The following is a 144,179-nucleotide window of genomic DNA, read 5'->3' as shown; positions in this document are numbered from 1 at the left end:
GATTACAAAAGGCAAGGAAAAGGCCACGTGACCACAGAAGCAAAGATTGGAGTGAACTGGCCACAAGTTAAAGAATGCCAGTAGCCATCAGAAGCTGAAGAGGCAAGAAATGGACTCTTTCCTAGAGCCTCTGGCAGGAGCATGGCTCTTCTGGCACCTTGATTTTGTCTCAATGAAGCTGATTTCGAACTCTAGCTTTTAGAACTGTTGTAGAATAAACTTACATTGTTTGAAGCCATCAGCTTGTGGGAATTTGTTACAGCAGCCACAGCAAACCAAGACAGGGGTCAAATAAGATTAGGACTGAGAAGTGATCATTGGATTTGGCCAACTGGAAGTTGGATTTGCTGGTGACTTGGTCAAATGTCATTTCAGGAAAGGCACTGGGGGAAGCTATTTATAGTGGATATAAGAAAAATTGAAGAAGAGGAAGTGGACACAGCAAGGATAGGCAACTCTTTCAAGTTGTCTATAAAGGAAACCAGAAAAATAGGATACTAGCCAGGACAGGGAAGCAGAATCAAGGGACAGGTTTTATTTTTGTTGTTGTTGCTTTTTATTTTTTTAAGATGGGAGATATTTTAGATGTTTATATGCCAATGGCATTGCTTCAGTAAGGTGGAGACAAAATTAATGATGCCAGAAAGGACCAGGAAAAATCTACAAGAATCGAGTCTTTTGGTGAGCAAAAGAAAATGAGAGCCACTGCTCGAGTGAAGGGGCTGCCCTAAGACAGGGGCAGGAGTGTTCATTTACCACAAGAGAAGAGAAGGCAGAGCTTATGCAGACAGAAATGCAGATGCAGGTAAGTTGGTCATGGGAGAATATGGGCATTCTCTTCTTGTTGCTGCCATTTTCATAGTGAAAGAAGCAGCGAGCTCACCAGCTGAGAATGAGGACGAGGAGACAGGAGGTATCACAGGTCTGAGGAGAGAAGGGAAGGTGTGAAAATCATGAGAAGGTGACTCAGGAAATGTGGAAGGAAAGCTGGATAGCACTGAGGATCCACTTGAAGGTAATATCTGTGAATTTTAAATGAGACCAGCTTTCATGATGTGTGTTTATTTTGCACTCTAGTTGCTCCAGAATAGGTTTAGAGTTGGATCCAACCAGGACTGGGGATTTTATCAGCCAGTATGATGGAGAAAGAAAGAGGCAGGATTGCTGAGTTTAAAGGGAGTGGTTCCATGATAGGCCACGGACTCGAGGCCTGGTAAAGCAGCACGTGAGGGCATGAGGGTTTTGAGGGCCGGAGAAAAGGCAGTAAGCTCAGGTGGAAGTCCTGCTAGAGTCAAAGAATCACTAGTGTCAGGTCACAGGGAGAGTGATCCTGAAAGCCAGGAAATGGACACCCAAGAATGAAAAGCTTAAAATCCCCTTTCCAACCAACTGGGATCCTATGGGTCTTCGGCTTTTCTGCATATTCATCCACTTTCCTTGTACATTTCATTTTGGAATATGGGCTGAAACTTCACTCTACTGAGAGAGTCCCAGAGCTGTGGGACTCACTGATGCAGTGATAGGAATAAAACTACAATCAACCTCTTGAACTGGCACAAAGAACTAGAAAGGAATCAAGCAGTCGTTTATCTCAGCACTCTCACTTTACAGAGGGAGAAACTGAGGCCCAGGGGGGAAATGACTCATCCGTGATCACTTAGCAAAGTTGAAAATCAAAGCCAGACCTTCAGCCTCATCATTCAGTACCCTCCATGTTACCTCACACTGACTCCCACGTTCTCTATGTGAACATTGGTTCAGACCTTGGGGTGCCAGGACTGTCAGTTCATTAAGCATCTTCATGTCTCTGCTACTTCCATGCCCGTCTGTCTTTCCCTTCACATTTTCATCACAAGATACCACATTTGTAAAAAAGAGCTGTCCTCTAAAAAACTCCCTGGAGATCCACACAATTATCTGTTTCTCCCTTTGTACAACATTAAACCTATTTTATTAAAGTGCAGAGACCTTCTTAGCAAATACTATTCACACACTAATCAGGGAGCCTTTGTAGTCAAATTTGCAGGCTTTTTAGTCTTTGTAAAACAGTGCCCAAAAGTAATAACTAAGGTGGAAATTCCAGCCCAGTTTCTTTAAGCTTACTACATCAGAATGCCTCATCAGTAGTGATCACCATAGGGAGGGGAGGGGTCAACAGGGACAGTAGGATGTTATTTTTATTTCACACACTCCCACCCATCCATTCTCCTAACAGAGTTTCTCTAGTAGTGACCCTACATTTGGAAGGGAAGAAAAGCAACTTAGTGAGAAACCTAAACCTTAATAATGCTCCCAATTTGGGGGCTTGGCAAAATGTTAGAAACATTCAAGACAGTGAGAAGTGCATCTAACCAGGTGTCTTAAACCTGGGTTTAAGTCCTTTGTTCTGACACTGTGTTATGGCTATGTTTTCTTTCTCTTTTCTTTTCTTTTTCTTTCTTTTCTTTTCTTTGAGGTTTAATTGGCTGACAGTTCTGCAGGCCGTGTAGGAAGCCTGGCACCGGCATCTGCTTGGCTTCTGGGGAGGTCACAGGGAGCTTTTACTCATGGCGGAAGGTGAAGTGGGAGCAGGCAAGTCACATGGCCAGAGAGAGCAGGAGAGAGAGAGCTATGTTTTCTGAGGCAATTCATATAATCACTCTGTCCCTTTAGTTTTTTATTTGCAAAATCAGAGTCATGGTTCGGTGGGTTTTTAAATGCCTCATATTTAATCTCTCTTTAAGGCTCAGTGGCATAAATTTGCAGAGGAGCCATTTTTCTAACTTGCTAATTCCTAGAAAAATCATCAAGCCCCATCCTGGAGAGTCCTTCCTCTCATGAGTCTCCAGAGGCCGCCAGAACTGGACCAAACTTGTTAAATAAAACACAGTGCCACTCTGGGCTCCATGCTTTGGGAGGAATTTTCTAAACCTGTATCACAAGTGAATAAAGTGTATTAAATCAGTGGTTATAAAAGGGATTTCTGTTTTGGATAGATGGTTCTGCAAGATACTTCTGGGTCCTGCTGAACACTTAGATTTAAGAACTCTATGTACTCCATGGTATATATTAAGTAAGGTTAGTCAAGTTCACAGCCTTTGCTTTCTTGGAAGTGCTCTTGGTACCTGGGGACTGGTCTCAAAAATGTTCATTCTGTGAGGGTAGGCTAGAAAAGGAAGAAGGTGAGCAGCAGAGGTGGCTAAATAGCTTCTTAAAATAGCTTCTGCAATCATGGTAGCTTAGGAACTATGTATACACAGTTGTCAACCTCTTCCATTGGCATACTTTTTTTTTTTTTTTTTACTCCTTTTTTTTTTTTTTTAGTTCTTATTTTTTTAGAGATAGTGTCTCACTCTGTGGCCCAGGCTGGAGCGCAGTGGCATGATCACAGCTCATTGCAGCCTCAGACTTCTGGCTCCAGCGATCCTTCTGTCTCAGCCTCTGGAGTAGCTGGGACTATAAGGTGCATGCCACCATGCCTGGCCAATTTTTTTTGTAGAGACAAGTTGGTCTTTTTGCCCAGGCTGGTCTTGAACACCTGGCTACAAGGGATCCTCTCACCTCAGCCTCCCAAAGTGCTGGGATTATAGGCGTGAGTCACCACACCCAGCTGTGAATTTTAATGTGTATAAATTATATATTGATAAAACTGACTTTAAAAAATAATATCTGTAAGATAAACTCCTGGTCATCAAGTCAACTTTTCAAACAAGCTCTTTTCACCCAAATAAACAGCCATTCTGTAAAAAGGGCCCTTTTCTTGGTTCTCCTCCCCACAACCCAGGGTATTTCTCTATCAGCATGGGCAATAGCTGTCTATGCCCTTGGTGAGCAAGTAAAATGAAAGGTTGCTTGTCCCTTTATCTTTAATGTCTTACATTTTCCCTCTATTCCCTATTATCAAAGAGATATTGGCATAGCAATTTATTTTAAGTACCTAAAGAAGTCATTTTAAAAACAGTATTGATTGAAAGACTAAAAAGTGGCTCTGTACTATACATTATCAGAGAAGTATAATGGCCTTAAGAGATGGAAAATAAAGTTTGACACTTGAGTAATGAGGAAAAATTAAAATAACTTCATTTTCTAAAGGAAATGGAGCAGGGTGGTAAATCTTGCAGTGTAGATCATGAGAAATCTTCCCAAAAGGTCAGCATTTATGCAGGGCCCCGCAAATGATTATGTATATTAGTTAATATTTCCTTCCCTGCATGATATTAGACACAAAAATGTAAGCACTCCAGGTGGGAAAAAGCACTTGAAAAATTGCTGCAAAGATTAACTTGGTTGTCTATAGGTGCTAGGGTTGTAGAAGATTTCTGTTTTCTGAATCTCTATGCTTTTCAGTTTTCCGAAAATGGCTATGTATTTCTTTACAAAAGAAATACGTAATTTTAAAAAGTGAATTGGGAAATAATATTTTTTAAAAGCGAATTGGGAAACAAGTGCGTTACCGGCCCTCCTTGTACTAAGCTGATAAAAGGAGACAGGTGCTCTGCTGAGCCTTTCTATATAAGATACAGGCCTGACGGGGAGAAGGGAGCAGCCAGTTATGGAAGCCTCAGGTGCTAGGCTTGCAAGTTTATTCTGTGGCCACAGGAAGCCTTAACAAACAATGAAAATGTCTTCCAGAATTAGTGAGGTAACCCACAGGCTCTCACATTCGTTCAATGGCTGGTTTCTTTAGAAACTTAGTGTAACGTGTGTGTGTGCTTCTGGGTCACACACATTAAGCATGCAGTAAATCCTTGTTAATGAATTTTAAACCACAATTTAAAATAGTCACCATCCCTTTAACAGGTTGTTCATGAAAATTAGAAATTTCAAAAAAGGAGTTACCAACCCTCCCTCAAAAAATTTCCCCCGCTTAGGATTGCTCATTAAGTTCTTGCTTAATAGAGTCACAGTTGGTTGTATCCAGAGATTTTTCCCTTTGCCATTCTTATTTCATGATTCTTTCTTCATGTTCTTTGTTATGAGGAATGGAGATTGTGCATGTAATGTTTTAGGTCACAGTGCTTAGTAGTTGCTCAATAAACAGTGGTGGTCATTGTTTTCTGTTCATTGCCACTCCTTGTATAGCACTCCATAATTTACAACGTGCTGTCACAAACATTAGGCATGCATGTACAATCCAGTAGTTGTTATCCCCACTTATGGCTGAGCAACTGAGGCCCAAAAAGATTAAATCATTTTCTCACTGTAAAACAGCTGGGAGTTTCAGAGCAGACTAGAATCCAGCTCTTCTGTCTCCTGGCACATGTTTTCTATTATACCTAGTGTCAGTTGTACCACTAGAAATATCCCCAGATAACACAGTGATGGCAAACAAAGTGAATTTCACACAAGGGAGTGGAAGAGGTCCAGTTCCTATTTGGGGAGCTCAGCATCCTTTGTTCACCAAAGGATTTCTCATGTTATGATTTTGGAAGCCTAAGAGACCATCTGAGCAATGGCAAGGAAGCTCCACCAGAGTAGTCTCCCTGAACTACAGGGGTTGCCTGAGGTTCGAGACACATTGAGGATTTAGGATGGAAGCAGTGTGAGTGGTTTTTTTAATAAAGAAATTAATTAACCAATAGATAATTTCCTGCAAGGAGGCAGAAGGCTGCTGCCTGTCAGATCCCCCTTGCCTGCTGTTGCAGAGTATTAGGCATCCATAGGTTAACAGAGCTATTTTTATGGAAACTAGTTCATTATTTCTCTTTTGTTGGAACCCTACTGGTTCATGGTCTGGGCTTCTGTATTTAAAAAAAAAAAATCCAACATACACGGTTCAAAGTATTAACCTTTTTTCCTTGGAGTGAACAAAGCCCACCTAGTGTCTGAGAATGCCAGCTCCCATTTATAGATACAAGCCGTTTCTTTATCCAAGTCTCAGATAAAAACTAAAAGCTTACATGTCATTTTAAAGTTGCAACATGACCTATTCGTTTCATTTTACAAAATTTGTGAAATCCATGACTTTGAAGTCATTTTTTGAGGACTCTGTTTTTTGTCAGGGTTGTTAGAAACAGCTAACCAGTGACCCTCTTTCCATGAGGAAGGCTGCATCTTGTAAAGTTAATGTTTTCAAAACCAGCAGTTTACTGGAAAGCAGAGAGTTGTCATTTCAAATGGTGGCTTCTGGCACCTGGGTGAGACAGGAAAGCCGTGTTGTGTCTTACTCTTCACCCACACAGCATAGATGGCTCCCATGCTGATTTGAGGGAAGAAATACGTTGTTTTATCTCTCTCCCACTTGGTAAGTGGCAACTTCCCAGTGAAACCGCATGGAAATAGTCCAGAGTGGATTTTAGGTTGGCCTGTCGATATGTTGCTCCCTTGGGTCATTTTCTTCCTTCTTGACCCTCACAGCAAGTTTGGTTGTTGGGGTTTCCACACTGGTCCTCATTTGTATTTGCTCTCCCTGTGGCCATACAGGCCATAAAATTGCTGTTTTGTATGTGAAAATGGCCAAATATACCATAGACCCCAGATTAGGATCAGTCTGGTGCCTCTGAGAATGTGAATTGAGAAGAACTGGAAGAAAATCTTTCCCTGGGGAGACTGCTTCCAAAACACCCTTCTGACGAATGTGCTGACCTAATCTAAGCCTCAATTTCCTTCAACAAGGGATGCATCGCTCACTTCCCTTGAGTTGTGAGAATGAAACAAGATAATGCATTAAAGCCCTTGGCCCAGTTCCTGGCATGTGGCGAGCTCTTGGTCCATAAGCAAATCTTCATATTGGTGTGAGTTCCTGGTCCTCCATGAAAGAACAAAGCTTTTGGCCTGTAAAATCAAATCTCTGGAAATGAGAAGCACTAAAAAGAAGAGGAGTGGGGACAGAGGGAGTGGGGAGGCACTTGGAAGGCTCCTGTTTTATTTCGTTTTGTTTACAAATTCATTCTTCATCTTAGCCAGCACCATGGAGTGAGTCCAGCTCTCTGTGTCTGGCCCCACTGTGAACCCCCTGAGGCTATCCACAGTTGGGTATCTTCCTGTTCCTTCCCTGCCCTCCCCTCTTCAAATGCAAACTTGGGGGGCTCAAGATTATTCCATACCCTTTATCTCCAAGCTAGTCCATGCCTGTTGGTATAGACATCTACCCTACACACACCTGCCCCCACCCTCTCTATTCTCATCTCCTTTTTTGTTCTTCATCTCATCAAACCTCCACACTGCTGCTCAAAAATGAACAAAGGTGAATGAGCAAACCAGGACATCATGACACCTAAACGATCTTTGTGACTTCCCAATTGTTGAAAGACACGATTGGGAAAGAGTGACTGAGTGTGCAAGGTGGATTCCAACCCAGATCCTCCGGGGCTTGTAAGAGTTGAGAGAAAAGCAGTAAGTGTCCCAGTGAATCTTTATTGATTTAAAATCTGCTTAGTGACTGAGAAGCCAAAAGAAATTAGTGTTTGCTGATGAGTAGAGATTGAAATGTGCTATTTTAGTATTTTCAGGTCAAAGTGATGAACTGGCAATAGAAAAAGGTGCCTGACAAACAACGACCCTGAAACCTGGCAGGCTGACATTTTGCAATTATTACTTGATTCATAATTCACATTGCAGCCACTATTGATAAGTTCACTAGAGTTCTGTTTGTGAAAGCCCTTTAGAGGAATGGATATTAACAGTATTCTAGTATGTATTATCTAATATTAGTATATATACCAATTTAATTAATGTATATAAATATGATCAATTTTATGTTGTGTGTATATATACATCATTTAGTAGTATATAATATAGCATATGTTAGTATATATAATATCAATTTGATGTTGGTTTACTTACTTGCTGCAGAATAAATTAGAGTAAGGATCAAAAAAAGTGAGTGGCAAAAATGACCAAACTAAACATGGGTTATGGTATGAGCAATTAACAAAGACATTTATCCAGATGACTAATTGCAAAAGCTCTGACAAATTCTAAATTGGAACATCTTGAAATTAGTCTGCTAATTCAAAAGCAACTTATAAACAATCACCAAAGATGTGGCCGACTGACAAACGAGAATAATAAAAATATTATCAAGTGACTGAGAGACTATAAACCTCCAATTTGTATTCTAGACATAAAAATTGTTTTTTTGCCAGTGTAATCCTAACTTGTAAATACACAAAACAAAATCTCTCAGCACCTACTGCAAATACCAAAACACAGTCCTGAGAAACATACAGTCGTAATTGAAATTATAGGCCTTAGGGAAGTCTGTCTGGATGCCACCCTTGAAAAACACCATTGAAGTATGAAAAGGATGGAATCCTCCACAATTAACCTACACACTCTCCACCCATTAACAAAACATTTATTTATCTTTGTGCCACAGAAATAAGGGGTTGTGTGTTTATCACTAAGCCTAAATGACAAGAAAATGTATGGTTTCTTAACAGAAAAGTTCCTTCTGAAAGAAATTAAAGTGCTGAATGTGTTTTTAGAAAATGAAATCTCCTCTAATGGTTATTATTCCATAACAGGCCTATTTTTCATGTTTCTTGTTGGTTGGGTGGGATGGGGACTATACTCTTCTCATCAGTTGAAAAGAATAAAATTCCTTCTGTATTATTCTTCAGTCTGGAATTCAGGTGGGATAATTAGAGCATTCTTTCAGAATTCTATCAATCTCCTATACACAATTCCTATAATTGTTCCAGGGATTTTTGCTATTTGTATCTTTTTTGCTTACTGGCAAATATAACCCGGAATAATCTCATTCGGTCAGTAGACTGCATAAAAGAGACTCTGCTCTGTTTTAGATAAGCCGGGACCAGATATCCATAAAGCATAATATTACTGAGAATTATGAATGCTTAACACTTATTCATCATCACTGAGAAAATAATAGGGATTATAAGACATAAGAATATAAAACCCAGTTAGTTGAAAGTTTGCACATGGAGTGCTTTCTCTGAGCAGATTTTTCATGCATGGCTTTATGGCTATTTTTTTGGGTATCCTTTCATATTTCTCACTGGGGGTACTATGGGCCTTTGAGCAGCACAATTCATTGTTGACTGGCATACTACAAGGCGTTAGAGTCTCCACTTGCGCACACTAACTGCCAGTAGCACCCCCAGTTATTGTCATAGCCCCAACCAACCCCACACATTTCCAAATGCCTCATAAGAGGCAGTACCTTCCTGGTTGGTTACCACTGCCAGTGACTCTAGTATGGGACCTTGAGAAAAGATTGGGTCCCATTAGAATTTCTGATTATTAGAATTTTATTTATTTTTTCTTTCTTTCTTTCTTTCTTTCTTTCTTTTTTTTTAAGAGACAGGGACTGACTGTGTTGCCCAGGCTGGATTCAAACTCCTGGACTCAAACAATCCTCCCTTCTCAGCGCCCCCAAGTAGCTGGGATACAGGCATGTGCCACCAGACCCGGTTAGATTATTAGAAGTTTTAAAAGACATTTTGGCTATAGAATTCTTAAAGAATCAACCTTTGGTGTGAAAATTTTCTCTTTCAAATTTAAAGAAGTGTAACCACATGTATCCCATGCTATACCATGGTTGCCATATGACCCAGTACTTGGCAGGTGCTGGCAACTACTGGGCTCACAACAGCTTGTTGGACCAAAGAATGTCACTCTAGCACTATCCAACCTTTGATCATCACCCCAGCTGATTTCCAGAAATGTTCTGAGATCCCAAAAGTGATTTCAGGAATTGATTTTCCCCAAGAGAACCTACCCTGACTCCATTTACCTCTGCCCCATCAACTCCTAGAAAAAGTGAAGTCTACTGCTGGGCATGCCTCTGGGGTGGTCCTCTGGTGGCCCCAAAGCCAGTGTGGGCCCTACAAAGGTAAATTCCAGGGCATCACAAGTCACAGTGCATCACCAAAGACTAGGCCGATGGGGTGAGGGGGAGTAGTGTGTAGAAATGAATCACCCTCTTTTTAACCAAAAGGTTTTATTTTTTTGTCATTTGTCTTTAAGAGGTATGTATGTTTTGAAGCTTTTTCTACATGATCTTCTCAGCATTTTTATTTTAAAGCCATTTCAGTGGTTAATGGATTCAAACCTTTATTCTCTCTTAAAAAAACTTCTGCACAATTTGGGTTACATGTAAAATGAAAACCGGACACTAGCAAAGAATATATGATGTGTGTCTGTGCTTCCCTGTTGAAACTGCCTAAGCACCTAATGGGACTCTGTCAACCCTTTTTATTGACCCCGTTGTGTTCACAGGGTGCAACACCCTTTCCTCAAGAAGACTTCTTATTGTATGCAGTTACTTTAAAACTCATGTGAAGGTAGAAGACAAAAGCATTCTTCTCCAGTAAGAATCAGTGAATGTAGTATCTTTATTCACTAACAATGAATAATCTGAAAAGGAAATTAAGAAAAAATTCCGTTAACAGTAGCATCAAAAAGAATAAAATACTTAAGAACTAACCAGGAAGGTAAAAGACTTATTCAACAAAAATTTTTTAAAAATTACTGAAAGAACACATAAGTAAATGGAAAAAGACATCTCATGTTCATGGATTAGAAGACAATATTGTTAAAATGTCAATACTAGCCAAAGCAATGGACAAATTCACTGCAATCCATTTCAAAATCCCAATAATGTTTTTGTAAGAATAGAAAAATGTGTCTTAAAATTCATGTAGATTCTCAAAGAACCCCAAATAGCCAAAGCATTCTTGAAACAGAACAAGTTGGAAGACACAACACTTTCTGATTTCACAATTTACTACAAAGCCATGGTAGTCAAAACTGTGTAGCACTGGCATAAAGACAGACAATCCATATATAGAGACCAATGGAATAGCATAAAGAGCACAGAAATAAACCCTTACATATATGGTCAAATGATTTTTGAGAAGGGTGCCAAGACCATTTGTCTGACTCAATTTGGGGTGTTATCAAAAAAAAAAAAAAAAAGCGATTGACAAGGTGGCTTAAAGAATAAGCATTTATCTCTCACAGTTCTAAAGGCTAAACTTGCAAGATCAAGATGTCAGCATGATAAGGTCCTGGTGAGGGTTCTCTCCCTAATTTGGAAATGGCGATTTTTTTGCTGTTTACTCACATGGCTGAGAGAGAGGGAGAAATCATTTCTCTTTTTATAAGAGTACTAATCTAATGTATGCGGACTCCACCTTCATGACCTAATTACTTCCCAAGGGCCCCACCTCCAAATACCATTATATTGAGGATTAAGCTTTCACATGTGAATGTGGGAAAGGACACAAACATCCAGGCCATAATTCAATGGAGAAAGGCCAACCTTTAAAACAAATCATGATGGAAAAACTGGATATCCACAGGCAAAAGAATGAAGTTGGCTGTAACACTGTGAACAAAAATGAACTTAAAATGGATCAAACGCCTAAACATAAGAGCTAAAAACTATAAAACTCTTAAAAGAAAACATAAGGCAAAAGCTTCATGACATTGGATTTGTATATAACACCAGAGACATGGGTAACAAAAGCAAAAATAGAGAAATTCGACTCCATAAAATGTAAAACTTTTGTGCTTCAAAGGACAGTTCAACAGAGTGAAAAGACAGTCCACAGAATAAGAGTAAATATTTGTAAGCCACTTATATGATACAGAATTAATATCCTAAATATGAGACACTTAAAACTCAACAACAATAACAACAAAAACCAATGCAAAAATGGGCAACAGACTTGAATAGGTATCTCCACAAAGAAATATGAATGGCCAATAAACACATGAAAAGATGCTCAATTCATTAATCATTAGGGAAATGCAAATAAAAACCAAAGTGAGATACTATCTCACACTCATTAGGATGGCTACTATGAAAAAAATAAAATAAAATAACAAGTGTTACCATATGGTCCAGCAATTTCACTTCTGGGTATAACCCCCCAAAATTGGAAGCAGGGTCTTGAAAAGATGTTTGGACCCCCTTATTCACAGTAGTCATAGTAGCTAAAACATGGAACCAACCAAAGTGTTCATCAAGAGGTGAATGGATAAAGAAAATGTGGTATATACCTACAATGGAATATTATTCAGCCTTAAAAAGGAAGGACATTCTGATAGGCTCAAGTGTGGACGAACCTTAGAGACATTATGCTAAGTGAAATAAGCCAGTCACAAAAAGATGACTACTATATGATTCCACTTCTATGAGATACCTAAAGTAGTCAAATTTATAGAGACAGAAAGTAGAATGGTGGCTGCCAGGAGCTGAGGGGAGAATTGGAAGTTATTGTTTGATGGGTATAGAGTTTCAGTTTCGCAAGGTAAAAAGAGTTCTGGAGCTGGATGGTGGTGATGATTGCACAACAGTATACATGTATTTAATACCACTGAACTATATGCTTAAAAATGGTTAAGATAGTAATTTTATATTGTGCATTTTATCACAATTTTTAAAAAAAGAAAAACAAATCAGTGTAGAGGTCTTCTTTTAGCATAAATGGAGGGGTGTGTGCATGTATGTGTACGTGTATGTGTATATGTGTGTGTGTGTGTGTGTGTGTGTGTGTGTGTGATGCAGGGTCCAAATACCTCAAGCTTAGAAGATAAACTTTTTCTTATTTACACACTTAAACATCGGAATGGGTTTTCTCCTCTGCCTCTCACATTGCATTTTTTTTTGTTTATTTTTTTAAGATTCTTTGTTTTGTTTGCAATAGTTGGCTTTATAAGGTTTGAACAAATTCAAATAAACCAGGAATAGAGGTACATCACTTGGCGTTTCAGGAAATAGCTAGAAAGCATGGATGCACGTATATTGTCTTTTTTAACATATACAAAGCCAATACTTGCTTCTAGAACAGCATGCATTTAACGTTTTGGGGTGTAATGTTTCGTTTGCTTGACCCTCAAATTCTGCAGAAGTCACAACATGAGCAAAAAGTCTACAAGGAAATGAGCTTCAGAAAATTATGATCCAGCAACATAGTATTCAAAATTGGAATTTCGTGATTCACAGTAGAGGTGGGGAAGATTGTCTATTGTGGACCACGGTCATGGATTGAAATATAGATGTGGGCAAATCAAAAGCAACTAACAACTAATACTCAGATGTTGTCTGATGTATGGAGAAAGTGGAAAAAAGAGAATATCTTAAGAACATAGGAGGTAATTCAGCAAATTCTAATGAATATATAGATGTACATTCTACATTGCGGTCAGTTTAAAAGAGAAAGAAAAAGGAAGAGACTGATCACAAAGAATAAAAAACCATTGGGTGGAAAGGAATGAAGCATCAAAATGTGTATAGTTTCAGAGATGGGCATAAATGGCTTAATTCGTAATCTCCTCACGCTGCTCCAGCTCCACCCCAGTGTTTCCAGTTGCGGTCATCTTCCTCTCTTCTCCTCACCAACACTGCATGCCATCGTGTCTCCTCCAGCCCTACTCCCTCACCAGTTGATTCTACTCTCTGGTGTCCTTTTGCTCCTATTTTAGCTTCTGGCCTGTGGAGATCCCCCACTACGTGACTCTAAACCCAAAATGGATCCAGTATCTGTTTTACATGAATCTCACACTTTGCCCAAATGCCACTGTCACCTCTTAGGAAAATAAACTCTTCTTTGGAACCCTGGCCTAGTACTTTACAATTCTTTCAGTCTTCAGGAGGGGATTTTTTCATTGCTTTTACGGGAAAACAGCTGGATGTGAAAAAAAGGGAAAAATGTACTAATTGATTCTAAAAGTGGTGCTTGACTCTGCCTGGTTCATACAGTAAAACAAGAACATTCAGGGTGTAGCTGCCTACAACTAGGAGCACAAACCAAAGCCTAGGTTTACTTTTTCTCTTAAGTCCATTGAGGTTTCAAATGTGTTTCCCCTCCTGCATTTCTAGACTACTGCCCCATGCCTCTTCTTTCCCCATCTCAACTTCCCACCTCCCTACTTCCCTTCCCTACCTATACAGAGGACTTCTTCCATGATAGACAGAATAACAACCCCTCAAAGATGTTCATGTCCCAATTCCCAGAACCTAGAAATACATTATGTGACATGGCAAAGAATAATTAAAGTTGCAGATGGAATTAAGGTTGTTAATCAGCTGACTTAAAAATAGATTATCCTGGATTATCTGGGTGGGCACAATGTAGTTACAAGGGTCCTTAAAAGTGGAAGAGGTGGGCAGAAGTCAGTCAGAGGAAGATATCACTTCAGCAGTCAGAGGAAGATATGACTTCAGAGGAGGTCAGAGTGATGTGACATGAGAAGGGCTCCGCTCACCTTTGCCAGCTTTAAAGATGGAGTAAAGGGCCAAGAGTCAAGAAAAGTTGACAGCCTCCAGAAGCTAGAAAATAAAAGAAAGTGAACTCTCAGAGCCTCAAAAAGGAACACAGCCCTACTTATACCTTGACTTTAGCCCAGCGAGACCTATTTGAGACTAATGCTCTCCAGAATCATAAGATAATACATTTCTATTGTTTAAGCCCCTAAACTTGTAACAATATGTTACAGCAGCAATAGAACAAATATATTCTCTATCTCAGCCTCCTCAAGCCACTCACAGCTTTTCCCAGGGAGCATGAAAAGGCATTGAGACACAGACTTTCCTTGATGCTTGAATGACAATAAATGGGTCATTTACTCAGTTAATAGCAGGTCTGTTGGCTAATGACAGAGAACCCCTCAATAATGGTGGCATCAATAAGATAGGCACTTATTTCTCTGTCACATCAAAGGTAACCATCTCACAGTTGGCATGGTGGCTCCACAAAGTCAGTAAGGACCCAGATCCTTCCTGTTCACCCTAGTGTAGCAGTCATGCTAGAGGTTCAAGATGGACTTCTGTGATCAATGCAGATGCCTCTCAGGCCAGTAGCAGGAGGAAGGAGAGACAAGGTATATACCTCTTCCCTTCAAGAACATTTCTGCTTATATCTCATTGGCCAAAACTTAGTCATGTAACTATACCTAGCTACAAGGGAGGCTTGGAATGTATCTTTCAGCTAAATACACCTAGCCAAAATTCAGGGTTCTTGTGGTCTCCACTAAGAAAAAAAGTGTCGTTACTAATGAAGAAGAAAGGAAGAGGGATGAGAAGGCAAGTTGTGATCTCTGCCACAGGTCACCCTGTAATCTGGTGTAGATTCAGGGCAGAAGAGTCACTGGCCAGAATCTCAAATCTCCCAATAAGAATTTGGTAATTCTGTGATAGTCTGCATTCCAGCGTGATGAATGAATTTCAGTTTGGCAGAAACATTAGCTTCACATAACAGCATCCAGGGGCTTGTAGATTGTGGCTGCATCCATTGTTGGATGAATAGAAGAGTTAGGCTACCCTTCTGAATAAGTCAATGCTCTATCTTGGCCCTATGAAGTCTTCCTAGGCTGTTAGATGTTTGTTTAATTGTGGAGCATGTAATTTCCCTGTGAGGCTGCAATGATTGGGTCTCTAACCATGCTGATGAAATAATACTTGTTAAAGTCTCCTTTTATTATTTTGTTTTTCCATGCAATTCTCCTTCCTTTGATCTCCAAATGTGTAAAAGTAGAGTTCAGAGATCTCTGTGACTTCAAAGATTCCTCAGTCTTCCCTTCCATTTTATTGTCTCCATACTCTTTGAAAATAAATTGAGGGATGGCTGGGCGCGGTGGCTCATGCCTGTAATCCCAGCACTTTGGGAGGCCAAGGTGGGTGGATCATGAGGTCAGGAGATCAAGACGTTCCTGGCTAACATGGTGAAACCCCGTCTCTACTAAAAATACAAAAAATTAGCCGGGTGTGGTGGCAGGCGCCTGTAGTCCCAGCTACTCAGCAGGCTGAGGCAGGAGAATGGCATGAACCTGGGAGGTGGAGCTTGCAGTGAGCTGAGATCGCGCCACTGCACTCCAGCTTGGGCGACAGAGGGAGACTCCATCTCAAAAAAAAAAAAAAAAAAAAAAGAAAAGAAAAGAAATTGAGGGAACAATTAATTATCCTCCAGTTTATTCTGTAAATGATGTTGGGTGGCTTATTTTGTAGTATTCTTTAACATAATATTCTCCATGAAGGGATTTGTATGTTACAGAGAGTTATACATAATTTCTTCTTTTGTCTTGAAGAACTGGATATCAAGAAATAAGTACCAAAAGAGATAATTTATAGACTTTTGCTTTTTGGTCATTAAGACAAGAATTATTTGTTGATTTTAGTTGGTAGGTTAAAAAATCTATGTACAGAATTTGTTGTGGGTTATTCTTCGTTTTCCAGCTTTTCTGTGTGTTTTTAAGATAAGTAACCTGATCTTACTTCATCCTTTGGTAAAAAGATTGTCCAAAGCTAGCAGAAGTCATTATTTTTTATATAATATCTTCAGAGCAAGATTCTATTAGTGTCAACGAGGCACTGTTTAACGTTTCTGTTTCATGGGTCATGCACTCTAGTCAAATCAAAGCACTTAGGTTTTGCTTTATCCAATAGGATATCAGTGATCTCAAGGAGCATATTTACACAGATGGTCTTAAAATTGCATATGACACCTTGACACAAAGTAAGATTTGTTCAGAATGTGGGGGAAATGGGCATCAGCATCGAGAATAAAATAAGATATTTTCCAAGATGAACAACAATAATAAAGTGAGATGGTGTGTCAAGAAAGGATAAGAAGATAAATGAATGTGGGATAGGATTTGAAGGGGGTGGGGAGCACACATGGAGAAAGAGGTATGGCAGAGACAAAGAAACCATCTCGCAATCTGCCTCGGAACAGAACTGTACTCTCAAACTCTGGCCTCAAGGGATCCTCCCACCTTGACCTTTCAGAGTGCTGGGATTACAGGTGTGGGCCACCATGCCCGGCCAAGAACTCTACTCACAAAATGTTTATGTTCCAGATTTATAAAAGAAATCAGTTAATAAGTTTGTTGTACTTCATTTAGAATAACACTGGTGAACTAATTGACATATTTAACGATCAGGTATGGCAATCCCTCCCACTTGGCATGATAAATGTGTCCCTGAGGAATTATGAGTAAAGTAGATCGTTGTGACTCAAACTTTAATTTCAAATGGAGTGGGGAGGAATGGCTATTTACAACAATGCTGGATTAAGTGACACTGAAAAGCCAAGCCTCTCACTATAGTGTCTCCGTAGTATAATACACTGAGGTGGTCACAGTTAACCAGAAGGATAGGGTTTGAGCCCATTGGGAGAACATTTGGTAATATTCTTTGTGTGTGTGTATTTTTTTTCTCTGAAGAAGGGATGGGGAAGTAGGGAGAATTGGAAAATCAAACCTCATCCTCTGGTCTGCCTGCCAATCAGAGGTAATACCAACCGAGGATGGAGAGGGCTGGAGAAGCCAGGCCTGGCTACAGCCACTGCTTTGAGATCCCCTAGTTGCAATGAACTTGCACATTTGCTGGCCCATGAATTCTCTGATACAATCTTCTTTTTGTTTTCTTTTCTAGTGTTTCTGAAAGATCTATCCAGCCCTCCGATGGCCAGCAACAACACCGCCAGCATAGCACAAGCCAGGAAGCTGGTAGAGCAGCTTAAGATGGAAGCCAACATCGACAGGATAAAGGTGAGGATGGCCTAACCCCACACTTCATCTAGCCTGAGTCTAAGGTGCATGATTTGCAGTCATCTGTCATGTGACCACTCTTTCCTAGAGAGGGATAAAACCAGTAATGACAGGAGAGCATCTTAAAGATTAGGCAGAAGTTCATTTCTAATGTGTCTTTCCCTTCTCCAGCATAAAATAATAGAATAAATTAATCCTCTTTCCCATGTAGAATTAAAAACTAACAACACAACACAACAAAAAAGCAAAACAGGTTCATGGTTAAATTCCAGTGAGAGAAATTAGAGAACACATAAAATATATCAGCACACTAGTTCCCCTCCCTGTCCTCATGGAAACCTTTTTCTTATTTGGTTTTTAATTTTTTCTGTCCTGGTTCAGGTTCTAAGGCTAAATGTCCATACTTTGTGTCTAACCCTTCTAGTTATCCTTGCATGTTATAAGTTTTTTCTTCTTTATACTTTATTGAAATTTTTTCCTGCAAAACACAAAAGTCACACCTTGCCTCCCTAAGAAGTCAAACAACAGAGAGGTTTAAGGAAAGTTCATAGTCTGTGTGTTTCTTTTTTTCCTCTCCCTCCCCAGACCTAACCTGACAGCTTTGCCTTAAGTTGGGGCTAAATCATCTGGAACGAAGACTTTAAATTCAGACCCTTTGTTGGTAGTTTTCAGATGAAAACCTTGGCCAATATGCTGTCATTATTAATAGATAGCTATGGCATGGTAGCAAAGTAAATTTCTGTTAACCATCAAAACTTTACTGCCCCAGAAGTAAAATGCCTTACCCAAGAATTCTATGAAATGCAACTCAGAAACATATCTCATTGTACTAAGCTAAAACTACAACCTTCTTCCAAATGCCCTTTTAAAACTAGAATGTTTTTGCTATTTTCTCTATACCTAATTCAGCACCTGGGCAATCCAGCTGTCCTTTGGAGTGTGACAAGGTCAATAAACTGTAGCTCATGGGCCAAATCCAGCCCACTGCCTACGTTTATAAATAAAGTTTTATTGGAACACACTCACTTACATATTGTCTATGGCTGCTTTCACTCTAAAACAGCAGAGTAGAGTGGTTGTAACAGAGAGCATATGGCCCACAAAGCTAAAATATTTACTCTCTGGTGCTTCACAGAAAGTTCACTGACCCCTGGTCTACAGCGATGGTTCTCAGCTCATCTGTGCGTTCCCAACACCCAGAGAGCTCTATAAAAGGACCAATTACCGAACCACACCCAAACCAATTAAATTAGAATCTCCTGGGGTACGATTCAGGCATCAGTATTTTTAAAAAAGAATTTTTCAGTTCATTCCAATGTATAGCCAAGGTTGAGAACCACTTTCCTATGGGAAGGAGTTTACTTCTGCTAAGTCTCATCAGGTATGTGCTAGAGAGTGAAGAGAGAGCTCTTCTTTCTCTACAAGTAAGATGAGCAAATACCCATGGACATTTTCCCATTATCCTAAACCTCCTTTGTAAAATTTGATGACCCGTAATGGACCACAGGATTTAATCAGCTCCTGCTCTTCTTTCAACAGCCTTAATTATTCTTCTTTATTCATGACTGAGACCACTAAAGGGACCTTACCTTGCTCCTTTGCCGTCTTCCTCTTCTCTTTTCTTGCTTCTTCTTTTTCACTCTCTTGCTGAAAAAGCACAAAGCGACAGGTGGGCACAATACCTGCTGAGAGAAGTATGGTGGCCCATGGATTGTCAAATCAGAAAGGGTCATTCAATTCTTTTTGAGGGAGAGGAGGTTCTGCCCATGGGCCTTCTGGAAAATACCACTTTGACTTTTGAGGTGGTCCAACTATGATAAAAGTTTGGGAAGCTTTACTGTGGTCGATGTTTTCTGTTAATATTCAGCATCCCCAGTTACTGTTCCTGAAGGAGGATGTGATGTGCTTATGGTTGATGAAAACTGACAGCAGAAGAAAGATAATAGAAATAGAGCTTTTCAGAAATAGTTTAGACTTTATCATCCCTCACCTGAATTACTGACTGCAAGGGGCTCCTATTTGCTGTCTGCAGTTCCGTCTCAACACATCTCCATCCCGCCATCAATTACCTTCCATATTCCTTCCAAATATAATGTTCTAAAAGAAAATCTAATTACATTCCTCTTTATTGAAAATCAGCTCATGATTCCCCATCACCAGTAAAATAAAATTCAGGCCCTTTAGCAGTGTATACAAAGTTCCTGTTACCCCTGTCATCTCTTCAGCTTCATTCTTGCTCTCTTTTCTGCATGCCATACAGAACCACTTTTAATTCTTTTGATGGGAATTTCAAATGCCTAGAACATCCAATCTCCTTTGCCCCTCTACCTTGCTGCTTTACTTAACACTTAACTGCATTGACTCATTAAAGATTCAGATCAAATTATTAGGTCCTTTAAAAAGTTTTCCTAGACCCTCATCATAAGGTTGGATTTTTGCTGTTTGTTCAGTTGTTCATTCATTTACTTATATAATAAATACTTTACTGAGAGCTTTCTAAATTGCAAGGGCTTGTTATGTTCTAAAGAGATGGAGATAGACAAAAACATGATTCTTGCTCTCAAAGATCCCTGACCTAGTTGGAGACTACAAAAAAATTGAATAAGGCCCATTATTGATGCAAACAAGATATCCAAGAAGCATAGTCGCCAAATGTCATCAGAAAGAAGCCAACACCACACTCTGATTGCCCTTTGAAGAGACACAAATAAATCAATACTAAAAAAGAAGCAAAGCATGAACCTGATAAACTGGGTGTGAGTAGTTGCCTTCCTAGGTGATCTTCACATTCAAATCTCTGAATCCCACTTGATGTCATTGGACCTTACATTGTTAGAAATACAGCAGCATCCTAGGCCGGGCGCCGTGGCTCACGCTTATAATCCCAGCACTTTGGGAGGCCGAGGCAGGCGGATCATGAGGTCAAGAGATCGAGACCACGGTGAAACCCCGTCTCTACTAAAAATACAAAAAAAAAATTAGCCGGGCGTGGTGGCGGGCGCCTGTAGTCCCAGCTACTCAGAGAGGCTGAGGCAGGAGAATGGCGTGAACCCAGGAGGCGGAGCTTGCAGTGAGCCGAGATCGCGCCACTGCACTCCAGTCTGGGCGACAGAGCGAGACTCCATCTCAAAAAAAAAAAAAAAAAGAAATACAGCAGCATCCTGTATTTCAGCATTTGTTCTGTACCTCAGAGCCAGGCAGGCTTGCTGTGGTGAAGTGACAGATTATTTTTAGTTGAGCAGTTGGATAAAATGTTGACTGTGTTGACACAATTGTCAGCTAGTTAGCTTAGGGCTTGGTTATCTGCCTTTAGAAGTCTTTTCAAGGCTTTTGAGCATTCAGGCTTCTCCACCTACTTTCCATACATGATCCTGTCAGCAGGAAGGGGCTTCTCCCTGAAGATCCCAGGCTTGTGATTTTCCAGTGAGAGTAGTGACCTCTTCAAGCTATAAAGGATAGAAATGGCTTTATATACATCTGGCAGAACCTACTGCAACTGAGGTGGCAAAGAATAGGACTCTTAAGAGGAGGATTTGGGGACACAGCTGGAATTGAAGTTGTTGAGGGTCCCTTAAGCAGGCGGTGGCCTTATCCGTCATGTGACCTCCAGAATAAATTATGCTGCATAGAGTAGCCCTACTCTATGAATAACATAGTCACATGGGTAACATGTTTGTTTTTTAAGCCTTCTTGTTTTCTATCCCTTTACATCACAGACCCTGGGAGATTTGGGCTAAGTGAACCCATTATCTGTTCATAAGCCTCAGGCATATATAAATTATACTCCCAGCCTCTTTGTATTTCTTTGTTAGGATTTCATTCAAGGACAGAGGGTAAAGAGAAATAAAAGGAAATTGGGAAGAGAGTTAGGGGAAGGGGGAGAGAGGGGCTGTGGACTGTGACACCTGGATGAATGAAACAGCAATAGACTCACACTAACACTGACCAAAGACAAAATGAAAGAAACCTTGTCCTTAGAGTACAAGAGGAGGGAACATGCACAAAAGTAAAGGACAGCAGGGCTTCGGTAAATCTCTTTATTCATCATTGTATTAGGACTCTTTGAGTTTCTAATTATAGGAATCTAAACCAAGCTAGCTTAAGCAGAAAGAGGTACTGATTATAAAAGATACAGGATGTCTCAATCCAAGAGCAGAAATGTGGCTAGATAGGCAGTGGAAGTGAGAACTGGAAGGCCATTGAGAACTGTGAGTGCTCCGTCACCTGTCTCTGCTTCTCTCTCTGTGTCTGCCTCCTCCTTTTCCTGGGAAGAAGGGATTTTTAGCTGCCAGGTCCATATAGCAGGCACAAGATGGCTGCCCATGGTTCCCAGGATCACAACTCATAGTTCCAGCTCTGTGAAAAAAGAGATGGCTTGATTCAATCCTTTTCAGTCTCCATGGCACATAGTCCTAGAGTGCCATCTCTGTTCCAGCAAGAATGAGCTGTCTCCAGCTTCAATCAGCTGACATTCAAATTGAACTCCATTATACAGACATAGCCCCTAGGAATTAACCTGCCCATGTAGAGGAATGGGAATGGGAATGGGAATCATTGTAAGCTGGAAAGATGCTCTTTGGCAGGAGATGCTATTAATACTATGAAAAATAATGTAAATTTAAGAGCAAAAGATACAAGATGCAAGTCCAGGAGCATGGGTAAAATGATTGCTTCTTAACTAATTGGCTTCTCCATAAATTGACCCCACAGAAAAATGTCTCATTTCTCCCATATACTCCCAACAGACCTTTCCAAGTGATTCCCTTTATCATTCTAAAAGTGTGCTATGCAAAGTGTCACCTCTCTGGTTATTCTGGGTTTCTCACTGAGAATACCCTTCCCCCTTATTTCTTTGCCTCTCCCAATCTTATTCCTCCTTTAGGGGTTAGCTCAAGTTCCTACTTGTTCATGAATCTCTTTTTCTATTCTATTTACTAACCAATTTACTAATTAGTTTCATCTTCACCAAATAAATGTTTCCACCTAGACTACATAGTCCTTTTCAAAGACCATGTTGTCTACTTGTTTGCATCTTTCATGGTACTGGGGTACACAAGCATTTTGTAAAAGCTTTTTTTAGTAGACAGCTTTAAGTTTGTATATTAACAGTGTCATATAACAAAACATTACTGTATTCCCCATGACATTCCCAGTTACATTTATGGACTTGGAGATTCCAAGCATGAATGTAACTGGACAAATAAGACCGTGGTAATGGGGGATTCAAATTAAATATTTTTTAAAAGGATGGAATTAGTCATTTTAAAGAAAGATAAATTGTTTCATATCATTGTATGATCATAAGTATCTAGCATTTATAGTGTGCGTTCTGTTTAAAACACTTTAACATATAAAAAGAACAGACTGACTTTCACAATGAGGACAAATATGTATAAATTAGTGAGCCAAATATTGACATTTCTAATGATTAAGTCATCTTTATGATGATTATGATAATAGATTGAAATTGAACTTCATGGAACCCTGTAGTGAGAAATGGTCCAGTTAGACACCATGCTTGGAAATAGAGAGAGGACATATATTCTAGGTTTAGGACATTTTAAGTATTTTTCCAGCATTTGAGCTGAGAGTATCCCTTCCCTAAAATGCTTGTGTTCAATTTTATTAGGAAAAATGGAATACAATCCTCCTTCTAGGCCAATTCCAACCTCACCCTAAATATCTCTTTCTCCAACTCTTCATTTATACCCTTTAAAATATCCTTTGCAATAAGTTGGAAATAGCAAGTAAACTGTTTTGTTGGGTTCTGTGAGCTACTCTAGCAAATTATCCAACCTGAAGAGGTAGTCATGGGAACCTCTGATTTGTAGCCAAGTTGGACAGAAGTTGTGAGGCATTTGAAATGGGGCAGGGGCAGTCTTGTGAGACTAAGCTCTTAACCTGTGGGATCTGTTTCTATCTCCACATGGATAGTATCAGAATTGAATTAAATTGTAGGACATGCAGGTGGGCCAGAGAATTGCTTGGTGTGGGAAAACCTACACATCTGGTATCAGAAAAGAAGTATGTAGAGTGGTGTGAGTATAGATTAGGAGGAAACAGTTGGATTGTTTTTCTAGATACACTTCCCATCTCAAGCCTCCATCCAGTATAATCTTTGAAATCCTTTTAAAAAACAAATTAAAGTTAAGTCAACCTTAGATGGCTCCATTAATGCAGGCAACCCAACTAAAGCCATGATTTTATGACTGATACCCTTAATGCACAGGCAATTTCCCGTGTCTATAGGCAATGACAGCCTGTCTGTGCTTATTTTTTTGCCTGATGGCTTGCAAGCATTTTGCAACATCAATTTTAAGATGTGTCTCAATTTCAGATGTAATGAAGATGGATTATATCTCTACCTTCTGTTTAAATTTGGGGATCTGGTTTTTATCCTTACTGACAACTGCTTCGTCTTGGCATTGTCAAGCAATCTTCCTAGAGTAATTCTCCTATTTTTTTGGAGCCTAGAATCACAGTCCGGTAGCCTTCATTGAAGCTGTCTAGAGTACCACCTGCCCCACCCCGCCACCCCCACAACTCCTTACTTCCTGGTTCTCAGTCCCAGTCTGGTTTGGTGAGGATGCTGGATAGCAGGATTTCAGCAATTGCTGATCTGGGGAGATCCTTGCTGTGATCAAAAGTGAAGTCCTTCACTTGTGCAGTAGATCCCATCTCTCTAACCAAAAAACCTCCTCCAGCAGTTTATTCTTCCACCTTCTGTCTATCCTGCATCATCAGTTTTTGATTCTCTACATCATTTCCATTATCATACAAACATGGTGTTATTTCTCCATCTTAAAATTTGATTGTTTTCTTGATCCCTCAACTTCCCCTTCTAGCAACTGCCTCAATTGTTTACATTTTTCGCAGTATGACTTTGAAAAAAATATCTATATCCACCATCTCTAATTTCTCTTTTCCTTTTCTTTTGCAAAGTCATTTTTATTCTGGAAATAATCTCAAAGTTACAGAAGAGTTGCATGTATGGTGCAAAGAATTTTGTTTTCTCCTGAACCAGTTGAGAATAAGTTGTCAAAAGATGTCCTGTCACCTCTGAATACTGTAATGTGTATTTTCTACAAGTATGGACATTCTTCTATATACTCATAATACAATCTTCAGAATCAGGAAATTAACACTGACCCATTACTACCTTCTAATCCTGAGATCCCATTTAAGTATGCAAGTCATCCAGGTAATGTCCCTTTTAGCGAGAGGACCAAGTTCAGAATCATTTGTTGCATTTAGTTGTCCTGTCTGGCACAGTTCTTTAGACTTCCGTGACCTTCATGACCTTGACACTTTTGGAGATTATAGGCCATTTATTTTTTAGAATGTCACTCAGTTTGGGTTTGTCAGATAATTAAATTCAGGTAACAGAACTTTGGCATTAATATCATAGAACTAATGGAGTATTTATTTCCTTGTGTTATATTGGTGGGACATTATCTCAAATTGTTACTGACTGGTAATGTTAAGTTTCACTACCTGACTAATGTGTTTTCCAGATTTCTCCACACAAACCTATTTGTTTTCTTTTTGAAGTTAAAAAGTATTTGGAATTTGGGGAGGAATTTCCTCTTTTATTCAGTGGTTTACAGTCTGCTACTGTCATCATGTATTTTGATGTTTCTGTTGGCACAGACTGAAAGTGGTTATTGTGTCCTTTTGGCTTGCTGCCCTCATTCTTCGAGCACTTTCTCAGTTTTTGGCACAGAAAGATGTTCTAGGCTCCCCTTGTTTTCGCTGCCCCAGTCCTGGAATCATCCTTTTTTCCAAAGAGCACTGGTTCCTGGTTCCTGGTTCCTTTGAGAATGGTATTTAGAAACCAAGATCTAGATGCCAAATGTGCTCACTGCTGAAGTGTTGCTGTCGCCAGGACCTCCCAGTGGATAGAGCTAGAAAATACAGTCATACAATTAGTCTCTCTCTCTCTCTCTCCTGTACCCCCCCATTTATATTTCTTTCTATATCTGTATGTATGTGTATATGTAACCATAAGTTCTCACCGATACCACCAATTCCTACCCTACACTGCAGGGTTCATTCCAGTTTTGTACTTTCCGTATTTGTAACTCCCCTCACCTGCAGTGAGACACCTGGCTCCCCTTATCCTTGTTTGGTCACTGTCTTGTAGGGAACCAAGCTTCCACTCCATGGCCTCCTCTCCCCACATGGATGCCTTGCACATTCATTCAGGTTCCTATACTTCTTACCAGGCTGGACCCTGCATAGATGTTCTCCTTATCCTCCTTCAGCTCTGATATCCCATCATGAGTCCCTGAGCTAATGTAAAAGCCTAACTTGCTTGGTCCTACCTAATCGTTTTAAGATTGAATTGTCCAGGAAGAAGAAGGAGCAGAAGGCCCATTTATTCTTAAACCCATTCCAATGAGGCTTTCACACCCACCATTCCACTGAAGCTTCTCTCATCAAGATCACCAATGACTCCAGACTGCTAAGTTTAATAGTTACTAGTTTTCATCTTATTTGATGTCTTGGCAGCATTTGACATGACTGATGACTCATTGTGCCTTGAAACTCTTTATTTGTCTCTTAGTAATGCCTACTTTCACAGGCTACCCCTTATAATTCTCCTCTGGTTTGTCTTAGGCTCTCCAACTTATTACATTCAAGGGTCCTAGGGTTCATTCGTTACTCAGCTCTACTTTCTTGGTGATCTTGTTAGTTCCCAAGGCTTAATGTACCATCTCTAGGACCTCGATTACCAAATTTATAGCTCTAGCCCAATTATTTATCTCAAAGTCCAGCATCATACATCTCACTAATAAACATTTCAATTTCAATCTGTCTAAAACTGCATTCTTGATCTTCACCCCCAAAAGTCTCTTGTCATAGCCCTACCCAGCTCCACTGACAGCAAGTTCATTTTTCATTTGCTTGGTCCAAAAACTTAGAGTTATTCTTAATTTTCCTTTTTTATTCATACTGTGCATCTAATCTATTAGAAAATCCTGGTGATTCTACATTCAAATGCTATTTATCCAGAATTAGACTACTTTGTACCACCTCTGCTGCTACTACTCTATTCTGAATCCCTGTTGCCCTTCACTTTGATAAAGCAGTAGCCTCCAGGGTGGTCTCTGCTTCTACCCTTGACTCCCATAGAGTACTGTTCACAACACAGCATTCTGAGTGCTTCTTTAGAATGTAAGTCAGTGGGTCACCATTTATGTTACTGTAACTTTCATTTTGTAAGTTTCTACCAAAAGATTGATTATTTTATTAATTAAGCTTAACTATTGCAACCTGTTCCCCAGACCCCTCCCTACCGCCACCAACACACTCTCTCAATCCCCTTTACCCTGATCTACTTTTTTATTTTCTCATGAACTTACTACCTTCCAACATTCTCTATATAACCACTATGTTTCATTGCCTAGTCTCACCATTCTCCCACTGAAATACTATATAAGCAATTTGATTATGCTGTGCATTGGTGTAGTTTGATTTATGTTTCTTCATTTGGGGTTTCTTGAGTTACTTGAACCTGTGGATTTGTAGTTTTCATTAAATTTGGAAATTTTTCAGCCATTATATCTTCAAATATTTTTTCTTTATCTTTCACTCCCCATATCTCTCTTCTTCTTCGTGGACTCCAATTATATGTGTATTAAGCCATTTGAAGTTGTCTCCTATCTCAGTGTGTTTTGTTCATTTTTTTTTTCAGTCTATTTTCTCTCTGCACTTCATTTTGGATAGTTTCTATTGCTATCTTCAAGTTCACTAATCTTTCTTCTACAGTGGCTAATCTACTGCTAATTCTATTCATTGTATTTTTCACCTCATTGTATTTTTTCATCTCTACATATTTGATTTGTGCCTTTTTATATCTTCCATATGTCTTTTTATCATGTGTTGATTTATTCTACCTTCTTGATCATGTGGACAATATTAACAATTGTTATTTTAATAATATTCATGTCTATAAATCTACTGCTAATTCTATTCATTGTATTTTTCATCTCATTGTATTTTTTCATGTCTACATATTTGATTTGTGCCTTTTTATATCTTCCTTATGTCTTTTTATCATGTGTTGATTTATTCTACCTTCTTTATCATGTGGACAATGTTAACAATTGTTAAAATAACAATTGTTTAAAAATAACTATTGTTACTTTTGTTAAAGTATTTAACAATTGTTAAAATAACAGCTAAGTTACTTGGAAACATTTTGATCTATTCAAGACTTACTTTTCAACTTTTCAACTTTGATAGGTGGGTCCACAACATTTAACCTGGGGCTATATGGCACCACTAATGAAGTAATAACCTTGTTAGGACTCTACTCAATGTCTTGTGTGCTGGGAAGCCTTTCTACTCTGGCCCTATGTGATCTCCAGGATTGTTTTACTTGCTCCTTCCTGATATTCTTTGCATAGCCTTAAGTGGTTTTCTCCTATGCATGTGCCAATCAGTATTCAGCTAAAGACTCAAGATGAATCCTCCAGAGGCCTTAAGAGCTTTCTCTCCCCCAGTGTAATTCTTTCTTCTCTGCTATTCTCTCCTCAACTCAGGGAGATTGCTGAACTCTGTCTGGGTACTCCCTCCCTGTGCGGTGGCAGGCAGTAAGCTGGGGCAACTGTAGAATTTATCTTATCTCCCTTCTCTCAGGGATCACTCCTCTGTGCCACCTATTGTCTAACAGTTAAAAATTATTTCATCATATATTCTGCCCAGTTTTTAATTTGAGGCAGGAGAGTTTAGTTGGCCCTTATTACTCCATCATAGCCAAAATTGGAAGTATAGAATGCTGTATAAACTCTACAGGGACATGCATCTTTGTATATTTTGTTCCCTGATTATTGCAAGTATCCAGACCACACCTGGCATGTTAGATGCTCAGTAAATATTCGTTGCATGAAATATCTGTCAAAGATTATGTTTGAGAACTCCTTCAGCAATAACTATGAGTGCTGAATATGTGTCAGGCACTGATTATACAGTGGTAAATAACACAGGTGTGGTTCCTGCCTTCGGGGAGCCCCGAGCCTAAAGGGAAAGGCAAATATTAAATGGCAAATAAACAAACGATGTCCGTAATTATAAATTGTGATAGCAATTTATAATTTCTGTGAAAGAGAAGAATGTGAGAAAGTAGTCTGAGAGAAAATAACCAGGAAAGTCACTGTGGATGAGGCGATCAGTGAAGGTTCTGCAAGGAGGTGGTATTTCTGCTGACTTCTGAAGGAAGATGATAAGCCAACCCATTGAGGAGATGAAGAGAACAATGTTCTAGGATACTGAATATGTGACACTCTGAGGCAAAAAAGAACTTGGAGCTTTCAAAAAGTAAAGGAGATATTTGAGAGGGAAGAATGCTACAGCATGAAATTGGAGAGAGGGGAAGGCCCAAAACATGCAATACCCACAGGCTGTTTTACAAAGTTTTGGTTTTCTACAAATTACAATGAGAAGTTATTGAAGGCTTTAAATAGGGGAATGATAGGAATCCACTTGTATTTTTAAAATATCTTTCTAGCTACAGTATAGAGAATACTACTTCTGCATAATTATGAACACAGGAAGTCATTTAAAACTGAGATAATTAAACATTTTTGTGCTCTTGACTCATTTGTCTGTCTGCTCAAGCCTATGGTCTCCTTCTTAGAATCATGTTTTTAAATTACAAAAGAAACTAATTATATTGACATCAGGGTCATTAGAATATTTTTATAAAATGTTTTAAATAATATTCTTTAAAATATTTAAAATATCAATTTTTAAAAATATATGTGATGTAGTTATACATAGGTAATCCTTTGTTAACTGATTATGTAAGATCTAATAGGTCTACAATCGTAAGGTGGATGAACATAAATGCAATGTTGAGGTGTCTGCAATGAATATAATGTGATTGAAAGTATCTGGTATCTATCAGTGGCCAAGTCACATGTACTGCTAGGGCTACTGCAGTGTGTTGTCTATATATATATATATATATATATATATATTTTTTTTTTTTTTTTTTTTTTTTTTTTTTGAGACAGAGTCTCGCTGTTTCACCCAGGCTGGAGTGCAGTGGCACAATCTCGGCTCACTGCAGGCTCCATCCCCCGGGGTTCACGCCATTCTCCTGCCTCAGCCTCCTGCGTAGCTGGGACTACAGGCGCCCGCCACCTCGCCCAGCTAATTTTTTGTATTTTTAGTAGAGACAGGGTTTCACCGTGTTAGCCAGGATGGTCGCGATCTACTGACCTCGTGATCCGCCCGCCTCGGCCTCCCAAAGTGCTGGGATTACAGGCGTGAGCCACCGTGCCCGGCCTATATTTATAATGAGAGGAAATGCTAAATTTCCATTTGAGGTTAGTGAAAAATAAAGATGTAAATTTTTTGTATTATTTGAAGTTCATATACCACCCCCCGAATTCGATCCGTGGAACCCTGGGGTAATCCAAATCAATTGCCTTTTATTTACAAAGTTATTTTAGTAATCACAAAGAGAGAAGACTGCAGTATGAACTGGGGTAGCTGCAATAGATATAACAGGAAGGGAGCCAAATTTGAGATATCTTTGGAGGAAGAATCAACAGGACAGAAAAGCGAGAGATTTTCTGGAGTTATTGGGGAAATCTTCATAGAAGAAGTAGGCATAGGAATGTAAAAGAAGCTGTGTGCAAAATATTAGCAGGGATTGTCAGCAGAAAGATCTGCTAGGCACACTATTGCTGTGACTCATTATAAGGCACAGGACAAGGAAGACAGCCACAGGTTAGAAAGGAGGAATGTTCATGAAGATTAAGTCAGGGACATTGAGACTCGCAACTCAGTAGCTCAGGAGCTGTGGGACCTGGGGCAAACACTTAATGAAGCCTCCACTTCACATATTTAAGATGAGAATGATAATAGCTTGTGACCCACAATGTTGTTGTAAGGATTAAATAAGATACCGTATGTAAAGTGGTTAGCACAGTTCTGACACATAGCAAGGGCTGATAAATATTAGCAATTATTCTAATTACTGCTGGGATTCTGACACTGTTGGAGCATTGCCCACAGGAGATTGCAATCTTGTTGAGGAAACAAGATAAAACACATAATGTATTTTAAGAAGGAAACCATTCAGAATCAAATGTTCAAAAGATATGAGCAACTCTGTTATTAAATTTTCCTAGTATAGTACTTCCTGTATCATAAAAAGATTGTGAATATTCATGCTACATAGTTGTATGTGAGTGCTGCAAATGAGTAGGGATGAACGGTGCTGCTTCTCTTCGTAACAAATGAGTTTTAGATGTCACTGATTTACAGTCTCTGCTGCCTAACAGCTAAGCTCCTGTTTGGTGTAACAATGACTATTGCTCAAGCAAGAAGAAAGAACGAAGAAAAAAAGTGATCTCACTTCAGTCTGAAAGTCTGTCCTTTGTTTTCATGTAGGGGAGCTAAGACAGAAACAGGCTGTTTCCTTTCATTTTGTCATAAAAGCATTTCATAAAGAATTTCAATTTTAACCTTTGGAACAAAGCCCACATTTGAGTAGTTTATATGCAGATGGCTGTGGCTTAATGGCAACACATTTGAGTTCAAGTTCTTTTTCTGCTGTGTGCGCTTTGCTGTATGATATTGAACAACTTATATAATCTGCTGAGCCTCAATTTTTCATCTATAAAAAGAGGATAATAATTCTTACCTCAGGATTACTGTGAAGATCAAAAGAGGAAATTTAACTCAATGTCTGGAACAAAATAAGTATACAATAAAAATATTTTTATAAGTACTGTAATGTCTATTAAAAAGTGAGACTGATTTTTACATACATATCATGTATTGGGTTGACTAGTGTCCCCTAAAATTTATGCCCACCTGGAATCTTAGAATGTGACCTTACTTGGAAATAGGGTATTTGTAGATGTAATCAAATTAAGAGGAATCATACTGGATTAGGGTAACTCTAACTGGTGAGATGGGAAATTTGGACACACAGAGAGGAGAATGCCACATAAAGACACAGACACTCAGGAGAGAATTCCATGTGAAAATAGAGACAGAGATTGGAGTGATATGTCTATAAGCCAAGGGATACCAAAGATTGCCAGCAACCACCAGACACTAGGAGAGAAGCATGGAACAGATTCTCGCTCAGAGCCTCCAGAAGGGACCAACCATGCTGATGCCTTGATTTCAAACTGCTAGTCTCTAACAGAATAAATTTCTGTTGTTTTAAGTTACCCAGTTTGTGATGACTTGTTCAAGACAGCCAGAGGAAACAAATACACAAACCAATACCTGTACCTCTTTGTGTCAATTAGGGTTGGCTAGATGTTGTGGTAGTAACAGAAGGTGCCCTACCCTTCATTCTTAGGGGTTTGCAACAGCACAGGCACACGTCTCACTCCTACCACATGTCAATCATAAATCAGCTGCCACTCCACACCATGTCACCTTCATCAGGGATGCTGGCAGATGGAGCAGCCTCTGTCCGGAATGTTGCCTCTATCTGTTCTGTGACAAAGGGAACAGAGTCCAAAAATTCAAGGGTTTATGGGATGAGAAATGGAAACTGATTTCCCTACCCAACCAGTAAATCATAAAGTTGAAGTAGCCTTAAGTAACAAAGACCGGGTGCAGTGGCTTACACCTGTAATCCCAGGACTCCGGAAGGTGAGGCGGGAGGATGGCTTCAGGTCAAGCGTTCAAGACCAGCCTGGGCAACATAGCAAGAAATTTTTTGAAAAACCAGCTAGGCATGGTGGCATGCACCTGTAGTCCCAGCTACTTGGGAGGCTGAGGCAGGAGTGACAAAGGTTTAATCAACTCAGCCCTGGGACAAGAAACAAATCAAGGGTATTGCCACTGCCATTTGTTAAAACCTCTGCATCAATTAAGAGGGTTCCTCATAAATTATTTCAGTTGGACGAAGTGGTATAGAGGAAGGGACATGGCAAACTGTGCATTGGCTCCTAAAGTTTCTGCCCATAAGTGATCCACATAAATTCTGCTCACATCTCTCTGGCCAGAGCAAGCTTATGTCACTGGGCAAGTCTGATGTCATCATGTGGGCATGTATGTCCCACTTGTAGGGAGGGGTAGTGACTATCTTTAGTAATAATATAATTCACCCAAATCTTAAATTAGATTATCCTTTCAGTAGTTGCTTTGATATCCTTTCAGTAGTTACTTGAAAGGTTTTCATAGTAGTACAGTGGTGTTGCTTTCATGTGGAAATGTGTTATTTTATGTAATAAATTTGACCCCAAATGGCATTCCCCAGGTTGATCATTTACCTAGTCCCCAGATGTAGCTATAGATGACTTTTAGTTTATTTCCTGAAACTAAATCCACCCTCTCATGTAGTAAAAATTTCCTCTGGTGAAGATGGTCGAAGGAAGGTACTACAGGGAATTCCTAACAAGGAGCTACAAATATGTTGTAAGAAATGATAGCATCGCCAGAATCAGTGACAGCCTCCCAGTGAAACATCACTAAAAGGCACAATGCTTGGTTAAAGTCACAGATATAACATTTTAATATATATGATGTATAAAAATATGTTCTATATAGTGTATGTATATACATAGATATACCTCCTGATGCATCTGCTTAAAAAGGGAAATTGACATGGCGTTAGGCATCCCTAGCACAATTCCTGAAGCAGAGAGTCACGACTACAAAATGATAATAATGGCTAGCCTGTGTGGAAAGCTTGCTATGTGCCAGACGCTAAATGATTTACATGGATTATTTCATTTAACCCTTGTTACTAGGGCTGGGACTAGGGTGGGGCAATGAGATATCGGAGCACAAAAGTGAAGGAGGGCCGGGCACAGTGGCTCACGTCTGTAATCCCAGCACTTTCGGAAGCCGAGACAGGTGGATCACTTGAGGCCAGGAGTTCAAGACCAGCCTGGCCAACATGGTGAAACCTTGTCTCTACCAAAAGCGCAAAAAATTAGCCAGGCACCATGGCACACACCTGTAGTCCCAGCTACTAGGGTGGCTGAGGCAAGATAATTGCTTGAACCCAGGAGGCAGAGGTTGCAGTGAGCCAAGATCAAGCCACTGTACTCCAGCCTGGGCAGCAGAGCGAGACTGCATCTCAAAAAAAAAAAAAAAAAAAGTTTGAAGGAGACAGCCACTACGGGGCTGTGTAAGTGCACGGTTGACACCTGCATGCCCCTGCCAGCGAGTGCCTCCTTCGGTTCTGCACCCTAAGTGCCTCACTCACCTTAACCTAGTTCCAGACTTGCTGGCAGCAATCCTGTGAGGTCAGTGTCGTCAACTTTCTTCTTTGCAGATGAGGAAGCAGAGGCTTTTAGAGGCTGAGTATCTTGCTTCATGGAGCAAGGATTTGACGCCAGGACATTGGGCTCTAAAGCCTTGGGCCTTGACTGACTGTACCAGACTCCAGTGTTGGTTGGTTTTGTCTCCCTTTCCAGGTGTCCAAGGCAGCCGCAGATTTGATGGCCTACTGTGAAGCGCATGCCAAGGAAGATCCCCTCCTGACCCCTGTTCCGGCTTCAGAAAACCCGTTTAGGGAGAAGAAGTTTTTCTGTGCCATCCTTTAAGTCTTCGAGAGGGGCCTGAAGAGCCTCCAGGCTCCTGGGACATTGATGTAGAGTTTTTAGCAAAGTGGGCACCTTTCTAGTCCACGGCATTTGAAGAGAGTGAGGAGAACCATCCTGGAAACTCCAGGCTATGCATGTTTAAAGATCTGGTCCCCTTTATGAGAATGCAAGCCGATCCACATCCTGAGTTAAGACATCTGATTCTGCCAAACTGCCTGGAGGAGGGGAATATATAAAAATAAAATTGGTGTCACTTCTTTTCTGCTATCCCCCAGTGCCCCCCGCCAAAATCCTGTTTCTGCTTCATATTTTAAAAAATAACAATTAAAACAGACAGCTGTACTGAGGTAAGATATGTGTGACCTTCTTGGAATGAATATTGTCTTTAGAATACCCTTTGATAAGCTGAACTGTCCCGTGTAGCCGCAATTCGATTTAATGGCATTGATGTATAGTCACTGTGCCTTTCTTTTTCTTTTTTCCTTCTCCTCTACCCCTCCTTCCACCCCTCCCCATTAGAGTAGTGTGGAGATAAGGCTGGACTGGTCTATCAGATTGAACTCCAAGAATGATCACACAAAATGTTTAGGGAGATATTCCCCGTGGTGTATCCTCATGGTAACAACGACAAAAAATGCCAGTTGTCTGTGTTCTCTTTTCACTATTCCTAACGTGTACATGATAGCTTTGATTCTGCAAGTAAAAGTAAATCCTGTGTCGTGACTGGTGCTTTCATATATTTGTGACAATTTTTGAGTAATATTGCATGAAAATGTCCGTATGTTACATCCATTCAGAAGTTTTGTTGTTTTACTCTAAAGCTGGGAAAGGAAATGAGAGGGAAAAGACCCTGGGGAGGAAAGAAAATCTCAGTATTTTGAAAATTGAGATTACTTCAGAGCCTTAGCCACACCTAAAATACCTCCTAGTTAATAGTGGTATAAATGCCTCTTCAATACATTTTCCAGAATCCAAAGCATTTTGGTTTATCCAGGACCCAGGGCAGCACAGCTGTCACCAAGCAGGAGAGTTAAGGATTCACCACGAGCTGGGAAGTGCTTTTGCCATGAGTATGAGCAAGTTCCCTCTTTCCCTGAATCATGGACATTCTAGGTTAAAAGAACATTTTTTGTGCTCTTAACAAGAAAACCATGGCCCTCCTTTGTTCAAGTATCAGAAGAAATAAATCCACAGCTCCAGAGAAGGTGACCATTCTCAGAACTCCAGCTATTAACTCTCCAGGGAGAAGGACCTCAAATCGCCACTCTTTGGGCGGCAGGTGCGGTCCCCACAGCCGGCTCTACCAGGAAGAGTTCTGACTCTTTTGTCCACTGAGGTGGTCTTGGTTTTTCACTTAACAAATTTTTTAATGGAATCTTTGTTTTTGTTCTCCATCTTGTTTGTTAGAGTCTCTCAGCCTTTATTTACAAATTCCTTGCAACTAGAGCGCTCCTTCCCCAAGATATGGTAGTGAGAGTAATTTTTCACTGTAGCCGTAGTCTCCATCAGTAACAGCAGGCCCTGAAGCCTTGATCACCTTTCTCTGTGTCATTTTCAGTCAAAGAGGGCCTCTCTTACGTCTTGTTTGTTTTCAAATCCCCAAATACCATCTCCATCTCCCAATTAATTTTATTCTCCTCTCTTTCCTCTCTATTCGCTTTCTCCTGTTTTTTTTTTTTTTTTTTTTTTTTTTTTTTTAAAAGCATGAAAAAGGAAGAGAAAAAGTTTGATATGCCAAGGACAGATTTTGAAACAGACTTGGTAAATGTTTTCCTTAGCTCCTTCATGGGCACGCTGGTAAAAGAATAAATACATCCAATTAAAGCTCATGCTGGGGTGGGGAAGAAGAGGATACTGAAACATTTGTGAAATGTATGAATGCACTTCTGTAACCAGATGCTTCTGTTCTTCTGTTCAAATTGTGGGGTTTTTGTTACAGTCAGGATGCCCATGAAGATTTAGGGGTAAAGAAAACAGCAGAGTATTTATTAAACTACAGCATTGTACAATTAGCTTAGTAACACTGTGGAATAAGCTAAAACATATCACAGTTTTTAAATGGGCCAAAACACAAATTGAGTATGTGGTCACATGAAAACAAGCATGAATGAATAAAGCACTCTTTGGTGGTGACTGAGGCATCATTAGAAGGCCGAGACGATTTCCACTATTCACAGCATTTCCTTTTCTCAGAAGGACTCTTTATATTTCCATGTAAATCTAGATCTTTGGAGCAATTAAGATGGAATTACCATTTCTAGGGAGCATTTTAAGGAAAATGTTTTGGCTTTTTCATAATTTTATGTCTTACAGTATGGAATTATAATATGAAAATCTTTATATGAGTTTTGGCTTATTGGTATTTGTACTTATTCAGGGGAAAAAGCCTTTCGATTACTTATGCCTCTAAAGAACTTAATTTCTTGAGAAATTCAACAGTCATTTTCACCAGCATAATTTTATCTTAAGGAATAACTAATAGGAAAAGTCAGTTTAATTATTTAAGGCCCTAGTTTCTACATATAATATATTCGATAGTAATGAAAATCTGCCATGGAATTAACTAATAAGTAGTAACAATAAACTTCATATTTAGAATGCAAAGTCTATAAAGAACAATTTTACATGATCCTCAATATCAACTCCAGTTTAAAAAGTGTTATTTTTAAAACATTTGAAACCAAGTACTGTTTAATTTCAATCAGAAGATGCAAATAAATACTTTGATCTATGTCTGATTTTGCTAATAATATTTGAAGGAGATTGCCTACCAAGGACAAATTAAACAATAAATTTAAAAATCAAACGATTTCTCCATACACTCATAGTCACATATGGAATTTTGAGAAAATAAAGCATGCTGTCTTTAGGAATTTTTATACTTCTTTGTCTTTCTTCCTAAATATTTGCTTCTAGCTGCACTTGGCAATGATGAATTGTTACGTATGCATTAACGTTTTGCAGCCCAAAAGTTGTTCACATTTTTCCTATATAAGATCTGTGGAGCGTGTGTTTCAAAGAGAGAACTACAGAAATGTTAAAGCAGGAAAACCTGAATGTGATGTGCACACTTTCATCCCACATGAACAATGTATGTGTTTTAATAAATGGAATTTTCAGATTCATTTCATATGCAGTCAATTTCATTGTGAAGGCCACTGATTCTGTGGTCATTTTGAGAAGGATCTGATGGTATGAATGGATGAGGAAATAGGAATCCATTGATTTTCCTTAGGATTTTGTTAACAGAGATGTCCTAAAGAAGAAAAAACTCACTTGACACTCTAAAAGCATTTCTTACTAGGTCTGTACATCTTGGGTACAGCCTTTGGGGACAGAGAAAGGTGGGGGCTGTGAGGAGAGAGCCCAGGGCTCTGATCGGGTGGACTGTGCAGACAGAGGAGGTGTAGTTACACTTTCACTTGCTGCAGGTATGCCACAGTGGGCTTTTTCCCTTATGAAAAACAAAAACAACAACAGAAGTGCTGTTCTCTGTAGCTATCTGTGATTTAAAAGGAGTACAGGAGAAGCTAAGTCCTTAGAACTCTAGACGCAGCTGCTCCTCGGAGATCTTAGTCAAGAAAGACTTCTGAATGTCCCTCAGATTATGCCAGTAACAGACCCTGTTAGTAAAGAAGGAAACACTGGATCTCCTGGGACTTGTGCCAGCGACAGCAGCATCTTTAAACCACGGATGAAGGGGGCCACTTGGAGTTTGCACACTAGTGCTCCACTGACATCAGTGTTTCTCAGACTGTGGTCCATGGACCACTTGCTTCAGGAGTGTTAATACCTGGAATGCCTCTTTACAAAGCAGATCCTGAGCTACCCACGAACTCAGAATCCCTGGCAGTGACTCAAGAACATGCATTCTGTTACATGCTATAGTCTGAGGACCACTACAGTATTTATGACAGCTAGCTTTTCATACTGCCAAAGGAAAGGCATGAACAACTCATAAATATTCTCGCTCTTCTTCCCACAGCCCCCAGAAGTGGCTGCCTAGGCATGAACATGTAACTGAAGGGTGAGAATCTAGTCAGCAACTACACACGCCACACTGAGGAAGACGCTGCTGGGCTGTGACTCTGCTCCTGTTTTGTTGTGCCCCTGTGGGAGGACTGCCTCCAGTTCTCATTCTTTAATAAGCTGGTCACATTGTAGACGGCACTTAGAATGACAGAGGGAATTGGAGCTGGGTCAGCTCCAATCCACAAATTGCAAATAATTTGCCAAGGGAAATCCCTTTCCCTTCGGTTCTGCCCCAAATCTACATTTTCTTCTATTTAGAACCAGGAGACTCAGGCAGAATTTATTTTAATGAAGAAGGCCATGGGCTCCTGGGCCTTTCCTCAGCAAGAACTACTGCTGTTTCTCCCTGGAAGTCATAAGAAAAGCCAGGAGCAGGGTATTACATCTCCACAATGAAGCAACAGAAATACGGGGACTGGGGAGCTCAGCCTACACTGTGCTCAAGCATTAGCATGCACTAGAGAATCAGAACTAGGCCCCAGCGCTCCCATGCGACCTTGGGCAAGTCCTTTGACCTCTCCTGCTATAAAGTGGGTACAAGAATGCCCGATTCATTTATCTCACAAAAATGGTTAAAAACAAATGAAAGAGGATGGGCACAGTGCTCACGCCTATAATCCCAGTGCTTTGGAAGGCTGAGGCAGGTGGATCACTTGAGGTCAGAAGTTCAGCCTGGCCAACTTGGTGAAACCCTGTCTCTACTAAAAATACAAAAATTAGCCAAGTGTGGTGGTGGGCACCTGTAATCCCAGCTACTTGGGAGGCTGAGGCATGAGAATTGCTTGAATCGGGGAAGCAGAGGTTGTAGTGAGCCAAGATCACGCCACTGCACTCCAGCCTGGGTGACAGAGCATGATTCCATCTCAAAAAAAAAAAAAAAAGAAAAGAAAAATGAAAGAGGTAAAGGGGAATCATGAAGCCAGAGGTGGTAAAGAACCATTAGACTCTACTTGACAGCAACCTTCGAAGAAAGGAAACCGCTAGATAGCTCCTGCTCACCTCTTAACTCACCTCCTTTCTCTCTAGCCCCCAAATGCCCTGGTTGAGACCCTCAGTGTCTCATGTCTGAATTCCCATCACACCAGCTGGTATGGCCATTCTGATGCTCATCTCCTCCCACTTTCACCCAATTGACCCTGAGTATTCATTAGTCAGGACTTCTTTGATTGCAAGTGACGGAAACCTAATGCCCCAAAATAGGTCCCACTTCAAACCCAGCTGGATCCAGATGCTTCGAGGATGTCATGGGATGTCCCTGTCATCCCTTGGCTAGGCTCTTCTCTGTGCTGGTTTAATTCTCAGACTCTTGCCCCGCAGCATCAAGATGGTGTCAGCAGGCCCAGGTTTATATCTCAACAGTTTAGTGATCAAGGAAGAAAGATAACAACAGCTCTAGCAGAAGCCTCTGGCTATATCCCTGGAACCCTTCCTAAGACACTATTGGCTAGATCTGGTTCCTGTGCTCACCCACCCCTGGACCTAGGGATACAGGTAGAGTCACTGGGCCATGTGGGCAGAACAGTGGTTCTAAGGAAATTGAAGTCCTTTTGCTACAGGAGGCAGGATTGAAAGTTAAAGGCAAAAAACAACTGATGCCAACCACATCTTAACAGATTTATTGATGTTACCTCATCTTTCACCATGTTCAGAAACCCAGGGTTCTCTGGTTCATGGTGCTCTTGTCAACCACATCACATCCAATCTCAACTACCTGGCTCTCAAGGCCCCACTTGGCTAATCCCATTTTGCCTTCCAAACCCTCTTTTACAGTTCATCCTGTCTCCCTCACTGTGCTGTGAGTTCATCCCACTTCCCTGTCTTTGCTGCTTTTTACATTTTTTTTAGACAGAGTCTTGCTCTGTTGCCCGGGTTGGAGAGCAGTGGTGTGATCTCAGCTCACTGCAACCCCCACTTCTCGGATTCAAGTGATTCTCCTGCATCAGCCTCCCAAGTAGCTGGGATTACAGGCAACCACCACCATGCCTGGCTAGTCTCCCCCTTTGCTTCTGATGTTACCTCCTCTGGAATGTCATTACACAACTCCTTAAATAACTAAACTTGCTTTGCTGTCAAGGACCAGCTTGAATTCCATGAGGTCTGTGAATGACTTCAGGAAATATGAACCTTTTTCCTCTCTCCACTCCTGTTGCCCTTGCTGTCAGTATTGTTGAGTATTTGACTGTGTTTGAGGCATTGTGCTAGGGTAGATGGCATGGCACCTGCCTTCACGGAGCTTGTGGTTTAATGGAGAAAGTAGACAAGTGAATAGTCAGTTACCAAGGTGGTCGATTCTAGGACACAGAAGCTAAAGGGAGGGCAGAAGTGATGACCAGCCAGAGGAGGTAATGCTGGAGTTAATCATACTTAAATGAGAATCTTTTGTTTTTTTTTGAGGCAGAGTTTCACTCTTATTGCCCAGGCTGGAGTGCAGTGGCACAATCTCAGTTCACTGCAACCTCTGCCTCCCGTGTTCAAGGGATTCTCCTGCCTCAGCCTCCTGAGTAGCTGGGATTACAGGTGCCCACCATCACGCCTGGCTAATTTTTGTATTTTTAGTAGAGATGGGGTTTCGCCATGTTGGCCAGGCTGGTCTCGAACTCCTGACCTCAGGTGATCCTCCCGCCTCTGCCTCCCAAAGTGCTGGGATTACAGTCATGAGCCACCGCGTCTGTCTAAGAATCTTGTCTGTAGGGTAGTGTAACCTTTAGGAAGTAGACAACACTGGGTGGGTGGGCTTCTCTTTAATCTTTCCCTCATTGTAGGGCAGCTGAGAATGAAGCTCTCCCCTGCAAAGGGGTGGGCAATTGGCTCTGCACACAAAACAATGGGCCAAAGCTGAGTGGAGGTCGTCACCTCTTCCCCTCCAACCTCTACTGGCTCCATGTCTTCACAACATCATGGGAACATTGTCTTCAGCCGGCAGCCCTTTGGCCTGGGTGATACCACCATGCACCAACCTGGAAGTCAGATCTCGTAGGCTTCAGGCCCAGGGGCTGGAGGAAATACATTGCTGGCTGCATCACCTTAATTTTATCCCCTGGGGAAGGGTCCCTTCCACTATCTACTGGGAACACTATTTCTAATTGCCCTTCCCTGTGTGTGCATTTGGCTATTTACATTTAGATATAAATTAACTACAACTTTCAATAAAATTAAAAATTCAGTTCCTCAGCTGAACTAGCCATGTTTTAAGTGCCCAAAGCCACATGCAGCTAGTGGCTATTGTCTTTGGACAGCACAGATATAGAACAGTTCCATCACCGTGGAAGGTTCTATTAGACAGCGCTGCTCTAGCATAATAGCAACTTTTTTCCGTCACAAACAACTGACAGAATATGCCTTCTCCTTGAGCCCAAATTTTGACAAAACATCAAAAAGAGGGTGAGAAAGTAAAAGTAGTGTAATGACCCCTAATAATCACAACAATTGGCCATTGGTCATGGTAAATCATCATACAGGCTGTGGCATAGAAGAGATAGACTGCAGATTATATGTCATTCTTGGAACCCTCTAAGTCATATATTCACTCACCTCTCTCACTCATGAACATACAATGATAATAATCATAATGATCACAACAGCAGCCGCAACAATAAAGTGAACGCTTACTTAGTACTTACCTTTGAGCAAGGCACAATGCTAGACATTTTATAGACAGCGCTTCATCTAATTTTCACAATAACTCTAGGACGTGAGCGTTGTTTATCTCCTGTAGCAGATAGCTTTGTGCCTCATGACACATCCATGATCCACTGCTGATTTCAGCCTCAGCTGCAGTGGAGAGTTCTCTGCAAGCTCATTCTTCCCAGTGAAAATTGGTGCCCCTGGGGCAATCCTCAGCCAGTGAGGGATGAGTCTGGAGAAATGTCTCAGGATCCCGCCCTCTCAGAGGGACATCTCTGGATGTATTTTATATGATTTCTCTGAGCCTCCCTAAGAGGATGCTCAGTCCTCAATGAGCCACAACAGTAACCAGCCCAATAATATGCCATATTGTTTTTCTCACTTAAATCTGCCTCATTTTCTCTCTTCCTACCTTGCTTCTTTCTGGGATCACCCTCAACACTACCTTTAATAAACTACCTGCATCCAGGTCCTGGACTCCGGCTCTGTTTTGCGGGGATCTCAAAGTAACTCACCCCTACTTTATAGATGAGGAATTTAGGGTTTAGAACGGTTGACATTTCTCTAAATTCCCATTGCCATGAAGTGGCAGATCAAGGATATAAACCTAGGTTGGTCTCGATTCCGAAGATTTAACTCTTAACTATTATCTTATAGTGTAAATTGGAATGTAAGTACATAAGAGGGAGGTGATAATAAAAGCTCTGAGTCTGTTCTTATTTATAGAATAAGTAGATTATTTATAAACTTCAAACCTATGAGTAACTTCTCTAAAAGGAAGAAATCAGTGAGCTCATGTCAATATTTGCCTTTCCTTCACAGTGGTTGTTTGGTACCTAGAAAGTATCAGCAGTAGCTTCCAGGTTCATCTTGCACTGAAAATATTTCCTGGTATCAAGGAGCCTGTGCAAGGAAGAACAAGAAGAGTGATTCTAACAGGGAAGGCACGGAGTGTGTTTTTTTTTCTTTAGGACTTTCAGGAAGGAAAACTCTCTTCCTTTACTGACTACTCTTCCAATACCTGCTTCTCTGTCATCTCAGAGCCCAGTGACCCTCCAAGGGTCAGAAGCAGGGTCATCTGAGTAAGAGTAGAAGCTTCCACAGGCTTCACTCTCCAAGCCATGATTTGAGAAAAGGATCAAGAAAGAATTTTAGGACAAAGGCGCTTGCAAATGCAGTTTCAAGGACTCACTCAGAGCTTCTTTGGGAAAAAAGAATGGAGCTTATCTCCTTCCCCACCGTCAATCCATTTCCTGTCCCTACTCCAGGGATATGTGATGTCCCACTAAAGCTTGTAACACAGAATCCCAGCACAGATCAACAGATGCTGCTACACATGCACACACTTGCGTATGTGCACGCACAAGGAAAGGCTGTTCCAGAATGCTTGGGAAAGCCAACTGTCACTCTAAGAAGGGACCAGCATGATGTACTGGCACGCCCATCATCAAAAAATCACTCTCCCACCTCTAGGTCATCTTGGTTTACTTTATAATAGCAGTTCTCGAAGGGAGTTCCAGTAACTCTTGAGGGGCCTTGAGCCCCTTTCAGAGAATCTACAAGGTCAAAACTGTTTTCATAATATTATTATGATGTTATTTGCCTTTTTTACTTGCCTTCTTTCATGAACATAATAGGATATTTTAGAGGCTACATATTGACATCACAACAAATTGAATGCAAATGCACATACAAGAATCTGTCTTCTCTTAAGCCAGACAATAAAGAAATTTGCAGAAATGTAAAACAATGCCACTGTTCCCACTGTATATTTTCTTGTTTTGAAAAATATAGTTATTTGTCATAAGAATATGTTGTTTATGTTACCATGCAATGGGCTTGTTATTGTTATTTTCAATGAATTAATACATTTTTTTCTGAGATGGAGTCTTACTCTGTTGCCCAGGCTGGAGTGCAGTGGCACGATCTCAGCTCAATGCAACCTCTGCCTCCCAGGTTCAAGCAATTCTGCCTCAGCCTCCTGAATAACTGGGATTACAGGCATGGGCCACCATGCCCAGCTTATTTTGTATTTTTTTAGCAGAGATAGAGTTTTGCCATGTTGGCCAGGCTGGTCTCGAACTCCTGACCTTGTGATCCACCCACCCCAGCCTCCCAAAGTGCTGGGATTATAGGCATGAGCCACCATGCCCAGCCTCATAAATACATATGTTTTTTAATTTTCTCAGTTTTAATTTCTACTATGGAAAATAACAAGAGCTACAACCACCATAAGCCAAAGCCCTGATAATTTCAGGAGGTCCTCAATAATTTTCAAAAGTGTAGACGTCCCTAGACCATGAAGTTTGAGAATTGCTGTCTTATAGAATGCCTTTTAGTTCCACTCCCTATTTTGCAGATGGGAAAGTTGAAGTGCCATTCAAAATTATAAGGAAATGTAGTGGCAGAGTCATGAGTAGAACATAAATGGAAAGAGGAGATGATTCAAAAGGGCAACATGGAAGTGTTTTAGGTAATTCCCCAGGACCATGTTCGAGTGCTTTCTAGGAAAACGTTCCTGAATTCAATTTCATAATTAAACAGCATATTGAAAGACAATTTTCCACAAAAACAAAAGTGAAATCATGACTCTCACATAGGTATTAAATGAACACATTTCAAAGATTTTATCTAACTCATTATTAACAAGGAAACAAGGCAGATGTTACCACTGGCCAAAGCAAAAATAAATAAAAGAGATTTAAAGATCAGGAATACTGAAATGAATTTGCAAATGGGTGCAAAATTGGCCTCTTCCACAAAGTAGGAGACAAGTCAGTTAGGCCTCCACTAGACATGATTCAGTTGCGTGTCTAAAACAAGGATTCTTCTGCATTGCTATCGGTTATCGACAATTTACGGTTATGAAATAGCTCAAAGGCAAGGAAAGGCGATGAGCTCCCACAGAATCAGAGTTAGATAATTCCGAGCCAACTGCTGGGGCTCATGCCTGTAGTCCCAGCTACTCAGGAGGCTGAGGGAGGAAGATTGGGCTGAGGCGGGAGGATCGTTTGAGCCCAGTCCAGCCTGGGAAACACAGCAAGACTCTGTTTCTAAAAACAAAAGAGAGAAAGCAAAAAAGAATTAGATAACTTGGAAGAGTAATACTGTAAACAATGCATTGTTTTCTATTGAAGTACAGGTTTTTCCTTACAATTGAGACCACTTCAGGTGGCAGGCAGCTGAGTTAAGCTAAGTAAGTCAGAAAAAAGAAGAACTTTGTATCCTGTTCTCCAAGATCTTACAATCCATTCCTATTACATCCCATCACTAACACTGAAAAGCACCTCTTTTCTCACAGAAAGACATGGCATTTCTGAGAGTTTACCTCTATCTGTCGGGTAATAAAAGCTAACATCAATTTAGTGCCTACTGTGTTTTGGCTCTTAACACCCTCCCAAAAGCCCTATCAGATAATAATATCCCCTCACATTACAGAAGAGGAAACAGAAGCTAGAGAGTTAAGTCACATGTCCAAAATCTCAACCGGTAAGGTTCTTTTGAGGGCCCAAACCTCAGTAGATCCAGCTCCACCTTCACGCTCTCCCTTAATCTGGTGCCAAGTCAGCAAAGGGACTCCTCCTTGGCAAGAGATGCATGATGCAGTTAGTATTCACACCAGAAAGAGCAGTCATTTTGACCCTTGAGAATCATGTGTTTTTATTAAACCCCTTAACTCAGTCAGAATTTTTAACAGCACTTTGCTTAGCAATAGACATGGTAGGACCTGAAAGAGATGTTTTGGTTCCTTCATCTTTCTTGGTGGATAACTATTTCTAGACGGTCTAGGAAGAAGAATTTATAAAGGTATTCTCTCAGAGAGACATGGGCATTACAGATGGAGTTGAGAAGTTGGCAGAGGGTTGGCTCAGATCAGGAAGTGGCAAACCACAGCCTATGGGCCAAATTTGGCTGGTTTTTAGATGGCCTATGAGCTAATAATGGTTTTACTGTTTTAATCATGGAAAATTGTTTAAAAATATTTTGTGACATGAAAATTATATGAAATTCAAATTTCAGTGTCTATAAATTTTCATTAGAATACAGTCACACCTATTAGTTTCATGTTTTCTGTGCCTGCTTTTAAGCTACGAGGTTCATGCCCCAAGATAGCTTTCTAAAACAGATTTGGAAACTAGGGTGATGTTACAATTGGTCAAAGCAAAAATTTAAAAAGAGACATTTAAAGATCAGGAATACTGAAATGAGTTTCCAAATGGATGCAAAAATAGCTTCTTTACTGAAGGGCAGACAAGTCAGTTGAGCTTCTACTAGACAGGATTCAGTTGCATGTCTAAAACAAGAATTCTGTTGCATTGCTGTCAGTTATCTACAATTTACAGTTACAAAATAGCTCAAAGGCAAGGAAAGGCACTGAGCTCCCACAGAATCAGAATGAGATAACTCCGAGCCAAGTGCAATGGCACATGTCTGTAGTTCCAGCTACTCAGCCAAATAGTTCTTCTATTTGCAAGATTGTCATAGATACTGTATTGCCTACAAAAGTGAAAATATCTATTATCTGGCCTTCTACAGAAAAAGTTTGCCAATTCTGGCTTAGAGTGATCTTCTGTTTCAGAATAATTTCTCAGAAACCGCGGAGTGAGTAGTTCAGAAGGACTTCAAGATGGCATGTCCTGAAGGCCACAGGGCTCAGAATTACTGGGGGAAATTCTGTTATTTCAGGAGACTTGGTAAAAAGGCCAAACCCCACTAGAGGCTTGAAATCCTAGCCTGAATACCACTTTGGGAAGGTTCTCCGCTGGGCTTCCCGCAGTTGGCACCGCTATCACTCCATGACTGTTCTGGTTCATGTCCTGTGGAAGTCCACTTGCATTTACCATTCATTACAATAATTACAGCTAAGTGGTGCCTCCTGTGTGGAATTTGCCATCCCTGACAGGAACAAGCTTGCACATCGTTCTTCTTTCTCAAGAGCGCCCTCTGCTGGTCAGTTCTCAGAAGGCGCCACATCATCGCGTCTTCCGTGCGCAGATGCTCTTTGCAGCCAGAAGCCGAAGGTTATTTTGATCTAGAGACGAAAGCATTTTGGCTACTGGCTCCATGGCTGTTCGAATTTTCGAGTACATAGGCATTACTACGTCAAGATGTAGAACTTCTTCACTGTAGAAGACGCTGAGAGAACAAAACTCCCTTTGAATGCAAACCTCTGAATGCAAAGTAACAATCCCCTAGGTAAGCAGGAAAGGCCTAGGTAAGCAATGCCCTGTTGCATGCTGGCTCCCCAAATTACTTGATAATAAGGCAAAGCTGAGTGCATAGTTTCCACCATAAGGAAGTCTCAATAGGAGGAGAAGAAGGTCTTATTTATGAAGACTCTGACGTCTGGTTTAAGGGAGATCTTTTAATGTAGGAGAGGGAGGCTTGATTCGAATTGGGTAAGGATTGTGACATAATAGTTTAGGATTGGTGGACACAGCAAGAGAATGTGAATCTATGAATGTAAACTGTCTGTTGATGACTTGAGACTTTCCAGAAAGTTCTCCCTTGAAGCATAAAGATTGGCAACTTGGCTCTTCCAGGGCAAGAGTCTCTGAACTAGTAAAGTTATGATCCTCAATGTGATGAAACAGTAAATAGCTGGTTAGGTTTCTCAGCCTCATATGATGGTGAATGTCATCTAGGAGGCCAATTGTGAATAGGATGTGAGCATAGCCATTGCCCTGGTGACTTAGTACAAAATGTTGGGCCCGCTCTGGGCTTCCAGCTTTGTTAGGGGTGACTGGAAGTGTGTTTATACCTCCTTCAGTGTGTTTGGACGTGGCAGCTCTGCAGCTATAAGGTAGCCCCCTAGGAAAAGGGATGATCTTTCTAAGCTGCTATGATACTGGTTCGACATGAGCATCCATGTTAGGCTGGAAGGTGCAAAGGTGAATGAGATACAGACCCTTGGGATCCTGCCCCTACTGGGAAGGAGCTCTGCAGAGGCCCACATTAAAAAGCTACTGAAGGTGCACAGTGGACAGTGCCCAGGCTTGGTTGGATGTGGGGAAAATTCAGGGAAACCTGCACATGTTTGATGTCAAAACTGAGATTCAAAGGGTGATGGGAACTCACTAGTCTGGGAAAGGATCAAGGGAAATGCAAGAGAACAAGGGGGTTTATTGTGGAGGATGAAATATTGAGTTTTGGCCATGTTGGTATGAGGTAGAGAATAGGGCTAGCCCAAGAAATGCAAAATTGGAGCTTCTCTGAGAGGTGGGGATTGAACAAGTGGGTTTACACTTATGTTTAGGCAAGGAGAAAGCGGAAGGCATGGAAAATCCCTGGAAAAGCTAAAATCACCAAAGGAAAGAGCATAAATCAAGAGTAGAGATACACACCCCGTAGGGAAAACTGTGATGCTTATGCTGCAGCATCAGTGGTTGATGAAAGCTGGCCAGCTTCAATATTCCTATGCTTCTCTCTCCAGGGCCAGAGATTGTCAGAGGAGCCAGAAAACTATCTTGGGACATGAGCCTGTCCCAACATCTTGGGGCCACCTGCCCAGTGGAGAGGGCCATGGACAACACAGAGGAATGTGCTTGGGAAAGGAAGGAAAAGAACTCCCCCACCTCACAGGGTAGGACTGAGGAGGACAGAGAAGGTAATTAGTTTTTGTGGAACAGAGGATTTGGCCTATTTCTTACTCTGAATTTAGTCAACTCAACGCCCGAAAGGTTGGGAAACAGGAGTGGGAAAGAAATTGTTCCAAATGAAGGCTGCCTCTCGGGGGATCCTGCTGTGCAGGCTGCAGGAGAAGCAGGGGTGTGCCTGGGCTGTTTCTAAGGTCTCAGGGGTTAAGCAGAAACAAATAAATGGTCCTGAAGGGAGGAAGGGCAGAGCAGTGGCCCAGGAATGGGCCCAAGGAATGGGCTTCAAGTGTAGAAGTCAGCACAAGGAAACCCACAATGTTCTCTGCGACAGCTGTTCTCAATCTTGAGCACATCAGAGTCACCTGTAGGGCTTGTTAAAACACAGATTGCTGTCCCAACCCTAGGGCTTCAGATTCAGTAAGCCCGGGCTTGGGCTGGAGAATGTGCAGTTCTAACAAGTTTCGGGTGATGCTGTTGCTGCCAATCAAGGGATCAGCATTGAGAACCATTGGTCTATGAGATCCCCAAAATGAGTTGCTATGGTTTGAACATCCTCCAGAAGTTCATGTGTTGAAAACACGGTCTCCAATGCTGCAGTGCAGAGAGGTGGGTCCACGTTTGCCATCCTTTAGGTAAACAGATGAGGCTGAGCTGCCCAGCTTCACAGGCCACACTGTGGCAGAGGGTCAGTGTCCCCCGGGCTCCTGAGGCCATGGAGTTCTTGTCACTTGGATGGTGTCGGAGCAGTGGGACTTTCCTGCATGACTAAAAGCAGTACAGCCCTGACACAGAGAACCTGTAAACCTGTGCACCAAGAACTAAACAGTGGATAGAGATGAGAATGGCCCAGGGGACGCCAGTGTGGGTCTACAAGGACATGGAAGTGATTTGCTAACTACCACTCGTTCTTTGGCATGTCAGAAGTACCCTCAAATTTAGGCACAACTCCTGAAAAAGGAGATCATAATGGACTCATCACACATTGACAGTGATTTAACTTATAAATTGTGTGGAAAAGTTCAAATCAGAAATTAGGTTCACATGTGTGGTCTCTTTTGTACCACTTTAGCAATGCCTGGAATGAATGAACAGCCTAGGACAGACTTTACTTCCCACTGTGCTATCAAAGACTGCCCATCTCCAGGAGATCCATACTTTTTTTCAAAACCAAATTCCAACTATTTCCCAACTGTGAGGAAAGGGTGTGAAAGTGGCAGCAGCTTTAGAAACATACTCCACTGAGCTCTAAAGTCTGAGGCTGCCAGAAAGTTGGGCTCATTGGGGAAATAGCTCAAACCCTCATTAACAATCTATTTATTCCTACCTAGTCATTAGTGGGACCAATGAGGTCAGGTCTCAGTTTCCACCAATGCCACTAGGGAAACTCTACATGATTACAGCTGGAAAGGGAAGGATGACAGAGATTTCTTTTCCCTAGCATTTGCTAACACCCACACCCAGCACTGAATATTAGATACCAAGAACTAAATTCCCAGGAGGCAGCTGCTCTTACTTGCCAACGCTAAAGTAGGAATGACCCAGCAAACATGAGAAATAAAGAGAAACAAGGTGTTCAAGTAGAAATGGGTATAAAGAGCAAAATTTTTCCCTTTATTATCAAACCTCAATATAGTAGCATATTTACAATATTTTCCAGGGAGTTTTTAAAAGAAAAGATGTATAAAGAAACTATTGTGCTTTTTCTGAGCCTAGGACAGGAATTGAGGCCAGAATCTCACTGGAAAATTGAAAAATTTCTTTGAATTAAGAGTCACAGTGGTGGAGCTGGGAAGTATATGTCTTGTCTGCTAGCAGCTATATTCCTCCCTTTCTTTCTCATGCACTCTTTCTCTCAGGCTTAGAATTTATTTTTCTAGATTGAAAAATGATCCAAGTGGCTGTTCAGCTCTTCCAGCAATGCTGAGTTGTAAACGAGAGGTACGAAGGTGAATAGTTCATACAGATGAGTCTCAATCACACACAATAATGGCTGAAAAGAGAGTAAAGTGTAATTTGCAAAGGATAATCCCCCCCATCCATTATGCTACACGAGACAATGCAACAGCTTCTGACATTCACCGTTCCCACTCACCTCACCACTGCAATGGCTTCCTAAACTGGTCTCCCAGCTTCTCACTCTCCACCAGCTCCATTGTATTCTCCACACAGTAGCCAGAAGGATCTTACAACCCAAGCCACAGCTTGTCACTCCTGCTTAAAACCTTCAGTGGCTTTCTGATGCACATGGAATAAAGTCCATACTCCACACCGTGGTCTCCCTCCTCACTTAACACCAATACACCCAACCCCCGGCTCACCACCCTCCTACCACCCTGATCTTCCTTCAGTTTCACAGAAGCAAACCCTTGCTGACAAGGGGCCTTTTTGCTCATGCCTTTGTTCATGTTCTGCCCTTTCCCCCATTGGGAAATCCGGTAATAGCTCATATTTGATAGCTGGTTTAGATGTCACCTCCTCCATGAGGCCTCCTCTGACCACCCTATCTAATGTAGGTCCCTTTCTGTTGACCTCCGTCTCCTTTGCCTTGCTGTTTCCTGCCTCCCTGTTGGGCTGTAACCTCCATGAAGGAGAGGATCATGTCTGCCTTCATCATTATATCCTGAGTGTCCACCATGGTACATAGCACATGCTGAATGAATGAATGAATGTTCTCCACCCTCGCTCTTTACCCAGATCTGACATCCTCCTTAACTGACTCATTGTGAGCTACCTAGGCCTTTAGATTTTGATATAGTTTGGATGTTGTCCCCGCCCAAGTTTCACATTGAATTGTAATCCTCAATGTTGGAGGTGGGGTCTGATAGGAGGCCACTGAATCATGAGGGCAAATTTCTCATGGATGCTTTAGCACCATCCCCTTGGTACCGTCCTCATGATAGTGGAGTGAGTTCTCATGAGATCAGGTCATTTAAAAGTATGTGGCAACTCCCCACTCTCTCTCTTTCTTGCTCCTGTTCTGGCCATGTAACATGCCTGCTCCCACTTCCCCTTCTGCCATGATTGTAAGTTTCCTGAGGCCTCTCCAGAAGCCTAGCAGATGCCAGCACCATGCTTCCTGTACATGCAGAACCGTGAGCTAATTAAACCTTCTTTTTTTTATAAATTACCCAGTCTCAACTATTTTTATAGCAATGTGCGACTGGCCTAATACATATGTCATGAACACACAATAGTTGTGTCAGACTTTGAAGTAGAAGATAGAGTATCTTGTATTCTCCATCAAAAGAGACTTTTACTTAAAATGTTCACAGGTCTGAGAGCCATGGCAGGATCAGGGCAAATCTGTAGGAGTTCACCATCCGCTGCCCCCTCTTCAGCTGGCAGGCTGAACTCAGTGCTGTGGTTTTGGAACCCTGGCAAGTCTGAACCTAAAGTAAAGCCTGCTGTTTGGCACTCAGCTGTCAGGACAATACCTTCTACAAGTTGGTCAAAGGATTTCTGAGGAACGAGATTTCCCAGCCCTCTAAGGTCCCTGCAGTAGCAGTCCCTAATTCCTAGAATCTTGGAGAAAGATTAGCTCTCAAGAATTTGAAACAAAGGGAAAGGTCAGGCCTTGCAGGCATCTCAGTTAGCAACTTTGCCTGGCGGGGGTCACTGAGGTACTAGGGAAAGGGAAGAGAGAACAGGAATATGCATGGGAGATCTGTAAAGTAGGTGATCTAAATTTGACTGTATGCTGGTCAATATCATATGACACCATAACCTCTGCCTTATTCATTACCTGCTTTCAAGCATTCAGAGGTGGCTTTTCTGTAACTTTTGGGGGAAGAATCCACAAATCCTATCACCCAAATGTTGATCCCTGTTACTCTGCCCCCAACCCTGCCTCCTTAAACCCCTTCCTCTCCATGTTTTAGGACGCTGTATATTCCTTGTTCTCTTAGTCCTTCCAACCACTTTTCCCATATTCCGCGACTCTTCCTCCTACTCCTTAAATATGAATACTGGGTTTTCCTAGGATGAAGTCTTCAGTCCTCTTTTCTTTCCCCGTCTCCTCAGGGAGCTCACTGTGACAGTTTCCAACTACAACTTTATGCTGATGGCTCCTCAATGGACATCTCATCTACTCACTCACATTCACTCCTGACATTTCAGCCGTGATTATGGGCTACATCTACAGGACTTCGAATTCAACAGGTGCAGAACTTAATTCTTCAGCTTCCCGAGACTGGTTCCCTCTACCGGTGCTCCTGTTTCTGTGCAAGAATTCACTGCTTATCACATCTCTGATAGGTGACCTTCTAGAAACCTCCTTTAAGCCATCCACCTCCTTCCCATCCTATGTTAAGTTCCACAAAGTCCATGCATCTTTCTTTCCTTTCTCTCTGGGATCTGTCCTCATGTTAGAACTATTCAGTTGTAAGTTACAAAACCCCAACCAAATCTGGCTCAAGTATAAAATAGAATTTATTGGATCACATCTCAGAAAAGTGGCATCTAGCTCCCTACCAGACATTTTTGGGAATGGCCTGTCTGTTCTTCTTGGCCGTATTGTCCTCTGTGTTGTTTTCACCGTTCGGCAAGTATTTCCTCTGCAGTATTAGATGTGGAAAGTGAATGCTTTATGCTGTTTGTATGACTACATAAATTCCTATTCATTCCTATTCCTTTTCTACCAATAAAATTGAGTTCTACTGCCCTGCCATTTTCCTTTTTTTTTTTTTTTTTTGAGACGGAGTCTTACTCTGCATTTTGCTTTTAATGCTAAATCATGAAATTCCAGAGCCTGACCTTAAAAAGAAACAAGTTTTCACATTTAACATAAAGAGTCTCAGAAAAAGATAAAGGAGATGTTCTCTCATCAGGAGGCTCCCCCAGGGAGAGAGACCTTTCTGCATTATACAACTTGTTCCAAAAATTCTGATTTCATGGGGTGTTCAATTGATAACATTCATTAGAGTATAAACCTGTTTTTCTGTGCACTGTAGAGACTTTTGTGGCTATTCCTAGTTATTACCAACTTGTTCTGTTCACTGTTTTCGGAAGACTAATTTGAACAAAGGCTTCTAGTAAAACTGCTAAGACTTTAAAAGTTGTTACAAGTTGTGAAACTGTCCTTCAAAGAGCAACTTGTACCTCTGACTGGTTGCCTTTCTTGATAATGTGTTGCCCTGGCAATACCGTTGAAATGGCCACCTCTACATTTCTGCAACCATATATGCCCTTGCAAATATTTTAGGTTTTGTGAGTCATGTGGTCTATGTTGCATTTATTCAACTCTGCCCTTGAAGCACCAAAGCAGCCAGTCAGCAAATGGGCATGGCTGTGTTCCAATACAACTTTATTTATGTACACTGAAATTTGAATTTTATGTAGCTTTCACATGTCATAAAATATTATTCTTTTGATTTTTCAACCATTTACAAATATAAAAAACATTCTTATCTTGCTTTTTTTTTTTTGAGTACTCTATCTGGAAATCTCTTTCCCCAGATATTTGTGTGGCTGACTTCCTTACCTCCTTCTAGGTTTTCCTTACACTTCACTGTCTCAATGAGGTCCAACCTGACCATCTTGTCTAAAACTGCAACACCCATTTTATCCCCACCCCTATTTCTTACCCCCCTTACCTTGTTATAATTTTCCTATAGTACTTAGAACCTTCTGAATAGTAAATAATGTATTTATTATTGTACTGTTTGTCTTCCCTTGCCCAATGATAAGCTCCCCGAGGTCAGGGATTGTTGTGTTTAAGTTCTCAGATGCCTCCAAAATGCCTACAAGATTGCCTGGCATGTAATTGACACTCTAAACACTTTACTGAACAATTCAACAGATGAATTAATGGCCTGTCAAACCTATGATCAACCGTTAGATTGGAGTTCAGGTCATTTGTAATAAAAGTTGATTTCCAGATCCTTCTACCAAAAAGACACATGCATTCTCATGTTCATTGCAGCACTATTCACAATAGCAAAGACATGAAATCAACCTAGATGCCCATCAAAGGCTGACTGGATAAAGAAAATATGGTACATATACCCCATGGAATACTATGCAGCCATAAAAACAAATATTATGTCCAAATTTGCAGCAATATGGATGCAGCTGGAGGCCATCATCCTAAGCAAATTAACACAGGAACAGACAACCAAATACCACAGGTTCTCACTTATAAGTGGGAGCTAAACACTGGGTACTTATGAAAACACACACACAAAAGTTGATTTCCTTTTCTTGAAGTATACAGAGGGCTTGGTCTTCAAAAATGGAATTATGTAAGATTCACTTACTGTTGGACACTCCATTCAGAATAGGTCAAAGAACTCCTTCAAATTCAGAGAAAAAAAAGATAACTGGGTTTTAACATAAAAAATGGACTAATATTTATTTATTTATTTATTTTTTATTTTATTTATTTATTTTTTTGCAGGTTTCAGTGACTTTTAATGCAACGTGCATTAAAATATCCAAGCCATTTTCAGAAACTTAAGAAGTCTGAAGTTGAGCTGTGGATTTCCTCTTGTCCATCCTGAGGCTTGGGCTGCTCCAGATGCAGCAGGTGCTGAGGTGGGAGGAGCTGGCGCCACCAGGCACCACCGGGGTCTGTGAAGGGTTTGTGTAATTAATTATCCTCTTAAACTTGCCATTGATGTAAGGTACCCAGTCCAGGATCAGCCGCCAATCGGTGGCCCACACCAGCCCTACGGCGCCCACAGCGCCCCACGTGTAGGCCGTCGGGATCCAGTTCTTGACCAGCCCGGTAGCGCGGGCCCAGGAACCGGGTCACCATCGCGGTGGAGTCGCACCCTCAGGGTCACCCTGTCCGGCTAACCATTAATATTTATTTTATACTTCTTTCCCAAAGTTTCCTTTATCCCCTACTCAAGTCTGACGGGTCCCTTTAGCATTCTGCATCATCTGAATCTTCCTCCAACCTCCCCACTCCTGGTGGTGGCCAGGGCTGATGACCAGGGACAGTCTTAAGTTGCTGACAATGGGCACCCTGAAGTGGAAAGACTAGGCCAGGAGCAAATAACTTCATTTTTTGCCTTGAAAGGTCAATTTCAGAAAACAAATGGTAAGAGATGTTTTTCCTTATTATTTTTAAAGAAATTCATGGTCTGCAATTGTATTTTTCCCCCTTTTTAATTTATTATTTGTATGTAAGTACTTATTATTTTCCCTTCCACGATTGGTTCATTTTCTTCATTTTTTGGTTAGTATTTCATTAATTATACAACTAGCATGCACTACAATATGAGATTATAGCCACATCTTTGATCAAATTTTGTTGGAAATGAGACACTCTTGAACTGGTTTTCTTGATTCACTCTATAAGCACCTTAATTGAAAAATATAGATTATCTTACAGTGCCCCCTTAAAACTAAAGCTGTATTCTAGCCTCTGTACTTCTTTTTATTATTATTATTTTTGAGATTGGGTCTTGCATGTTGCCCAGGTTGGTACAATCATGGCTCACTGCAGCCTCAACCTTGCAGGCTCAAGTGATCCTCCCACCTCAGCCTCCTGAGTAGCTGGGTCCACAGGCATGCACCAGCATGCCAGGCTAATTTTTCTTTCTTTCTTTTTTTTTTTTTTTTTTTTAGTTTTAGTAGAGACAAAGTCTCACTATGTTGCTTAGGCTGGTCTCAAACTCCTGGGCTTGAACTATCCTCCCACCTCAGCCTCCCAAAGTGCTGAGACTACAGGCGTGACCCTCTGCACCTGGCCTGTACTTCTTTGTAGTACATTTTATACTTCTTGTAATTCACTTATCCTTTCTAACTCCAGATTATAAGTATTTATTTACACATCTATATTTGTCATTATACTTAAATTTCCTGAAAATAGAGACTGTAGTTTACTCATTTGTATGCTCCTCAGATCCTAAGTGTTTAATTAAAATCTTAATTAATGAAATGAAATGAAACATACATAGTTGGCTTACCCCCAAGAATTTCAATAGCTTCCCTTAGCTTGCCATGAGAGGCTTTTCCTAATCAGACCCCTGCCTTTGTCTATAGTCTTATCAGCTGTCATTCCCTCTCACCCTCCATCTCCTAAAAGCTCTAGTCCCTCTGGGCCATGCTGTTGCTCATTTCTTGCCTTTATATATCCTCTTCCCTCAGACTAGGTTACCCTTTTGACTGCATGGTGAATGCCTCACCATCTTCAAGCCTTAGTTTATACTTATCTGTTTACCGTTTCCCTCATTAGCCTTTTAAACTCCATGAAAGTAGGGGCCTGGTCTGTCTTGTTCACTGCTCTCTCTCCACTGTCTGAAAAGCAAGTAGAGACTGGATCAGGAAAGATCTTAAATACAATAAAGAGTTTTGATTATTTCTAGGGGGTAACCAGGAACCACTAAAACATAAGCAGAGAAAATTACGGACAGGTTTTTGCTTTAGAAAAATCTCTCATCGCTGTGTGGGGGAATGGTTTGGAGAAGGCAGGACTGGCCCTAAGAAGTCAGTCAGATAATTACAGTAAGCAAAAGTGAGCAAAAGTGATGAGGGTCTGATTTGTGGCTGTATCAGTGGGGTCCGAAAGGAGGTGAGGGATTTGAGTTAGGAGAGGCAGAATGGCAGGAATTGGGGACCTACTGGATGCTGTGACCTATGGTGAGGGGGAGTGAGGGACGATCTTGGCTTCAGATTTCACTCTGGCTGAGGATATCTGGAACGATCGCATCGTATTAACAATTGTATGTTTACCTGTGGATCACTCCCAAGTAGTCTGAAAGCATCTTACTATAGGGACCTTGCTTTGTAGTCTTTATATTACCAGTGTTAGAAGAGCACCTGTTATGCAGGAGGAGTAATAAAATGAATGAATGCACTCAAAACACTAAACAGTAATTCTGTAACCCAACGGGAGGTACAACGAATACCAAAAGCCTACATATACTATTCTCTGCATGCTATAGCAAGAAAGAAAGGAAAGTGGCTTCCCAGTGGTTTTCTGCCTGTTGTACAACCAGGAAGCTGACAATAAAGTTTATTTGAGCGTCGACGTGCGCCGACGTGGCCCCGCCTCCTCAGCGGGAGCCGCGATTGGTGGGCATTTGCCGGCGGCCACCGCTCTTAAGCCACGATTGGCGAAGGCCGTCGTCATTTCGGAGCGTCCCAGCGCCAGCCCGCCCCCTCGCCGCGTCGCCGGTGCCTGCGCCTCCCGCTCCACCTCGCTTCTTCTCTCCCGGCCGAGGCCCGGGGGACCAGAGCGAGAAGCGGGGACCATGTTCCGACGCAAGTTGACGGCTCTCGACTACCATAACCCCGCCGGCTTCAACTGCAAAGGTGAGGCGGTGGCCTCGGGCCGGCCGCGTGTCCCTGACCTGGGCGGAGGTCCCAGTCTCAGTGCCCGCACCCCACCTCCCAGTCGGGACCCTTGGCGGCCTGGTTTCCGCCGGCAGCCTCCGGGCCCCTCTCCTCTGGGTCGCCACGCACCTCGGCTCTTCGCCGCCCTTTCCCGCCTTCAAAGCCCTCTTACCTACTCCCGTCTCGGCATGTTACTTTCTGCACTTGCTTAACTCCAAGCATCACGTAACTACCTTCTCTGTACATAACAGGGAGAGCATTCGTCTTTCTCACTCACTATTCAACTCCATGGTTCCCTGGGTAATTAGGCGATACCTTGAGCACCTGCTAATTATGGGCCAGCGCGGTGCTGGATTCTGAGGAAGGTGCTGAGTAACTTGAAGACTAGCTCATTGCCTGCCAGGAGCTAAAGGGTCGAGGGGTGGAAGCAATCAGAACCCACTGAGCAGTTTGAGACAGTACACAATGAAATCAGGACCGATCACAGTGGGAGGGTAAGCACGTGTAGTAACGGGCTAGTTGTGTTGCGTGGTCTTGCAAAAAAAATAGCAGAAGAGTGGGAAGGTTGAATTGTGAATACAAAGGTATTTGGGATTTTACAGCATTAGAATTTAAAAAAGTAATAATGTTGCTACTCACCGTAACTAAACTACTGCCCACCACTACTCGTTTCCTTTGTATAGTTCTGGCCTGTGATAGACTGGTAAGTTTGAAAGTGATCAAGTATAACTTGTGATACTCAGACCATTGTGTAATTCTCAAGACCTTATAATGGAAGCTTGAATTTGACTCACAAATTGAAAATAATTTCTAAGCAGGATGACAGTGTTTTTTGATCGCCTGTAGAAGCATATCAAATTATAACCTATTGTTTTTCTACTTGAAAAAAAAAGTATCAGTGACAATAGAGCTTTGTTCTGGATTGGAATCTTTGAGTCTCAATGTTCTTATCTGTAAAATGGGATATTACCTACCTCAAAACAGATATGGGGAGGATTAAACAAAACAATGTATGCACTTAATGTGCAGTTAACATTACATGACAACAGTAGTCACAGTGTCTTTTTTGTCATTTGATTTCTTTTACTTATTATTTTGTTATATATTTTACTTTATTACTTTGCTATAAGTTTAACCTTGCCCTCCTTCCCCTTTCTGTCCGCAAAGCAACTGGAATATTAATATGTAACACGTAAATAGCAAAACTACGTGCCAGGCACTGTTTTTATCTGTATTTACTTTATTTAAGAAACTTCTTAAATAAAACAACTTCTTTTAATCTTCATAACTCTATGAAGTAAGTTCTATTAGCACCCTCATTTTGTAGCTGAAGAATTTGAGGCACAGAAAATGTGGGTGATTATCCCAAGTTCACACAACCAGTAAGTATCTGGACCCAGGATTTGAAGAGATCATTGTTAATCTGTACTTTCAACTCCAGAATCTGTACTTTCAACTCCCTCTTTTGGTTCAATTAATTTAGTATTTTGAGGTTAAGAAAATTCCACAAGAACATATATCTGAACATATACCTGAGAAGGAGGTATTTTATGTAGTGCTTCTAGTTATTTATGTGATTTTTTTATTGCAGATGAAACAGAATTTAGAAACTTCATCGTCTGGCTTGAAGACCAGAAAATCAGACACTACAAGATTGAAGACAGAGGTAATTTAAGAAACATCCACAGCAGTGACTGGCCCAAGTTCTTTGAAAAGGTAATGAATTAGGAAGTAAAGTAAGAATATGGAGAGCTTGTCTGAAAAATCATATGAAGATGAGCTTAAAATTACTTTCTTCTTTTAAGAAAAAAATGATAATGATCAGTGTTAGGAAAGCTGGATTTCAGGGATTTTGCTTTTTTCTTAGATGCGTCTTTTGCTTTTAGAGCAAATTATTTTATGTCTTCCTACCAAGCTTTCAGTGTTAGGTAGAAATAGTTTTCTCTAGAAACATGAAGTTTCTTAAATAAATAATGATGTAAATATTTCGCTTTCCCTTTATGGCCCAAATCAGAATTTTTGTTAAACACAGTGCTATTTCTTATATTAAAAGAAGACATTGGCCAGGTGTGGTGGCTAACACCTATAATGCCAGCACTTTGGGAGGCTGAGGTGGCATATCGTTTGAGCCCAGGAGTTCTGACGCCAGCCTGGGCAACATGACGAAACCCTGTCTCTACAAGAAAATAGAAAGTTGTCTGGGTGTGCTGGCATGCATCTGTAGTGTCAGCTAATTGGGAGGCTGAGGTGCTCCAGCCTGGGCGACAGACTGAAACCTTGTCTCAAAAAAAGACATTATTGAGATGCATGAAAACTAAGACTGTCGTGTTTATGCTTATGTTTAATGTAAACAGATATCCCTTGTTGTATGCTAGAGAAATAGTCCTTAAATGATCTCTGGTATATCATATTTTTGTGCCTCGAATCATTTTCCCATTGATTTAGTTTTAGTAACACTTTTGCATAAAAAATTCTCAGATTAGAATAAAAATCCTTTTACAGTGTCATTTCTTACATTAAACATTTTCATCAGTTATATTTGATGAGTGAGAGATTTTTCTTGAAAAAGGCTGTTTTTCATTTGCTAGAGCCATGTGATTAGGTAGTTTCTCTGTAGAATCAGTGATTTTATAAATTAGGGATTGTATAAATTACATCAGTGTTATTAACCTTTCTGTGTCTCAATTTTCTCATCAATAAATGAGGGTAACAATGGTACCTATCTCATAAGTGTGGCTTTGTTTTTCATGAGTAACTGTTCACAGTAGTCCCTGGTGCATAGCAAGTGTGATAAGCTTATTACTGCCAATGCCTCTACTACTATTAATACTACTGTATTCTTTTCCTTTGCTCTTAGAAAATATTTTTAAAATTTTCAGTGGGCTTCTTAAAACTTTGAAATATATTTTTAGGATTTTATGTTTGTTTATATTACATTTTATGGTCTATTTTCATGTGTACAAGACAATACAGAATTCCACATGTAGAAAGGTATTTGGAGAATATAAAAAATTTTCTAGGCTGGGCACGGTGGCTCATGCCTATAGTCCCAGCAGTTTGGGAAGCCAAGACGGGTGGATCACCTGAGGTCAGGGGTTCGAGACCAGCTGGGCCAACGTGGTGAAACCCCATCTCTACTAAAAACACAAAATTAGCCAGGTGTGGTGGCGCATGTGTGTAATCTCAGCTGCCCAGGGTGCTGAGCCAGGAGAATCGTTTGAGCCCAGGAGGCGGAGGTTGCAGTGAGCCAAGATTGTGCCATTGCACTCCAGCCTGGGCAACAGAACAAGACTGTCTCAAAAAAAAAAGTATGTATGTATGTGTATATATATAATATATATACACACACACACACACTGCATATAATACTATTATACACAACATTTATTTGAATATACAGCTTCTGACATTTATTTAAGTTACTTGGTTACACCCTACATGTATGTTACATGGCTACTGTTTTCAGTGGCATTTCCATAGTTTAGATAATGATTTATTGTATATCCTTTTTAAAGTTATCCTTTTTAGTTAATTGCTCTATGTATATTGAGACTAGGAATCAGAAAGCTTAGATTACACCTTAGTCCCAGGTGTGAGTTGTGTAACACTTGGCAAGTGTCAATCTCTAGGCCTCAGCTTTCTCATCTATAAAATGAGGAAGTTGTCGTATTCTATTTTTTTCTTAAGATTATACACTTAAATGTTCCCTTCTGTTGGGTTATATAATTGCATCAAAAGTGTAGTAATGTTATTAAAAAATTGTTAGAGATCCAAACTAAGGTCTCTTTCAACTCTCCCATTCTTTTTTCTGTGACTTTATAGTAATAATGAAACTGTTTTTTTTTTCTTCCCCCTCACAGTATCTCAGAGATGTTAACTGTCCTTTCAAGATTCAAGATCGACAGGAAGCTATTGACTGGCTTCTTGGTTTAGCTGTTAGACTTGAATATGGAGATAATGGTACGTTTTGTGGGGAATGTGTATTTTAAAGAGAGAGGAAAGATGGGAAAGGGAGTGTGAAAATGTAGGGAACTTTGCAGTTTGTTTTGTCTAGTACTATTTTACCTTTGGTTCATTCTTACCACAAGTTAAAAGCACTCTTATTGTCTTTCATTGGTGTTTATATATTTCTTTTAGAATTTGGAAATGGTGCCCTCTGGAAAAGGCTAATTGACTGTCTTCTCACAGAGTAACACTACTTTGATAATATGGTCTGCACCTTAGCCTTTCAAATTAAATTGTTGTTAGTGTCCCAGAATTGATGGGACTTTGAAGTGTTGTTGCAGCAGGTAATTTCTCAAAAGACTGAAACATGTCTAATGCCAATATACATTAATACTCTATAGGCCAGAATATGTTACTTATGTTTACTGTCTTAGCACAGATACTTCTGTGGTTGGAAGCTTCTGAATATTAGTACCTATAGTAAAAACAATTTTTCTTTAAACTTGTGTTTTCTCTTATTAGACCATTTCATTTTGAAAGGCCTGCCAACATCTAAGTGCAAGATTTGATTATCTTATCTGCATCCCCTGCATTTTATGTTTTTCAGTTAGTTACAGTCCTCTTAATTATTTACTTTGGAAGCTTTTTTATATCTTGGCTTATCCCTTTCCCTTCATCCCGCCTATGCTGACTTTTTCTCATGTTTGTTTTATCTTCATTCCCATTGGCATAATCCTAATTCAGGCTCTTGTCACTTTCTGCCAGGAGTATTGTAATATCTCCCATTAGTGTCACTTTCTGTTCTTAACTGCAGGGCCAACCAAGCTAACTTTCTGAAACATAAATCTGTTTTGGGATGTCACTTACTCCATGTTTCCAAAGAACAGTTCCAGTTACATATTCATATTAATAAATATACATATTCATAAACACTAATTTCCCATTTTTTATAAAATGAATTTTAAGCTCCTTAGCATGGTAGTTAATGACGACTGATATCCAACCTGTATTCACATCTTGACATCCCAGCTAAATTAGAATAATACTGTTTCCTGTTTATATCCCATTTCCCTCTCTGTTTATTTGTTCACACTTTTCCCTTGGCTGATATACCATTTCATTCTATCTACACATCTAAATCCTACCCATCTTTTTAAGATCCATCTCATATGCTGTCTTATGTCTTAGCAGCAGTATAATTTCCCTCTGAACTTCCATAGCTTTTAACCCTATACCTTTTAAGTCATTAACCACTTTCCATTTTGCTTCTATGTCTTATTCGTCCCAGTAATTTGTAAGCTGATATTCAGCTTTGATTCCTACATGGTACCTCTCTTAGCTTCCAATTGATGCTGCAACAAATTACTACAAACTCAGTGACTGAAAACACAATTTATTATTTTAGAATGAGAAGGCCAACATTAGTCTCACTGGGTTCATGTCAAGTTGTCAGCAAGGCAGGTTCCTTTTGGAGGCTCTTGGGGGGAATCTGTTTCTTTGCTTTTTTAACTTCTAGAGGCTGCCTGAATTCCTTGACTCTGGCCCCTTCTTCCTTCTTCAAGTCAGCAGCATAGCATTTTCCAGTCTCTATCTGATTCTGCTTCCATTGTCATAACTTTGTCTCTGGCTCTGATCCTCCTGAGCCCACCTGCTTAATCCAGGATAATCCCCTATCTCAAGATCTTAATTTTATCACATTTGCAAATCTTGCCACGTAAGGTAACACATACACAGGTTCCAGGGATCGGGACATGGACATCTTGAGGGGTACAGGTCAATATTGTGTCTGTCACAGTACCTGACATAGTTTCTTGCACACAACAGGTGCTTATCACTTTCAGTAATTGTGTGGCAAATGCAATATATGTGAGTGTTTACATACACTGATTTGGAGCATCAGCCAATTTTTTGCTGATGCCTCAGACTTAAATTTCAGAAGCCTTATGGCAAAAATCTTAAGGAAAGCTCAATTTGAGACTTTGTTTACTTTTCCATTTAGTTTCCAAAAAAAAAAAATGTTTTTCTTTCTTTAGAAAATACACGTATTCATAAGCCTTGTGGCTTTAGTGTAGTATTGATTTTAGGGCCTTTACCAGGGTCTTTTTATCTACCCTGCTCTAGATTGGTAGGAACTGTATATGAGCCAATTTGTAGCTTATCAAAAGTATTTTTCAGTTATTCCCACATTCTTACATCTCAATTTATTTGTTTTATTCTATTTGTTCCATTTTTATAACCCATTAACCTTCAATGGTAGATGCATATGGTCATGTATACCTACAGTTGACTGTAAGTACATGTATTTCTCAAGTAATAGCATGTTCTTTTAGTGAATAAAAGAAGCTTGTGTGTGAAATGTAAATTTTTCAATATTGAAAAAGGAAGTCAACATATACTTGAAGGTGAATGGTATCAAAAGCATATTAAAAATCTAAGCTAGAAAACAAGTTTTGCTTATTAAAATTCAGAATTGCAAAAACAGACTTGAAAATTGGTCAAATAATACTATCTCTAATCAGTAGGAGGCGCTGATGTTCTTTTGTGGTTTTACATTGATATGTTGCCTCCTTGACTTTTAAGTTACTTATTTTAAAATTTGTCGAAACCATTGTGAGTTTTTATTATTTGTGCCCTACTATTTTTTGAAGCCTTTTGGTAGCTTGTCAACATGATTAATAACTGAAATTTTTTAAATATATAATTTCAGATGTATAGAAAAATTACAAAATAGTACAAAGATTTTCATATACCTCAAGTCTACAAATGTAACATTTTACCTCATTTGCTTCATCCTTCTCTCTACACAGAGACACACACATCATTTTTTTCCAAACCATTTGATAGTAAATTGTAGATGATTCCTTTTTACTCTTAAACACTTTAAAGTGCATTTCCTAAAAACAACTTTGTCTTATATAACCACAGTACAGTGATCAAAATTAGGAAGTTATCTTTGATATACTATTTTTTTTTACATTTTACCAAACCCCCACTTCTCTCGACAGAAAAAAATAACCCAAAGCAGTCCTGGATTATGCACTGCATTTAGTTGTTACATCTGTCTTAGTATCTTAAAATCTGGAACAGTTCCTGTCTTTATTTGTGCTTCATGACCCTGACATTTATTTTGTAGAATGTCTCTCAGTTTGGATTTATATAATGTTTCCTCATGATTAGATTTGGGGTTTATACTTTTGTTAAGAGTAACACAGAAGTGATGTGTTCTTTTTAGTGCATCATATTAGGAGATACGTGATAGTGATATGTCCGATTACTAGTTATGTTACTTTGATCACTAGGTTACGGTTTCTCCACTGTAAAGTTACTATTTTCCTCTTTGTAATAAATATATCTTGTGGGGAGGTACTTTGAGACCGTATCAATTATGTTTTTGCGCCTCAAATTTCCCCCACTAGTTTTAGCAACCATATGATGATTCTTGCCTCAATCATTTATTATGTTGATCGACAAAAGGTGTTTCTCTAATTTCATCATTTTTTCTACATTTATTTGTTGGCTTTCTCCTGTAAGTTTTCCCATCTCTAATTTACTTGTTTAAATCAGTATAGATACATGGATTTTTATTTTACTCAATGGGTTATAATCCTTTCTGTCATCACGTATTTTGCTGTTTATACTGTTTCAGATTTGACCAGTGGAAGCCTTTTTAACTCTGACTTAAATTTTATGCTTTTATTTTTTCCTCATTTCGTTAACAGATCAGATGCACTCTATAGCCTAAGATGCCATTTTGAACATTAAGTTTAGTGAATTATTAAGTGTTTTTATTTTTGAATTCCTTTTTAGTATTATTTTTCAAATGAAAATAATAAAATCTACCTTTGGAATTCTTAATATCAACTTTCCATGAAATAAGTTTGAGGTTTGTATATGATGGTGTATTTGATGTATTGATTTTTTTTGGGAAAGCAAGGTTTTTGGATTTTATATACAGCATTCAAAAGAAGATGGGGGGGAAGCGTACTTTTTAATGAGTTTGTATTTAATCTTACGTAACCTATGCTTAACCCTCCTCCCTTTCTTCTACCCCAGATTTCAGAGGAAGCTGTAAAAGCAGATTTTTACCTTCCTAAAATTTACATGTTTGAAATGATTGCCTTTAGAAATGTTAATGAAAAGATATTTGTGTCACATAGTCCAGTAATTGCTTTAGCTTAATCAAAAAGATAGTTACATTGTCTTTTTATGTTTTCTATAGCAAAAATTAAGCTTGATTGAATGAATTGTTTTATGCTTATACAGGTTAAGCATCCCTAATCCGAGAATCTGAAATCCTAAATGCTCCAAAATCCAAAACTTTTTGAGCACCGACATGAGGACACAAGTAGAAATTTCCACACATAAGCACTTAACACAAACTTTATTTCATGCACAAAATTATTAAAAATATTGTATGAAATTACCTTCAAGCTATGTGTATAAGTTGAACATAAAAATGAATTTTGCGTTTAGACTTCGGTCCCATCCCCAAAATATCCCATTTTATATATGCAGATAATCCAGTCTGAAAAAATTTAGAATTGGAAATTATTGGCATTTCCAGTAAGGGATACTCAACCTGTAATCATTTTGGCTCAGTTAAGTTTGGTAAATAGCAGTAATCATTTTACCTTGAGTTGCAGTTCTACAAATTATATTTTTGCCCATTTTTATAGCTGAAAAATACAAGGATTTAGTACCTGATAATTCAAAAACTGCTGACAATGCAACTAAAAATGCAGAACCATTGATCAATTTGGATGGTGAGTATATAAATGCATAACATTGAACACCAACATTTTTGGTTTCTTAAATGTGTTTTACTTTGAAGAATGAAGTCCAGGTTTACTTTGTTTTAGTAAATTTAGAAGGATCCATGCAGACAGGATTTATGTTAACATTTTATTCTCTATAATGTTTTTATAACGTGCTTTCTCCTTCCCCTTGCATTTGAATATCTGAATGTTAATTTGATTTGCTTCTAGTAATTTGGAGTTTTGATTTGTATTTAATCATGGGGTTCATTGTTTGCCTTTTTGAATGTATACATTTCTTTTAATCCAATGACTCTATGAGACAAGTGGTAAATTTTTCCATTATTTTAAGTCCCGGATGTCCTTTAGTAATTTCCTTTTTAAAAATATGAAGAATCTAATTACCTAAATTATGATATGTAAAATATTTCTTCACTGGCTAATTCATTGTGACCTATAATTTAGGAGTTAACCCTTTTGAATGAGTGAGCCTCTTGGACACTCCAGAGCCGCTGCTTAGAGAGAAGGTTTTGGGAAAACTGTCCATTGAGGGGATCTATGTACTAAAATTAATGGCCTTGGGAAGAAATGTTAATTAAAAGTGCTGTATAATTTAGCCTTGCAGAAAAAGTTACAGGACAAATATAATGTGAGTTAAATTAGTCATTTATTGGATTATTCAGTTTGGCTGATGAAATACAGATACTCCTTGACTTTGGATGAGATCATGTCCCAAAGTCGAAAATATCGTAAGTCAAAAATGCATTTAATACCCCGGAAGACCCATTGTAAAGCTGAAAAATTGTAGTTGGAACCACTGTAAGTTCAGATTTTCCTCCTCTTGCACTAGGGTTACATCCCACTGAACTCATTGTAAGGTCAAAAAATTACAAGTCTAACCATCCTAAGTTGGGGACCGTCTCATATAGTAATAGGAAAACCATTTTATCTTACCAATTTATTCAATTGTTGATAGTCTACAGGGCTTTGTTTTTTCTCTTGTGAGTAGCAGTTTTAAAAACTAAGAGATTTATTGCTACCGAGAAGTTAAAAATGTTTTTGTGTGTTCACAAATATGTTGTAATTGTACGTTTGCAGAGTTGTAAGTTTTTGTTTGTTTTTAATCTTTTATAGTAAATAATCCTGATTTTAAGGCTGGTGTGATGGCTTTGGCTAACCTGCTTCAGATTCAGCGTCATGATGATTACCTGGTAATGCTTAAGGTCAGCTTCATGTTCTTGATTCTTGACAGAAACTGTGCACATAGAAAAATTCTTTATTTTCTAAATATTAACTATTGATATTAAAATTATGGTTGAATGCCTAAAATACACAGAAGAATATGAGACATAAAGTAGATTTCATGGTTTTATCTGATTTGGAGTCTCTGTTTTCTGCCTGCACTATGCTAAATCCTTTGCAAAGATGTTCTCATTCAATTCTGCCAACAATCCTAGAGACAGCTGCTAATATCTTTTTAAAAATATATATGATATGAAGAAACTGAGACTCAATGAGGATAATGTCTAAGATGACACAGAAAATGGCAGAGCCAGGATTTTAAGCACTGTAACCCTGTGGTCCATTGTTTTTCCCACATTACCCTACTTCTTTCTGTTTAGTTAGTCTTTTTAATGATTCATGGTCTGCATTTGTTAACATGGTCGAAAATGCCAAATGAGTAATGGTGAATTTGGTCAAAAATATATAACCCCAAAATCTCTTTGAGAAATGAATCTTTCTGTCCCCGATGCTAGATAGGCCACTCAGTTCATAACTATACTTCAGGGATCCCAGTAATCTGAAAGAGGTCCCTTGTTTCTGAGAGAAATCATAAACTTCAGAAGATTTATTCCTAGTAATCATGAAAGTACAGTGGTGTGGATCAGGGGAGTGGTAGTTAAGATACCAGACTTGGAAATTTTACAAGAGATTAAAAGCTTTTAACTAGACCTTGTGCATGTAAACCACTTTGTGATAAATTTCACTCTACCCAGAAGAGATTAAGCCATAACTTACCATGCTTTTTAGATTTTTATTATTAAATGTCAGTTTTAACAAGACTGTTGTATTCCTAAGTTATTAAAATTTTCTATACTGAATCTGAATGTTAACTTCGATTTTCTCAATCCAGATTGCATGCCAAAAGACAAAAATGTTTTTAGTGAAATTTAGCTATTTCAAAGGCTTGTTCTTTATTCCGACAATTATGTAAATTGTCTTGGAACTGTTCTTTAGTGATCATGTCAGCTTTAATCATAAAGTAAGTGAGAGGAGAGTCAGACAATGCATAGCGTATTTGGGGTGCTTTTGTTAGACTTCAAAACCCAAGGGGATAAAGTATAAATCAACTACAACAAAATGCTATAAAATTCTAGTCCTAGCTGCACATTTGTCCCTTTTGAGTTATTTTAAGAGGCATTCAAACAATAACATAATATGGAAAACATCTTAGTACGTTTGCCAAGTACAAGCATCAGTATATTAACTGTTTGGCAACCAGACTATTTAATAACATCTGCAATCACTGTTAAACATTGTTTGAATTCTCTTTTTCAAAGATAGCATTTGGTTTTTTATTTAAAAATTATAGTTTAAGTTTTCACACTTATTTTTGAGTTGTAATTGTCATCTCCCTAATTAAAATTCTATTTTTTTAAATTTGATTTTTAAGTGTGTATGGATACTTGCATGCATGCCTACCATAATGAAATGCCTTGGTGATTAAAACCACCAACGGTGTCCTTTGAAAGATTTGAAAATATTTTACTAGAGTGAAGTGATAAAAGCAAAGTGTAAGACAGTATGTATGATCTGCTACACTTTGTGTCAAAAATGTGTATTCGTGCTAAGCGTGCTCGTCACTTTGCAGTTTTAGTGAGGGTAAGGAATCTGTAGGGGATCGCAAGGCTCGGGTAGGAAGGAGACCTACATTTTACCATGTATCTTGCTGTATTTAAAGTTGTTTTTTACCAGTCACGTGCATTACCTATTCAAAAAATGGTTTTAATTGTTGCAAGCACCATTCAACATTATTAAAATACTAGAAGTGTGAAAGGTTACATTATATTAGTGGTTTGTGTTTTTTAATTTATTGGGGAGTTTATTAATGAACTTAGGTAATTCTGACTTCATCAAAATGAGCATCCTTATTCTCTGGGCTCATAGAAGAAAGGATGACAGGTACACAGCCTATAAAAAGTAAAAATATTTTTGGGTTTCTTAGGCAATTCGAATTTTGGTTCAGGAGCGCCTGACACAGGATGCAGTTGCTAAGGCAAATCAAACAAAAGAGGTATGTTTCTGTAAATCCTAAATAAGTTGTTAATGAACATTTCTTCTGGTATGGCCATGATTTTAAACTTTGCACGTACCTGTTTAAGATATCCATTCTACGTTCTGCAACTCAGAGAAACGATAGCTTACTTCAGTGCTTCCTAAAGCAAATTGAATGTATTCAGTGGCTAGAGGGTCATTTTTGAGTGAAAAACAAACTTCGTGTTCCTCTCACTTTGTACCTTAAAAAAGCCACAAATAGCTCATCCACAGTCCACAAATCATGCTTGTGGCACATTGAAGTTTATTTAAAATGATTTACCCTTATGAAACTTACTGGATTATTTTGACTCATGCTGGAGAAGAAGGAACACACCTCACTACAAATTAGTTTTCTTTTTCTATCTAAATTCTATCCTTGCTCTTATTTCTTCAGAGTAAATTCTTGTTTTATTCAATTTCCTGGCATAAAACATGAGAAAGTAATTTGGCTAAGGTCACCTAGTTGGTAAGTGAATGAGCTCAGGCAGTCTGATTTGAGAGCCTGTGCTCTTATGGTAGGTGGGGAGAAGGGTCCATGTGTGGATGTCTGCATGAGCTTGTCAATCTGCCCAAGTGAAGGGACAGGGGGTTCTGTTGGAGTGTAAGGTTCAAGGTACAGGTGACTGAAATGGTATCTTTCAGTCCTACTTTGTAGGCTGAGAAAAGCTATATCCCATGACTACCTTCCCCTTAAAGAGAAAATATGGAATTTTAGATTATATCAGAAATCCAAGTATGCCTAAAGTTTCATTGGCTGTGTAGCGGTGGAGAGACTGTCCTCAGGTCAGCAGCAGCAGTGTCTGATAACACCTCCCTCCTGCAGCAATGATGTTGTAGTGAATGCCTTGGGCACAACTATGTTGTTTGTCCTCCCTACGCCCTTCCCCCATCTCCCAATGTCTTTTGTCCTCCAGCCCCTTTAGGCAGGCCCAGCGGTGTTAAAAGGTTACTAATGCCAGGGCAGTATCTCTGAAAGACACTGTTTTCTTTTAAAGGTTCTTACTGGCTCATTATATATGAATCGAGCCACTGGAAGTTGGATTAAAGATCAGCTTATTTCACCCACACTATAGAACAGACAGTAAATTGTTCTGGTATAATAAAGTCATTCATTCATTCATTCAGCAAAACTATGCTTTGGAAGGCAGTTTAAGTAAAGGCTTAGCCAAATCTCTTTGCTCTTGTTTGTAAAGTAAAATTTAGTTTTAATGCTCCAAATTTTAATTTTGGTGTCATCTCCAAAGATACCAGCCTATAACAATTTAGTGGATTTCTTACAGTTTAGTGTACTTATAACCATTTATAACTACTATTTGAGGCATATGGTAGTTTTCAGGGGTAGCTTGGTGGCCTGTTGGCAAAGGAAAAAAAAGTGGAGCCTCTGGTACTAGATGAACATATAAAGCCACTCAGTACAATTCTGCTCTTTAATTTTGCTCACTTGTGCTTTCGTACCCATTGGTTTCTTCACACTTACATGTGTTAGCTGTTTTAAAGCAGACAGAGCCTAGGTAGATTTACATTACTAGATAAGGCAAGAATTGAGCAGTGACTGAAGCATTTGAATAGTAACAGGTTGTAACATTGAAAGTACGGGTAGTGTGTTTTTCTTGGCAGTGATTTTATATAATCAGGAAGTGCAGACTGTCCTCATTTTAGAATTTGTTACTGTGACGTTTGGCATCACCATAGTCACCATCTTCAGTACGTCCATAGGTGCTAAGTGGTTTAGTTTTTCATTTTCCTAGACTGTTTCAAAGTAACTTCCAAGTCAAGTCTTGAAAGTTAAATTATACATAATCTTGGCAAACACCATGCTGGCTGAAAGGTTTGTACAATTTGTAAAGACAAATTAATGTGCTCAGAAATGGAATATAAGGTACTATTTTTGCTGTTTATACTGTTGCTTACTGTCGCCAAAATAAGACAGTAACAGCCTGGCTCAACTTGCCTTCCATAGCAGTAATGACAAGGCACTGCTGCAATAAGGATATATTGTTTTGTATGCCTGGGCTAAAGGATTGGATGAGCTATAGAACTTCCTGGTACATTTAAAGGTTAACTTTTCCCCCTAACCGGTTGAAATAGGGAAAACTTGCTAATCACAAGGCAAATATAAACAAAATTCCTAGTTCCCTTGCCCATGCAGCTAAAAGAGTTAAGACACCAGAACAGCTAGGTGTTTTTCAGTTTCAGTTGAGAAAAGGATGCTATTCTTAACCATAAATACTCTCATTATGTCTTTTTTTAAAGGGCTTACCTGTTGCTTTAGACAAACATATTCTTGGTTTTGACACAGGAGGTAAGTGATTTTGTTTGTTTAAATTCAAACTATTTTTTAGACTGAATACTTGGGAGGAAATAAATGGCCTTAAATGTAAAAATTATGTATTGAAGCAGTGTTCTTTTCTCATAAAACAGATGCAGTTCTTAATGAAGCTGCTCAAATTCTGCGATTGCTGCACATAGAGGAGCTCAGAGAGCTACAGACAAAAATCAACGAAGCCATAGTAGCTGTTCAGGCAATTATTGCTGATCCAAAGACAGACCACAGACTGGGAAAAGTTGGAAGATGAACACTTGAGGACTTCAGCTTCTCACCTACTTAGTACAGTTGGGAACCATACACTTCTGGCATGTTTGGAAATCAAAATGTCACATTCTCGGGGGAGGAAGCCCAGAAAATTGGGTATGTTCTAGAGATCTACCACCATTGCTTTTTTTTTTCTTTAATAAAGTTTAGGAAAGTAGAATTTTTATTATGTACTGTATGTTTGCATAAATCACCTTTCTCCTTTGTGGTTAAAGCATATATGCCAATCCCCAACTTTGTCCTAGAGACAATATAGATTTAAGTCATAGGAAAACTTAAAACATTTTATTGGAGTAATCTAGAAAATTTTAAAATTGTTACATCTTTGGTATTTATAAATGTGATACTTTCTGTGGGTACTTCTATAGAGGCACTACAGGATCAGAAAATGCAAATTGAATCATTTTAGCACCTTTTGATATAAATAGAAATGCACTGATGCAGAGGTAAAAAATCTTAGAACTTTTGTTGGGAAACTATAAATAATTGGTCCTTTCCCATCAGTTCTGCATTGGCTTCTCCAACTGTCAAGGTTTAGGATTGTATTTTTATATATTGATCACATGTGCTTTAATTTCTTGGCCAGAAAGAATCCATAGCAAAAATCAGGTTTAGAGTCTTAAACTCTAATTCTTAGTTGAATGAATTTGATCTTTTAAATATTAATGATAAATGTTTATAAGAAGTTGCTTTAATAAGCAACAGTTAAAATTCTGTTACTTTTTTAAACTTGCAATAACAACCTTCATTTTTAAAAATACAGTAGTAAAGATTGAGGTATCAACTTTTCACAAAAGTCTTTTTGCACTAAAGGAACGTCTAATGGCCAATTCCTTTTTTACTTTCTTTGCCTTTGCAGTCACTGTTCTTTAGGGTCCAGGTTCTGATTGTAAACTCCAAGTCTTCGTTTACATTACTGTACTTACTTTCTTCCTGTGAGAGAAGAGCAGGGGTGGGACAGGGTGGTGGGTGAGTATATTGTAACCAAGTTGCAACAGCAAGTCTTTGCATTTTGTGTATAAACTAGGTAGATTTAAGGTAGTAAAGACTGGCCCTCAGGGCAGGAAGAAGGCAATGGTGGCAGTGTCACAGGCAGCAGGGGTAATCAAATACCATATATATCCCTTCTCTACCCTGCTAATTTAAAGGAGCATCCTAAAGCATACTTTTTACCTGTTGGGCAGTAGGGGTAGACTGCAGTTATCCCGTAGAGGTGAGATCGTTGTTCTGGGAGATACTCATCAGTAAACTGGCCACTATGTTTATTTACTGATACAACACCATCCCTGGTAACATAAAGGAAGAGTGAATTCAGGGAGAGTCATTTACTAAAGAAGTTAGCTACAAAAAATAGTTGCAATAGAGGAAAATTTCTGTCAGCCTTCTCTGTCCAAGGGCTGATGCTAAAGCCATACCGAAGTTTGAAGACCATTGCTCTAAATCCATGCTCATCTCTAGCTGCATGTTACAATCACATGATGAGCTATCAAATCAGATTTGTAGGGCATGGGGTAAAGGGCTTAGACTTTAATGTTCCACAGTTCCTCATTTGAGAACTAGTCTAAATAGTATTTTTCGGTCCCTCAGACAATATGTCCACAGTGTCAAAAGCCAACTTAAGCCCTATAATATAGCTCATGGTATCAAGGGTAGTCTTACTCCCTAAAGAACATATTTAGATTAATATGCTCCCTTTTGAGACAGTTAATTATCAAATAGCTTTGCTGCTTTTTAAGCTATATGTGAGCAATACCATTCAATTTCTGGGTGAAGTAAAAGGATGATTTCAAAAACATGAAAGGATGAAAAGAAACATCCTTGAAGCATCTTATCTGCCAATGAGGAGGTGATGAAACAGAAGCCTCAGAGGGCTTAATGAGTCAAGTCACGTACTGACTTTTGGTAAAACAAGTGGTACGTCCTCTGGAACAGTTGGCCTTTTCAGGCTTGTCCAGAATGTATGGTGCTCACCTCCTCCAGTCTGTGTGGTAGAAGTGATCTGCATAGCTTACGATGCTGAAGGGGTACTTGAGGTTGTTTTGAATGACACGCCGTCCAGTTCCATCAGGTAGTGTACACTCCAGTTTTTTGGTTCCTTTTAAAACAAAGGGGGAAAATGAGGTCCTTTAGCTGCTTTGCCAAAAATGATAGTGACATAGTGATAGAACTGTGTGACATAGTGAGATAGTGACACAGTGATAGAACGGGGAAATAGGATATTTTACTTCCATTGCAGTCGTAGATTAGCAACTGTAAAATTACCTGTCCTATTACTAGTCTTCCAGTTTTTGGACAGCATTCCAGTTTTTAGTAGAGATTCAAACTTTCAATCCTTTTTTGGAAGACAGGATTGCATTTACTGAAATCTGGTAAGTTTCTGCCAAAGTAGGGCATTAAACGTAATTATTTTTATAATTTGTGTGATTTTAAGCCTTAGCTTATAAATTATAACATCTGGGTAAATACTTGCCCTTTGTAAGCTATGTGTATAATTACTGAGGCAACCTTCTAACCAAATTCCTTAGTATTTTTAAAATATTTTCTAGGTAGGAGGAAAAAAGCGACTAAAATGGTAACACAACTCATGTTTCAATGTAAAGGAATCAGTCTTAAAAATTTTTACAATAGCTAAACCATTCAAGAATTTCCAAGTTTCACATTTCTCGTGGAGCCCTGATTTAAATTTCAAATACTTTTAGGAAATGTAACTTGTTTTAAACAACTGGGTTATAAAAGTGACCTATGTACATTAGCCCCTTTTATTAGATTACAAATTCAAGAACAGTCTTTTTCATATTCTTTAGTATAGAACTAGACACACAGCATTTTTTCAGTTGTACTGATAAAAGCAAACAAATCTGGGTTGCTAATACCCATGTTATTACTGAAGAAAGCCACCCTGCTACAATACTTTTCAAAGAATGTCCTTAGCATTATAAAAGATGTTTATAGGTAAGTTATAGTGACCCTCTCCCTGCACAAGAATAACTTAAGTTTGTCAATTCAACAGTGGCTAATTCTTTTAACTGTTAAAAATATGCCAAACACTCATGGTCAGGCAAGCAGTACAAACTTACTGCTTGATATAGCCTTCCCTCCACCCAAACCCCAGAAAGTTCATTTTAAGACTCATTTAATAGTACTTAAAAGTTTACAGACCAGAGAAAGGAGATTATGTGCTGTACTGCTAGAAATGTGTTTAAACCAAAAGATCTAAGTGATGAGATTTGATTTTGTAGTAAAATCTGTTAGTGCTCACACTCACTGTAATGAGAGGTTATCTATTTGCATTCCATCAGTAGTCAGTAGTATTACCTGCATCTGCCCAGCAGAGCAGTTTAGAGAAAGGGTCAAAAGTTAAGCCATTGGGCAATCCAATGTCTGTATTGATCAGAATTCTTCTGTTTTCTCCATCTAAAGATGATGTTTCAATTTTAGGAGCTTCTCTATTCCAGTCTGTCCAGTACAAGTTGCTGTAAGGTAAAAGTCAAGATTGTAAAAAAATAGCTATGAAGGCTGTGGTAGGCAGCATCTAAGCAGCCCCTAGTGATCTCCATCTCCTCATGTATTATAGCCTTAAGCAATCCCCTCGAGTTTGGGCTGCATTAGTGTCTTGCTTCTAGTTCGTAGAGTATAGCAGAAGTGATAGGCTATCACTGCCGATATTAGGTCTCAAAAAACTGGTTTCTGCCTTAGGGGCTCTCTCTCTTGCTCCCTTTGAGGGAAGCTGGATGCCATGTTGCAAGCTACCCTATAAAGAGGAAGATGTGCCAAGGAACTGATGTCCTTGAGGGCTGTTGGCCAGAGACATTAGTCCTGCCTGCAGCCCATGTGAGCATGCTTGGGCTGTGTCTTCCCCGAGCTGAGCCTTGTGATCACTGCAGTTTGGCCATTTCCTGATTGCAGCCTTGTGAGAGACTCCGTGCCTGAGGAGCTCAGTGAAGACACACTTGGATTCCTGACTCGCAGAAACTGTGAGACTAAATGTTATCTTACACTGCTGAGGGTTTGGGCAATTTGTTACACAGCACTAGGTAACTAATACACAGCCATATTTCACTTGTACCTGTATCACAAGGTTTTCTGATTATTGTAACTATGTGGAAGAAGTCATTACTAAGCTACTATCAGAATCCCTGCCTCCGAGATACCCCTTGACTCAACTGCCCCAAAACCCTCTGTTTGTTGAAATCTTGAATTGGATCTTGGGTTTTAGAATAGAAACTAATACAGCTGTTAGGAATGGCTTCAATACAAACTATGGAACTTGAAGAGATGTGGACCAGGGATTTGAGAGGGAAACTGTTCTTTCTTCTGCCAAAAATACAGTTTGGTACTTGAAGGGGTACCTGGCACCCAAGGATGGAAACATTTTAAGTTAAGCACTTTACCTTTTAAATGCCACCTTTTAAATAACAGATACTAACTAGGAAATAATATGGTCCTATTAAGTGGAAATAGGTTTTAAGGAAACAAACAGGTTTATAGTTAGAGCAGAAATAATGTTGAAAGCACTTTTTATAAAATACTATTTTATAAAAGCTATAGAAGCTTTGAATAAATCAGTTGGGCTACAGAGAACCTCAGTGAGAGGAGAGGAAGAAACCATAGGTTTCCCCTGTTGTGAATTTCATCCCTTATGCCCAATAGATGAAGCAGAGAGAAGCTGAGAGTAAAAGCCAGAAAGCAGTTTCCACTTTGCGCTAAGGTGGAGGTGGCCAGAGGGTAAAGCATGCATATCATTGCTTCATCCCTTCTGATCAGTCTCCTCCCCGAAATGATTTAATATCATCAAAAACAGTAAGTCTGAAACAAGCTTACACAGATATTTGGTGTAAATTTGGGGATTGCCAGAGGAAGAAAGTTGTAAAGGTGAAATCTATAGAAAGCAAATGAGAAATATGCAGGAAGGCTTGACAACCATTCTGTTACGCAGTTGAGGGAGATGTAATTACGTGTGTTATATTGCAACCTGGGGTTCAAGGTGGGTTTTCTTTTTGTTAAAAATTCAAGTCCTTTAGCATTTATATTTGCTGTCTGGATAAAGAAAGTTCTACTTTCATCCTTAAACTCATGGCTGTGTTGTGGATTTCAGCTTAAAAGTATGCTTTTTCCCCAGACTCCAGAGACATGGCCAAAGTATCATTGCCTGCAAGATGGCAGTTCTCCCCAGTTTTCAGGTCAAGCACCAAGAAGGAATAAGGGGCCAGGTGCAGTGGCTTAGGCCTATAATCCCAGCACTTTGGGAGGCCAAGGCAGGTGGATCACCCAGGGTCAGGAGTTGGAGACCAAAATGGCAAAACCCTGACTCGACTAAAAATACAAAAATTAGCTGGGCATGGTGGCACATGACTGTAATCCCAGCTACTTGGGAGGCTGAGGCAGGAGAATTGCTTGAACCTCGGAGATGGAGGTTGTAGTCAGCCGATATTGTGCCACTGCACTCCAGCCTCAGCGACAAAGCAAGACCTTGTCTCAAAAAAAAAAAAAGGACCTTCCAAATGTCAGAAAGGCAAGCTTATGCAAAGAGTTTTTAAGAGGGCTATTAATTCCTGTTAAGTCAACTGGAATAGAGAAAGATACAGGTACTTTTCCTGTGTGTAGAACCCAAAGTTTGAAACCACCTTTGAGGCTCTGCACTAAGTATTTCATAGTAAAAAAGCACTTACCTGAAAATTAAAGCTGAAGGTTTTCTTTACTGATTTGAAGGGCATCTGGGAATTTCATTTCGTAGAAACTCCACTTAAACATGGCAAGAGTTTCTCAAGATACAAAAATTCTCCCTGATTCTAACAAGTACCGAGACAGTGAACAAATCCTGTGTGTCACATTTGATGACCTTAGCAATTATACAGACAGGGAAAATGTTTATCTTATCTTGATTCCTGCTATAGCAACACTGAGGCCAGAGGTGTCTGAGCTTTGGTTAATGTCACTTGATGTAGGTCAGCCCTACCGTGAGCTTCAACCCTGGTTTCTAAATGTGCTGCAAGAGGAATCCCACTTCACTTCCAGTTTAAGTGTCATCTGAGGCCTTGCCTGATCATTTGATTCAGAGTAGCCCTAGTTCTCACAACACTCTCTGAATTTTCTACATATCACATCACAGACTAATACTGTTTATACACAGTCTTGTTTCCTCCTAATAGAATATAAGTGCCATGAAAAGAACAGACCTTGTCTTTTCCTAGAACAGGTCCTGACACCTCGTAGATCCTCAGTAAATCTTTGTTACATGAATGCATTTGAGCCTTCACTCTCTTGTTCTGACCTTCCCCCACGTTGTATTTAAAACCCAAGGGCTTCGCATCAGGATCTACAGGTAAGAGGAGAATTAGGGAAGCCCAGCTGACCCTCGGATTGGATCCACAGCGATGGCACGGGGATTCACCAGTTCTGTGTAGAAGAGGACCTTGCGCTCAGAGCCATCCAGCAGGGCGCTCTCTATCTTATCCAGGACACTGTCCGTCCAGTACATTGTTCTGCGGATGTGGTCGATGGCAAGTCCTTCAGGGCTTATCAGACCTGGAAATAAAGCAAAGTCAGGACTGAAGTGTTTGCAGGATATGGAGGGCAAACCTGAAGCCCTCCAAGGGTCAGGTGGGCAGGGGGGTCAGCAGGGGAAAACAAAGCCCAAGTGTCTGTAAGTCCCCAAGAACCAGGTTAATAGAGAAACAAGTACTTTTGTTACATATTCCACTACCTCTAGCTTCTAGACCAGCAGACCTACCAGTTTGATGACAACCGACATCCATGGTGCCAGAGCCAGGCTGAATAAACGAAGGCCTCACCCTGAATTCTTACCATGAATTCTTTTTTGAGAAGTGCGCACAGTAGGAATCACCTATTTCATTCCTTATGTATGAAGGTGTTTGCTTACAGAGGGGCTAGTTTTATACAGCTCAATAAAATGACTTGCCTAGAACTTAACCTCCCCTAGTGGAGAAAAATCGAGGGGACACTTCGGTGTAAAGTAGACAAGTGACTGTAGAATCAAGTGAAATGCAGACTGCTGAGTGAAGCTGCTGACCTGAATTCACGATCATCTCAGGCTCTGCTCCCAGTTCCAGACTGGCACGGCTGATTGTCCGTCCAGCAACATCTGTCCAGTACACCATCCTCTCCCGGCAGTCATAATCAATTCCCACGATTATGGAGCCCTTTGTGCATCAAATCATAGAATTAGAAGAATTAGGTTACATGTCCCCTTTGTTCACACTCAGCTGCCTTGCTCATGCACAGCTGCAGTGAGCAACACTGCACTGTGATCCTGCAGGCAACAGAGCAGAGTAGCTGGACATGTGGGCACTCTGGGGTGAAATCTAGGCTCAGCCACTTAGTAGCCATGTGGCTTTGGGCATTTAACCTCTATGCCTTTGTCTCATTTGCAAAATGAGGCCAATAGTGTACCTGCTTCATACGGTTGCTATAAAAATTAATACTATAAGTGCTTGTAAAGTGTCCTAATCAGTAATTGGTATACAGTAAGCCCTTGAATAGGTGCTATTATGACTGATGATTAAAAAAAAAAAAAAAATCAGCCCCTTCAGTAATTAGAGGACATGGCCTTAAGCAAAATAAGTTTTTAATATTTTACTGGGTAAAAACTGAATTCTTTCCCAATGTCATCAGCACTTTTCCAAGAGCCTTAATAAAATTTGCCACTATATGCCAACAAAATCTACTGTCCCCTCCTCTGTGAATGAGATCCTTCCTCTACCTGAAGTGCAATCACCTATACTCCTGCCCCTGACTCTTAGGAGGCAAGATGTTGGTTATATCCTGTACTAAAGAAAGTGTAGTCAGGCACAGTGACTCACGCCTGTAATCCCTGTCCGTTGGGAGGCCAAAGCAGGAGGATTGCTTGAGCCCAGGAGTTTGAGACTGAGCAACATAGTGAGACCCCGTCTAAAAAACAAAAAATAAATTAACTGGGCATGGTGGCACGCACCTGTAGTCCCAGCTACTCAGGAGACCAAGGTGGGAGGATTGCTTGAGCCCAGGAGGTCAAGGCTGCACCAAGCCGAGATGATGCCACTGCACTCCAGCCTGGGCAACAGAGCTACACCCTGTCTCCAAAGAAGGAACAAATCTAATTGATTGGGTTAAGGAACTAGACAGTAGTGGTTATTCAACCTCTGGCTAGTGAGGTCTCTCCTCCTCATTGCTAAGTAAATGACAAGTCTTTAAAAAAAATAAAAATAAATGCTGAGTCTGATATTTTTCCTCAACTCCATGCAGAACTTGCTTCATTCAGTTTCTAATCCAGGCTCCTGCTCTGAGAAGCCCAGCAGATGTGCAAAGCCAACATTCAGGGGTTACCTGGCTGTCCCTGAGGTCATACAAGTTCCTGCCTTGCCTAACAGCCTCCTGGGGCTTGGCTTCACTTATGGCCGCGCCCCCCCCCCCCCCCCCCCCCCCGGAGCATAGTCAGCCAAGAAAGATTGTACAAAACGAGATTTGGCTTCAGTGGAAAAACAGGCAGCTAATATGGGGAGGCCTAAGGTTAACTACACTTTTACTTGAAAACTGAAAGGTCACTTGTCCCAGGCAAGAGTACACATTCAAATGAGCTTCCATTAACCCGGGGAATCATGGGATTCATAAACCCATGTCATAACCTCAGGTTAAAGAAAAAGTCCCAGTTTAAGTAAATGTCCTTAAAATGTGCAAATAACCCATGTCCCATTTCTTTCAGTTCCACTACCACTGTCATCACCACCCTGTCCTGGTCAGGGGCATGTTCAGAAAGGCAATCAAGCTCTATGACTTGAATAAAAGAGGGTTAGCTTAAAGTGATGTCAACTTCTTAGTCTCTACCTCTTCCAGAGAAAGTTTTACAAAACAATGTGAGAGTTTTCTTGGGGGAGGGGACAGGACCCAACAAACCCGAATCTTAAAAAGAAGACATCTCTTCCTAAACACTGGCTGCCTCTAAGCTTTTCTGGAACCAAATAAGTGTAGTTCATTAACAGAAGTAAATGTAAACATGAATGCTGTACTATTCTTTCTTACGGATGAGCAAGTGCCTGGAGTGTGAAGTTCAATAATGGAATCAGATGATTTTCCACTGTGTCGATGCCATTCTAGAGAGCCATCCTTATTTTTCCTCCATTTCTGAGAAAACCCTCTCCCCAAAATGGGGTGCCATGCATTAGGGAGGCTGCTGGCTCAGGAAGCATCAAGCATCCCCTGGGGAAGGCTCCATCCACTCCTCTCCCAGGGTCCCACACTCCTCAAGTTTTCATCTATGGAGTCAGGGAAGGTTAGGAAAGAAGTGGGTCAAAGGGACAGAACCAAAGTGAAAGAGACGGGCTGCAACGGTGAGACAGTCATTAACTGACTTCCACTTGGAGTCTCCAGCAAATCAAAGAGATCACACCTTATGACTAGTCGTCCTGTCACTTTGATTTCCAGGATTTCTATGGAGATGTTATGACACACAACCCTGGGGACTTAGGGTAAGAGTCGATCCATTTTCCCTTGGATCACCATACAGCCTCCATATGCTGACAACTCTAAAGTTCCCTTTCCATTTATCTGAAACCCCATGAATGAACCAGAGAGCACAGCCTTGGTCAGTGACAGGTGACTCCCAGCAAGAGAGAGCCCTGGTTCTATGGTGGTGGCATCGGGCCCATGCCGATGGGCTGCAGCTCAGAAACCCTCCAGGACTTCCCTGCACCAGTCCACTGCACTGCAACAGGGCCTGTGAGGTGGCTCCCACTGGGAAAGCCACGCAGCCCCGCCCCCCGACAGGAGAAATCCACTTTACATGCAGAGACAGCAGGGTCTTGGCTGCATCCTTCTGAAGCCTGGTGCCATTGAGGGGTAAGTAGCCAATCTGCTGGCCCTGGGCATAGAGCAGGAAGGTGCCCACAGATGGAGGGGTCACATCCGGCCGGGGCGTGGGCCGGACCATGGGTGGAGCGACGGTGGGTATACCTGTGGGAGAGAGGGTGGGAGAGCAGGATGGGGAACAAGGGCAGGCAGGGAGATGGGAAGAAAAGTTACTTTACCACATACCAGAGCCTCCAAAAATTATCAAAAGTTCTTCGCCCTACGCAGATGTGCTCCAGATGTTCTTCAAAAGAAATTCTATTTTGTAGGGTTTTTTTAAGGATCAATTATGTAAATCTGCCATTTACTAGGGAAGAAGACAGCAAAACACTTCCCTCAGAACAAAGCAGAACAGATTTTTTTTTTTTGTTTTTCAAGAGAAGAAAAAAAACCAGAGCCAGCATTGTGTCAGCTTCCTTTTAGGACTCCAGAGTGACACGTGTCCCCTGTCACCCTGGACTGGGGAGGGGGAGTAACTGCCTGCTGAACCGAGTTGCAGATGTTCCAATTATGGAAGCTGCTAATGACAAAAACCAGACACCAAACGCAAATTGGGACTGTGTGGACCAGATTATAAATCAACATAGCACATAGTGACTTCTTTCATTAGACCTGGTGACCCCACATGTCCCCCCACTTCACCACAGCAGGCAGCATCCCTAGCAAAGGCCTTAGATACAGCTGAGGGGAGCGGGGGCGGCCAGGTGCTTACACGCAGGGGTGGTGCCTGGCTGGGAGCGGGTGCCCTGCACCTCTCTGCCATCTTTGTCCACACACCAGCAGAAGTCGCTCTTTCCGTGGCACTGCAGGGGGATGAAGTGGCCCAGGTCATCGCACTGGGGCACGTACTGGTCATCCCGGGGGGTGCCACCGTAGTGCTCCAGCAGGTTTTCCCTCCAGCGCTCACAGATGGTCGGGGGCCTCTGGGTGGGCTCTGAGCAGATGGGGAAGAGGGAAGAAGAAAAACCTTTGATTGTGAGCCAAGGACAGAATGCAAAATGTAGCTTGAGACAGCATGCCTGGCCTCCTGGCCTTCCTTCTCCTACTGTCCAGGTCTCAGCCAAGCCTGTGGACACCAAACTTGGGAAGCAAATGTGTTCTAAGTACTTCTCCACCATGGGAATCAGAAAGAGATCATCTGATGCTTCTTTCTTGCCAGGAGGGTCTGTCATCAAGGCCCAGCCACATCAAGAAAGAACAAGAGGAGGTAAGATCAGCAGTGCAGCTCACTCAGCCTGGGAAGGGGCATGATCTCCCTCTGGCCAGGAGAGGCCCCCAAGGCCTGTACAGGCCCATCCTGCCTGTACCTCAGGCGCCTCTGCTGACAGAGCATTTGTGCAGGTGATCCTTGGGGACTCAGTGGCCGAGGTGATGCTTAAAGCCAGTTTGTATTCATTCCCCACTTGCTTCAAGCTCGAAGCTGAGGAGAGGGCCATCTTGCCACTGACCAGTGTGTGTCTTAGAAAGTATTACTGAAAGCCCAGCGCCACGGTGCCCTCTGTCTACCCACTGGAAAACTACATGGAGTAAAGGTAAAACTGAGTGGAATTAGTAGCGAAGCATAGCAGAGGTGGTGGCAAACAGCTTAAAAATGGTTCTTCCGCAGCCCAGTTTCCAGAAGTGCTTTAGCCACCCTGCGCCTGGGATTATCTCAAAGCTGAATCTTTTCCTGCAGGCTCTACCTTCCTGCCATGTTGCCCTTTCCCCCTCTTTCTCTAGCATCTTCTCCTCTTGTCCCCTCCCTCACAGCTCACTCCATGGTTAAAGTCCTGCTGGCTTCAGTTGCAAACCAGTTTCCTCCCAGGCTGCTTCCACAGTGCCATTGAGGCTTTGTCCAAAATACAGGTTGTTCTGAGAAGACTCTGCTGCAGCAGGTTATTGAGATAACTTGTTCATTTATGTTAGGACTACCCAAAGGAACTTAAACAAGAGAAGGTGCTTCTCCTTCCTTTTTAATTCCTGCAACTTAAAGCATATGGTCTGCAGAATCACATAGCCAGTAACCCTACTTGCTACCACCATTTAGATGTATAATAGAAATCAGAAATTAATAGAAACTGAGCCCCTGCTTTCACCATCAAACCAGCTGCTCCCCTAGTTTTTCCCATATGAGTAAATGGCACCTCCATTTTTCCATTGCTCAGACCTGATTATCCTTGACCCTCCTCTCTCTCACCATCCACATTTGATACGTCAAAAACTCTTTATAGCGGTACCTTCAGAATCCACTTAGAATATCTTTACTTCTCACTACTGCACCCCCTCACCCTGGTCAAAAAGCCTCATCCTCTCCCTGGGATTTCTGCAACAGCCTTCCCACTGGTTTTCCTGCTTCCACCCTTCTATGCCCTCACTCTCTCCAAAACCAGTGTAAACTCAATTAGCAGCAGCCAGAATGGCCCATTTAAAACATAAAGGCATTTCATGTCACTCTGCTCAAAGCCCTCCAATGACTCTAAAGAACAAAGCTGGGAACATTATGATCAGGTTCCAGCACCTACAATTCCTTTTGGAACACAAAAGACTGCGAATGAAGTTGTCAGAGCTCAAACCCAACTGGCTCTAGCTCGACTGCACGACTCACCAGAGTTGGGGGAAGCAAATGCCATTTAGTTGTCACTGTAGCTTATGACCCATGGAAGACAAAGCTCTTTTTAGGACCCCGTGGAGAAGGTAAGACTCTGACTTCTTCACCCAAATGTGTCTCGAGGAACACAGAGAGGGACATGCTACTAACTCAAACACTGCAGGACTCCCTGGAGAAGTTCCCAACTCCACCCCTGCTCCACATTCAGAACTCCAAGGATCCATTTTGGCTTTAAGGGACCACCCTGTGCTGTGTGTCTGCATTCCAAACAAAGAGACGTGCCTAACTCCTGGGAAATGGGTGTCCCAAATCACTCATACATGGGCATCCCTTTCATTCGTTACTATTGCTACTTTTCGACCCAACCATGAATTTCTTTCTCTTGTGCTTCTGGTTGGCAGGGGCTTAAGTATTTTGAAATCGTGGGCACAGAGCGTCCTTACCCTCCCTCAAGATGACCCCATCAAACATGAGACCAGTCGGAGATAGCAGCCAGGGCCAAACCAGCGCCGAGAGAGTGTGGGCAGGAGAAAGTCCGCACAAGAGAACACGGCCCTATTTTCGTCATTCACTTCTTAGTCTCTTGGTTCCCCCCTTAAAATCATTGTCTTTAACACATGCTTGTCTTAATAAATTTAATCGAATTCTGAACCATTCCCCAAAGGTACCTCCCAACCATCTGATTTTTTCAAATCCCAGATGGAGTTAGAAGCAAGACATTTTCAAAGAGAAGGCATGAGGGAAATAGAATTTCTCTGTACCTTTTTTGGACCTTTAAAATCTTTTCCTAAAAATAGAAACAAAGAGGGACTATGGATCAAGCCATTACCAATTTTTCCTATCTGAGAACCACCAAGACCTGGCTTTTTTTTTTTTTTTTTTTTTTAAAAAAAAAAGAGTCTTACTCTATTGCCAGGCTGGAGGGCAGTGGCATGATCTCAGCCTACTGCAACCTCCGCCTCCTGGGTTCAAGTGATTCTCCTTCCTCAGCCTCCTGAGGAGCTGGGACTACAGGTGCGTGTCACCACGCCCAGCTAATTTTTGTATTTTTAGTACAGACAGGGTTTCACCATGTTGGCCAGGATGGTCTCAATCTCTTGACCTCATGATCCACCCGCCTCGGCCTCCCAAAGTGCTGGGATTACAGGCATGAGCCACCATACCCGGGCAACAATTAACACCATTAAAAGGGAAAAAATCTATTGGTAATTCTCCAGTTCTTCTTACTTTCACACATTAAAAGCCAAGACTAGTATTTATGGAACCCTTCTCGATAGTAAAAATGGATCTTTGGATAGCAAGCTGTGTCGGAATCATTTTCACTAAAACGGTATCAAGCCAATCCTATGCTCTTCATTAAATAAAGTTCTTCTGTAATGATTAAGGAAACAAGTTTTACCCATCCGTGAATAATTCAACAAGGAACAGAAAGTTGCCTTATCTGCCTGCTGTTGGAATCGACTGTGAGCACTTGATCACCATGCCCCACCCAGCTAGGGAATGCTCAGATGGTAGCAGGCATGTTCTCAGATTGTATGGGCTAACAGAAACCAGATGCCTGTGCCTCCTCTGAGATGTTGGGCTAGGTTACAGAGGGCTGGGATTGTCAGTTTAGAGAAAACTAACTGGATCCACCAGCAGGTATTATTTTTCTTATTTTTCCTATTGATACTAACACAGCATTCATACTGTTTCCTGCCATTCAAAAGGCAGAGGTAAGCGAGATAGTTACACAGGAAGGCAGTTTTCCTTCTGGTCAAAACGCCAGTCTGGCCAGATCTTCTAACTGTCAGATCTCTCTAAGCTGCTGTAACAGGTCTAGGGTAGTGGTCTCAGTCTGACCTACATACACAATCTCAACTTCTGGTTTGTACTGGACAAAGGTCTAAGAGGCCAATGTGTAACAGATCGTATGTGTCATGTATTGCATATCTCTATGTCCTTATGACACAAACATGCATTTATGTATGCACTATTATTCAAGTCTTCTCAGGAGGAAAGAGGCTATGAAGAGTGGTGACGGGCCCTGTGCCTGCGTGGTCTGGGCAGGAATTATGATCTACCCACCAACAGTGCCATTCTGCTTCTTGAGCTCCAGGCCTAAGCTCACCTGGTGGTGGTCCACAGTGAGGCGGGGTGGAGCCAGGTGGAGTCTGGGTACCAGGAACTTCATGACCATCAGGGTCCACGCACCAGCAGAAGCCAGTGCTGCCATGACACTGTAGGGGCAGGAAGTTGCCCTGCTCGTCACATTGGGGGATGTGGAACTGGGCCCCAGGGTAGGCATACTGGGCCTGGGCATGGCGCTGCTGTTGTTCACAGGGTGTCAGGCTTGAGGTGGAGTCTTCCAGGATCAAGGCAGAGGAAGACACAAAAGAGAAATAGAAGGCATCGCAACCCATCCACTTCATCAGCCCACAGCATGGCATGGAAAGGCGCTGGGATTTTGGAGCCCGAGATTCTTATTTTATAATACCTTGCCACTACTTATCTCATTTCTCTCCAGTTCTTCCAGTTCATCCTATAGGTCCCTAGCTGGCTCTAAGTGTAAAGCAGCCCAGCCCCTCCCTATTGTCATCTGGGGAAAATGAGGGGTAGCCGTGGCATCTGCCCAACATCCCAAGAGACTCTGGAGAAAACAAGCCAAAGCTCATTCATGCCCTGAGGCCCACAGGTTAAGTCTGAGAAGCTGCAAGCCAACGGCACTCACTAGACTGCACCAAGCTGGCCAAGCTCCTCTAACACGGTCGCCACGGGCTTAACCCTGGCTACCAGCACATATAGCTCTGTTTAATAAGCTTGATCTCAACACCTCATCCAAATTGCACTCATCAAGGTCAAGCAGATCACTAGGGCAGTTAACCAGAGCTGCTATGAGGTAGGACAATGGGTGGGTCATCTCCTGCAGGCCTCCAGAAATGTTACAAATCAGTGAACTATCAGTAAACTAGGCAGCAGGAGGTAACCGAGGAAAACAATCCAAAGCTTGGAAAATCCACCAAGCCTCCAGACCAGGCTAAATCAAGAGTGGGCTGTCATAGAAAAATATCCTTGAAGGAGCTAAGAGATTCATGTGCCTAATCTGGCCCTCTGAAACTTACCAGGTATGCACTGAAATCCATCCCCATAATATCCGGGTTGACAACGGCAGGAGAAGGAACCAGGAGTATTGTAGCAGGTAGCTGCAGGGTGACATCTGTTTTCTGAGCATTCATCTACATCTGCAGAGGTCAGAAACAGAAGAAAGAAGCAAAGAACACTATGACTTCACTCACACAATCTGTGCGACTGCATGGGCTTTGGGTATGTGGATCAACATCCAGTGAGGTGTCAGCTTCAGAAGACCTTTGAGCATGAGCAGAAAAATGCTGACACCTAAAGGTAAGCTTAATAGAAAGGAAGAAAAAAAATCAAGGAACATGTGAATTAACGCATTAGACTAAACATGTTCAGTGTAGAAATCAAATGGGTAGTCACTCACAGAAAAAAAACACATCCTACTGCATGTTTCATTGACAGTGAATTCAAGGAAGTTATTACCTTTGAAGTAACCTTTAGACTATAAGTCATTAACTTCCTTTCAGCAATGCTGCAATAAAGACAAATATATCCAACAATGGTTTTTTTTTTTCTTTCGTTGTTGGCACCATCTCCCTGTAACATTCGTCTATAGATGCAAAGGAGCCAGATGAGGCCCAAATATTTTTCAGCTAAGAAGTACATTCTGTCTTGCCTAATCAGAATCTTACTATCTAGAACCACACCCCCATTAACCAGGTATTTTCTTTACTTTCCACTTTTAGAAGAAATAAGAAAAAAATATTATCAAGGGTTTTGAAATAATACTTACAAAACGGAAATCTAAATTTGCCGGGCATATCAGTACAAACAATTCAGGCCCCTACACTCTCCACATGGCACCATGAGGATTAATTTTCACCATAGTATTTCTCAAAACTACAAAATCCTGACACTTCAAACAAAAGCCAACTTACATTCCTTTTATTTAATGAAATCCGCATATGCCGACAATAGCAAGTCACCCACCCCTCCCATCCCCAGCGGAAGAAAAGCAGCTCTGAGAATTGAATGGTTAAAACTAACGCCCAAGGGACAAGATAAGCTACCTTAAGAGACAGGAAGTCTTTCAGAGTAAAAGGAGGATAAACGAAGGATGTAGGTCCGATTAAGGCTTGGCTGAAAATAAAACAAAGCAGTAGTTCCATCCATAGTAATAACCAAAAGTTTCTTTAAAATGTGTGAATAGAAAAAAAAAATCCAAAATGTGGGATGGTGTGAGCAGTGTGAAACCTAGAAAATGAGAATGTGTTGCATCAATATGGTTCAGCCCGTGGTAGACACACATCGGCATGGGAAGACAGATATTTGAAGCCCTAAATTTGATGTGAATGGGTTGGGAACAGGGCTAGCTCCTCAACCAGGCTCCCATGACCCACATGGAACCTCTTCTAGAGTTACCTGCACCACCCTTTGTCCAGACCACACTGTCACTGGGTCATCCTCTAATAACTAATGTGCTTTCTCGAGTACCATTAAGTACACACAATGGGCATTAAGTGTAGGTGTTCTGTTCACTGGAGAGGAATCTCTAATGTTATAATTAGAAAGTAAGCATTCTGCTTATCTTCTGTCTCTGGGGAGTTTAGTCAGCATATATCAGTTCCTTGGAGTCCTCCCCCAAAAATTCTGAATACTCAATGCAACCCACAGAGTCCCAGGTGAGTGGTGGGCCTCCCTGGATACCATCATTTCACCTACAAAGGCAAGAAAGCAGATATCAATTCATCTGCAAGGGTAGAAACAAACCAGGTTGGCTCCTCAGTTACCCTGAAATCAACCAATGTTGTCACAATTATCCTTGAGCTTGGCTCTGCCTCTTCAACAGGACAACTCAAATGCCCAGCTGGGCAAAACTGGTGACCATCCAATACCTTGGACCTCGAAGAGGCTGTAAAACTGGCTGTAAAACTAAAGCTGTAAAAATTAACATCCAGCCAAATGCAGGAAATTAAAGCTATTCACAATACGCATGCTAAAAGTACTTCTAATGGTAACAGGAACCCCAAGCAATGACAGGAAGCAGGAATTCCTGAGACACAGGGCCTATTTCTGGAGCCCATGGAGCAGTTTCTTATTGTTATTTTTGAACTAAAGAGAGAGGGGATTCCCCAGAGCTACCAAATAAATCACTGATGTGCTCAGAACCTTCAGCCTAAGAATTCTGACTCAATCTGAAAGACCAGCCTTCCTCCCCACAGATACTGCTGGCATCATCAAAGATACTAAAGTTTTGGGTAGACAGAAACTATAAGAAATGACCAACAAGGAGGAGAAAGTCCCCAAAGAGACTGAAGATATCACAAGTGAGAAATTCCTGCCCCAAAGATTGAGACTCCCTGAATCGCAGTCCTGACTCCTCCTTGGAGGGCCTCTCACACCATGATAGAGACTAGAGTCCTGCCAGTTCCTCCGGGGCCTGGGCATGCACAGGACGTCAGATGTCAAGAGAGAAAACATGGAAAGACTTTCAGCCCCCTGGCAAGGGAGGAACTTTATTGTACCATTGGAGAAGGAGGCCACTGCTTATGCTTCGTCATTACTAGCAGGGGTCTGTAGGGACTGCTATAAAGACAAAAATGGTCAAGAAGTCGTAGAGCCCCTTTATCACTCAGGTAGCGAGAGGTAGCTTAATCTCAGTGCAATCCTCCACTCTATCATCTATTAAGCTGGTAAAGAACCTGTTTGGAAAATGTGTTAAAAATCCTTCGAGTTCATGCTTTCGTGCTTCAACATCCTTCTCACTGCCCCAGTACTGAGCAAAACCAGCAGGAACTGCTGGATGATAAACCTAACCCCTGGCCTCGAGTTCCCCCAGGCTCCCGCCCCTTCACCACTGCCCACTTGCCTTTGAGCCCAGCGAAATTTCCTGGCATCAATTAACCTCAAACCCATCCCAGATCCCAATAAAGGATTCAGCCCACAGGTCCCACTCTCTCTCTACTCCATAATCTGTTCAGTTGGGCACCCTGCTGATTGCACCCCTGTGTGGCATGTGGTGAACCCACTCCAGCCCTGTGAGTGTAATAAACTACTTCCTTTCAAGCTTCACCCTTGCCTTCTCCTATAACCACACTGATTTTACCATACCATACCCAACATCTACCTACATTCTTGGAACAGGAAACCTGGCCAGGCACATAATGGAGATTATGCTTTCGTTATCAAAGAAGAGAGAAGCTAGGCCAGGTGTAGTGGCTGATGCCTGTAATCCCAGCACTTTGGGAGGCTGAGGGGGGTAAACGGAGTTTGAGACCAGCCTGGGCAACATGATGAAACCCCATCTCTACAAGAGATACCAAAATTAGCTGGGCATGCTACTTGGGGGGCTGAGGTGGGAGGATCATTTGAGCCTGGAAGGTTGAGGCTGCAGTGAGCTGTAATCACACCATTGCCCTCCAGCCTGGGTGATAAAGTAAGACCCTGCCTAAAAAAATAAATAAATAAATAAAAATTTAAAAAAATAAGAAAAGACACCAGGAAACCCAAGAAAGAATAATGTCAGTATCTACCCTCAGGCCCCTGAGTAATGATGGCTCTGGGTAATGGGCCATCTGTAACCCAGCTTCTTCCACTCACACTTGCTCCTCCTGGGAAGGTCCCAACTCAAGACAATCTGCTTTTGCACCTGACCAAGTCACAACAGTCCAAAAGGACAAACATGTCTGAGAAATATCCAGCTCACACCGACACAAGTTTGAAATCACTCCAGATTGAGGGAAGCTGCAGAGGATTTAACTCTACTTGGATAAAAGCCTCCTGGCTAGTGACTCAGACCAGACTGAGAACCCAAATCCAAGTGCAGCCTCTCCAGGGAGCTGGGTTTTTAACAAACTGTGGCTGGAGAAAAACTCCCACACCCCCTTATTGTTAGTTTGATGGAGTAAAAGAGCATGTGCTTTAATAATGCATAGCTCCCACAAAATAGAGCCTCTATTCTGTGGTCACTGAGACAGATGTACACTATGGAATGCCTTTAAATATGCACACATACACATATATTTCTATATTTATTCTTCAAGTTACTTTCATGATTAGCCTAGCCTGATTTATACATGGGTCTTTAGGAAAATGACCATTCATTCTCTACTACTCCACAATCTGAAAGTTTAGAAGACAACTACAGGGTAAGTGGCTGTGGTAGGCAGCCTCTAAGATGGCCCCCAACAATCCCTACCTAGTGGTATTCATGGTCTTGTGTAATCCCCGCCCTTTCAGTAACTTGCTTTTTAATTAACAAAGCAATATTGAAGGGATGTCATTTTTGTGATTATGACTTCCATCTTGCTAGCAGACTTTCTCTGGCATTAATAAAGTAAGCTGTAGTGTTAGAGAGGCCCAAGTGGCAAGAAACTGAAGGCAGTCAACAACCAGCAAGGAACCAAGGCTTTCAATCCAACGGTTCTCAAAGAACTGAATCCCGCCCATAACCACGGGTGGATCTTTCCCCAGTTAAGCCTTCAGATGAGACCACAGACCCACCAGACACTTTGACTGTGGCCTTGTGAGAGATCCTAAAGCACAGGACCCAGCTGAGCCATTCCCAGGTCCCTCGACCACTGATATTAAATGTCTATTGCTTGAAGCTGCTACATTTTAGGGTAATTTATTATACAGCAATAGATAACCAATACCCGGGGGAAGCACCTGATGGGTTTGGCATATTTTTAGTTTGTAGGCTTTGGAAAGAATCCTAAAAGCAGAGAACCAGAAATAAAACAGGGACAATTGAAAATGACAAAAATAGAGGGGGCAAATTAAAAAATGACAATATTTAAATTCCCAATATGGAAAAGTAGTCAATTTCAGAGCCCTAACATGACCCCAGAAGGTAACCAAAGTCTTGCAGGACAAGTAGAAGAAAAAAGGAGGGAGAGAATCATTCTAGAAGTGATCAAAGCATGCAGCATTGAATCTAAATTAATATTTTGATTAACACTCATCATATCTAGACGTTAATTTCAACGTCTTTGCTTTAAACCAGAGAGCTAAGGAACTAAATATTTTAAAAGCACCATCTCTGCTGAACTGAGCAGCCAGATGTTTAAATAAATTCTACAGACAAGATTTTTCTCAGTGGATTCACATTTCTTAGAGCTGGTACTAGGGTTAAACCAAACAAATGATGTGTTCCACAAGAAGGAAAAGCATCATTCCCACTGTCAGGCTTTGGCACCTCACCCTGAACTCCATACCTGTAGAGGGTGTATCTATTATAGATATACTCAATGTTTTCTCACCAGTGTATCTATGACAGATGGAGCTCCTGGCTGGTTAACTGGGACAAACATCTCTGAATTACAAATCTACCTCATTCTAATTGGGAAATACTCTTTATCTAGAGCTAGGGGTGTTTATCCAAGAGGTCCATAGTCTTCTTACATTACTGGGCCTAATACCAAGACACACAGGAATCCCAACTGAGGGTTACCATCTGTATTAGTCAATTTCCTATTGTTTATAATAGAATATCAAACTGAGTAATTTCTAAAGGAAAGGAATTTATTTCTTATAGTTCTAAAGGCTGAGAAGTCTAAGGTCAAGGGTCAAAATCTGGTGACGGCCTTCCTGCTGGTGGGGACTCTCAGTAGAGGCCTGAGGTGGTGCAGGACATCACATGGTGAGGGGGCTGAGTGTGCTAACATGTTATTTTAGGCAAGTCCCTCTTCTTATCAAGCCTCTAGTTCCCTTCCCAAGATAACCCATTAATCCATTGATAAGGGCAGAGCTCTCATGATCCAATCCCCTTTTAAAGGCCCTACCTCTCAATACTGCCACAGTGGAATGTAAGTTTCAACATGAGTTTTGAAGAAGACAAATATTCAAGCCATAGCCTCAACTTTCAATACCACCACCAAAAATATCTATTTAGGGAAAAAAAAAGGGGGGGGCTGAACTGAGCCACAGCTTTGGGTTAGTTCAGCATAAATTGTTCAAGAAAACCATGCAGCAGAGCTTCTGTACAGCACAAGTGGAAAGAGTAAGAATGAGGCTCAGAAATCACCATGTGCACCTGCCCCATCCAGAGAGAAGTGGAGGGCTGAGCTGCTGTCACAGTGACCTTTGTTCTATCAGTGACACATGGCCTCAGCCTATCCTGCTGAAACCAAAGGGAAAAAGGAATGGGAGAAGGATGAGAATCAAACATCTGGTGAGGAGGAGGGAGGCCCATGCAATTTGGATCTGGTATAAAGCTCCCAGGAATTGCAAAGCTGTTCTTAGCACATCGGCTCAGTGGGCCTGGGTGGATGGAGGCAGATGCAGACAGCAACACCAGGAGCAGGGGAAAGTCTGCCTTTTAAGGTTCATGTTCCCCAGCAGGCCCTTTCCCATTCCAAACACTTTTCCCACCATTCTCTCATCCCCAGTGTGTCGTTTTACCCTAACTGTGTGCGTGTGACTCACAGGAAACTGAGTTTCAATCTGATCACATACCACAGGGTATGTTTGGAAAACCTTTTATGATTTAAGATTTATTGAATGATTTCTATTTTAAAGTACTCCTAATCCTAGTTTCATGGACATTTATACTCAGAGAGTTATGTCTAGCCTTTAAATAAGAACCTCACACGTTCTTTCTAAGTTAAATTCCAATGGCTAGCCTTGCAAATGGTTTGGTGCTTTTATAAAATACTGCATTAAGTCTTAAAGATAGACTTCTGGGAGAAAAGTTTTGATATGTGTGTCTTTTTATATGTGTGGAGTTCTTCTCTCTTTTGAAAGAGGAGAAAAATTAGAAATTATATATGTGTTTAGAGATTGCTTAAAATATCACTTAAAGCAGGAGAAGAGCACAACTACAAGTATTGAATTAAGCCATCAACCAAAGAGATTGAAAGGTGGAGACCGCCTAACAGGAAGGTATGCAACTTTCCCTAAATTCCTCCAGCCTGCGCTGGCTCCAAGGAACCAAGGTTAGAAGCTCCCGAGTGCTACAGGAACGTCTCTGCCAAGGAAGCCATATACGCTCGCCCATCTAGTCCAGAGGAAATCACCCTTGGCTCCCCTTTCTAACTCAAAGGATGCTTTTTTCTCACTATTTTGGCAGCCACAGGGCTGTTAGAGTCAAAGGAAGTCCTTTGTCTTTTCTAGGAGAGCTCCATCTATGTGGGGATGTGCATCCAAAGCAACTTTCCAGTCATTGAGGCTGACCCGCAGTTACTCACCAGTGCACTGGTGCCCATCGCCAGCATAACCAGGCAGGCAGGCACAGCTGAACATGCTGCCTCCATGGTGAACACACTGGGCCTGCCCAGCAGGAGCACAGGTATGACTGCCGTCCTCACAGGGGTTGGCAGGTGGGGTGATCACTGAAAAGAGAAGAAGACAAGGGCATCCAGAGTTTAGGCCTGCAAAGGGTGAGCCTCGCTCCTCACGGCATGATCCACAGACCAACAGCAACAGACCAGGGAATGCAGGTTCTCAGACCCTACCCAAGGTCCAGTGATTCAGAATCTGGATTTTAACAAGATTCCTAGATGGTTTGTATGCTATTAAAGTTTAAGTACTGGTATGAATTTGTGGTTAAAATACTAAGCACAAAAACCCATCACCTAAGCAGTCCTCAATTAAGTTTATAACACTCCAGAGCAATTGCTACACACACACACACACACACACACACACACCCAGTTTCTCCTATCACTTCTACCCTTATCTCACTGAATTAAAGAGTGCATTTTCTTTTTTCTTTTTTCTTTTTTTTGTTTTTTTTGTTTTTTGAGATGGAGTGTCACTCTTTTGCCAGGCTGGAGTACAGTGGCGTAATCTCGGCTCACTGCAACCTTCAACTCCCTGGTTCAAGTGATTCTCCTGCCTCAGCCTCCTGAGTAGCTGGGATTACAGGCGTGAGCCACCATGCCTGGCTAAAGAGTGCATTTTCTTTACTCTCATCCATCTTTATCAATGGGATGAATTGGGATAGTTCTTTTGATCCATTTTTAGGTCTGTAGTATTTTTTGGAAATATAGAAGGGATAATTTGTTACAGAAGGAGCTCTTTAGCCAGTCAAGTAGGACATGCATCAGTGAATTATAAATCCATCTCTTCTAATTTGAAGAATACTTTAGGCTCTATCTAAAGAGCTGGAGGTGTTTACTAGTGAGGTTCATCATCTTGTTACATGACTGGGCCAGAAATCCCAACTGAGGTGGGCATCCTTCAATAACTCAACACCAAAAATATCTATTTAGGGAAAAACAGTGAAAACAAACAGGGCTGAAACTGAGCCATAGCTTTGAGAGATTTTGGGTTTTTTTGTTTGTTTTTTTGAGACAGAGTCTCACTCTATTACCTAGGCTGGAATGCACTAGCATGCTGTCAGTTCACTGCAACCTCTGCCTCCTACGCTCAAGCAATCCTCCTGTCTCAGCCTCCTGAGTAGCTGGGACTACAGGCATGTGCCACCACACCTGGCTAATATTTTATATTGTTTGTAGAGATGGGGTTTTGCTATGTTGCCCAGGCTGGTCTCGAACTTCTGAACTCAAGAGATCCACCTGCCTCAGCCTTCCAAAGCGCTGGGATTACAGGCGTGAGCCACCACGTCCAGCCAGCTTTAGGTTATTTTGATGTAAACTGTCTTCTTAAGAAAACCATATAGCAGAGCCTCTGACTAGCAGAAGTCAAAACATTGACAGATTAAAGAGCAAGATTAAAGAGCACCATTTTGGCCACACAGGAAAATGATTTTGGAACTCACAGACGCAAGTATGCCGGTCATCTGCAAATTCATAACCACTCCGGCACTCACACCTGTAGCTTCCAGGCAAGTTGATACATACAGAGTTGGGGCCACAGCGATGAAAGCCAGTTGCACATTCATTTTCATCTAAGAAGAAATGAGAAGAGAAAAATTGTGCTTAATTCAAGCATCCCAGAAGTGGAGGGTCTAAAAACTCAATGTTTTCTCATCAGTATGATGCTTCAATGGGACAAATGGTTGGCAGATGTAGAATTTTTAAAAATCAGATATGAATGCATGTTGCAGATAATCAGAAATAGTAAAAATTTCATGCCATTCAATAAACACCACAGGAAGATAAATTTTTAAGTGAATATTCTAAGAATTCTTTAACTGTTTTAAAAAGAATGGATACTTGGAAGAAAACCAACAATATTTTTTAATATCAAGAAATTTCTACCGTTGCCTTTTAGGGGTATAAGACACACAATATCTGTCTAAAATTTAAAGAAAATCAGAAAATGTACTTTTTAGTAAGTCTAAGAACTACTTATTACAAGCTCAAAATTACAAAACTTAAAACATCCAGGAATTGCAACAGATGTTTTCTTTTCACAGCCCCAGTGCAAAATCCACTCCACTCCAAACCATCTTTTCAAACCTAAACAGCTATGCTTTAATTTTTAAATAACTATATTCAGATTAACAGCTGCTAAAATCATTGACAATGGAGGTTGTAAAGGTGACAGATACTTGTCTTCTACAGACATAATGCTGGGGAGGGCAGAGGACAAACAAGGGCTACAAGAAGGAGACACGAGAACATGGCTCTTACCCACACAGTTCCGTCCATCTCCCTGGTACCCAGATGCGCACTCACAGGTGTAATCTACACCTGTCCCTGGATGGCACCGTGCTGTTGTGTCACATATGTGGCTCCCATCATAGCAAGGATTCACCGGAGTGGGGTCTGAATCCTCTGCATGAGTAGAGGGGAAATAAAAGCACAATCTGGCTATTGGTAAGAGAATGTCACAGATGGAGATAGAGGAGTCCTCGGAACTGACTGCATGTCTGTGTTTTGTGACACATCTGGAGACCTTACTAAATTATCCATATCTGAAGCTAGGGTGGATTTTCTGCACTGCAGTTTTAAACTCCAGCATGGCTTCCTATTGCCTACCCTACAGACAACTAGTACCTTTACCTGCTTTCAGTAAGTTTGCATCCAGAGAATAAAAATGCCCAACACATCTGTTTAAAAGTGCTTTTGCTCCATTATTTCCTGTGATTCTTGGGATAATTCTATGTGGTGAGTTGTTGTCCCCATTATGTGTAATTTTCACAGATAAGGAAATCGAGTGAGACATGGGAAAAATTGCCCAAGCTCACAAAGTCAGGAAGTGGCACAGCAAAGACTCAGACTACAACTTCCTGGTTCTAAATCTGTTGATCTCTTAGTAAAATTCCCAATTTTTATGGGTAAATCCAATTAATTTAAAAAATCTTGCTTTTTAAAGATTCCTAAGGCTAAACAGGATTGACTTTCCCAGTATTTACTCTTCAGGAGTAGCCTTACCAAGGATCCATCTACTCACTAGGTAGCGATTACTTAACGACTGAAACCTTCCCTAGAGAAATCTATTTTGGTTGAGCATGGTGGCTCATGCCTGTAATCCCAGCACTTTGGGAGGCTGAGGTAGGAGGATAGTTTGAAGCCAGGAGTTCAAGACTAGCCTGGGCAATATGCCAAGACCTTATCTCAAAGAAAGAAAGAAAAGAAAAGAGAAAGAAAAGAAAGAAATTTAGCTGAGCATGGTGGCCCATGCTTGTAGTCCCAGCTACTCCAGAGGGTGAAGCAGGAGGATGACTTGAGCCCAGGAGCTTAAGCTTGCAGTGAGCCATGATTGTGCCACTGCACTCCAGCCTAGGTGACAGAACAGGACCATGTCTTAAAAAATATATATTTATTTCTACATAATAGTCAATGCTCATTGAGCATTTATGTGTGAGACACCGTTCTAAACAGATAGGAGGATGCCTGATCACATCCTTCTAACTACATGGTGAGGAAAATACTATTTCCACTTCTGCTGCATCAGAGAGAGACCAAATAACCTGCCCAGGGTTACACAGTCAGAAGAGGTGGATGGAGCTGGAATAAAAGTCTAGCAGTCTGGTTCCATAGCTCATGCTTTCCACTGCTTTGCTGCAACCCTCACTGAAGGAACTTCATGAAGTTATCTAGTCTAAGCCAATGGCACAGAGGTATTGGAAGGAGTGTCAGATGCTCAGGTAGAATGAATCTATCAACTCTGGCACTTCTGTGTACTTCTGAGTCTGCCATGTAAAATGGAAATAGGAATATGTACATCTGCCAATCTTGTTAAAGAAAATTAAGAAAACCCAACAGAACATATTTGAAAGGCAATTCCCCATTGGCAGGTCTAACCAGTTTCTACTGACTGCACTCCTTCTGCCTTCTCAGTGGGGCCACTGTTCATCATTATTTGAGGTTCTAGCTCAATTTCAGCCCCTAGAATTAACTCTAATCTTAGACTCAAAAGATTTCCAGAGCCCCAGCTAAGCCTGTCAGGTTCTACATTGAGCCATCTCTGCTACGAAGGGGGCTCCATCTAAGTTGTAATAACTCAGGCTTCTGCCTCATACTTCTGTGCCTGAAGCCCTGTCTTGATAGCCAGCTTAGCATCCTCTGAGTCCCATCCTGCTCGCCAGTTCTCACTACCCACAGACACCAGCATCATGGCATCTGTAGGCAGACACTGGCAGTACCACCCATTTTACCACCTCCTCCTGGATTCTCTATCATTTCACTCTTTCTGACCCATGTCTCCCACCCCACTTTGTACAGAATCTTCTATTAAAATGGAGAAATAACAACAGGAGAGAATCAGGTTCTTGTCTTATACTGAGCCTTCAATGAGGACATGACCCTGTTGTTCTCCATTGTAACAGATGCTGACACAGGAACCTGGTCTATACTCCCAAGTTAACTCGGCAACCACAACCCCACTGCTATGGGGGGAGACTTGCCCAAAGTGACTCCTAATCTAGATCCCAAGTGCTGACTGCTGCAGCTGACCTCATAGACTGGACTCACTCCCAAGTCCTTCAGGGTGTCTGGCATTCTCCCCAGTGCCTGCCCTACTGCCCATGTTACGGCTCTTCCAGTGCCCTCTCTTAGCCTGCTGTGAGCTGGGATGCCTTGGCTGAGACAGCCTTGTTTTCTGGTAAACTCTTTCCATCCCACTTTATAAGAAACACTACAGTGTGTTCTTGTAGTGGAATATTCCCGTATTATTGATTCCCGTATTATTGGCTGAAAATAAGGAGGGCTATGGGTTTATCTTCAGTTCACCACAATGTTGTTGGCTACAGTAACAGAATCTTTGCCAAAACAAAGGACGACTAAATAATTCCAGCACTTTTTAAACCTGATGAACTATGTCAGCATAAGCCTAGCTCCCTGAAGCATGCAGACATCCTTGGGAGTCCGTTCATCTGGATCTCTTGGCTGACAGGAAGGAGGCACCGCACTGGGGTTGTGGTTGCCAAGTTAACTTGAGCCTAGACCAGGTTCCTGAGTCAGTCCTCAATAGGTTATAACTAAGGACAAGGTCATGTCCTCATCCATTAGGACCCAATGTAAGACAAGAACGTGATCATCCCCCATCATTCTTTCTCCATTTTAGGAAGATTCTGTACAAAATGCCTGGCATACCCCACCAAAGCAGGAAGTAAATCGTCAACATGTTTTGATTTATAAATACTAATGCTTAGCCTTCTTATTCAGTACTTTCCAGCATCAAAATTTCACCATGGCACATTCCAGCAAAGATTAGTGTGTTCACATGGACCTCAAGAGCTTACCACCCTGCTAGGCATTAAAAGAAAAAAAACAAAAACACAGCTCAAAAGTTGACTTGCAAACTTGGACAGGATATATTATCCTACCTAAAATTGAGAAGAAAGTGTCCCTAATTACTCAATACTGATTTTAAATGTATGTCACTGACAGGTTTAGTTCCATAATTTGCAATCCCCAGTGCAAAATGAAAATGTGGAGCCCATGGTTCAAAGCAAAGCGTTAAACCAAGCATGGAGCTCTTCTGAGCACGGGGCCCCATTCACTGAACTTGGCTTCCCAAAACATTTTTAAAATACATTTCTAAAACCATTTCACGATTCATTCTCTATGACTTGTAAGCTTTTCTCCTATTATAGTAAGTAAAGAACAGCAGTATCCTTCTTAAGACATTTTCTATTTCACCCTCACCCTCTTAAACTGCTTGACTCTCCAACAGAGGATCTGGAACTAATTTACTCATTTAATCAAGGGGAAGAGCGGTTTTCCTTAAAGGAACAGTCCCTTCAGCTTCACTGCACAGCCGTCTGCCCAGAGCCTCCTCAACTCGCCAAAAGGACCCTTGAAGTGGAAGGACAGGAAGCATTTTTGGATCGTGTTTTATGACCCCACAAAACAACCAACCAACCAACAACAACAACAAACAGCTAACTCACACTTAAAGCTTAAAGCTCAAACAATTGGTGGGGGGTGGCACTGCTGGTTGAGAAGTCAAGGAGGGACAGAGGCTCCGATTACTCACTGGGAAAGACACCCCAGTTCTGCATCCTCGCCCTGGGAAATCGCACCACACCCACATCAGGTGTGGACAGCTGCACTGTTTCACATGAATTCCAACCAGATGATCGTTCCCTCTGGAAAAAGTGAGCAGTTCTTAGGAAGATACTGCTATGTAGCAAGAGGGGAAAGAAAAAACTTTTGGGTGTTTCTTTTTTGTCGTTTTTCTTTTTTACCCTCCTATTCAGATAGAATGAACAGTACTGCTGTGGGTGGATGAAGTAGGGTTCAAACACAAAGGGTTTAAAAGACACACATTGCCTCTTTCAAAGTTTGGTCTAAATTATGAGGCAGTCATGAGGCCAGTGTGGAACAGCAGAGCCATGAGGGGTAAGGGTGTGCGTACTGGAGCCAGTGCCCGAGTTTGTCCCAGCTCACCACTTACTATGACCAGGCAAGTTATTTCATTTCCATACCTCAGTCTCATCATCTGTAAAATGGGATAACAAATAATCCCACCCCCATCCTACCATTGGGTAGTGGTCATTGTGGAGATTAAATGAGTTAATTCATGTAAGGTACATAGAACAGTACTTGGCACCAAGTAAACCACCCTTTGATATTATTATTTGACTGGGGTGGGAGGGAAAATCATAAAATTCTAAAGAAAACAAGCAACTTGGTACCTGCCAGTCTGCTTTCTCTGATCCTTTCTTACTCTCATTTGGTATGTCTCTAGGAAAAATATACCGAGAGACACATCTTTTTCCTAAATGGTTCCAGAATCTGAAGGGGACTCCATAGCCTGGGAGATTATTTCATGAACAGTTGCTTTTACAGATCAGATGCCTACACCCAACACAGGGCTGACCTGGACGTTTAAAGGTAAAGACCATTCTCCTCAGTAGGTTTAAGTCTCTCTTTGAGAAATCTACTGCAGCAATCTTTCCCTTTCTAATTTACATGTTCCTCTAAAATCAACTCACATTTTCATGTGTTCATTTGCTACCTTACAATCCAATCTCTGGGCACCCAATGCCTACATTCCCAACCAAGTTTCTTAAAACCAATCAACCAAACCACCTCAGGATTCTCATTACAAGTCACTTTCGCATCCTAGAAAAGCGTCTAGTCCTTGTACCTTAATCTTGTCATATTGCTGAAGCAACACTTCTTCATTGAGCCTGCTGAGGCTTAAGGAGCCCTCAGCTCCAGTAACAAAGCACAGAACGGCGTATCACTTACAGATTCACCTCGCTCAGGAGCTAACTCTGGGCTCAACAGTTTCAACACAGTGGCTGAATGAGGAAGGTGGTTTTTTTCTCCTGGTGTGGCTCTTACATTCTAGAGGAAAATATGACCTGGTTTTCAGAATTAAAATATCCCCTTGATCTGACACAGCCACTTCTGATCTGTAGAGTTCCCTCTGGCTTGCTTGAAACACTTTTTAATAATCAAGAACTTGCTTTTTAGGATGGTTTTACATTTAGAGAAAAATGGAGCAGAAAGTACAGAGTCCTCACATCCCCCCACCCAAAATGTGCAGTTTCCCCTATTATTAACATTGTGCATTAGTGCGGTGCATTTGTTATCCCCAATCAACATTGACACATTATTAACTAACGCCCATAGTCTGCAGTAGGTCTTACTCTTGGTGTTGGACAGTTCTATAGACTGACAAACGCATAATGGCCTATATCCAACATTACAGTATCATACAGAATAGTTTCACTGCCCTAAAAATCCCATGTTCCAACTATGCATCCTTCTCTTTCTTCCTCCTGAACCACTGGAAACCACTGATCTTTTTACTGTCTCTATATTGTAACCTTTTCCAGAATGTCACAGTTAGAATGATTCTGTATGTAGCCTTTTCAGACTAGCTGCTTTCACAGAGTAACATGCTTTTAAGTTTCCTGCATGTCTTTCTGTGACATGATATGCCTAAAACATTTTAAAATCAGTCTTCACAGGTGAGGCTAATGGCCATTGAAATTTGAGAACCACTGCTTATTTTGAGACAGGGTCTTGTTATGTGGCCAACACTGGTCTCAAACCCTTGGGCTCAGGGGATCCTCCCACCTCAGCCTCCAGAGTAGCTGGGATTACACGTGTAAGCCACTGTGCCTGAGGAGAATGGTTTTAGAGTTTTGTTTCTACTATTGTTTGCTTCAATTTATTTTTATTTTTTGAGACAGAGTCTCACTCTGTTGCACAGGCTAGAATGCAGTGGCACAATCTCGGCTCACTGCAACCTCCGCCTCCTGGGTTCAATCAGTTCTCCTGTTTCAGCCTCCTGAGTAGCTGGGACTACAGACACACGCCACCACACCTGGCTAAATTTTTTTGTATATATTTGTTTTATTTTGTAGAGACAGGGTTGTGCCATGTTGGCCAGGCTGGTCTTGAACTCCTGACCTCAGATGATCCACCCACCTCAGCCTCCCAAAGTGCTGGGATTACATGCATAAGCCACCATGCCTGGCCTTCAGTTGAGATGTAATTCACATACCATACAATTCATCAATTTAAAGTACATAATTAAACAATTTAGTATATTCAGTGTTACACAACCATCACCACAATCAATTTCAGAACATTTTCATCACCCCCAGAATTAACCCTGTACCCTTTAGCTATTAACTCCCTATTCCCTCATTATCTCTTAGCCCTGGGCAACCATGAATATGCTTTCTATGTATGTGGATTTGCCTATTTTGGATATTTCACATAATTGTAACCATTCAGTATGCTGTCCTTTGTCACTGGCTACCTTCACTTAAGGTTTTCAGAGTTCATCCATGTTGTGGCATGTATCCGTACTTCATTCCTTTTTATGGTTGAATAATATTCCAGTACATGAATATATTTTTTGGTGTCCATTCATCAACTGATGGACATGTATGCTGCTTCCATCTTTTGGCTATTATGAATAATGCCACTATGAATATACACGAATAAGTTTTTGTGGGGATCTATGTTTTCATTTCTTTGGGGTATATAGGGAGGAGTAGAATTGCTCCATTAAATGGTAACTTTGTGTTTCACTTTGAGAAACCACTATTTTGTTTTTCACAGTAGCCACATCATTTTATAATCACACCAGCAATGTATGAGGGTTCCGAATTTTCCACATTCTCGCCAACACTTGTTATTACCCGTTTTTTGATTATACTCAACCACATGATATAAAGTAGTATCTCATTGTGGTTTGGATTTGCATTTCCCTGATGACTAATGATGCTGAGGATCTTTACACATGCCCATTGGGTATCTGTATATCTTTTTGGAGAGAGGTCATTGCAGATCCTTTGCCCATCTTTTAGTTAGCTTGTTTTATTGAGTCGTAAGAGTACTTCGTATACTCTAGAACAAATCTCTTATTAAATACATGATTTAAAATACTGTCTCCCATTCTATGGGTTGTGTTTTCACTTTGTTAAATAATGTCCTCTAAAGCACAAACTTTTAAAATTTTGATGACACCCAGTTTATTTTGCTGTTGCTTGTGCTTTTAGTGTCATACCTAAGAAACCATTACCAAATTCAAAGTCACAAAAATTTACCCGTATGTTTCCTTCTAAAAGTTTTAACTCTTGCACTTAGGTCTATTGGCCCATTTTGAGTTGGATATGCTGTGAGGTAAAAGGTCCAACTTCACTCTTTCGTATGTGGTCACTCAGTGGTCCCAGCATCATAGTTAACAATAGTTTAAAAGACTATTCTTTCTCCATTGAATTGTTTTGGCACTGTTGTTGAAAAAGCAATTGACTTTTAATGTGAGTATTTCTGGGTTCCCACTTCTATTCCTTTGATCTTTACATGTCTCCTTACGCCAGGACCACACTGTCTTGATTACTCTAGATTTCAAGTTTGAGAAATATGAGTCTGACTTTATGCTTCTTTTCCAAGATTGTTTTGGCTATTCTGTGTTCTTTGAATTTCCATATAAATTCTAGAATCAGCTTGCCAATTTCTGCAAAGAGCCAGCTGAGATTCTGATAGGGATTATGTTGAATTAATAGATCAATTTGGGAAGTATTCACATTTTAACAGTATTAAGTCTTCCAATCCATGAATGTGGAACACCTTCCCATTTAACTGGGTCTTAAATTTTTTTCCAAAAAATGTTTTGTGGGATGCAATGTACAAGTACTGCACTTCTTTTTAAAAATTTATCCCTCTTTGAAACAATTTCTTAATCTTCAGTTTGCTCATTGCTACTATAGAGAAATACAATTTGGTGTACTGATCTTGCATATCCTATAACATTGAGAACTTGTTCTTTAGTTCTAATAGTTTTTTAGTGAATTCCTGAGATTTTCTACATAAAATGTCATCTGAGACTAATTTTACTTTGTCCTTTTCCAATTTAGATGGCTTTTATTTCGTGTTCTTGCCTAATCACCCTGGCTAGAACTTCTAGTACTGAATTGAATAAAAGTGGCAAAAGCAGACATCCTTGTCTTGTTCCTAAGCTTCAGGGAAAAGCATGCAGTCTTTCAACCATTAAGTATAATGTTCTGGGGATCACGGAGGGGGAGGTTATACATCAAGTTCTATGATGTTTTGTTTTTCTAGATACTAGCTCTTTGCTCCACCTTAGTTTTGGATGAAATTCTCATCTGTTTTAGCTAAAATGTCACTTTCTTGGGGACATCTTTCCTGAATCTTCAAACTAGACTCACAGTGCCCTGCTCTTACCACACTTGTAACAAATACTTGTCAGCATCGCTCTCCCTCCTAATTCCAGTCTGCCTTGTTCACGGATATATTCCTGACTGGCACACACAGTTGGGTATTGCTGTAAACCAGCTTCACATACCATGCTCTATTTCCTGACTTTGGCAGGGACACTGTTCCCCGCCCTAAAACTCTTTTCTGCCACTGTTTCCAACTCAAGGGCAAGGATCTGCTCTATTCATCCTTATACCTAGCATGTAACACAGCCTGGCAACTAGGTAACCCTTAGTAACCTCTGTGAATCATTCTAACTCTACTTAAAAGGATGTGATTTTTACCCAACAACAAAAAAGGAAACCTTACCTTTCACTGGGCCAATTTGATTGGTCACAGCAAATCTAAGCACTCTTTCTTCATCATTATACAAGGCAAAGACCCGGTCCACGTTCAGCTGCTGGGTGGTGGGGAAGGATGGGCGTCTAGGGGTGTGCCTGCACACCTGGTAAGTGATATTCTGGTGGATGCGGTAGGACCATGTTTGGTTGATTGCACCAAAAGTCAGAGAGTAGTCTCTGGAACTTGTAGAGGTCACAGCTGCAATAAACACATTGGTAATTTTTTTAAAATATTAAATACAGAGATTTTCATGTGAGGTGGATTTTTCTACAGAGTTTTTCATCTAATTCTTGGAGCGTGTTCCCTTGGGAACTTCCTGAGTTTATATGAAAAAATTTGCAAGGAAATCCCAAAAACCTGAGTGGATGCAAAGTCACAGTGCTGAGAGGGAGAAGGCACTACAATTGTCCATGTTATTATACACAAAGAATAAGTGTTACTAAGTGCCAGCCATGCCAACAGTGCTCTATACATACTGCCTCATTTATTCCTCACAACAGCCTGGTGAGATGGGCACTAAATCATGTGATCAGAGGCTCACAAAGGTTAAGTAGCCTAAGATGCAATGCTGCTACATGGTAGGGCTGGAACTGAAACTCACATTGGTTTGACTCTACACCCTAAATTTTAAACCAATCCATCCTCTACATTTCACAGAAGTGACGACTTCCAACACCTTGCACTTCAGTAAATCTGAAGGATTCCAGAGAAAGGAAAGGGTTGTCTCTCACCATCTGAGTCTAGGAGTCAAGCTCAGGTCAGTGATCCGGACACTGACCATTTTGTTCACAGCCCAGGTCTCTGCTTCCCCTTGTCTTCCCTACATCTCCTGCCAGGCTGCCAGCTCTCAGCATAGGAGCAGCAGGGGTCAGAGGAAAGGCACAACTCAATCCGGATTGCTGTGCTGCACAACAGCAATTGTGATGGAGGCAGCATCTTGCACGCAGGAAGTATTTTCACAGAACACATCACGCTTCGCACACATTAACCACATAATATAGAAAAAGCATTTTTAGTTCCATGCTAAAGATGAGAAAATACATTCTCAGATATTAAGAGGTCTTTCCCTACAGATATTAAATGGCAAATCCAGGATATAAGTTCTTATCCTTTTGACTCCAAATCTAGCATTAGTTTTATAATAAATTATAGCATCTGTGTTTTTTGGGTTTTTGAGATGAAGTCTTGCTCTGTCGCCCAGGCTGGAGTACAATGGCGCAATCTCGGCTCACTGCAACCTCCACTTCTCAGGTTCAGGTGATTCTCCTGCCCCAGCCTCCCAAGTAGCTGGGATCACAGAAGCGTGCCACCACGCCCTGCTAATTTTTGTATTTTTAGTAGAAACGGGTTTTCACCATTTTGGCCAGGCTGGTCTCGAACTCCTGACCTCAGGTGATCCATACACCTCGGCCTCCCAAAGTGGTGGGATTACAGGCATGAGCCATTGCACCTGGCCTCTTTCTGTGATTTTTTTTTTTTTTTTTTTTTTTTTTAAGCAGCCTGAACTCATCAGCTGAAACAAGGTTGAGATAAATATAAATTCCAATAATCACTAGTTTTCCATGTTGCAGAAAGTAGGATGGTTAAAAACTGTATATAATTATACCATCCCTACCCACCCCATGGACAATGTTGCTATTGATTATTTGAAAATACTAGGTAGGGATATAGATATTCTTGTGTATAGCAGCCATTCTGCTCACTTACACGATGTATTTCATGGTAACAATAAGAGTAATAATATAATAGGGCTCATTTTATATTCCACGCACTGTTCTAAGGACATGCCATGTAAGTCATTTAAGCCTTGTATCTATCTTGTGAGATGGGCATAATCCCCATTTTACAGATGTGAAGACTGGTTATACATACTGGAGTCCGAGTAGTGGTACAGCTCCTTGTAGGGAGAGATGTGGGCTGTGAAATTTGCTGGGACGTAAGGCACCTGGCCTTGAATGTTGGTCTTAATGCTCAGATAGTTTTCTGGGTCAAGTCCTTCAGCAGTTTGAGTGATATGAACCCTCTCCTCTCCCGGGTAGAACGTAACTTCCATGTCATGTGTAAAGGCAGCACCTGGAGATGACAAACATTCAGCACAGGGATGAAAAGAGGTCTTGCTTAAACAGTTACCAGTACATACTGCCCCCTCCCAATTTCTACTGCTGTTGGAGATCGTGCCTAAGGAGATTATTTGATATCTGAGAGTAAGCACTATCAGCTGTTGATTCCATAAGTTCCCAAACTTTTCCATTGAAGAATATGATTTCATCCTGCCTTACCTCACCCAGCTTCTCTTTGAACAAGCTTGTATTCTGTGAGAAATACTCTTGGGAACGTCCTTGACTTTTCTCTAAGGTTGCTAGACTTAACAAAAAAAAAACAAACAAATAAGCCTAACAAAAAAAAAAAAAAAAAAAAAAACAAACTACCACCTAGGACATTCAGGGTTTTTTGTTTGAATTTCAGATAAGTATGTCTCATGCAATATGTGGGTAATACTAATACTAGAAAATTGTTTATCTGAAATACAGATTTAACCAGGTGTGCCATATTTTATCTACTTTTGACCCAAGGGCTTTATTCAAATTTTGATTAAAGGCAAGAACCTATTAACAGCTACTGAGCTCTGCAGTTAAAGATGGAGGAAGAACTTCTCACAAAACTATTTTTCATGCAATAAAGATCAAACCTCTAGGAAACAAGTTTTCAGGTGGGAAGGTGAGAATCCAAAAAGTATCTTCTAAACCCTTGTTGTCAATGGGTGGCCTTTCCAGCAACACTGGAACCTCACCTCCTAGGAGCTTGGTAGAAAAGCAAAATCACAGACCCCACCCCAGGCCTGCTGAACCAGAATTTACATTTTGACAACACCTCCAAGTGATGTGTGTGCAGGTTCAAGTCTGGGGTGCACCGGCCTATACTATTATAGGTTGTGGAGCTGGGAGGAGAAGGGCACCCCTTCCCCGTGAAGTAAAATCATCCCCAGGTGCCCCAAGTACCATTTTTGCATTTGACAGATCTGTGCATAATTTTAAAATCCTGACAAATATGCTTCAACAAATTGGGGTAAGAGAACACGAATGTTCTGAATGGAATCATCCTGTTTCTCAGAACAGCTGGGAGAACATTTAGACGAAATCACTGCCTTTCAAAAATCAGTGATGTGAGGTCAAACCATTCCCAACAACCTCTGGCCAGAAAACTACACACATGTGGCCCTAGTATATTAAACAAGTGATTCCTCTGTCACTGTGTAAAGGTCTAAAGACACTGCCCCAAGGAGCACCACTGCCAAAGCAACGCTGACTACCGGCCTTCTCAGAGGCCCTACTCACCTGCGAGGCTGAAGCCGTTCTCAGAGCCAGGTTTTTCTAAAGCAAAGAGCCAGCCAAACAGGCCTCCAATTGGTGTGAGGGGGAGGAGGGCCTGGGCTGCTGGCTGTGGGATGTGGCTGATGGCCGTGTAGGCTCTGCCATCATTGCCCACGATATAAGCATGCAGGTCCACGTCAGTGAAGTGCACGGGTGTATGGCCCACGTGGAGGTGGCCACTCACTTTCCCATTCACTCGGTGAGGTGCCCCTAAAAGACAGCAAATCCAGTTAGGCTTGGGCATCATGCTGGCTAGAGATGGGTGCACACAGGTATAATTATTCCATTGACAACTTCCAAAACTCACTCTTTAGCAAGTTGCTTTAATGATTTCCTAACCAACCAATTATCCATCTATGAAACAGTCCTGCCTCCAGTCTGTTTTCTCCCCTCCTCCTTCTCTCCACTACACTTTGGCTCTAATGAGCTGGCAGAAGGAAGCATTTCTGGATAATCCTCAAATTGGGAATCAGCCCAAACCAGTTGATTTCCTCAAACATTTATTGAGCACCTGCAAGTTGATAGCACTCTGATTTAAGTAGTGGAGATGTTTGTTCCATAAAGCAGAGCTCACAGTGGTAGCTGGAGACAGGTAAGCAGCAGGAATAGACACACAGGAGTTCCCAGCCCCAGTCAATTACCTTCGGGCAGACAGTGCTTCCCATTTCCATAAAACTTGGATTGGCAGTGGCAGCAGAAGCCAGTGGCATAGTCCGTGCAGAAGGCATGCCGGGAGCATTGTCTGTGGTTGTGTTCACAGGTTTCCTTGTTGGCAGCATTATACGTGAAGACTGAAAAATAAAACAAACTTGCCTTAAAAGGACTAAATGATTCCAATGTCATTGCTGCATCAGGGACACAGCATCTGCTCCATAGAAGCAGTTTAGATCATAGCAAACAGTTTTTGATGTTTAAGAGACTGGCATAACATTCAACCCAAGGGAATTAACCTGCTTTGTCTGCTGGCAAGAAGAATTGCTTACTGCTCCCGGCCGGGTCTCATTGCAGAGTTGGTGAACTAAGATGAGGCTGCACCCGTGGGTTTGAGTGCAGTCAAATGAAAGCAAACCAGTAAGTACATGTTAGGTTGAACTTCATGAAACCACTATTTTTGTGGGTCAAAAGGGCTAAATATCAGCACTTTTATATGGTTCAACCTAAACACATCCTGAGAGGAAGACATAATAGAGAAGCTAACGAATGTCTTATGTCTAACCATCCTTCTTTTAGGTAACACTGAACTTAAAAAAGATAATAGCTGGTCTCACTACCAAGATTGTTTTGAGGGAAGGGCCTTAACACACGCACCTACCTCAAAGAAAGGGCATGGGGAGAAGGGGACAGAGGAGGGCAAAGCAACAGGGATTCAAGCTATTAAAATGCCCTATGCCCTTGGCAGGGTTTAACTATGATGGGTATGGTACAGGCATGATTTCCACGCAATAGCAGACAGCTTGGGCCCCACTCAGAGATCTTCCAAGAAATTATGGAGGACTAGGATAACCTCAGTGCTCTGGCAGCTGTTTCTTCCATTTCCTACTTATTCTGCCCATTAAAAGAAGAGGGCCATCTGTGCTGCAAAGAAATGGGGAAACTGGAGCAAATGCCATAGTTCATAAAGGAAATAGCCAAGGAGGTAGGGTGTGGTGGGGGTTGTGGATGGACAGGAGGGTGCTTTCTCCAGGGCACTAGGGAATATGCCAATCCCAAGCATGGCCACCAGGAAGCCAAGTGGCTGCACACACCTCTGCCTCCACATCCCCAGGAGGTGGAGTTGGCTGGAGACTCCGGGAGCATGCTGTTGAGCAGGGATGGCATGGAATTCTAGTGTGAGACACTGATGCTGGCATGAAGGAGGACACCCACCCTACTCTTAGGAAAAGCCAAGTGGTAGTTGTGTTCCAGTTCCATCTGGAAAGGAGGAGACAGGAGAGGAGGAAGAAATCCAAAGATCAATCTTTACCCAGTATTCCCAAGGAGAACAGAAAGCAAAGGAACTAATGAGACATAGCATTATAGGTAACAATGTCACCAGGATAAAGACCTCCATTAGCAAATAAAAATATAACAAAGTTAACACTTAAATAGAGCTTAACATATGCAAGCTTTACGTTTAACAATTTTTTTTTTTTTTTTTTTTTTTTTTTTTTTTTTTGAGACGGAGTCTCACTCTGTCACCCAGGCTGGAGTGCAGTGGCGTGATCTCAGCTCACTGCAAGCTCCACCTCCAGGGTTCACGCCATTCTCCTGACTCAGCCTCCCGAGTAGCTGGGACTACAGGTGCCCACCACCACACCCGGCTAATTTTTTGTATTTTTTAGTAGAGACGGGATTTCACCATGTTAGCCAGGATGGTCTTGATCTCCTGACCTCGTGATCCACCCGCCTCGGCCTCCCAAAGTGCTGGGATTACAGGGGTGAGCCACCCCGCCCAGCCAACAACTCTTAATTTGCACAACAACTCTAGGTAGCAGGGACTTTTTTTGTTGTTATTGTTGAGACAGGGTTTTGCTCTGTCACCCAAGCTGGAGAGCAGTGGTGCAATCTCGGCTCACTGCAAGCTCGACTTCCCAGGCTCAAGTGATCCTCCTATTTCAGCCTTTTGAGTAGCCGCAGCCACAAGCGTGCATCACACCTGCCTACTTTATTTTTTGGTAGGGTGGGTTGGGGGGAGGGGTCTCCCCACGTTGCCCAGGCTGGTCTCAGTCTTGAACTCCTGGGCTCAAGTGATCTTCCCACCTAGGCCTCCCAAAATGCTGGGATTACAGGTATGAGCCACCACTCTGGCCAGGGACAACTTTTTAACCCGTTTGCAGATAAAGCTGAGGCACAATAGACTAAAGCACCTGAAGTCGCACAGGCAGTGAGTGGCAAAGGTGGGATCTGAACCTAGGACATCTAACTCGAGAATCTTAACTGCTACTCTCCACAACCCCTTCAGTGGGACCCAAGTACAGAGATCATGAGCACTAGATTAGGGATGATCACGTGTCTGGGGTTAATCAGCACAGACTTCAAGTATAATTCGAGTCATACTTTATAAACTGGGTTTAATGGTAGAAGCAAGCAGGGAAGATTATCTAGATGAATATTACAGCATGTTGAAAAACGGCACAGGTAAGAAATGAGAGTAGCAGCAGCGGCATTAACTTTTGGACGGTACTGGAGAGCTGCCTGCAGATCCTTGGGAAAGCAGCAAGCTGAGGGTTGGCAGGACAGACAGTGTAGGTTCAAGTGGAAAATCTGATTAGAACACAGTAGGAATGAAGTTATGACTCAAGATTTAGTATAGGGCCTTGATGACTTGGCTAAGAAATTCCAGTTTGATAAAAATAGAAAATTAGGCATGACTCAACTATATTTGAAGAAGCTTAACTTAAACAGAAAAGTGATATAAAACTCAAGGCAGAAAAAAAAAAAAAACCCAGGATGGATCATGGTAAAATAGATGGCTGTGAAGAAAACTGTATCACTATTAGTTTAAGAAAGGGAAAAAAACATTCGGAGTAAAAAGAAATGAATGTAACTTGGATGTGTCAAAATCTCAGGTTTCTCCAGCTCAGAAATTCACAACTAAGTGTAAGGAAGCAGCTACTGGAGGGACTCACACACTCACGAGTGTGCTCATGGCTTAAGGGCCATCAGGACTTTCTCCCAGAGCTCAAGGAATGAGGGGCTGCAGAAAGCGCCAAGCTCTAGGACTCAACCTCAGCCCTCCCTCCGGGGCTTTGTGGAAACTGTGCAAACTGTGTCTTTCAGCTTCCTCATCTCTAAAATAAGTAGAGCACCTCTTCCTCACTCCTGCATTGCCAGAAGTCGCATTTCTTCTTAATGTACTTCTGAACACCAAGTAGAAAGGCAATCTGCTACAGGTCTAAAGAACAGCCATTTGGCTGGGCACAGTGGCTCACACCTGTAATCCCAGCACTTTGGGAGGCCGAGGCAGGCGGATCACGAGGTCAGGAGATTGAGACCATCCTGGCTAACATGGTGAAACCCCGTCTCTACTAAAAATACAAAAAATTAGCCAGGCGTGGTGGTGGCTGCCTGTAGTCCCAGCTACTCGGGAGGCTGAGGCAGGAGAATGGTGTGAATCTGGGAGGCGGAGCTTGCAGTGAGCCGAGATCGTGCCATTGACTCCAGCCTAGGCAACAGAGAGAGACTCCATCTCAAAAAAAAAAAAAAAAAAAAAAAAGCAGCCATTTTCAGAATATTCAGATAAAAATCAATCCAAACTCTACACGCTGTTCTGCCCACAAATTAAGGAAATAACAGGCTCGGATTGTATCTTATTTCAGTTATTTTGTGAAGCCTTATTCTGCAACCCAATTCTTATTCTAAGGCTGAATTATGAAACAAGGAGAGAGAAGATGGAGGAGAGACAGTACAGATATGAAGAGTTAAACTAGGTGGAGTCATAGCTTTTATCTAAGTAAAAAGAGGCAGGGCGATGCAGCCAGCAACTTACAAGTGCAACTGTGCAAAGGTTTATAAATAGATTGGAAGCTGTACTACATTATTATAGAAAAATTATAACAATGAGCAGGCTCCCATGAAAGGCTATTATGAGACTTAAACTGTTATTACAATGGGTTAACTAGTTACTGTTAAGCTAACCTGGGAGTCTTTTTAAACAGTTTTGTGGAATATTGTATTTTTAGGATGGTACTTACTGAGCCAAGAACACACACTCTCTCTTCCAGCTTCATAACAGCCACATGAAGGAAAGAAGATGGATTCAGCCCCTAATCTGGGGGAAGGCAAGGCTCCATTTATAATCCCTCTTTCACACCTGCCTTCATACCCAAGTGCACACACAGGTTTGCACACTTACCATTTACAATGGCAGCTTGTTAGGTGAAAGGTAAATGCTTCTAACAATTTTTGTTCATTCATTCACTAATTCAACAAATATTTACTGAGCATTCACTATAGACCTGGCCCTAGTCTAGAAACTGGGGACATGGCAGGGAGCAAAAGAGACAAAAATTCACATCCCGAAGCTTACACTCTCCCCAGCAGCAGTCAATAAACAAGTAAATTACTTAGTGGGGTGGATGTGTAAGAGCTATGCAAAGAAATACAGCAGAGAAAGACAAGAAGGTAGGAGGAGGCAGGTGTACATGGCTCTTTTAAATAGCATGGTCAGGGAAGACCTCAGGAGAAGTTGACTGAGCAGAGGCCAGGAGGAGGTGAGGGAGTGAACCCCACAGATGAGGGCAGGTGCGGTGCTGTGTCAGGCAGGAGGGGTGTGTGGGCATGTGGGAGGGATGGTGAGAGAAGAGGTAGCCTGGGTCATTCATGCAGGGTCTCAGAGATCACAGGAAGGATTTGAGCTTTCATCTGAGATGGGAAGCACTAGAGGGTTTTGAGCAGAAGAGTAACATGCTCCGACTACAGGAAATCAGACAGGAGCTGGTCCCTTGGTGGTAAGAAGTGCTGGTACAGGGGATAAGAAGGGCCCAGGTCTGGGATATTCTGAAGGTGGAACCGAGAGGGTTTGCTGGTGGATTGGATGTGGGATGATGTTCAGTCCTGATGTGGGAAACTAAAAGGGTGGAGCTGCCAGTTTCTGAGATAGGGAGACTAAGGAGGAGCAGGTTTGTGGGGTTCAGTTCTGACAACAGCGTGAGGCATCAAGGAAATTCACCAAGGGGTGAATAACAACTTACACCCTCAGCACAGCACCATGCAGTCCTTCACACGGAGAGCTGCATTTCTCCCGGTGGATTCCAGAGACCACTGCATCAGGATCACCTGAGGTTTCTGTTAAAAATGCAAATTCTGAGGGCCCACCTTAGACCTACCAATTCCACACTCTGGGTGCATCCTAGCAATCTACACTTTAGCCACCCCGCAAGTGATTCTCACACCAATTGGTGTTGATAGAAGGCTTGGGATACTCACAAGCCTTGGATTTCTGAGCTAGGTGTTGCTCATCAATGTCGTTAACAAATTTAATCTGACCAATTAGCAGCTCCTGGGGTGGGTAGAATGTTAGGAAATACTCTCGTGCTCATTCCTGGCCATCTGAGAAGCCGAGCTCAGTGCTTACGGCCCACTTGGGCATCCATTCACAAGAATACAACGTGAAGATTCCTTAGTGAATGTGATACAGATGCGCAGCAGCCAGATAGCCCTTCCCTGAAGAAGGGGGAGACCTGGAGCTAGAATGGTGCTGAGCCCACGTGCAGCTATTTATCCAGGGCGAGAAAAGCCAGACCTCCGGCCAACGTGACTGCTCAAATTTCTATGGGAATTGCAGTGAAACTCAAAGAGGCTGAACTTCTTGAAGGCTGGGAGTCAAGATCTGGATCCCAGCTAGATGAGATGTGCGATGAACACCTCCAAGGAAAAGTGGCACTTTTTCTTTTCGGTGGTCATTTGCATGTCCCTCCCTATCATGGTTTTGAGTGTATTTTCATGCACTTCTTCCTATTCTCGTAAGAAGATATTATCTCCATTTTATAAATGAGAAAATTGAGGCCCACAGAGATTAAACAATCTTCTGGCTCTAAATCCCATCAAATTGAGGGGGCATCAGAATCACTGAAGTGCAGAGGAATATGGCAGGGTCAGACAAGAGGGTGAGAGAGGGCAGGCGCACTTGGCTCTTTTAAATAGTATGGTCAGGGAAGACCTCAGGAGAAGGAGACATTTGGGCAGAGGTCTGGAGGAGTTGAAGGAGTGAGATGGCTTAAAAATGCAGTTTCTGGTTCAGAAGGTAGAGGAGGGGCTTGGAAATCAGTGTTTTTAACCAGGTTCCCAGCTGAATGAGAGGAAGGTGGATGAGCGCCCGCACTTTGAGAAATACAGTTTCTAGTCCATGGCCTCCTCTGGGACCCACACTCTGCCAGGAAGCTCCTGCCATGGAGAGTCAGACCATAAAGAGGTCTGCTGGCACCTCAGGGCACAGCAGGAGGGTGGAGGCTGGCCAGGTTTGAATGAGCTCATTTTGTCATGGATTTGTTAACTGAGGTTTGATAGTTGCTAAAGGATTCTTAACATGAAGGCTTTTTAAATCTCACTTTTTTTTCCATTTATTTTTTGTTTGTTTGTATTTAACTTTTCTCATGTCCTTAATAGAAAGAAAAATGGGGTGGGGATACATCAGAGGAAAGAAACAAATGCCCTGCCAAAGGACTTGAGACTTGTCCTAACTAGGAGTTCGTAACAAAAATGGAAAATTCTCCTCTGCACTTGTTCTCAGCCATCTTTCAATCTTCATTTTCCCAGAAACACTTAAGCACTTGTCTGCAGCCCTTGGCCAGCCTGCCCTTCTTCACAGAGGGCCCTGGCCTAGCCACAGCGGAGGTTCCATGGTGTGGACCGGGTTCACTGGGCCAACACAGAGGGACACAGGAGGCTTCGTGCACAGGGCTGCCTCCGGACAGCTGGAGTAACTATTAACAATTTTTACTGCTACTTCAAAAAAAAAAAAATGAGCATTTTCACTGCAGGACAAATTCTTCTAAGTTTTCCCATCTCTCAGAATGACAGACTAGATAGAAAAACCATATCCAACTTTATAATGAAAAAACAGTGGAATGCTTTTTCGTCCAGTTTTCATGTTTGTTTACTTTGATGTGTGTGGCATGTAATGATGCTGGTGGCAAACAGTGATCAAGACCCTGGGAGTGGCCTTTTACAACTGCTGGCATGACACTAACAGGCTCTCTCTACTTGTGGTGAAGGGAGAGGGATCCTGCCAGGGAATCTCCTCATACAGGTGTCTTCACAAGTATGGGGGGGTGGGGGATCATGGTCACAGACCCTCTGCAACCTGGAGGTGCACCCAGGCCATGGTCTTTGGCACCTGGAGGGTTGCACTGGCAGCAGAACCTGCTTGAATTCTTCTCAGGGTGGAAGTTGAGCTTGCAACACACTCCTGCAGCCTTTCACAACGCCAAAAGTGGCGTGGGACTACATGAGGTTTCTGAAAGCCAGGTGTCCTTCCTCCTAACTCATCATGCAGATTGAGATTAAATTAAGCTGCGTATAGCACCGCCTTAGCAGGCTTAAGAATAACTAAGACCCCTATCGGTAAATCTCATTCCTTTCTGCTCACAACACAGGCAGTCCCATGGTCCCAGGCAGCTGAAGCCCTCACTGGCAACTCCCTCACCCCACTGCCTTAATCAACCTTTGTCTCTGTCTCCCTCCCTCCCTTCCTCCCTCCTCATTCCCACCTCTGCACCTCAGCTCTTGTCACTTCTCTGTTCATAATGTTTTCACACATTCTCCCTCTCAGACGCTGACCCCAGGCCTGGCTCAAGCCCCTCCTTCCTCAGAAAGACTTCCCCAACAGCAGTGACACTCCTGGACAGTGCCTTTGACTCTGTATCACCCTACAGCTTTCTCTAATTTCTTCATGACTTTGTTGCAGTCTTTGCCCTTGCTAGACAAGTCACTAAGTATTTCCAAGCTCAGTTTCCATCTCTGTAAAATGGGAAGGATGATAGTACCTACCCTACAGGACAACTTTTTTTTCCAAACAATATTTCTCTCTGTTGCTCAGGCTATGCAGTGGTACAATCATGGCTCACTGTAGCCTGGAACTCTTGGGCTCAAGTGATCCTCCCACCTCAGCCTCCCGAGTAGCTAGGACCACAGGTGAACACCACCACACCCGGCTAATTTTTAAAATTGTTTATAGAGACAAGTTCTCCCTATGTTGCCCAGGCTGGTCTCGAACTCCCCACAGGGCAATTCTGAGGACTAACCGTGATAATGCAATCTAATGCCAAGTTCTCACTTTAGAGCAGCAGGCTGCACTTAGCAAATGCCAGCCAAAACTTCCACTAGAACCGAGTCAGAGACAGGTACATGGCAGGTGCTTGGGTAACTTTTTGGCTTGACAACAAAACTACCAGAGCTCCCTGGAAACAAGACTCCTCAGAGAAAGCATGCTTGCACATCCATCTACCGCTGTTCTGTGGCCTAGGAAGACAGCGCTCCAGTGTGGCGGGGACATTCCTGCCTGGTGTAGATATGATCTGAAAATCTAAATTTCTGAACAAAAAGAAAGGTCTGTAAAATGAGTCCCTAAGGGGAAAAAAATGTAAAAAGGAGTGATATTTTCTGGGCCTTTAACTAAATCTTGATTTCTTGGTTTAGCAAGATGACTACCGTGAAGCTTCAGAGGGAAACTAAAATGTATTGGGCAGGGTGCTTCCCAAGCTCAATTTCAGTTCTCACAAGTACATGACAAGGTCTTCATTAGCTCTGTTTTAGAGCTGAGGAGAGCCAAGGGTCAAACAGACTATATGTCTTGCCCCAAACCACATAGCAGAGTTGGGAGTCAAGGTCAAGTCCACCCAGCACCAAAACCATGTGCTTTCTATTCCATCAGCAGAAAATGCCAGGCAGATGCCACATGGCTAGGTACTTAGTACCGGGCAATGTTCAGTGTCTCTGCCACTCCCACCCCACAGCTTCCCAGAGGAAGCCCACACTTACCAGATAGACCTCTGAGCCTCCAATGTTTTATGTGAAAGAAACAGTCACTGCATCCCCTCAAAAGTATTTAACAACTGCATGCTTCTATACTTCACACATCCCCCTAAATTCTTTTAAAACAAAAACTGGATTGTTTTTGTCTAAGTTTCAAAAACTTCTAGTTAGATTTCTTCCCCCAAAATGTGTATTAACCAGCTTTTTCACAGGCGTTTTTTGCCATTACCAAGATGTCTATAGTAGACTGCATCCGGCAGCTGATAAATATCATAGTTCATGCCCCACAAGGGTTATAGCTGCGCCTCTGTTCTACTCTATGGCTGGCTCCTGAAGCCTCCTGCACTTTACTCCAGTGATCTCGAGCTCTCAGAGCCCAAAGCAGGGTGTGCAGTCCCTTCTTAACCCTTTAATACATGACTCCATAGATCTGCTTTTTAATATTCCCACGCTCTTCCCAGGGAAGGAAATCACAACCCACAAATGAGAAGGCCATTCAGGAATGCATCTTTACCTCAAATCCCTTTGTGAAAATCTTTGATACTTGGCCTTAAAATGTATTTAGAGGAAACGCATACTGTAAATTCTGGAGATTCTCAGAAGGATCCGAAGGTTCTAAAGACTTCCAACAAAATTTACATCTTCAACTTCATGGAAATGTGGTCCCTTAGGCACAAATTAATGCGAAACTCTTTAATAAGCACATTCTTCATTCTCTACCCATCCTCCACCCCATTCCCACTGTTTTAAATCTTCTAAAATTAGTAACAGCAGCCACTATTTATTAAGAACCAGTGAGTGCAGACATGAAGCCAAGAACTTCACATACGCTGTCTCATTGAATCCTCCCAAGTAATTCCTGAGAAATCAGAGGCTTATGGGTTATATAAGTTACTTCAGGTCACCCAGCAAGCTTGGCAGCCAGGATTCAAACTCGAAGCCAACACTAATGTACTCCCTCGAATCCTTACACAATGCCACATTAGTCAGAAAATCTTTTCTTCCCTCCTGAAATTAGTACCTCTCCGTGCAATATCCTGCAGATAACACCAGAGCAGAACCCAGAAGGCCCTCTCTGCTAGGTCACCCATGTTTTTGCCACAACAGTGACAGGAAACAGAAAAGGTGGAAAAACGTGGAGATTCAGAACAAAGCAGTCACCTCTGACCTCTTTCTTCCTATCAGAGGTCAGATGAGCAGTCCCTGGAACAAACAATCTGGAGTCAGTTTCCCATTCACATCTTTCCATGCCTGATGGGGAAGAAACAGCTGGCATGACAAGTCTCAACGAGGACTAGAAGACTGACACAGGCCCCGCGTCCGTGATAATTAACCACCGCCTGCTTTCGGCATCTCCCTCCTCACCTCTCAGTCCGATCAGTGAGTCATGAAATGAGGACAAGGCTCCAGGGAGGTTCATGCCACAGCTGCATAGCCATGAACCAGAAATGACAACAGACACAGGTGTTTAGTCATTTTCTTTCCCTGTGGGCTCTCCTCTCCCACACATCACAAGCATATCTCCCCAACCAAGGGAAGCGTTAGGCTTCTCCCACAACAGAGTATGAATCTGGCATGTTCATCTGAGCCAGCACAACTCACCACTTTAAAAAGCACAAACCTGTCCATCACTGGAATGTGTATGAAGCCGCAAAATGTTTTACCTTTGCTGAACTTTCAGACTGAAATAGTTCATTACACTTGAGAGCATAGCTGGCCTAACAAACCCAGTTTTCCCCCACTCACTTCATAAGGCCCATATTTTTAAAAAACATTATTAATGATCAAGTGATTCCAAACAGAATCTGCCTGCCAAGATTTATTTGGCAAAGGAAATTTACTCTATTTCTTGAAACACAGCGATTAAAAATTAGATCCAATCTTCTTTTTGCTAAACTTTTCACCTACCCACTTAAGAGAAAAATCACAACTCTATGCAAAACCAGCATGGTTAAGATGAAATCTCAGCCCCCAGTTTTCTAATGCACTCACCCTCGGTGTTGGAACCTAGGTTGTCTTCCAGTCCCACCTCGTATGTCCCTTGACTTATGGGTGTAGTGTGACCTGAAGCAGGGTAATTTCGAAGAACAATTTCTTTTTCAGGATGAGCTGAGGGAACATCCATTTCCGAAGGCACTGGCCCTCCATCTGGGTAGGGCTGGATGCTTCCATTTTCGGGGTACGGTGGTGGGGTTTCCCAGGAAGGAGCCAGTGAATCTCTGTCTACCTCTGGTGGAGCTGGGCTTCTGGTCCCTCTCTCGTCCCAGGGCTCAACTTGGCCTTTTAAATCTGGGCCCTCTACCTCTCCCAGAGATGTTCCTTCTTTGGTGTGAGGGTCCAAGGTGGAAGATTCTGTTTCAGGATAGAATGGCCAATAAGTAGGTGTTGGATGCAAGGGGGAGGACAGATCAGAATCTGGAGGGGAGGTCCTACCCTCTAAAGGCTTTGTATCCACTTTGGACTGGAAGGAAACATCAATGCTGCTGTGGCCATTCAATGCCTCCTCTGGTTCACCTGGAAGATATTCAGCTTCCTCCTCATTCACATCGTAGTAATCCAAATTGTCCTCATTATAGTCACTTTCCAGGGCTGTAGCATGGCTGAAGGAACGTCCCAGGGGAACATAAGAGTGGGCAGCGGAAAGGTCTCCTCCAACTGCGGCTGGCCTGACATTGTCCAACGGGGAAGTGCTGCCGATATGGAAAGCCCACACTCCAGGGATCCCCAGATTGCTTAGTCTAAATAAAAAGGAAACAGTCATTGTAACAAATGTAACAAAAGTGTCCATTCACCCACCTTCCTAGAAGGTGAACAACTTATTTTAAAACAGAAAGACAGCTGGGCATGGTGGCTCACACTTATAATCCCAGCACTTTGCAAGCCCAAAGTAGGAGAATGACTTAAGCCCAAGAGTTTAAGACCAGTCTAGGCAACATAGTGAGACCCTGCCTCTACAAAATACTTTTCTAAAAAAATTAGCCGGCATGGTGCCACACGCCTGTGCTTCCAGCTACTCAGGAGGCTGAGGCAGGAGGGTTACTTGAGCCCAGCAGTTCCAGGTTACAGTGGGCTTTGGTTGCAACCACTGCACCCCAGCCTGTGTGGCAGAGTGAGACCCTGTCTCAAAAAAACAAAAAACCTGAAAGGCTATTAAGATCAGGTTCAGTTTTCACTGGTATATAAAACCAAATAAAAGCAGACTTACATGGTAACTAAAGGGATCATACTGGACTTTTGATGTGAACTACCTTTTATTTAATATTATGTTTCAAAGCTGTATGCCACAGAATGCCAGATCCTCAAGTTATCAATCTGCTCCACAATCCAAATGGTTTATCTAAAATCTGGCTATTTGAAAATAAACAAGGAATGTAGGAATGTTTCATCCTTCCTCCACTTGTCTGGAAACTTATAACACATTTAAAAAATGTATGCTTAAAACTCTACCAAATACTGACACCCAAATGACTACTACATACTTTCAAGAGTTGGTGATGCCCCTTCCCTGTGCCAAGTGTTTCACATTCTTCAATACAATCTGCAAGTTAGAGGTGATCATATTCAATTTTATAGAGGAGAAAATAGGTTTTAAAAGGCTAGCTGATCTTCTGAAGGTCACATAACAAACAATTGGATCCGAATTCAGTTAACACCAAAGCCCATGCTCTACACATCTATGTTATATTATGACAGAAAACCATACCACACACTGCAGTCAATAAGCATCTGAATTATCATTATTCTACAGAATATTAAAGACATTTCATTGTTTATTCACTTGAACTGATCAATTCGCTAATCCACAAAGAATGGTGAGTCAGTGTAAAAAAATTTCAAATAAATACAAATGCCAAAACCTAAAAAATTTGTTTTTGCACTGAAAAAGTTAAGGAGCAAATAAGAAAGTAGCTTAGAGGTCTTTTAAAGACTTCTGGAAACAGCTCTCTCGTTTTCTCCATGAGAAAAGAACAGGAACTCCATTCAGTTTCCAAATATCCCAATAACCCATTATTTTAGAGTCAATAATATACCCTAAAAAGAACAACTACGTATGATTTCTAAAAATATGAGAAAACTTGAGTGAACAGGAGTCTGGCTAGGTTGAATATGCCAGTTTGTATACTCCTCTGATATTTGCACAAAACACTGTGCTCAAATTCTCCCAAGCAATGGAATTTCCTCAGAAGTCAGTCAGTGAGGAATAGGAGTCAGTGGCTAATAAGATAATAAAAACTTCACTGAATTGTATAAGAACAAAAGATCTTCCTTCATTTGGGTGGGTACTCATCACGTTCATGTGGATTTCTATAGTAACAATATTTTTCAGTACAATTTGAAAATGTCTTTCTCTTGTGTTTGTGTGTGTGTACGCGTGTATGTATTACATATATGCTGTGGTTACTGTTGTGGTAAATTTAGGGAAAGAAGCATAGAAAGAAAAACTGATTTTGTGTGCAATATGCTATACATATTTGTTAAGTTCATAAGAATTAATGTTGGTGTTTATTGGCAAGCAAATAAGGAAAACTAAAGACAGTAAGAGAAAATCCTGAAGTTCTGAGGATATTGAGTTTATTATCGCATTAGAGGTGGTGCAACTATGAAATTTCTTCTTGAAGTTACAAACAGAAACTATAAAATCTTCAAAGAGTGGAAAAATACAGATTATGGCCGATAAAAGCTAAATAAAATAACCTTCTAATTATATATAAATCACTATCCTGGGTTTTGTCATTATGCATGATGGAAAAGTAACAATTTGAGTTTATTTTAAAATCCAAGGTCATTTGGAAAGCTTAGTAATAGAAAGAACTTAATTTATTTCTAGAAAGCAAAATGGGGTTGCAAAATGGGATGACAATGCCTTCCTCCCTGGGTTGTTAGGAGAATTAAGGGAGAAAACCACATTAAAATGCCTAGCACTGGCCAGGTACGGTGGTTCATGCCTGTAATCCCAGCATTTTAGGAAGTCAAAGTGGGCGGATCACCTGAGGTTAGGAGTTCAAGACCAGCCTGGCCAACATGGTGAAACCCCATCTCTACTAGAAATACAAAAAAAATAGCCAGGTGTGATGGTGCATGCCTGTAATCCCAGCTACTCAGGAGGCTAAGGCAGAAGAAAAGCTTGAACCCAGGAGGCAGAGGTTGCAGTGAACTGAGGTTATGCCACTGCACTCCAGCCTGGATGACATAACAAGACTCTATCTCAAAAAAATAAATAAGTAAAATGCCTATCACTGGCCCTAAATATCATAAATACTTATTAACTACTGACTTGTCTTCCAGAAGATGGAAAAGTATGATTTCAAAATATACACGTGTGAATTCATATTTAAATTTGCAGAGAAAGAGTATGACAAACATTATGAACTATATAATTTATGACCTTTGAGCTCACAGTTGTGAGACAAATTTGAGGAAGAAAACAACTGACTAGGAAAATAACTTTACTCTTAATTACTTATTTATTTAGTGGTAGGGTCTCCCTCTGTCACCCAGGCTGGAGCATAGTGGTGTGATCATGGCTCACTGTAGCCTCAACCCCCTGGGCTCAAGTGATCTTCCCACTTCAGCCTCCCAAGTAGCTGGGTCTACGGGTGCATACCACCATGTCCAGCTAATTTTTTTAATTTTTAGTAGAGATTAGGTCTTGCTATGTTGCCCAGGCTGGCCTTGAATGCCTGAGCTCAAGCAATCCTCTCACCTTGGCCTCCCAAAGTGCTGGGATTAGAATCACCTTGCCCAGCCTAACTTTACCCTTGAGAGATGCATACTAAGGCATTTAGCAATGAACTGGCATGATGTTTGTGACTTACTTTAAAACATTTAAACACGCCGGGTGTGATGGCTTACACCCATAATCCCTGCACTTTGGGAGGCTGAGGCAGGTGGATCACCTGAGGTCGGGAGTTTTAGACCAGCCTGGCCAACATGATGAAACCTAGTCTCTACTAAAAATACAAAAATTAGACAGGTGTGGTAGTGGGCGCCTGTAATCCCAGATACTGGGAGGCTGAGGCAGAAGAATTGCTTGAACCCAGGAGGCAGAAGTTGCAATGAGCACAAGATCACGCCACTACACTCCAGCCTGGGCGACAAGAGCGAAACTCCATCTCAAAAAAAAAAAAAAAAAGAAAGAAAGAAAAAATGTAAACAAACAAAAAAATGAATATGGCAAAATGTTTACAATGTATAAATCTAGGTGATGGGCATTTGGGTGTTCATTTAGTTATTCTCTCCACTTTTCTGTATATTTTTGAAAATTTAAATAATGAAAAGTAAAATAGAAGATTATATTGAAGGACATTTCTATAATTTTGATGTACAGAAGTTCTTCGTAAGAATAACACCAAGATCCAAAATCAGAAAGGAAAAGACCAGTAACTTTGGCAATCTGAAATGTACAACTTCCAAATCATATGCCCTTTCTCAGCAATTCCACTTTTAAGAATTTATTTTAGGGAGAAATGAGAATGTAAGCAATGTTTATTATGCTGTTTACTGCAATGATATTTAGGACAAGAAAAATCAGAAATATGTGAAATGTTCATTAATAAGCTGTCTTTATACACACATGACATAATGTTTTGTAGCCTTAAAATGGTAATATAGACAGACATCTGACTAAAAGACCCCTATAAGAAGTGATTAATGTGAAAACACCACTTATATAGCAAAAGAACCATTTTGGTTTTAAAAGTTTTGTATATACCTAAATTCTAGAAGGACCATTAGCACTTGTTATCACTTGAAGTAGTGATCATGGGTAACTTTTACTTTTATTTCACATTATTCTGCATTGCTTGTACTTTATTATTTGTATTAAGCAGGGATTACACTAAAGAAAAATATGTGAGTCATTTGGCCCCATATCTTACTCTGCTTTTGCCAAGCAATTCAGAGATTTCTGGGAAGTATCAAAGATAAAAATGAGGGAAGGCATGAAAGGGGGTAAGTGGAAATGCTGTCTGTGTGTTTGTGTGTCACACGTGATTGTGGGTGTTAGTTCCAGGAGACCTTTATGGTTCTGCTCAGGGAACACAACTGCTTTTTCCCACAGGCCTTTTGGCCCCACTGTCTCCTGTCTCCTGTGTAGATGCCAACACTTACCCACGGCTCTGTAATTGTTGATCTATTTGTCTATCAACCCTAACAGGGTACAAGCTGCTGGTGTGCAGGACCAGTGTCTTAGAAATCTTTGTATTCCATGAGCTTGGCCATTGTGACCTCTCTATAATGCCCGAGGAATAATAAATCTATGAGCTCCCAAGTAGAAGAGGAGGGTGGAACCAGAGGAGGGAGAGTAAGGAACTGAATTTGCTCCAGTGTCCAGACTAAGCGGCAGCCTAGATGGAGCCCTAAAGATGCCCAATGTGGATCATAAGGATGGGAAAGGAAACAAGGACTCAGAAAAAGATAAAATAAGTAGTTCAGCGCTCCAGACTTGAGCTTGGATTTTGGCTTTGCCACTTAACTTTGAGATCATAGGCAATTTATTTGACTTCCCTAGGCTCCTCTGTAAAATTGGGAAAATAGTAGTACTAACCTACAATTCTTGTGAGTTTTAATTAAGATAACATCTGGAAAGTGTTTAGCATGATGCTTGGCAAATAGTAAGTTTTCAATAAATGTCAGCTCTGAGTAAGCAAATCTGGCTATAGTGGTCTCTTTTTGGTAGCCGAGCAGAGTGGATGGCATGCTAAAAGTGTAAGGTGTTTCTATACCTACCCAGGATTGATTTAATGAAGCCAAGAAGCAGTTAAGGGAGGCCAGGAAGTAACCAATGTATTCTGTCTGGCTTCTGTATTCAGGAAACGAATAAAAGCAAGGGCACCCCTACCCACCTCTCCACACGCCCTCCAAAAAACCCTGAAGTCAATAAATATCCTACTGGCACTATCTGTACTGGCAAAATGCAGAAGAGTTTATTATTGCACTAGCTAAGTAAGCCCTCTGGATCATTCATTCATTCATCCATCTACTTATTAAATGCCCATTATGGGCAGACACTGATGAGTCTAAAGAATGGGTTCAATTCACATTAGGTAATACAGCCAGAGAGACATCCTCAGACTTCTGGAAACCTATAAATCTTAGTTATTTTTCCTGCAAATTACATTACTCAATTTAATGTTTAACAGTATCTGTCCAAAAGACTAAATCACAGTGTTTCCTCCTGTGAAATGATTAATCTGGAAAACCTCAAACTGGGCAGTTTATGACTAGATATTTTTATGTGGTTCCAAGAGCAATGTTTTTCATAGCAAGCCTCAGTGGCTCTACAAATATACACACATACTGTTCTGTTTCCAGTATCTATACCCAATAGAGCAGGCAAAATAAAGGACCTTTTATGTTTTGGTGAACTTGATCCTTCCAGAGTTTAATCTAGTTCCTTGGTTTTGACTTGATGCCTTACTTAGAAGCCACCAATATATTATTTAATGGTCTTATGGTCACTTGTGTTCAGGTGCTTCCTAAAAGTCCTTATATTCAAATAGGAAAGGGCTTCAGCTCAATGTTACTTACTGATAGAGATTTTTCACAGACTGTTCAGTGCTAGTCAAGCTGAAATATGGTCCTTCTGACTTCAGATCATCAGCCTCCCCTCGGCAGAAGCCCACCCGAGCTGGAAGCTGAAGCTGGACATTGTAAGACTCTTTGGGACGGGTTCCAAGGAACTGCAGGCCGTTGGCAGGATAAAGAAAGAGGGCGTAGCTATCAGACCGATCAGATGCCAAAACTGCCTGGAAAGTGTTCAGCTGTGAGAAAAAAAAAAAAGAGAGAGAGAGAGAGAGAGAAACATCCTGTAAAAAACAAATAAAAGAAGAAAGAAACAGAATGCAAGCAAAGCATCATAAAGTGCAAAGAATTTTCCCCTTTTTCAGGATTCCTCCAAATTGTTTTTAAACATAATCTTCTTTAAAATTTCCTCTTCAAGTTACTAATATAATTTCATGAGCAATATTATTTATTATTGCAAATATCATTTGTCAATTTAGATTAATACTTGAAATATGCATTGGTAAAACATAGGTTAAAAAATATACACTTTTTAAGGTTTCAAACTTCTCTCATCCAAACTCTTTCAGAGCTAAGAGCAATCAGCAAAATTAACTTGTCCATCCTGCAGTCACCGCCCTAGTTTATAACCCTAGGCACTCAGCATCTCTCATTTGCATCATTCATTCATTCATTCATCCATTCATCCATTTATTAAATGCCCACTATGGGCAGGCACTGTGTTAGGCACCAGTTGGTCAAAAGGCCTCCTTACTGTCTCACAGCCTCACTCTCTTTCCTCTTCCATCTACCCTTTCATACGAGCATCAGCGTTATCCTCATTTCACAGATGAGAAAAAGACACAGAGGCTAACAGGTCTTCCTCAGCTCAGGTGGCAAGTATGTGGTGGTGGGCCAGCCAGCTCTCGAGCACGCACCCTGGACACCCTAACCCTTCCTCAACATGCCATTCAAGGTGAGTTGTAACCTGGCTGCATACGTCCCTCCCAGGCTCAATTCCACTGCATCTTTGTCAGACTATTTAAGAGTCCCCATTTGTACCATGTCCTTGGATGCTTCCAGACTTTGCTCATGGTTCCCTGTGCCTAGAAACCCTCCTAACCTTCAAATGCTGCCACTCAGAGGTGTTTGTGATTCCCTATAGAATAATTTCTGTTCTCTGAACCTCTGTAACACCTTTATGGGCATCTCTAGTGAGCATTCACCTCATTATGCTTGGTTAGTTGTTTATATGTTTGTAAACACCACTTATTTATTCATTCATACACTAATTCAAACAGCCAAGTGTCTACTTAAGCACCAGACATTATGCTTGATGCTGAGGATGCGAAGGAGCAAAAGACAGACTTTGCCAGGAGAGTCGCACAGTGTAGGACTGGGAAACAGCCATGGTTGAAATTGTAGGAGAGTCACTGGAGAAGGTGGTAGAGGCCACAGAGCTGCGGTGTGTGTCCAGGACCTCAGGGTGGAGGTTGGGAGGTGTCACAGAGGCAGCCGGTGAATGTTATAAACACTGCAGGAGCCAACACAGACCAGAAAGGGACCAGGAGCCTGAATCAGCTGCCAATTCAACACCCAGGCCCTTATAGGATCACTCCTTAACATTCTGTTTACCCTCCTATTTTCAACAAGATGAGATTTTTGCCTTTACCTTCATTCAGTGACCTCTCCTCCTAAAGATCTGCCAACAGTGCTTGATTCTCAAAAAGCTGTTGTGTTTAGGCCTCTGAAACTCTCTCTCTCTCACTAAATCACACTACTTTTACAATTTAGTAAGGAACTGAGAAGGTATTTTTAAAACACAACTTACTTCATAAATAATGTGACTCTGAGAAATATTATTTACTGGTAAGTATCATTACCTCTCCATTCTGCTAGACAGACAAACTCGGGCACAGAGAAGAACATCACATTTCACTGAAGGAAACAACAAGGAAGGAATGGGCTCTTCCCTTTGTTCTAAGTCTATCCCACAGTTGTTCTAGCTCTTTTCTAATGTTAATTTTTCCTTTCAATGTTTAATTTCAAAGTAGGGTTTTGAGGTTTTGCTAATAGGATAAAGAAACATAGATGTAACACACTTTTCAAGAGAAAATAAAATGCAATCAGCCGTTCTTTTAGTTCTCTAACCCAGAAAAAACAATATCTTGCTTTGCTTCTTTCATTCATTCAATTCACAAAGTAACAGGGTGCCTAGTATATTTGTTATTGTTCTAGTTGTTGATTGTTCATCAGCAAAGCTTGACTTTTCCAAAAACAAAAAGCAAGAAATGTTTTTAGAGCTTCTCAATACTAGGAAGCCACAACTACTGCCAAATATAAACAAAGGCTGTTCTGCCTCATGTCTATCCATAAGATAGTCTACGTCATCAACTAATGTGGACTCAATAACTTCAGAGTTGTACATTAGTCAGAATAAAGAAAAATCAACTAGGGAAAGAAAAGTACTAGAGGAAGGAAAAAAAAAACCCATTTCAAAAAGCTAAGCTTTCAAAGCTCCTGGGATTGATCTCCCATAATAAATGTGAGATAGGAGAGAATCCTGGTTCTAAATTTAGAGAAATTCCATAAGATAAGGAGGTTGTAGAGACTGTGAAGAATTGAAGGGAATGTGGAAGAGGGGAAGAGAGTAGTAAACAGAGCTGGGAAGAGGAGAGTCTGACTTTTTGCTGTGAACTCTGGGCATTTAGCACTTTATTTTTATTCGTTCATTCAGCCAACCAGCCAACAAATTCATTTCAATTAAAATTGACTCAACATCTTCTATATACTGTCCTTGAGATGAGCACTCATTATGGGTGGCAAGTATTTAATTTCTTTGTCTCCACCAAAATAGGCAAATATCAGAGGAAGGAAACAACTTCCTTTTAAGTAGAATTTATGATCCCAAAGTACACGCCAAAAGAGTTTGGCTGTTTAAAAGCCACCCACACACTAAATGATCACTTGTAAAGTTCTCGGTCAGTTCTACAAAATTCTACATCTAATTGCTAAAGAGCCCACTTCATGAAGTCTTGAAGGGCCCCCACTCTCAAAAAACTCCTTGACTGGCTTCCAAACAGGAAAGGTCCTCACATTCCTAGATACGAGCCTCTGCAAGGGCCGCACAGGCTCTGTCTCCAAAGAGAAGCCCTCAGATGGGCTGCCAAACTGACAAACGAGTCACTGGTTCCCAGCTCCCCCAGGATCCCAGAGAGGAGAGAGGGGCCTCCACGGGCAGAGGAGCAGCACAGAGAGGATCAGGGTGAGTGGCTGCAGGCCCTGTTATCAGAAAGAGAGAAAAGCCAGAGCCCTCTGCAGAAACCAGAGCCTGACTCTCCCTCCTAGGTACAGGACATCCCAATCAATGTTGAAGTGACACTCATCAGAGCCAGGCTGATGCATACAACATACACCCCTCTAAGAGTTTCTAATTTTTGCAATTCCTTTAATTAACTGCAGTTATCCGGCCAAAAATCAGAATAGTGACATCCTTTTCTTCAAGAGGCTTGCCTATAGAGGCTTATCAAAATGAAAATGAAAATGAAGAATTAGGGTGACTCTTATAGGAGTCACAAAGTTCTCTTTGTCATCTTCCTCAGGACCACACGTCCTCTAGAGCTGTAGAATCATTGGGTCTGGCCTCCAGTGTTTGCTGTGAACACTAATTTCCATTCCTTAGTGTAGTTCTTCATCTCCCACTGCCAGTAGGACACTGTCACATGTGGGACTGTCCCTCATTTATTTTACTGCACTAAACCCTACAGATCCTGCCAAAAATTCAAAGATAAGTGCTGAGTGCTATCACATTCCTAATACTATATCCTTCCTGATACTCTTCGGCAAAACGTCAGCATTTCTAATTTCCATATATGGTTCAGCATTAACCAATTTCCATATATGTCTCTATTCTCTTCATCTTCACAGTGATATCTCAGACTCAGGCTAAACTCTCTTGGATAGGCTGTAGACCTCCCCTCTTCTAAACCTTGTCTCCAGAAGTCAAAAATCTACAATAAAATCCTGCCTTTACCTCTCATTTTCTCTGTGAAATCCAACGACTTCCACCAATGACTATCAACCTTTGAACCAAGTCAACATGTCTCAGTCCCCACCCACGTGGAGGCCTCCATTGGGCAATGTCTTAATTTGTCTTCTGTTGCTTACAACAAAATACTTCAAATTGGGTAATTTACAAAGAAAAGAAATTTATTTCTTACAATTATGGAGGCTGAGAAGTCCAAAGTTGAGAGGTCACATCTGGTGAGGGCCTTCTGGCTAGTGGTGACTGCAGAGTGCCAGAGTACTTAGGGTATCACATGGTGACAAAGCTGAGTGTGCTAATGTGCTAGCTCAGGTCTCAATTCCTCTTCTTATAAAGCAACCAGCCCCACTCCATGATAATCCAGTAATCCATGAATGAATAAATTAATCCATTCATGAGGGCAGAGCCCTCATGACCCAGTCACCTTTCAAAGGCCCCACCTCTCAATACTGTCACATTGAGGATTAAATTTCAATATGATTTTCAGAGGGGACAAATATTCAACCGTAGTGGGCAACCTTCCACTCATCTGTCTTATGTTACTGCCTGTGACTCCTTCATCCATTTCTCTGGCCCCTTTGCTAATAGGTTGCTCTCTCAACCTTCTCCTGGGTCATGTTCTAGCTCAGAACAATCTCTCTTGCTACCTCATTCTCAATATCTATTCTTTTTAGCCCTTTCAACCTGACTTAAATTCCAGATAAACAAAACACTCCCCACACTACAGAGATCTATATAACTCAGCTGTCTCTAACCCCATCCCTAAAATGAAAAACAAAACACTCCTCTTTCCCCACAAAAAGCACAGCTAAACATTAGTCCTCTACATCTCCCATTAATAAGTATTTCAAAGGTCTACATCATAACTTTTTTGCTCTGTGAACTACCTATGAGAGTTCAAGAAATCTCAGATTAACTGAATTGACAAACACTATTTGTTCACATTGTTTTCAGATACAATTACACCTTGATATTCCTGCCATATCAGGTGCAACATCTGGTCATGCCCGACAGCAATATCCATGGAGAAAAAGGGCACCAACTGCAATTGTTTTTAATGGCAAAGATGCCATTGCTTTGAATCTTCCAGTTTCCAGTAACTTTGCAATATAAAATTAGTAAGCCAAAATTTAAGAACACCATGTAGAACTCAGTCCTTCAAGCAAATTAGATTACTGTTTGCCAAAGTCTATCTCCAAAGAACTATTAAAACAAGAACTCAAGTCCCAGAGCTCTTTAAAATATTGGAAGAACCTTCAATGTGGGTAATTGAAAGACCATCCCCTATCCAAACAGAATCCTCCTTTCTTAATGAAACATTCTGAAGCCAATTAGCACATGGTAATGTCTGCAGGTGGATTTTAATTAGAAAAGTAAAAGAGAGATGGAATTTACAAATCTTTTCTACCCTAAACCTCCCCCACCCCAGAAAAGGACCAGACAAAAGTTTTAATTCCAAAACCTTGCATTTAAAGAGTCCTTATGCAACATAGAGAGTAACAGGATGGTTACCAGAGGCTGGGAAGGGTAGCAGGGGTCAGGGGAACGTGGAGACAGTCAACAGGTACCAAAAAAAAAAAAATAGAAGGAATGAATAAGACCTACCATTTGATAGCACAACAGGGTGACTATAACCTGTGATAACAGGTTATTATAGTCAATAATAACTTAATTGTACATTTTTAAATAACTAAGAGTGTAATTAGATTGTGTGTAATGCAAAGGATAAATGCTTGGGGGGGATGGATACCCACTCTCCAAGATGTGATTATTACATATTGCATGCCTGTACCAAAACATCCCATGTACTCCATAAATATATACACCTACTATGTACCCTCAAAAATTAAAAAATAGAGAGTCCTCATACAAAAGATATATGTCACAGCATCCTTAGAAGACAGAGATCAGTGACATGGGCAAGCAACCTCACCTCTTACAGGGGGCATGTACCATCCTTCTGTAGTGAAGAAGCGTTTCCATAAGTTAAAATTGAGATGAATCATATGATTTCAGCCCTTAGAGTATGGCATTTTAGATTCAGGTCTAATTCCATAGAAGGAAGCCCTTACTTTCTTCAGGAATTAGGCAGTTTGCCATTTACCAAGCCACCCTGGCCCCACTCATATCCATTTGGAGGACTTCAAATGTTGATGACAAGACTAAAGACCGGGAGCCTGGGATTTTTTGCTTTCTGCAGGTAGAGACTGTAAAGCACATTGACGGCAGATTCCTATAAACTAAGAAACATGTGAACTGGTACCTGGAAGGCAATTAGGCAGAAGTAATCAAGAACTTTACCAAAAGTGCATCCTCTCTGACCTACCAATTGCACTTCCTGGAATGTCAACTAAGAACATGTGCAAAGATTTAGCTTTTTAAAAAGTGATTCATGCTATTATTTATAATAATGAAAAACCAGAAAAAGCCTTAATGGCCCAACACTGGTTGAGTATACTGTGGTAAACCCACCGTATTATACAGGATAATAGCAGGATACAGTAGTATACATCATTATAAATGATGTTGTAGAAATACATTTATTGACATTGAAACATATTCACAATACACTAGTCTGTGAAAAAAGCAAGTTATAAAACAGTATGTGCAGTGTAAACTCATCATTGTTAATAGGCCTCAATAAAGATATGCAGAAGAAAAAACTCTGAAAATGTTCGCAGAAAAATGTTTATCAGTGGTGGGAAAATGAGTGGTTGTTTTCTCTTTTTAAATTATCTGTATTTTCTGATTTTTCCCCTTCAATGAACATATAATTAGAAATACTTGTATACTTAGAGATGGTTCTAAAAATAAGCAACCAAACAGTAAATTGCCTTATGTTCAAAGGGGCTCCCACATCTGCACTCCCACTCTCATATCCGCTAAGCATTTTTTTCCTCAATGGAGTGACCACCTGCCAGGGCCTCAGAAGATGCCTACTAGAGACAATATCTTTCCTCACTTCCAAGCCACTCCAGTCCTGCTGCCTCCAACGTCAGGTTTAGCGCAAGAGTAGGCTCAGAAACAACTCCGAGCCAGTCCCTGGGTTGCTGCCCCAGAATTCAAGCCCATCCTTCAATTTCCTCAGCAGTCAAATATCCCTGGTCACTTACCTCTCCCGAGGGCAGTGCCCCGCGCTTGACCTCCTCGTAAGCGCCCACCTGCTCCCAGGTGGCCAGGAAGGCGTGGGTGGGGGTAAAGCGCGCAGAGCGCGGGAAGCCAGCGCGCACATAGCGGGCGGCCAGGCCCAGCACTGCCGGGGAGGTGTCCTCTCGGTACAGGACTCGGCCTCTGCCGTGGCTCGTGTCGATGTCGGCCAGGAAAGGGGCGATGGCCGGGAAGTCGGTGGGGAAATCATAGTCCACATACTGAGTTTCCCTGGGGAAGTCCTGAGTGGAGATGATGCCGTTGGTGCCCACCTGGGAGAGGAGAGGGACAAAAAGGTGACGGTCGCTCAAGCCCAAGGACGCTACCCTTTCGCTCAGGGAGGGAAGGGAACTGACTTAGGCAAAAAGCCTCCCATTCCCCACCGGCTAGGGAGTCTGGATTCAGGGAAACAAGCGCAACTTTTGCGGCTGTCCCAGCTCCGCGGTGCAGTAGGTCCAGGGGCCCTAAAACTCGTTCACCTATCTTCTCACTCCCCTCACAACCCCGGAGCCCCATGTCCCCGGAGAGGAAGCCTCCAGGTCTGAGGAGGGAACACCCCAGCTCCGCAGACGGGCACAGCCGTCTCGCGGTCCTAACTGCAAACCCGCTGGCCGCCCTAGCAACGCCACCTTTTCTGCCTGGGACGCGTACGTGGCTGCGAATAATTCTTGCTCTCCCTTCCAGTTCATTCTTGCCGCCCTGCAGCAGCGGGGCAGGCAGCGGCATCGCTCTCTGGCCGGGTCCCACCGCAAGGGTGCTGGGGGTCTCCGGGCGTGGGGTCTGTTTCCTCCCCTCTGGAGGCAGGGTTTCCGTGAGACCGACCCCAGGGAAAAAGCTGCGGGAAAAGTGCCAGAAGGGGGCTGAACTTACGTAGAGGTTGCTGAATTGGGCTTCGTAGAAGTGCAGCGGATTCGCCAGCTTCACCACGGCTGAGCTTTCGTCGTCGCCTTCCTGCAGGAGCTGGTCCCCCCACGACTCCCCGTGTGGGAAAAGCTCGTCTGAGTGCAGCGCCGCGGCCCGCGACATTAGCAACAGCAGCAGCAGTAGCACTGGTAACGACAGAGCCGGCCGGCCGGCCACCCGGTCCCCCTCCATGCTCGCTGCACAGCGCGTCCCGCCCCGGCCTCCAGCCCACTCTCCGCGCCGCGCCAGCCTCGAACCTGGATCTCCGCGGGCGCCTGGGCGGGGCGGGACTCCAGGCCCACCCAGCAAGCTAATTGGCTGAGGCCCTCGGCTGGGGACCAATCACCGGCTCTGAGAAAGTTCGGCAGTGGCCACCACATCTGGTTCTCGTTAAGTTTTCTAAGGCAGCGGCCGCAGAAGCAGCGGGGCTGGCGGGGTAAAAGCTCCTGGCCAGGGCTGCCTGGAGCTGCTCCTTCTACTCCGCCCCCAGGGAGCTCCCGGTCATCCTCTCATCCGGGCTGCCCCGCGGCCCCGACGAGCCCCACCCCCGGGACCAAATGGCCCGCAAGGTCTGGGGCAGCGGCGTTGCAGGAGATGAGCTCAGCGCAAAGGGGACCCCGCGGCGGCGAGTGCGGCTGCTGGCCTGCCCGCTGTGGCCCCAACAGGCTGGCAGGGCGCGGGCGCGGGCGGGTGGCGGGGTTGCGGTATGAGCTTCGCGGTATGGGCCCTGGAGGGCCGTCCATTGGTCCGAGAAGCAAAGGGACATTGTCGTGGTCCCCCGGCCGCTTCGCTCCACCCAGAGACGCCCTGAGGAGAAGCGAGCGTTTGTACGAAGGCAGAGGGCTGACTCCTAAGTTCTATCCCCCTCCCGAAGGCCGGCCGCTGGGGAAGACTTGGCCACCCTCTGGAAATACCTTCCCCCGGGAAAACCGCAGCAGGAAAGACCATGAAACGCGACTGTATGTGATCCGCGCCGTTTGGGGAGTAGGATGAGGCATCCCGTTTGGTTACCAGCAGAAATGGGCGAGGCGCGGGGATGGGAAGACCCTGATCTCTTGCCCATTGCTGCGGCCATCGGAGATGCCCGCCCCCGCGGCCACGGAGGCCGGTAACCTGAGCTGCTCCGCAGGACTGGAAACCGCACAACCTCGAAACCAGCTGCGCAGAAGGGGAACCCCATCCACCATAAACAGCCCCTCTGCGAAGCCTCAGGAGCCGGACGAGATTTTATTACCATTTTTATTATCAAGAGCTTAAAATTTCCCAGATAGTCTGTTTTCTCTCCCAGGCCCCCCATGGGGTCCTTAAAAGCAAAGATATTTAAAAAGAACGAAAGAAAGAAAAAAACCAAAAAGCAAATCCTTGGAAATGCCTTATAGGACTCTCCAAAGACACACTGCTCTTTGTAGGTGTTTATTCCTATGGGCCCACTGGACCAAACGCTAACAAACGTGAAGACATCAGACTGTGAGACTCATAGAGCAGACACAAAATGGAATACTGGCCCAAAGCAGTTTGCTTCCTCAGAGTGGAGAGTTGTATATTTGATGCTCTGAAAATATATTTATGCTTGCACATATATTTTCTCATTCTTTCTGGGGTCAGGTATTTTTATTTTACTGAGGATGAAATGAAGGTACAAAGACAGATGACTTGACTTGCCCAACATCATCTGAAGTTACTCCCTGATATAAAACTACTGGCCCTGGCCCTCTGTAGTTTTACTTTATCTCTCGATTCAGCATAATAATAATAACTAACATTTATTTAGTGGTTCTAAGCTATAAGCTTTGAGACAAGCAGACACTGAGATGGTCTCCAATGATCCCCATTTCCTGGTGGTGTTCATTCCCCTGTATAATCCCTGCCCCGGGAGTGTGGACTGGCCTTGTGACTTCTAACAAACATAGTGTGGCAAGAGTGATGAGAAGAAGGCTAAATAAGATTGTGGCTTCTCCCTTGTTAGCTGACTTTCTCTCTCATTGATTTTGATGAAGCAAGCTGTTATGTTGGGGAGGCCCACATAGCAAGGAACGGAAGAGGGCAGCCTCTGGCCAACAGTCAGCAAGGAACTGAATTCTGCCAACAACCATGTCAGTGAGCTTGGAAATGGATCCTTCCCCAGTTGGGTCTTGAGATGATATCTCAGCGCTGGCTGACATTTGATTGCAGCCTTGCAAGAGACCCTGAAGCAGAGGACCCAGCTAAGCCAGGTGCAGATTCCAGACCCACCAAAACTGAGAATTATAGCTTCAGCTTCAGAAGCTGAAGAAGCTGTGTGTTGCTTTAAGCTATTATGTTTTGGGATAATTTGTTATGCAGCAATAGACAACTGATAACAGGTAGTCATTGTGTTAAGGAAACTAAAGCTTAGATGGGATTAAAAAATCAGTTATTATCACATGGCTGGTAAGTACCAGAGCTGAGATTTGAACCCAATTCTGTCTGATCTCTAAACCTTCACTCCTAACCAGTAAATTATATTGCAGCAAGGCCCTTTGGAAAGTAGCTCTAGTCTATGTCTCTAAATTTATCTCCCGTCACAGCCACCCTGAAGTCTCACCTAAAGCTGAGACTTTAATTCTCAAATACAACAACCTCACAGGTAAGTCCTTTTACCTACAGTGAGATTTCTTGGTCAATTTCAAGCCAACACCTTCTCATCTTTAAGACTTGAATCAAAACCCTCCTCCTTCAGGAATCTGGGAAAAGAGAAGAATTCCCCACATCTTTTGCAAAAATCTCATTAATAATCCACCCCGTTTAGCTTATAATCAATAAATAACCATAAGTATAATCAGTCAAGCAGCCCATGCCACTGCTCTGCCTATTCTTTTGTTTCTTTACTTATCTAATAAAGTCACTTTCACTTTACTTTGTAGACTCACTCCAAAGTCTTTCTTGCACCAGATCCAGGAGCCCTCTCTTAGGGTCTGGATCAGGAACCCTTTCCAGTAACACTACTGCCCCTTTTTGAGCTATGTATTCATCTTTGAAACTGCTTGCTATTGCCACAAGTAGCTATACATTAACCTAATAATGTCACACTGGACACTATCACTCATAGCCTATAGCTTAACAGTGCATAGCCAATCAGTGAGCAATGTTATTTCTGTAAACCAATGTGAATTCCTGACAAACAATTTCATATCAGCCTACTCCCTGTCCCCCTTTTTTGCCTGTAAAAAACCTGCTTGTAATAAAGGCGGCATGAAGCTCATATCCAGGGTTACTTGGGTCTAAGTCTTCCGGCAACTGTCCTCACTTTGGCTCAAGTAAACGTTTAGTTATATTTTGTGCCTCTGTCTTTTCCTTTCAGGTGGATGCTTTATTGGGATCCACAGTCTGATTTAGAAGCCCTTTCTCTTTGCTTCCATGTGCCCTGTGCTTGCTGTGATCATACCTCCTATCACACATCTCTCCCATAATCCTGGTCTCCACATGCTTCCCTTACCACCACCACCACACCTGGAGGGCAGGGATTTTGTCTTCTTCAGTGTCTGCCACAATGCCTGCCTGGCTCATTTGAAGTGTAAGAAATGTTTGTTGAATGAGTGAAGACAAGCAAGCCAGCCTGGGACTAGGACCCATATCTGCTGGCTCAGAACGCAACATTCTTTCCCCTACACCACCTTTCCTGCTAATCTGACCTGACTCTTGTAATCCTCTTTACCAGGCTGCTTAGCAACTCACCTACCACTGCTCTCCCATTTTTGTCATTCTTTCATTCATTCATCCATTCAACAAAAATTTCCTGAAAGTATACCATGACAAACACAACTCTGCAAGAAATAAAGGAGTACAAAATGTGGCCCCTGACCTTAAAGAGCTCATGATCTGGTTGGGGAAACAGAGCATAAGAGGATGTCACTAGTTTTGAATCTGATGCAATCTGAGTACAAAGAAATAGTTCCAATAGAGAAGACGCTAAAATGAACAGTCTTGTTTTCCTGTCTGCATGAAGTGGCTGAATTATCCCTGAAATAGGAGGCTTTGGACAGCTGTGCTTAAGAGGACATGCCTTTGAGCTTTTATTCTGATATTATTTTTAAAAGACGCTATGGCACCAAGAGTGGTTTCTCCTTTAAAATGTCATTTTGTGTCTTGGGGAAAAAGAAAAAAATCTGCCGTGGCTCTTTCACCAGTCAAAGTAAATACTGAAGAAATACTTTGCTTGCATCCACAGCTCTCTTTGCAAAAGTGTAGAATTTCCATGACCTGCCAGACTGGCTGAAGAGGCAGAGGCCCCTTTCAGGCTGGAGGTTATAGAGGATGTCTGTAGCAGTTTTTACCCTTCTTGGATTGGATCCTCAGGGTACATCAGAGCATTGCTTGAGAAGTCAGATTATTTAGATACAGGGCTTTTCATCAAGCCAAGGATGCTACCAGATGCCTTGCCAATAGACCTTAGCAAGAGTCTCCACAGTTATATATTTTTTGTGGTTATATTTTTGTTATAAATACCGAGACTTCAAGAATGATGATACTTCCTGTTATTTTAATCATGAGAATGGAAACACATTTGCTCCACAGTGTGGCAAATGGATGTTGGTATTTAAGAGCAAGTTCTGTGTATAGCACTGATGGGTGTGTGTACATGTTTGTATTGGAGATGGGCTTGGCAGAAAATGTCCCAGTTCTTGTTGCACACAGTGATTCTTTGCATAATTTTACTATCCATCAAATTCCAGGGTATGTGTGCTAGCATGTAGAGAAAATAGACTTGAACAAGTTAGTATGTCTTCACAGACTCAGGCTTAATTGAAAGTAGGTTAGGCCTAAGGAGAACCATGAAGTGAGAAAGTATTTAAATTAAAATGTGCGATATGAAAAGACTGTTCAAGCTTTTGATATGAATCACTGCAGATGCAATTCTGCTGTGACATTTTTAAGCAGAGAGAGGGTTGGTGTGGCAGACACTACTGGAACCTCTCCCAACAGCCGTCCCCTCTTTTTTTTTTTTTTTTGGTTTTAGAAACCCCATATTGTTCAGGTAAAGGTTGCAATAAGCCCGGGAATGATGGGTTGCTTCCTCAGCCCTGGCAGATGCCCTAAGATTGGTGGAAGCCAATCATGATTAAGCCTTTCACCCTTATAGTGATGCAGTCTCCTGTAACTTCAACCCTTCCCTCCCTGTTGGCCTTTTCCCCTCTGCCTCTAAATCCCCTCTGCCCAGTCTTACCCATAAAAATAAAAAACAAATTTCCCTACTTATTTGTTGCCTTAGTTTTATTTCTCTTACTTTCAAAAACTCTACTGGAAAGGAAGTTATACTTCCTGCCTCCTTCTTTCCACTGCAAAAATCATCTTCCCAACCCCATCATTGAACTGCTCAGGGAAAGACCAACAGTGAAATTGTATTACCAAACCCTATAGGTAGTTTTTAGTTTTTATCTTACTGGGCCTTTGTTTGTGATCCTACTGACCACCCATTTCTAGAAATTCTCTACTCCCTTGACTTTTCCAGCCGTTTTCTTGTAGTATCTCCTGTGAATTTCTCATGCTCTGCTTCCAATGTCTAAATATATGGCATGACCATGGCCTACTGCTCTTTTCATGTCATGCTGTCCTTGAGTGTCTTGATTCCTCTGATGGCCCAGCTTCCCACCTATATTCTAATGACTCTCAAATATATCCCCAGGCCTGAGCCTTCACTTAAGTTTAGAACTAACATCCAGCTCCCTGCTGAACATCTCCCCGAGACAATACCTAAGGCTTCATCTAGCATAACTAGATTCAATACTCAGTATTTCTGAGTTTTCCATTTTAGTCCATGGCAACGATATTTGCCCTTTCTCGATTACCGTTGGCCTGTCTCAGGTCCTCACCAACTTTCACCTGCTAGCTTTTGTGGTAGAAATGATGGGTTCACTTCTTCAACCCTTACTTCCAACATCCTTCTCCCTGGCCCCCATCACTATAGAAGTAAGATTATTACTTTCTCAGTCTCTCTTGCAGCCAAAGGTGGCCCTTTGGTATAGTCCTGATCTAACTTCCAGACATCTCATGAAAGTCTGGGGGTTTCTGGAAAGGTTTTGTGTTGGTGATTAAAGGGAATAGTTGTATCTTTCCCCATTCTTGCTACCTTAAACACAGAGGTGATGTTTTGAGCTTGGCCAGCCATCTTCTCACTGTGAGGTACAACAGTGAGGACAAAAGCACGGCCAAGCAAAAACACAGAGGGGAGCTGAGTATCTGAGCCAGTCAGTACCTGCCATCACCAGATTTCCTGGCACGTGAGCAAACAGATCCCTATATGCTGAGTCCACTGTTGCATGCAGCAGCACCCACTCCTCACGATTGAGCCTTTCCCCCAATTCTTTCTCTACATATGTCTAAAAATCCATCTGACCAGTACACGTTCCTTTCATGGATCTCCCTCACCTCTGGGGAAAGCTAAAGCTGTCAAGCAGGGAAAGCCCTTTGTAGCTTGGCTTCTGTCTGTCACCTTCTGCCCTTTCCCGCATTATATCTTAGCAATGATGAGCTACTTCTAGGTCACCACCCACACAAGCGGCTGGACCCTGGTGGGCCTCTGCATAGGCTGTTCCTTGCCTGGAACACCCTTCCCATCTTCTGATGATCTCTCATTCCCTTCAGTACTCAGTTCAGACATCACATCACATTGGCAGCCTCTCTCAGTGCCAGCTTCCATGGAGAACCTCTCCCCCTGCGCACGCACAACACCCAGGCACACCCCTGTCTGAGCTCCTCACTTATGTGGCTGAAATGGTCTATTTATGTCTGTCCCCTCCAGTGTCTTCAAGGGTAGTTTTCATGGAATGATACATTATTTACTTCTTTTTTCCTTATGCCCTCTTATCTACTCAGTTTCTCTATTTCAGACTGTTTTTACCATGAGCACAGGAAAAGAGAAGGGCCTTAGAAATGCCCTGAGACTTGATAGTCCCGCATAGTCACTGGAATGTGAGCCACCCCTTGAGGATAGGACTGTGTCTTCCTCACTCTCCATCCCGTGGGTCTAGCACAGTGCCTATCTGTTACAGAAGGGCTGTTCAGTAAACCTTTGGTGATTCGAATTAGGGAAAAAGTCCTCTGAAGAAATCTTTCATAACTCCTATACTTATTTCCTGAATAACCCACTCCCTGATTCTTCACATATTTGTTACATTTTGGATTGTTGCATAAAAATGGGGATTAGATCATTTGGCTTTTTTGTTAGCAGAGAGATACCTTCCCTGCTAATTATGCTTGAAAATGTTATTGCTAATGGCATTATTTTCCTCCAGAAAGAATAGTGCAGAAAGGCCAGTATTGCTGTCTCCCCTCTTGTAACTCCTACTGAAAGAACAGGCTGAACCACACAATTTAGCACTTAATAACATAACATGAACATCCATCTTCTTCACAAAGACTTCTCTTCCCACCCAGACTGTAGTTCCTCAAAGGTACTACTTTTCACTTCCTTTAAGACTCCAATAGCTACCTTATACAATGTTGAATAAATAAGGGCTGGTCAACTTCTAATGAGTTGGGTGACTGCCCAAGAGTGATGCCAGTATGTGCTGTCTCCATTGGGTAGTGGCCACCGCTGAGTTTCCAGAGGCTGTTGTCCTTGGCTTATTCTGTGCTTCTTTCCTAGACATGCTTTGCTTCTTATGAAATGGTGTCACCTCATTTCTGTTGCATGTGACCTGCTGGCCACTGTCACCTCCTCTGGAAGTTGATGCATGAGTCAGAACAATGTGAATGAAGCCAATAATAATAATAGCCAGCCTTAATTGAACTTTTATAATGTAGTGTGCTCTGGTTAAGCACTGTGCATGCAATATGTGCAACATTTCATTCATCCAAGGAACATGCCCAGTTTGCAGATAAGGAAACTAAGCTGAGGGATATGAAGTAACTTGATCAAGAACCAAGCCAGTGAGAATGGAAGGCAGAATTCAAACCCAGGAGGTCAGCCGAGCGTGGTGACTCACTCCTATAAATACAGCACTTGGGGAGGCCAGTGCAAGAGGATTGCTTGAGCCCAGGAGTTCAAGGCCAGCTTGGGCAACACAGTGAGAACCCATCTCTATTCCACACACAAAAAAGCAAACCCACAAGGTTTGATTCTAGAACCCAGGCTCTTAACCACTTAAAACTATAGAGCTGAGGTTCTGATAGACCAGTTACCTTACTTAGTAACATGGTCCTAAACTATACATCTAAATCTGCCAATCTGATGAAAGAATTCTGTCTAGTGTTCTCTATCATTTATAAAGCTGGAATTGTGTTATCTGTATTGAATACTATCTCATAAATGCCTAGAAAATTATAAATATCTAAAATTTCTATAGGACACATGACCTCATACCCTTAAGGAGCTTGCAATCTAGATTTGGAGATAATAATAGCTATAATTTATTGAGTATTTATTATGCAGTAGACACTATACTATTTGCAATCCTTACAACAACCTACAAGATAAGGAAAATGAGATTCTGAGAATTTAAGTGACTTGCTCAGGCTATAACAACTAGTACTAGCTGAAGTAGGACATGAATGGCCCCAAGGGGTCACTCACACATAAACATAGTTATGCTTCATTAATCTGCTACAGAAACCCGGTTCATTAGCCATTCAGAATGATTGTGATATCCAAAATGAATCAGAAATCCTGCAAGTATGAACATCAGAAATTACAACGATAACAAACGAAATGTGAAGACTACAAAATCACCCCAGTCTTTGATTCCATTGACAGAGGTAGACCTCCAAAAAGTAGAATGTTAGTATCAGACACAAAGATTAATAGATAAAG

At 41.6% G+C, this 144,179-nt stretch overlaps 3 protein-coding genes and 1 pseudogene across 11 annotated transcripts in view; 2 read left to right on the top strand and 2 right to left on the bottom strand.

The window, feature by feature from the left end:
• The window catches only part of GNG2 (G protein subunit gamma 2), a 156,511-nt gene extending 119,409 nt beyond the window's left edge, over positions 1–37,102 (top strand). For all 9 annotated transcript variants that reach the window (XM_055289374.2, XM_055289373.2, XM_055289371.2 and 6 more), the window contains 2 exons: positions 17,327–17,442; positions 33,849–37,102. In XM_055289374.2, coding sequence (XP_055145349.1) covers positions 17,356–17,442; positions 33,849–33,977 — 216 coding nt within the window. In that variant the 5' untranslated portion in view covers positions 17,327–17,355 and the 3' untranslated portion in view covers positions 33,978–37,102. The remainder of the gene's footprint in view (positions 1–17,326; positions 17,443–33,848) is intronic.
• A 17,487-nt stretch (positions 37,103–54,589) lies between these two features.
• LOC129487196 (cytochrome b-c1 complex subunit 10-like) lies at positions 54,590–56,373 on the bottom strand (annotated as a pseudogene).
• Positions 56,374–57,257: 884 nt separating this feature from the next.
• RTRAF (RNA transcription, translation and transport factor) lies at positions 57,258–72,285 on the top strand. Its single transcript, XM_055289365.2, has 8 exons — positions 57,258–57,490; positions 59,103–59,227; positions 61,372–61,471; positions 66,133–66,219; positions 67,345–67,433; positions 69,437–69,505; positions 71,782–71,830; positions 71,950–72,285. Exons 1-8 carry the CDS (start codon positions 57,430–57,432, stop codon positions 72,102–72,104), a joined length of 735 nt encoding a protein of 244 aa, XP_055145340.1. The 5' UTR covers positions 57,258–57,429; the 3' UTR covers positions 72,105–72,285.
• A 106-nt stretch (positions 72,286–72,391) lies between these two features.
• NID2 (nidogen 2) lies at positions 72,392–135,649 on the bottom strand. Its single transcript, XM_055289364.2, has 22 exons — positions 135,380–135,649; positions 134,476–134,781; positions 127,345–127,577; positions 121,249–121,553; positions 120,808–121,167; positions 110,004–110,153; positions 109,327–109,572; positions 107,864–108,064; positions 105,959–106,189; positions 97,145–97,288; positions 96,328–96,456; positions 94,793–94,936; positions 87,650–87,769; positions 86,659–86,892; positions 82,674–82,895; positions 81,897–82,066; positions 79,152–79,281; positions 78,475–78,646; positions 75,437–75,594; positions 74,093–74,216; positions 73,295–73,407; positions 72,392–73,054 (listed from the first exon to the last, which is right to left on the bottom strand). The coding sequence occupies exons 1-22, from the start codon at positions 135,602–135,604 to the stop codon at positions 73,044–73,046; spliced, it is 4,128 nt and encodes a 1,375-aa protein (XP_055145339.1). The 5' UTR covers positions 135,605–135,649; the 3' UTR covers positions 72,392–73,043.
• Positions 135,650–144,179: the final 8,530 nt, after the last annotated feature.

The sequence above is a fragment of the Symphalangus syndactylus genome, chromosome 8 (assembly GCF_028878055.3).
Source record: "Symphalangus syndactylus isolate Jambi chromosome 8, NHGRI_mSymSyn1-v2.1_pri, whole genome shotgun sequence".
NCBI lineage: Eukaryota > Metazoa > Chordata > Mammalia > Primates > Hylobatidae > Symphalangus > Symphalangus syndactylus.
This window is presented reverse-complemented; position numbering and strand designations above follow the sequence as displayed.

What these genes read in the sequence shown, in the direction of transcription:
- RTRAF (XM_055289365.2), top strand. Translation starts at nt 57,430, where the DNA reads ATGTTCCGACGCAAGTTGACGGCTCTCGACTACCATAACCCCGCCGGC. An exon ending in GGCCCAAGTTCTTTGAAAAG is followed by an intron (nt 59,228 to 61,371) that starts GTAATGAATTAG and finishes TCCCCCTCACAG; the next exon opens with TATCTCAGAGATGTTAACTG. An exon ending in ATTACCTGGTAATGCTTAAG is followed by an intron (nt 67,434 to 69,436) that starts GTCAGCTTCATG and finishes TGGGTTTCTTAG; the next exon opens with GCAATTCGAATTTTGGTTCA.
- NID2 (XM_055289364.2), bottom strand. Translation starts at nt 135,604, where the DNA reads ATGGAGGGGGACCGGGTGGCCGGCCGGCCGGCTCTGTCGTTACCAGTG. An exon ending in AGATGGACGGAACTGTGTGG is followed by an intron (nt 96,457 to 97,144) that starts GTAAGAGCCATG and finishes ATTTCTTCTTAG; the next exon opens with ATGAAAATGAATGTGCAACT. An exon ending in TACCACACAGACTGGAGGAG is followed by an intron (nt 73,408 to 74,092) that starts GTGAGCACCATA and finishes TTATGTTACCAG; the next exon opens with GGATGGTGTTGTATCAGTAA.